Raw genomic sequence first — 144,179 nt, 5'->3', positions numbered from 1 at the left:
ATTGAAAATAAATATGTCCTCAAATGTTGGCATATCCCATTTTTCCACAAGAGTAGCACTTTTAAATTTAAGGCCCGGATTGCCTTAAATTGCCTAAGAACATACCAAAATCCCAACTTGATAGTTCTTATGAATTTCCCAATATGTGCCATTTAAGATTAAAATCAATTCTTCCACCATTAGGCACATTTTACTCTTTCAAGGAGTAATCAATAGGTCCATTTCATTTTCAAAGGTTAACTAAAACCTTGAAAATGCTCCTTGAGTGTCAATTTCCTCAAAGTTGGGTTAACTACCCTTCTAATCGGAGTTGACACTCTCTAACCCATCTATGGGGTAGAGAAGATGCTCCTAGGAACCCAACACCTATTGGTGCTCCTTGGATGCTCTAGGTACTCACTAGGGATAACTTCCCTAGATACCTTCCTAGTGACCTTGTTGGGCTTCTTAGAAGCCTTGGTCACATTTTCTAGGTCAACTCTAGGGATAGCCTCCCTTGTAACCTTGTTCGTGACTTTCTTAGACTTCTTAGAAGTCTTAGTCACATTTATTGCAAAAATACTCTTAGGGATGACTTCCCTAGTATTTTTGGCTTGACCACTAGACCTAGGGTTTGTTCCATAACTATATGGAACTCTATGGTAAGAGGGCACATCCTTCTTAGCCTTTGGTTTGTATCCCAAACCTCTATGGCCATTGGATGGCTTTTGTACCCCTAAACCTAGGTTATGCTCATTTTGCCCTAATAGGATATTTTCCATCCTTTTTAGGGTCTTTTCCATTTTATAAAGTCTTGACCTCAAGACTTGATTTTCTATCACTGAGTCCTTAGTTTTAGATTTTTCATTTGATTCATGAGCATATTTGTTTTTGGGCTTGTATCTAAAATCTTTAGAGTTATTGCCCAAGTGTCTATCTACCTTCCTAACCTTAGGTTGGGTAGTTTTGGCATGTAGGGCCACATGTTTTTCCTTAAGGCCCTCATGCTTTCTATTCTTATGGTAAATTGCATTAAAATGATAAAAGTTAGAACTATCATGCTTTTTACCATTTTGCAAGGGAATAGGCTCAACGAAAGTTACCTTCCTTTTTACCTTGGAGGCTCCCCCTTGACTAGTGCCTCCTTGAGCCTTGACCATCTTCTTCACCTTGGGGCATTGACTTCGGTAATGCCCTTTTTGTTGACACAAGAAGCACACAATGTGCTCCTTGCTCTTCTTTGTCCCGGGGGTGGTCTCCTTGGGCTTCTCCTTGCCCTTTTGTGTCACTTGACCCTTTTTCTTGGCCAAGTTGGGACACTTGCTCTTGTAGTGCCCACTTTCCCTACACTCAAAACATATTATATGATTTTTATTTTTAATTGAAACATTTATACCTTCTTGTGTAGGGGTGGTGCTTTCTCCTCCATGTGATGTGGATGTAGGGGCTTCCTCTTGATCCGGTGTCACCAAGGATTGCTCCCCCTCAATCCTAGAGGTGGAGGCTTCATCATCTTGAATATGAAACAAGGAGTATGCTCCCTCCTTGTTCCCTTCGTTGCATTCCCTTGAGGATGAAGCTTCTTGGATTTCCTCTTCTTCGGAGGTTGAGCATCTCTCAACCTCGGAGTCCTCCTCTTGGTCTTGCTCCAAAGAGTCACCCTCTCTGGATTCTTCATGATCTTGTACAGTGGAGGGGATCTCTTCATGAAGCTTAGCCAATTTGCTCCAAAGTTCCTTTGCATCTTCAAATTCTCCAGTTTTGCAAAGAATGGTGCTTGGCAATAAATTGACCAAAAGCTTGGTCACTTTGTCATTTGCCTCGCACCTTTGGACTTGTTCCGGGCTCCATTTGCTTTTCTTTAGAACTTTGCCCTTTGAATTTCTTGGAGCCTTGAAGCCTTCCATTAGAGCAAACCATTACTCTATCTCCATCATAAGAAAATTTTCGATTCTTGATTTCCAAGAATCGAAACTCGTAGAAGTGTATGGTGGAGCCACCCTTGTGTCAAATCCAAGTCCATCTTGGAATTGCATCTTGAAGTTGAGCTTGATAAAGTCTTGAACTTGAAGAATTTGCTCCAACTTCTTCACCCTCTAGCTTTTCTTGATATGCTTGACCCTTCCGGCGATGATTCCGGAGAAGAGCAACCTCGCTCTGATACCACTTATTAGGACCAAAAGTAGCTAGAGGGGGGGTGAATAGCTCGTCGCGTTCGCTCGGTGCTCGGCGTTGCTTGTTCCTTCAAAGATGTGCAGCGGAAAATACAGAAACAAACACACAACGCTAACACGGTTGGTTTTACTTGGTATCCACCTCACAAGAGGTGACTAATCCAAGGATCCACACCAACACACACACCCTCCACTAAATAAAACTCTCCTTTATGGTAACTACCAAGGGCGGAGAAGCCCTACAAGACTCAATACAAGAAGAGAGGGAAAGGATACAAGAAATACAAGCTTACAAGCTTACAATGAGTATAAACCCTAACCCTAGCTTCTCTTCTTGCCTTTGATCCGCCTCTTGACTTGGAAAGCTTCCAAGATCCTTCAAGAACTGGCGATCTGATCTTTGAGAGCGCTGTGGAGGAGCTGGCGAGTAATCTGGAGTGAATCGGAGAAGCCGTGCCGAAGGAAATGAACGCCTGCGGCTATAAACGACGCCAACGGTCGGATCTCGATCGATTCGAATGTTCCCAATCGATCGGGGAGGCTTTGGATCGATCCACGGATCGATCCAGAGCGCCTCTGTGCTCTGGATCGATCCAGCGCTTATCGCGCGAAGCAGCCGCGTCCCAATCGATCCACTGATCGATTGGGACCTCTGGATCGATCCACGGATCGATCCAGAAGCTCTCTGTTCGCTGGGACAGGTCTGGATCGATCCACTGATCGATCCAGCACTTGATTTTTGTCCAAAACCAAGTCCAAAACATCCCAAACCAACATCCGGTCAACCTTGACCTGTTGGTATGTCATGCCTAGCATCTAGTCACTCCCTTGACCTGCTAGGACTCCCTTACCAAGTGTCCGGTCAATCCCTTTGACCCACTTGGACTTTTCTATGTGCCAAGTATCCGGTCAATCCCTTTGACCTACTTGGACTTTTCTTTCATGCCAAGTATCCAGTCAACCTTGACCTACTTGACTCTTCTTCAATCAATATCTTATTGTCAAACATCTAAACCCAAACCAAGACTCAGCTTGGTTACCCAGGTCAACCTTGACCTGAGGGGATATTGCACCAACAGAGATGACTAAGTAATTAAAAACAAACTGATAATTAATTCAAATTCAAATTAATTTCAAAATTACTTCAAAACTTAATTTTAAAATTTATTTAAAAATCTTTTAAAATTTAATTTCAAAATTACTTGAAAATCTTTTAAAAATCTTTTAAAAATCCTTTAAAAAATTATTTTGAAAATCATTTTAAAATACTTTTAAAAATCTTTTCAAAATTATCTTTTAAAATTTAATTTCAAAATTACTCGAAAAATCTTTTAAAAATCCTTTAAAAATTATTTTGAAAATTATTTTAAAATTATTTTAAAAATCTTTCCAAAATTCTTTAAAAATCTTTTAAAATTTAATTTCAAAATTATTTAAAAATCTTTTAAAATTTAATTTCAAAATTACTTGAAAAATCTTTTAAAAATCATTTAAAAATCCTTTAAAAATTATTTTTAAAATCATTTTAAAATTCTTTTAAAAATCTTTTCAAAATTATTTAAAAATCTTTTAAAATTTAATTTCAAAATTACTTGAAAAATCTTTTAAAAATCTTTTAAAAATCCTTTAAAAATCATTTTGAAAATCATTTTAAAATTCTTTTAAAAATCTTTTCAAAATTATTTAAAAATATTTTAAAATTTAATTTCAAAATTCTTTTCAAAATTATTTAAAAATCGTTTAAAATTTAATTTCAAAATTACTTGAAAAATCTTTTAAAAATCCTTTAAAAATTATTTTGAAAATCATTTTAAAAATCTTTTCAAATCTTTTAAAATTTAATTTCAAAATTACTTGAAAAATATTTTAAAAATCATTTAAAAATCCTTTAAAAATTATTTTGAAAATCATTTTAAAATTCTTTTAAAAATATTTTCAAAATTATTTAAAAATCTTTTAAAATTTAATTTCAAAATTACTTGAAAAATCTTTTAACAATCATGTAAAAATCCTTTAAAAATTATTTGAAAAAACTCTTTTAAAAATCATTTGAAAAATCTTTTGAAAATTCATTTCAAAAATCTTTTGAAAATGCATTTCAAAATCATTAAAAAATTTTTGAAAATCATTTCAAAATATTATTCAATTAATTTCAGAATGTTATTCAATTATTTAAAAGGGTTTAAAAATCTTTAATTCTCAAATGATATTATAAAATTATGATTGCAAATGTTAACTCCATCTCACGCTCACTCATATGCTAAACATGCTTGTTTATCTAGATTAAGTGAGATGGAAAGATAGGAAAATTATTTTTTTTAACCTCTCATGCTTGGACTCCTGAACTCAAAGAATTTATTAAGGCATTTATTAAGGGGAAGTGATTTTAAATTGGTTTTAAAATTAGTTTTTCGTTAAAATAAAATTTTAACTTGACCTCAAAATTAAAAACTATTTTTTACTTATCTTTAAAAATTCAGGTTATTCTTAACTTAACTTTAAAATTGAAATTATTTATGACCTGGCTTTTAAATTATAACTCTTCTAGAATGTTTTCAAAGCTAAGCCTTTATGTAAAACCTCTTTAAGCTAAGTACTTAATCAAGTCTTCTTTAACTAAGCTTAGTTAGACTATACTCTAAACTTAGCTATTTGGCAAGAAATTTTCTCAAGGCAATCAGTTTTAAGCTGAATATATAGCTAAGTATTTTCAAATTTAGCTAAGTATTTTTTAAAGTTAAAAAAAAAATTAGCTAAGTGTCTCTCAAAGCAATTGTTTTCAAATGGTAAGTTTTGCTGAAAATGCTAAGTATTTTTCAAAGCATTCTCAAAATTTCATCAAAACAATTTTTTTTTAAAAATTAAGTCTTTTTAAGGTTAAATACTTAACAAAACTATTATCTTCATAAGTTTAGCTAAGTCTTTGATAAAAGTATTTTAAATTTAAAAATCTTAGCTAAACTGAGTCTTGATCAAATTTTTTTTGCTAAACTCCCTCTTTAAAAACTAAGAATTTAAAGTGTTGTGATATCACAAACATTTGCTTAGTTACTTGTTAAAGACAAAAATAACCTTATCTTAGCTAAAAGTATCTCTCAAACTAAAGGAAATGGAAATATTAAGATTAAGCATACTTGTACTTTAGGGCTCTGATACCTGATCAACACCAATTAGATAATTTAATTGTTACTTGGACTTAAGGACCAACTAAATAAATAACCTAAATTAAAATATTAGCTACTCTCTCTCTTCAACCTAAAAATTAACAAGTTCCTTTTCAAAAATAAGTATTACTTTATTCAAAATTAAGCTAAGTCTCTTTTCACTTAAGTTATATTTTCAAAATTCTATGTTTGCAAAAGGCTTAGCTAAGTGATTCATAGAGCAACTTTCAAACTTTTTTCAAACTTAGCCAACCTTGAAACATAACTTTATAAATTCTTGCTAAGATATTTTCTAAAAGAAAAATTGAAAATTGTTTTCAACGGGTCTATTTTTGATAAATGGCAAAGGGGGAGAGTAGGAAATTCAAAAGTAAAAATTCAAAAAGGAAACCCTGTATTAAGGGGGAGCTTCACAAAAGTTTAAGTGTTAGCTTAAGTTAGGCATTCATTTGAATTTATATACTTAAGTCTGCTCACTTAAAACTTTTTAATATACTTATGCATTTATTTTACTTAACTTTGAATTTGGATTGCCATAATCAAAAAGGGGGAGATTGTTGGTGCGGGAAGCATCCGACGATCGAACCTGAGTTTTGATAATGGCAAAGGATTCAAAGTTAAGGGTTATTGTTATCTAACATGTTTGAATGAGTGTTTCAGGAAAGTCCTAGCTGCGGTTAGGCAGGTGAAAAACCCTAAGGGGTGGTAACCTTAGGTCCTAGGGGGCGGTAACCCTAGGTGGAGGAAAACCCTAAGGGGCGGTAACCTTAGGTCCTAGGGGGCGGTAACCCTAGGTGGAGAAAAATCCTAGGGGGCGGTAACCCTAGGTCATAGGGGGGGTAACCCTAGGTCATAGGGGGGGTAACCCTAGGCGAAAAGTCCAGTCGGTCTGGAGGACCGGACTGACATCAGGTAAATCTCCTGAGTGGAGTAGGTGAGGACGCGTTCCTCGTAGAGGGAACAGTAGGCGTCGGGTCGACCTAGGGTTTCCGGTTGGAAATCCAAAGTCAGACTCGGACAATCCGAAGACTGTCAGCTCTTTTTCACTTATGAATTATCAGATTCTAACATTGTCTTGCAGGGTCTGCAATTGCTCGGACTAACCTTGTTTTGCAGGAGAAGCGGCTCCTGGAAAAAGGAGGTCCGGGCGCCCGGGACCAACTTTTATCCCCTGCGCGACTTCGCGACGTGGAGCAACCTGGTTGGCTGGCCACGTCACACTCCAGGCGCCCAGAAAGGTCCCAGGCGCCCGGAACCTCATATAAAAGGAGGGTTGAGGTGCAGCTTTAAAAAAGACAATCTTCTAAGCATTCTCCGTGCGACAAGCTACTAACGTCTCGACTCAGAAGTGCTGTAACGACAACCCGGAGCTTCAGTTTTAGTCTTTTTATTATCGGTACAATATTCTTTTCTGCTTAAATTGTACTTAGCTTGTAATAGCTTTTACGAATTATAGTTGTTGCCCACCGGAAGCGATCAAGGATCGCGGGCCTTCGAGTAGGAGTCGTCATAGGCTCCGAACGAAGTAAATCCTTCGTGTCCACTTTATTTACTTTCCGCTGCGTTATTTCTGAACAAGCTTTTACGATTTCGAAAAACGAAATAGCCACGAGCGCTATTCACCCCCCCTCTTGCGCTTTCGATCCATCAGTTTCCAACCCACTCCCGGTCAACCGTGACCTGTTGGGTCTCCATGTTTAACATTTGGCCACATCCGACCAACCTCGAACTAGCCTTCTAGCCTCCTCCATCAGCCTCGCATCCCTCGGATATCTCCTCATCCTTCACGCCTTGCCTTCAGGAGCTTCCTTCAGCCTCATCCTAGTTGTCAGGTCTTCCTTACCAAGTCATACTAGGACTTACCTTGCCAAGATCACATGCTTGGACTTACACCCTTTGCCAAGATTGCACTTGGACTTTTCAATTGCCTGGCTCCTCACCAGGACTTTCTCCTGCCTAGCTCCTCACTAGTACTTTCCCGTTGCCTGGCTCCTCACCAGGACTTTCTAAATGCCTAACCTCTAGTTAGGACTTTCCCAGTCAAGTCTTCTGTCAACCTTAACCTACTTGACTTCTATTCTCATCAACCTAGTCAATCCTTTGACCATCTCCACAACCGAACGATTGCTCTTGCAATCTCCTTATATTGTCAAACATCAAAACTCAAATCCCAACTCAAACTTGACTCAACTCAAGCTTAGACAAACTAGTCAAACTTGACCTAGGGAAAGTGCCCAACAATCTCCTCATTTTTGATGTTTGACAATACCTCTAAGTTAGGCTAACTCTCATAGCCTTAACCTCTTCTTTATACCAAGGCTAAATCCCATAGCCTTAACCTCTTCTTTACCACAAAGCTAAATCTCATAGCCTTAACATTTTCTTTATACCAAGGCTAAATCTCATAGCCTTGACCTCTTCTTTATCACAAGGCTAAATCCCATAGCCTTAACCTTTTCATGGCAAGGCATGAATGAAGGTTTCTTTCATTCTCTCCCTTTCCTAGAGGGCAAACTCCCCCTGCTTGGGATGAACACCTAACTTAACCTTCCATTCTCCCCCTTTGTCACACATCAAAAACTGAAAACAAACTCTTCTCCATAAAAGTTAACTCTACGTTGTTTACAACCTCATATGTTGTTAACAATCCCAGAATGAAGATCTCATATTCTTCATTGCCGCCTAAGCTTCCCCTTGAGCTCTACTTCACTTCACAATGCTCATCCTAGAGCACGCATCAGCTTCCCAATGAAACTCTCATTCATTGTATTCAATGCTCCCCTTGAGCAGTAATCTTCTTCACAATGCTCACCCAAGAGCATTTTTCACTTTACCAATGAAGGTCCGATCCCCTTCATTAATCCAATGCTCCCCCTTGAGCAGTAACCTATGCCACAATGCTCATCTGAGAGCATTTATCATCCTAGCAATGAAGATAACCAATCTTCCATTGTTCCCCAATACTCGACCCTGAGTATTACCCATCACAAAGGTTTAACCCCCTTCCAAGGTCCTTGAAGATAAATTTTCATGCATTCAAGGAGTAACTCCCCCTTAAAATATGGTCAAACTTCTGTCATTGCACCAACAATGATTTGGAGTTCCTAAATAGTTAGGAAAACCAAAACTTGAAGTTTTGAGGTTCAAAATTCAATAATGAAACTAAACCCCAACCTAAACTTCACATAAGTCTACCTTAACCAATCCACACTTGCTTTCATCATGAAAACTCCCTCTAAATGTATACAAATGTATTCCAAGGGATTTGAAATGGTTATTGGAACTTGAGGTGGCTTAAAGTGCTGAAATAAGGCTTTTCAGGCCAAAATCAGACTTCCCAATCGATTGAAGTTGGGACTCAATTGATTGAAGCTACTTCAATCAATCCATTGATCGATTCTGCAAGTTTCTGCTTGCAGAAATTCCCTCTGAATCGATCGACTAATCGATCCATCTTGGGTCAATCGATCGGCTGATCGATTCACTAACCTTCTGTTCATGGGAATGAGCTTCCCAATCGATTGGCTGATCGATCGAAACTTATCCAATCGATCGATTGAGTTTATGATTTCTCTGAAATTCAATTTCAACAGACTTCAGAAACTCTCCAATAATTCTACAAACCTCTAAAAATCATAAAAACTCATGTAGACATTATTTAGGGTATATTCTATCAAGGAAAAATAATTTTCTATGAAAATACTTCATATTTTCAAAGATTGACACAAACTTGAGGCCTTGTAAAAACTTTAGTGTTTTCTTCCAAGTTTGTGTTTAACTATTCAATGATGATTACTATCAAAAGATAATCTTCACCAAGGTTTTCCAAAAGCCTTTTAAAATCATTTTCAAAACCAATATCCAACCATATTCCTTGGGCTCAATGCACATGACTTGTACATTAGCTTTCCCAATGATTGGAAAACACATAACTATGTGTTTTGATGAACCTAAAACTCAACAAGATATACTAAATCAACATCTTGAGTTTTGTTCACCATCCTAACATCTCACTTGTATCTAATGTATACTAAAACACATACGAATCACCTTATGGTTCTTTGTGAGATGTATATTTAGTTTTTCCCTAAACTAAGGGATCATGCATAATTATCTAGGCATTATGAAACTTATGATCATCCACCTAGGATGTCACTTGGTGTCATCGCACTTGTTGAGATATTTACCATTCATGATAAATGCCTTTTGTCCTTAATTACAAGGAATTAAACATGATGCATGATATGTTATGACATACATCAAAAAGAAATAATTTCCAAAAGAAAATTTCCTATAACTACATGATGTATGTATGACATGACATGGTAATTTTTTTTTTTATTTTTCATAATAATCATGAATGCAAAAATAAATATGATGTCATGACATATGATGGGCAAATTAGCATAAATAAAATACCTAGATTACCTATCTAAGTGTCCTTAAACCTTAGCTAATCTTAAAATTAAATCCTAAATTGCCCAATTTCATCAAGAAAGTGTCAAACCCCAACTTGGCATTTCTTTAATCTCTTGATTTATTTATGCAAATTAAAATTAAGCACATTCCTCAAATTTTGACATATTTATCCTTCCAAAGGAGTAATCACCTTATATTTTAAGCCCAGATTTGCCCTTAACTCCCTAAGAACATACCAGAATCCCAACTTGGTAGTTCATATGATTCTCCAAATTGTGCAAATTTAATTCAAACATAATTCCTTAAGATTTGGCACATGTTACTCTTTCCGAGAGTGGCAATTTGGATTAAGGTTTACATTCCCCTTAATTCCATAAGAAGATGCTAAATTCCAAATTTAGCATTACTTTTGCTTCTCTCAAGTGTGTCAATTTAAATTAGATTCAACTCTTCAAATTTTGACACATTTTATTCTTTCAAAGAGTAACACTAATGATCCTTTTCATTTTCAAAGGTTAGTGAAACCTTGAAAATGCTCTCCAAGTTCCAACTTCATCAAGGTTGGGTTCACTACCCTTCCAAATAGAGTTGACACTCTCTAGACTCATCTAGGGTGTAGAGAATATGCTCCTAGGAACCCAAAACCTATTGGTGCTCCTTGGATGCTTTACGTACTCACTAGGGATAACTTTCCTAGTTACCTTCCTAAGGACCTTTCTGTTGGTTGCTACTCGGAAAACCTAATGGTTCCACTGTACAAAAATTTTGTACAAAGGTCTGAACTTTTTCCTATCTACCATGTGTTCTTTTAAATTAAACTTGGATCGCCTGCGGAACTTAACACGTTTGATCCATAGTTTAATCTATTTGTTCTTTTAGGTTTAGACTTGGATCTCCTGCGGAACTTAACACGTTTGATCCAAATCACCTAGGTTATTAATTCCATTAAATATTAATTTCCAAAATTGGCTTCCAGGACTACATGGCGAGGCACATGCCTTCTTGGATATGGGAACAACCACCACCGCCTAGACAAAGCCTTTTAAGGAAAGCTAATATTTAATTTCCTTAAATAACTTTAGGTCAACCGAAAAGAACAATCAAATCAAAAGGAAAAAAAAACTAAAGAACACAACATCGGAAATAAATTCGAAATACTAGAATCGCATGCCTCTTGTATTTGGTATTTTTACAAAGAAGTAAAACTAGTATGATGCGGAAATTAAATACTAGTATACCTTTTCTTTTGCAAGCAAAAACCTCTAGGTCTTCTTCCGTATTCCTCTTCTAACCTCGGACGTTGTGTGGGCAACGATCTTCCGAGACGAGAAACCACCAAAGCACCTTCTTCTCCTTTCTTCAAGTTTTGGCCAAGCACAATGCTTCCAAAAGATGAAGATCTTTTTCCACCAACCAAGCTCCAAGGGATGTAAGCTTTCTATCTTTCTTCTCCAAGCTAGAATCTGGCCACCACTTGATCTCCAAAGAAGATGTGAGGTTCGGCCACAAAGGATGAAGAGAAGAGAAGAAGAGGATGTAACGACCACCCTTCTTACTACTACTACTACTCTTTAAGAGTGACCGTTACTTATCTACTAACTTTACTTAACCGGTTTATTAAAAATCACATGGAAAATCCTACCGAAAAATTTCGGCAGAGTCTCCCCTGTACCGGCTAGAAATATATTTCAATCAACCACGCAGTTTAATAAGAAATAAAAACTAACCACAACCACGCAGTTTAATCATTCAAATCATGCAGATAATGAAAAACCGAAAACGTAACCTCTTACTACATAATTTTCTTATCAACTTAATAAAAAAATTAAACTAAACAATTTCTTAAACTAAATGAGTTCTTTAGCTAAGTCCCAAGGACCTCCATAGTCCACACATCACACACTCCTCTTGCATCTCCTTGGCGTCTTCCTTCACTGTATCTTTTCTTTCCCTTTATCTGCAGTAGGAGGAAATGCAGTCTATAAGCATAAAGCATAGTGAGCGCTATCTACTCACAAAAACTCGATATGCATGTATATAAATAAGAACATGCTAAATCTGAATGCTAATATATAAAACTACTCATGCTCATATATAGCAAAGGAAATCATGCTAACTGAAATACTAAACATGTATAGTTTATCATGCTCATAAACTAATAAAAGAAGCATACTATACAGGTAAAACTACTAAACATGTAAAGATACTAAACATGTAAAACTACTGAACATGTAAAACTACTAAACATGTAAAACTACTAAACATTTAAAGCCAAACATGCTCATAAGAATAAAACTATAACAGCATGCTGAAAGCAAATAAAACTAAACATGCTGAATAATCTAATAGCAAGAAAAAAATAAAACTACTACTGCATGCTTCAAATAACAAGAAACTAAACTTTCTAATTCTAAACATATTTGAAGCTTGTTTCATTTGTTTCAGAACTTATACTTTAATACTTCAAAATAATAATAAACTTCTTTTGGGCCCGGCATTGTACCACTTTGCGCGCATTCTTAATAAGAATCGAGGTAGCTAATCCCGAAACTACTAAGATACTTCTAGGCCTTGTGCCTAGGGGCAACTTGGAGCCCATCCCTTGGACCTTGTGTCCGGTACATGCCCTTTAAAAAGTAAAATACTTTCTTTATAGCTTCTTTATACTTGCCCTTACTTGGCATTTAAGCAAACACCTTGTGTGCGCTTTTGATATTAAACTTCTGAAATTGAGATCAAGTTAAAGTCTTGGTCTTTCTTAGCTTACAACTTCTCATATTAGTCCAATAGCAAAAGACTAAAGACAGGAATTATTACTGCTCATGTTAAACTGATACTTTAAAATGGCAGGGCTGCTCATGCTACTAAATCAACAATAAGTACTAAATCTGAAATGCTACAAGGTGTTGTTCGTACTTGTAAAATGCTCAAGAAATAGATATTGAATTGCTAAAAAAAAGAATTATCTATGCATACTTTAAGCTTAAGTTGTTCATGTTCGTTGAGCATAGGGATCCAAGACTAAAAATGCTAAACATACTAAGGATCAAAATATGATTACCCTTTTAGCAGATCTAAACTCCAAGAACAGGCTGAGAAAACTAAGTAGCATGCTAAATTGAAAGGGATGTTCATGTGTAAGAAATAGTAAAAGAACTAAATCTGCAATGTACAATATATAGCCTAAACACGTTTGGCAGTAGCAAGGAAAAGTCACAACCTGCAATGCTAAACTAATGCAACCCTTTTCATGCTTACTGGAAATAGCAATGAACAGAACTAAAATCTGCATTTGCTTAAAAATAAAACAAAACGATTCTGTTTGTTAAAGCAAGGAAGTCCAAAACTAGAAACTTGAACTCAAAGGAACATCTAACTAAATGTTATTCATACAAACATAATAAGAATCTATTCATGCTTGTTAAACTAGCAAACTTCTAAAACTATCTACTCAAAATAAAGGTTTGTTTAGTGCCTATTAATATGCCAGGAAACTAAATCCACAAGGCTAATTATAAGGTTGTTCATGCTTACTAAATGCTAGGTTGTTCATCTTCTTTGAATAAGGAAGGTTCTACACATGCATGCCGTTAATAAGAAACTATTCAACACATAATTGCAATTGAACCTCCTTAATTAAACTTAATGGAATTCGGTTTTCATAGAGCAACCAAAATCTCTATAGCAAGCTACTACAGTAAAAAAAGAAGAATCAAATTCTCGAAACTACTCTTAAGCCTCTACAAGTTTTAACAGGATACTTAGGTTTCCTGTTGTAATGTTACAAACAAAACTCATATAACTTATTCAAAACTATATCTTCATGGAATCAAAATAAAACTTTAAGCATGTTTAACCGAACTGTAAAGGAGATCTCACGGCAGAGACATAACCAAAATCTTTCAAAAACCAATCGAAGGGAACTACTCCTACTGCAGGTGAGAAGCAACTCACCTTCGGTTCTTGGACTTACAACCGAAGAAGAGAACTCTAAAGCTTCTAGGGTTCGGAGAAGGTGAAGATCTCGGCGATTCCTTCCTTTCTGCGTGTTCTCCTTGACGAGGAGAGCTCGGATCCGCAAGAGCTCATAGAAATCCCCTTCGGCCGACCGTCGGAGACGAAACTAGGGCTTCATTTTCCTTCGCTCGACAGAATCGGCGCACGCACGGGATAGAAGAAGGGAGAAGAGATGGAATTTTAGGGCTCGGGAAAATACTTAACCCTTTATAACCTAGGTTTTATCTCTGCCCTTTACAATAACTTAAATACATCTCGCTACATTCTTGGGTAACAAATCATGCACAGCCCAGTTGGTCAGCTAGCCTTTTAACCAAATCAAAGGTTTGGGCTTCGATTCCTCCGCCGCGCACTTTTATTCCAATTTATTTTAAACGTTCCAACTATAGCTTAAATCTATTTCTCTCCATACTTGGTTAACAAAACCCGCGTAGCTCAGCTGGTTGGGCCAGTTTTTCTTGGGTTCGTCCGACCCGAGGTCGTGGGTTCGAATCTCACCTTCAACGTTTGTTTTTTTAAAACTTCTTTCTTTTTGTAACCCTATTAAACGACCTCCAAAAATTACATAAAAATACTCTAAAAATTTCTAAAAATCTCTAGAATATTTTAAAAGTATTTCCAAATATTTTTATGGACTTTTAGAACTTGAAATAGGGAAAATTGGGTCGTTACAGAGGAAGAGGCCGGCCACACTAAGGAAGAAAAGAGGGAGAAAATAATAGAGGTTGTTCACCATAAAGACTCCTCTACCCCCTCTTTTATAATCCTTGATCTTGGCAAATAAGGAAATTTAAATAAAAACTTCCTTAATTCTTTTGCCATGAAAAGGAAAATTTTATTTAATTAAAAATAATTTTTCTTTTCATTATAACATGGCCGGCCACTTATTTACCCAAATCAAGGAGAGTTTTAATTAAACAAGAATTAAAACTTCCTAATTTGTTTCCGGAAATTTATAAAAATTTCTCCAATAATTTTTATCTCTTCATGATTGGTTTATAAAAAGGAAATTTAATAAATTAAAATCTTTCTTTTAAACATGTGGATAAAAAGAAAGTTATCTCTAAAAATTAAAATCTCTTTTAATCTACAAATAAGGAAAGATATCAAATCTTTTCTTAATTTTTTGTAAAAACTTATAAAAGAGAATATTTAATTTTTAAACTCTCTTTTAAATCATGAACATGGTTAAAAAGGAAAGTTTTCTTAAAATTTAAAATCCACCTTTTAATCAACAAATAAGGAAAGATTTCAAATTTTAAACTCTCTTTTAAACATGTAGATGATTTACAAATAAGGAAAGTTTTTACCAAAAATTAAAACCATCCTTTTAATCTACAAATAAGGAAAGAGATTAATCTCTTCTCTTAATCTTTTGTAGAAAGCTATAAAAGGAAATTTTTAATTTTAAACTCTCTTTTAAAACCATGATATCCACATAAGAAATAATTTTAATAAAAATCATTTTTAATATTTTAGTGGTCGGCCACCTAAGCTTGGGACCCAAGCTTTGGCCGGCCACCAACTTGGCTCATCCACTTGGTCTTGGCCGGCCCTAGCTTAGGTTCCAAGCTAGCTTGGTCGGCCCCATTGGATGGGTAAGAAGGTGGGTATGTGGTGGGTATAAATCTCTATATACAAGAGGCTACGATAGGGACCGAGAGGAGGAATTAGTTTTGGTCTCCCGATGAAATTAAGCATCCCGTGTTCGCCCCGAACACACAACTTAATTTCATTAATAATAATTCATTCCACTAAAGAACTATTATTGAACTACCGCACCAATCCCAAATTACATTTTGGGCTCCTTCTTATTATGAGTGTGTTAGTCTCCCTGTGTTTAAGATGTCGAATGTCCACTAATTAAGTGAGTTACTGACAACTCATTTAATTAATATCTAGCTCCAAGAGTAGTACCACTCAACTTCATCGTCATGTCGGACTAAGTCCACCTGCAGGGTTTAACATGACAATCCTTATGAGCTCCTCTTGGGGACATTATCAACCTAGATTACTAAGACACAGTTTCCTTCTATAATCAACAACACACACTATAAGTGATATCATTTCCCAACTTATCAGGCTTATTGATTTATCGAACTAAATCTCACCCATTGATAAATTAAAGAAATAAATATCAAATATATGTGCTTGTTATTATATTAGGATTAAGAACACACACTTCCATAATAACTGAGGTCTTTGTTCCTTTATAAAGTCAGTATAAAAGAAACGACCTCTAATGGTCCTACTCAATACACTCTAAGTGTACTAGTGTAATTATATAGTTAAGATAAACTAATACCTAATTACAATACGACCTTCTAATGGTTTGTTCCTTTCCATCTTGGTCGTGAGCTACTGTTTATAATTTATAAGGTACTGATAACATGATCTTCTCTGTGTGACACCACACACCATGTTATCTACAATATAAATTAATTGAACAACTACATTTATCATAAATATAGACATTTGACCAATGTGATTCTTATTTCTAGATAAATGTTTATACCAAAAGCTAGGCTTTTAATATACATCCTAATACTTTCTAGGCTTCTTAGAAGCCTTGGTCACTTCTACTAGGTCAACTCTAGGGATTGCTTCCCTTCTGACCTTCTTTGGAACTTTGTTTGACTTCTTAGAAGTCTTAGTCACATTGGTCTTGACAAACGTACTCTTAGGGATGACTTCCCTAGTATTTTTGGCTTGACCTCTAAACTTAGGGTTAGTCTAATAGCTATATGGAACCCTATGGTATTGAGTCTCACTCTCCTTGGCTTTGGGCTTGTATCCCAAACCTTTATGGCCATTGAATGACTCTTGCCTAGTTCTCCCTAGAGTTTGCTCATTTTTACCCTTAAGAATATTTTTCATTCTTGCTAGGGTCCTTTCTACGTTATCAAGTATTGACCTCAAGACTTGGTTCTCCGCTATTAAATCAATAGATTTGGATTTTTCTTGACCCCTATGAGTATTTCTATATTTTGACATATATCTATAATCTTTAGAGTTATTACCTAAGTTACTATCTACCTTCCTAAACTTACGTGTGGTAGTTCTAGCATGAGGAGGAATGTATTTTCCCTTAACGCTATCATGCTTCATACTTTCATGATAATTTGCATTAAGATGGTAAGAATTATTTCTAGCATGATTTTTATCATGTGTCAAAGGAATAGATTCATTAAATGATACCTTGATTTTTACCTTGGAAGCTCCCCCTAGACTTGTGCTTCCTCCTTTGACTTTGGTTGTTTTCTTCCCCTTTGGACATTGACTTCGATAATGTCCATTTTGGTTGCACAAGAAATACACAATGTGTTTCTTGCTCTTTTTTGTTATGGGGATTGTCTCTTTGGGCTTCTCCTTGGCCTTAGGTACTACTTGGCTCTTTTTCTTGGCCAACTTTGGGCACTTGCTCTTATAGTGTCATGTTCCCTACACTCAAAGCAAATGATATGATTTTTGTTATTTTCAATTGAAGTTTCTATACCTTTGCTTGTAGGTATGATGTTTGATTCTCCATTTGATGTAGCTTGAATTGTGAAGGTAGCATCATCTTCTAGTTCTTATTCTCCACTTGAAGATGGAGATGCTTCCACTTCTTCCTCTCTTGAAGATGTGGATGACCTCTCCACATCTTCCTTCTCCTCCTCTTCCTTCTTCTCCTCAAATTTTGACCTTGTGTCAACATCGGATCGATCCTTCTCTTTTTGGACCAATGAGCCCTTCTCCTTGGACTCCTCTACTCCTTGGAATTGTGACGGGTCTTTATAATAGGCAATGATCTTCTTCCAAAGATCACATGCACTTGTGCATTCACCAACACTCACAATGATATTAGAAGGTAATAGATTTAACAAAATTTTTGTTACCTCCTTATCCTCCTCCGCTTGCTCCCGCTGTTCCTCGGTCCAATGTCGAGGTCGGAGGCGCTTCCCCTTTTTATCCTTAGGAGCTTCAAATGGGTCTTCCAATGCAACCCATTGGTTCCAATCTATTTGAAACCAAGTTTCTAACCTTGTCCTCCAAGAGTTGAAATCTTCTTTGTCATACGGAGGTGGAATTCGGATATCCCATTCGAGTGGTCCTTCAATCTCCATCTTCCTCTTCCTCTAGCTTCTTGCTCTCTTGGCGGTTAGTCCATAGAAGAGCGGCCTTGCTCTGATACCAATTGTTAGGACCGATGTGCCCACTATAGGGAGGTGAATAGCGTCTCATAGCGCGCTCATCGGTTGCATCTTGATGATGATATGTAGCGGAAATAAAATACAAGACTCACACAACGCTAACAAGTAGATTTACTTGGTATCCACCTTAAGAAGAGGTAACTAATCCAATGATCCACACATGACACACTCCTCCACTAAGAACAACTCCTTCTCTGTCGTAGCCAGAGGCGGAGAAGCCTCGTACAAACTCACACACAACAACACAACTCACACAAGAAGCAAATACAAGATATAAATGAAATACACCCTTCTTCTTGCTTACTTGTTGCTTGTTGTTGCCTCTTGAACCTTGGGAATGCACCCAAGCGCCTTCAAGAACTAGCGTGAGTGCTGGAGAAATCACTGTGAAGATCGTTGTAAGCTCGCAAGAGAAGATCGCAAAGTTCTGCGGAGAAAAATGCTCCGCAACGGCTATATCCTATGCTCCCAATCGATTAAAATCAACCCCAATCGATCGCCACATCAGCTCCGCACAATCCCAGTCGTCCATCACCTGCATCCTGCGCAACGGTCGAATTCCAATCGATCGGTCAATCGATTGGGGAATTCTGAATCAATCCACCTATCGATTCAGATGCTTTCCATGTTCTCGCGATCGCGCGAGAACTCCCAGCTCCAATCGATTGACCGATCGATTGGAGATTCTCAATCGATTGCCTAATCGATTGAGAAGGCCTCTGTGCTCATGACTCATACACCTAATCGATTGACCAATTGATTGAGTCATTTCTTCCTTTGCAACACACTCCAATCGATCGGCTGATCGATTGGACCCTGGTTCAATCGATTTCCCAATCGATTATGCCCTGGTTCATTCGATTTCCCAATCGATTGACCATCCTAGACTTGACTCAATCTCAAGTCCAAAGTCTCCAATCCACTTTCGATCAACCGTGACCTATTGGTTCTCCATGCCTAGCATTTGGCCACACCCGACCAACTTCGAACTAGCCTTCTAGCCTCCTCCATCAGCCTTGCGTCCCTCGAATATCTCCCCATCCTTCACGCCTTGCCTTCAGGAGCTTCCTTTGGCCTCATCATAGTTGTAGGTGTTAGGATGTATACTAAAAGCCTAGTTTTTGGTATAAACATTTATCTAGAAATAAGAATCACATTGGTGAAATGTCTACATGTATGATAAATGTAGTTGTTCAATTAATTTATATTGTAGATAACATGGTGTGTGGTGTCACACACAGAGGATCATGTTATTAGTACCTTATAAATTATAAACAGTAGCTCACGACCATGATGGAAAGGAACAAACCATTGGAAGGTCGTAGTGTAATTAGGTATTAGTTTATCATAACTATATAATTACACTAATACACTTAGAGTGTATTGAGTAGGACCATTAGAGGTTGTCTCTTTTATACTGACTTTATAAAGGGACAAAGACCTCAGTTATTATGGAAGTGTGTGCTCTTAATCCTAATATAATAACAAGCACATATATTTGATATTTATTTCTTTAATTTATCAATGGGTGAGATTTAGTTCAATAAATCAATAAGCCCGATAAGTTGGGAAATGATATCACTTATAGTGTGTGTTGTTGATTATAGAAGGAAACTGTGTCCTAGTGATCTAGGTTGAGAATGTCCCCAAGAGGAGCTCATAAGGATTGTCATGTTAAACCCTGCAGGTGGACTTAGTCCGACATGACGATGAAGTTGAGTGGTACTACTCTTGGAGCTAGATATTAATTAAGTGAGTTGTCAGTAACTTACTTAATTAGTGGACATTCGACATCTTAAACACAGGGAGACTAACACACTCATAATAAGAAGGAGCCCAAAATGTAATTTGGGATTGGTGCGGTAGTTCAATAATAGTTCTTTAGTGGAATGAATTATTATTGATGAAATTAAGTTGTGTGTTCGGGGCGAACACGGGATGCTTAATTTCATCGGGAGACCAAAACCAATTCCTCCTCTCGGTCCCTATCGTAGCCTCTTGTATATAGAGATTTATACCCACCACATACCCACCTTCTTACCCATCCAATGGGGTCGGCCAAGCTAGCTTGGAACCCAAGCTAGGGTCGGCCAAGACCAAGTGGATGAGCTAAGTTGGTGGCCGGCCAAAGCTTGGGTCCCAAGCTTAGGTGGTCGACCACTAGAATATTAAAAAGGATTTTTATTAAAATTATTTCTTATATGGATATCAAGGTTTTAAAAAGAGAGTTTAAAAATTAAAAATTTCCTTTTATAGCTTTCTACAAAAGATTAAGGGAAGAGATTAATCTCTTTCCTTATTTGTAGATTAAAAGGATGGTTTTAAGTTTTGGTAAAAACTTTCTTTATTTGTAAATCATCTACATGTTTAAAAGAGAGTTTAAAATTTGAAATCTTTCCTTATTTGTTGATTAAAAGGTGGATTTTAAATTTTAAGAAAACTTTCCTTTTTAACCATGTTCATGATTTAAAAGAGAATTTAAAAAATTAAATATTCTCTTTTATAAGTTTCTACAAAAGATTAAGAAAAGATTTGATATCTTTCCTTATTTGTAGATTAAAAGAGATTTTAATTTTTACAAGATAACTTTTTTTTTATCCACATGTTTAATAGAAAGATTTTAATTTATAAAATTTCCTTTTTATTAACCAATCATGAAGGGAAAATTAATGGAGAAATTTTTTATAAATTTCCGGAAGCAAATAAGGAAGTTTTAATTTGTGTTTAAAATTTTATTTGCTTGGAGATGTTATTAGTGGCCGACCATTGTAAATTGAATAGAGAAAATTGTTTTAATTAAATAAATTTTTCTTTTCAATGGAAAAATAATTAAGGAAGTTTTTATTAAATTTTCCATATTTGTCAAGACCAAGGATTATAAAAGAGAGGGTAGAGGAGGCTTCATTGTGAACAACTCTATTCTATTTTCTCCCTCTTTTCTTCCTTGGTGTGGCCGGCCCTTCACCTTTTCTCTCTTCCTCTTGTGTGGCTGAAATCCTTTATCTCTTGGAGCTTGGAGGAGGTGGCCGGATCTAGCTTGAGGAAGAAGGAGAGAAAGCTTGCATCCCTTGGAGCTTGATTGGTGAAAAAAGTTCTTCATCCTTTAGAAGATATGCTTGGCCGAAACTTGAAGGAAGGAAGAAGAAGATGCCTTGGTGGTTCTCGTCTCGGAAGATCGTTGCCCACACAACGTCCGGGATTAGAAGAGGAATACGGTAGAAGATCAAGAGGTCATTAAAAGTTCACAAATGAAGGTATAACTAATATAGTTTTCTACATCATGTTAGTTTTATCTCCATGTAAAAATACCAAATACAAGAGGCATGCGATTCTAGTATTTCGAATTTGTTTTCGATGTTGTGTTCTTTTGTTTTTCTTTTCCTTGTGATTTGATTGTTCTTTTCGGTTAACCTAAAGTTATTTAAGGAAATTAAATATTAGCTTTCCTTAAAAGTCTTTGTCTAGGCGGTGGTGGTTATTCTCATATCTAAGAAGGTCATGTACCTCGCCATGCAGTCCTGGAAGCCAATTTTGGAAATTAATATTTAATGGAATTAATAACCTAGGTGATTTGGATCGAAAGTGTTAAGTTCCGCAGGAGATCCAAGTCTAAACCTAAAAGAACAAATAAATTAAACTTTGGATCAAACGTGTTAAGTTTCGCAGGCGATCCAAGTTTAATTTAAAAGAACACATGGTAGCTAGGAAAAGGTTCAGACCTTTGTACAAAATTTTTGTACAGTGGAACCATTAGGCTTTCTGAGTAGCAACCAACAGTGGGGTCTTCCTTGCCAAGTCATACCAGGACTTACCTTGCCAAGACCACATGCTTAGACTTACACCCTTTGCTAAGATCACACTTGGACTTTCTAATTGCCTGGCTCCTTACCAGGACTTTCTCCTTTCCCAAGATCACACTTGGACTTTCCAATTGCCTGGCTCCTCACCAGGACTTTCTCCTGCCTAGCTCCTCACTAGGACTTTCCCATTGCCTGGCTCCTCACCAAGACTTTCCAAATGCCTAACCTCCAGTTAGGACTTTCCCAGTCAAGTCTCCTATCAACCTTGACCTACTTGACTTGTATTCTCATCAACCTGGTCAATCCTTTGACCATCTCCACAATCGGACAATTGCTCTTGCAATCTCTTTATATTGTCAAACATCAAAACTCAAATCCCGACTCAAACTTGATTCAACTCAAGCTTAGTCAAACTGGTCAAACTTAACCTAGGGAAATTACTCCAATAGATAAGTCTTCATTCGGTCGACCGACCCCGCTGACCTCACTGGTCTATCTGATCTGATCCAACCGGCTCGACTAAGTCACGGCTTATCCTCAATTCGGTCGACCGATCCTGAGGTTCGATCAACCGATCCCTCAATCGAACTTGGTCTGCTGTACTGGGGTTCGGTCGACCGATCCAAAGGTTCAGTTGACCGATCAAGATCGAATATAACCTTGCACAAAATGTTAGTCTCATGTAAAATAGAGTTAGCACATAGCAAATAATATGTAAATAAAAAGTTTTAACAGCCTTCGGACTGTCCAGTTCTGACTTTGGATTTCCTCCGGAAACCCTAAGTTGAACCAACGCCTACTATTCCCTCACAGGGGAGCGCACCCTCACCTACTCCTCTTAGAAGAAGTTACCTGTTGTCAGGCCGGTCCTCTTGACTGACTGGACTTTCCCCTAGGGTTACCACCCCCTAGGACCTAGGGTTACCTCCCCCTAGGGTTTTCTATAACCTAGGGTTACCACACCCCCTAAGATCTAGGGTTACCACCTCCTATGACCTAGGGTTACAACCCCCTAGGGTTTTGCACCTGCCTAGTCGCAGGTAGGGCTTTCCATCACATAGGGTTACCATCCCCTAGGACCTAGGGTTACCACCCCCTAGGATTTTCAACCTGCCTAGAATCCACTAGGACTTTTGCTAAGACAACTTAGGACTTTTCTGCAAGCTCATTCAAACTTGTTAGACAACAAGATATCTTAACTTTTGAATCCTTTGCTATTATTAAAACACAGATTTGATCGTCTGATGCTTCCTGCACCAGCAAATTTAACTTTTTAATTGAATTTAAGATTGAACTTTGAAAAATATTTAAGTTTTAGATTTTGTTTGAAAGATATTTAAGTTTGAGAAATATTTAAGTTTTAGATTTTAAATTTTAAAATATTTAAGTTTAAAAAAACTTAATTTTGAATTTTAACATATTTAAATTTAGATTTTAAAATTATTTAATTTTAAATTTTAAATTTTTAAATATTTAAATTTTAAATTTGGATTAAATTTTGAATATTTAAGATTTAATTTAAATTTGGATTATTAAATTTTGACTTTAAAATGTTTAAGTTTGAATTTAGATTTGGGAAAAAATATTGAATTTTAAATTTTATGTTTAAATTTAAATTTAGATTTCAAAAATATTGAAGTTTGAAAAATTTTGAGTTTTAAAATTTTTAATTAAGATTAAAGTTAGTTAAGATTTGAAAATTAATTATGAATTAAAAATTAATTATGAATTAAGATTTTGAAATTAATTAAAATTTAAAAAATAATTAAGATTTTGAATTTTGAAAATTATGATTTAAAAATTAATAATAAAAATTGTAAATTTTAAAAATTATGATTTAAAATTAATATTTAAGATTTTGAATTTTGAAAATTATGATTTAAAAATTAATAATTAGGTTAGACTAATTCTCAATTTAAACCTAAATCAATCTCACCTTTTTCTATGTTATCAATCAGGGAACCTTATGGTTTTGTGAGATGGTTAATTTATCCAATTTAAATTCAAAATCTAAGGATTCATTTATATTTGAGTTAGACTAAAGTTAACAGTTAGTCAATTAAATATTCATTTCAATAATTGGCTTCTAGGCTGTGGTGAGGCACTAGGTCTTCTTGGGTATTAGATCATCAACCACTTCTAGACAAAGCCTTTTAAATAAATTGAATATTTAATTTTCTTTCTGAGAATTCTAAGTCTAACGACTATGTGAAAATCAGTAATAGACTTCGGATAATATTCGAAGTAATAGATAGTTAATTACCGAAGTAGACGCACGTGAAGTAAAAGGGTAGATTTTTTACTTCATCACACGTTACCGAAGTCTATCACCAGTTCAAAACCGATTCAAAATCGAACCGTTTTCGAAGTAAAAAACCTTTATTACTTCATCAAGACCAGTAAAAATAACGAAGTAATTGAGGATATATTACTTCATATGTTACGTTGTTTGATGAAGTAAAATATGTATACGACTTCACATTTTTTTAATTTTGGTGCAGTAAATATTTTATTTTACTTCCATATAATTTGACTTAGTCGAAGTATTTATTATTGTATTACTTTATCATAGTATAGAAGTAATAGAGCATATTTTACTACAACAAATAAATTCAAATGTAGCGAAGTAATTTATACGAACTACTTCCCAAATTTGTTCAGTAGTGAAGTAAATAGTTTCTTTAACTATGTCACTATTTAAATTTATTGTAGTCTTTTGTGTTGTATTACTCCATCATTTATTTATACCGTCGAAGTAATTGATAATATTTTACTACAATACAATTTTAATTGACCAAAAGAGTATATGATAATATGTTACTCCAACACAATATTTTTCACAATCAAAATTGAACAAATATATCATAAATATGTATCAAATACAATCCAAAAGTGTATTAATAAAAGACATGTTTAACCATAACGCAAAAGTTTTTGTATTCATAAATCTCTAAATACAATCCAAAATTTATATCACAGCCTACACTTAAGATATAGAAGTAGACGAATTCGCTTCATTCACTTCTGACTTCATCATACTGAGATTGATTGTAATACTGTTTGTTTTTTGATGTTGCAAACTGAAATATAAACAGAAGTTTCAGAGTCAATGTAAAATGATTCAATATTTCATAAAGAAGAAATTCACCTTCATCTCCAATTGGGGATATTCATCCAAGCCTATCTCTTTCATCTACCGCATTACACAATATCCACATTCAACACCACCTTTTTATTTTAGATTACCCTAATCAAATTGAAAATGTCATCAATAAGTCATAATCTAAATAACAAGAATTATTAATTGATGTTTAAATACATAGTCACAATACATACCGTCAATTGTTTAAAACCATGTCCTTTTGAAATTCCCCTTGATGCATTGTATAACATGACCCCACTACATTGTAAAAAATAGAAAGTTATTTTATCAACCTCTAATGAATTTAATGTATATATTCACAATCAACATAATCTACTACCTACTTGGTCATAATAGTTTGCCAAGCATGATTTCGGTTCCTATTACTCAAAGAGTCCAATAAATATATCATATTCTTATCTTCATTAATTATAGTCAGGATCCAATGGTATCTGCACAAATAAAAAAATAACATTGACTAGTATGTAGTAGGAATTGATTAATAATTAAAATTTTACCCAGTGTTGTATGGAATGAAGCAGATACTATCTCTGTTTGATGCTCTCAACTGCTTAGCAATATGTTGTGACAATTTACTGCCTTCTTCGCCCACACCACATGTTGGTATGTGACCAGGATCCACAAATGAGACATACTCAGCTCTATTTTCTTTCTTCAAGTATTTGTAAAGGTAACTGCAAGATAATTTCAAGATAATGATAAAGTAATGACAAATCTAAATATACCACATGTAAAATTGATGCAAAAGCATGTGAATAAATATTTCAAACAAAGCATAACATTTGAACAAATATTATATTTAAGACATAACATACCCCATGTAAATCAAAATTTGCCTAGCACCTATCTCTTTCATCTCCTGTTTTCTTAGCGACTTTTGTTGTCTCCATATTTGTTATGTTGCCAGATTTGTCCTCACGGGCTTTACGCCAAAGCATCGATCTATCAACTTCCTCATTTTCAGCAATTAATTTTTTCTCTCTCTATAATTCCAAAATTGATCAGTTAAATAATATTAAGTAACTGCTTGAAAATGACAAATAAAATGCTCCATAGCTTATCAATTCCGCCTCCAAACCGATGTAACCCTTGCGAGACATTCGATGATAATATTTATAATGCATTGTCCCTTTTTTTTGCTTTTCATGAATAACCTATATCGTTATATTCTTGAATTAAGTATTGAAATAATCTAGAAAGCAAAAAATTAACACCATTATGTGAATCGAGACAAAAAAACACTAAAATGTTGAAATAATCTTGAAAGTAAAAGATTAATTATGGAAATAATCTTGAAGCACTTCATGTTAATCATGCATTTCTTTATATCTGGAGCAAGAAAAGAATACTAAAAGGTTGCGACAATCATCAACAATGAGGTAGGATATTATTTAACTGCATGTTATAGCACTCTGAAGATGTGCGACAATCATCAACCGAGCTCCTTTTACTCAAAAGGAATTGAGTAAACAACACATCAATAATTGCAAAACCCAGCTCCTTTATCTAACTTCATATTATAGCTACTGCATGGATTTGTAATATGGGTTTCTTATATGGATAACATGTAGCTATGTTAATTGTAATAGAAGCAATCAAAACTCCTGTAAGGCTTGAGATTTTAAGCTTCGTCTATATGATTTGGATATTATAGAACAACATGTATATTCTACAGGAATGATTGCAATGTCATCTTATGAAGGTTCTTTGGAAGACGTGTAACTGCTACATTGCATCATCTACTCAGTCATATATCTATCTTATTTTCTCCTTCACTTTATAAAATATAGTACTAAAATATGTTGGTGTGTGATGCTTACGAGTTTGCTAAGTATACTAGAAGTGGTTATCTTACATCTGGAAGCTGAAGCCATACACCTATTTATATTGTTCATACTAATGTTTAGGTTCTTGCATCAAAGCACTGAATATTGAGATAAAATTTTCATTCTGATAATATAACTGAATATATAAATAGGGAATTTGAAGAGTATTTGAAAACACATGGGATCTTGCATCAAAGTACTTGTGTTAATACCTCTGCTTACAATTGCATTTGCTAAAATAAAAAGTAAACTTTTATTAGAAGTGATAAGATTTCTATTGTTTTCTATGAACATACCTAATTTTTGAGAAGTTCTTCTAACTTTTGCATATTTGATAAACCACATGCCACTTTGAGCATTAAAGATATCCACATGATGCAATCCTTCTAATGTTTAAGATGAACATAATCCAATTATACATCATCTCAATTAACACATAATCCTCGAAGATTTATTAACAACAACTGTTGGTAAATAGTGAATGTTGAAAATAGGGTGTCAAATGAAAGTATAAGATTGTCTATTCAATTGAAAGAAGACAATTCATATTAGGCTGCTAATTTGTGAAATATATGGTTCTGTTTTTGATATACTTGTGGTTTCTTTAGTTTCTATCTCCCTATTTATGTTACTTCATGATGCTATCATATCCATTTGTTGATGTAATAATTCTTCTAAATCTCTTCTACTACTTTTGCAATTCACTTTAGAAGCTTAATACTCATCTACTTGTTATGTGATTAATCCGTTGCAAGTTTTATAATGTGATTAATCCATGATATAACAGAATTTGCTATCAAGAAATCATTACAGACGCCAAGCAAGATGCCTTAGTTTATATGCATAATTCTTGTCTTGCTCCATCAGGTTTTAGTTCATGATTCATGTCAAAAAAAAAATTAACACCAATAAACTAGAGAATAAGACTTGCCTCTTAGGATTGGTTAGAGACAATTGGTTAGAAAAGTGCAACAGAGATGAAAGGAAAAGAAATCTAACGGCAAGGTAGAGAGGAAAGGAAAGAAGAGGTCGGAGAGGGAACAAACCTAGAGCTGTAGAAACCTGAAGGGTGGCTGCCAGGTAAAGTAGATTTGTCGTTGGGGGAGTCAAAGGTCGCCGGGTGAAGTCGATTGTTTGCGTCGTGTGAAAAAACAAGCAGAGGGCGCAAGGTGAAAAACCTCGAAGAAGACCTAGAGGGCGCACGACAAAAAAACAATAGTTAGGATTGGTTAGAGACAAAGCAACATAGAGGGAACGGAAAGAAACCTAATGACGAGGCAGAGAGGAAAGGAAAGAAGACGTCGAAGAGGGAACAAGATTTTTGTACAGGGGAACCGGTACAATATTCCGAGTAGCAACTAACAATTGATATCAAAGCTAGGGTTTAGCTCTGTGTGTTTGATTTTCAGTTAAATTATGCACATGTCATACATATTTTAGGCAGGATAATAGTAGGATGTGCAAATAGATTTAACTCTGTGGTTGCAGGCATCCTAGATCCAGCTATTATGGCCCTAATGTGATTATATGTGATTGGACCCTCGGACATGTCGAGGCCATTTTATGTGTGCGCATGATTGTATGTATTAAATACAGCAGAAGCTGTATTAGTTTTAGGATTTTACATTTTTGTTTCGATCTAGATTACTTGTGCATTCATTCATGGAATATAGGATCGATAAATGTAAAATTCTATTTTTATCGCGGATCGTATTCTTGTGAGGCGTGGTGCTGTTTGAGGACCAGAGACGCAGCGGAAAAGAAACCTCGACTTTGTCCTAACTGTTGAAGGCTATAAGTTTGTACTGTTAGAGGTTTGCCCTAATGTGCCTAACGGCGATTCTAGTGAAGAGGAGATTGAGCATCATAGGAAATGGGTCAAGGCATATGAGATAACGCGGTGTTACATTTTGGCTTCAATGTCAAATGTATTGCAACATCAGCATCAGGACTTGCCAACTGCCTATGACATGATGAATAATCTCAAGGAACTCTTCGGACACCAGAATCGGGCTGCTAAGCAAGAGGCAATGAGAAAATTAATGACAGCCACTATGTCAGAGGGGACACCCGTAAGGCATCATATCCTAAAGATGATGACTTATTTAAACGAAATACAAATCCTTGGAGCTGAAATCGATGGGGAACCCCAGATTGATATTATTCTTCAAACGCTACCCAGAAGTTTTGAGCAGTTTCGCCTGAACTATAACATGAATAAAAGGGCTTATACATTGACGGAACTTCTGATAGAACTTCAGGCAGCGAAGGTATATTTTGTCATAGTTCTCAGATTCACTTTGCTGAAAATGTTTCTACTTCTAATTCGAAAGGCAAGAAGAAGAAGAAGCAGGCTGGCTCAGCAAAGAAGGTGAATAGATCTCTAGGTACTGGACCTAAAGCTGGAGTGAAGAAGTCAAAGGGCAAGTGCTTCATCTGCAAGCAGTCTGGACATTGGAAGGCGGACTGTCCTCAAAGGAAAGAGAACAATAGAGGTATATCTTATTCTCTAGTAGTTGAAACATGTTTAGCAGTGTTATCTACCAGTACTTGGTGTGTAGATACAGGAGCCATTGATCATGTCTACAATACATTGCAGGGGTTCCAGGAAACCCGACGACTATATGAAGGAGAGATAACCGTTTAAATGGGCAATGCTATGAAAGTGACGGCTGTTGTAGTGGGAGACATCTACTTATCATTCGATAGGAATAGAACTTTGGTTTTGAAAAATTATCTTTATGTACCAACTTTTAGAAAGAATTTAATCTTAGTTTCTAAACTGTTTGTGGATGGATATACTTTTCTTTTGATGACAAAGTGGTTGTCAAAAAAATAGGGTAATTATCTGTTCTGGTACATTAGTTGGCAATTGTATACTCTAAATCCAATAACTAGGGGTGTAATCGAGCCGAGCCGAGCCGAACTCTTGGATGTTTGAGTTTGGCTCGTTTATAATCGAGCTGAGCTCGAGCTTTATTTAACGAATATATTCATGGCTCACGAGCTTATTCGAGCTTTTATCGAGTCTAAACAAGCTTAATAAATATAAATTATAAATTTAAATATTCATTAAAAACTAAATTATATATTTTAAAAAATTTATAATATTCTTGTTAAAATTTATAATTTTATTCTAGTAAATAAATTTAATATATTTGTCTATGTTTTTCATAAGTAGAGTGTAAAATCTATAAATTCAATATCAAAACTATTATTTTTTTATTTAAAAGTTGATTTATGAGCTTAATGAACATGTTCACAAGCTAACGAGCCGAATATTGTGAAGCTTGAGCTTGGTTTGTTTATCTTAACGAGCCTCATTAAACGAGCTCAAACGAGCTTTTATCGAATCAAGTTTCGAATAGCTCACGAGCGGCTTGGCTCATTTACACCCCTACCAATAACTCCCATAAAGCAACAAATGGAAATTAATAGCACATCTTCTAATTCTAATAAGAGAAAGGAACCTTTGGAAATAAATCAAACATATCTTTGGCATCTAAGGTTTAGTCATATTAACTTGAGTATGATTCAAAGGCTAATAGCCGATGGACTCTTGGGTTCATTAGTGTTGGAAAACTTTCCAACTTGTGAATCTTGCTTGGAAGGTAAAATGACCAAGAGACCTTTTAAGGCCAAGGGGTATAGAGCCAAAGATGTGTTGGAACTAATTCATTCTGATTTGTGTGGTCTTATGTCTATTTAGGCAAGAGGTGGTTTCAAATATTTTATCTCTTTTATAGATGACTATTCGAGATATGGGTACATTTACTTGATGCGTCATAAGTCTGAATGTTTTGATAAGTTCAAAGAGTACAAAACTGATGTGGAGAAACGTCAGGGTAAAAGTATCAAGACACTACGGTCTGATCGTGGTGGCGAATACCTCTTTGGAGAGTTTAGGAATTACTTATTAGAGGCTGGGATTCAATCCCAATTGTCTACACCTGGTACACCCAAATAGAATGGTGTGGTAGAACGAAGGAATATGACTCTTATGGAAATGGTTAGATCGATGATGAGTTATTCAGAATTACCAAATACATTTTGGGGATATGCTCTGGAAACAGCAGTGTACATTCTGAATATGGTACCTTCTAAATCAGTACCCTTTACTCCCATAGAATTGTGGAATGGGCGTAAGCCTAGTCTGAGTCATATTCGGATATGGGGTAGTCCAGCACATGTGCTGAAGGGAGATACTGGCAAATTGGAATCACGTACAGAAGTTTGTCTATTTGTGGGATATCCTAAAGGAACAAAAGGTGGTTTGTTTTATAATCCTAAAAATCAGAAGATCATTGTTAGCACCAATGCTCGATTTTTAGAGGAAGATTATGTAATGAACCATAAGCCCATGAGTGAAATTATTCCTACATAATCCCGGCTAACCAACTGGGCTAGCAGTTATTACTTGATCAAATAAGGGTCGAATTGTATTTAAGTAATAAATAGTTAATAGCAGAATAAAAGGAGAATAAAAGGCTCGGTTGGGGATTTGAACCTGCGGCCTTTGGCTCGGTTAAAACCCGGCTGACCAAGTGATCCAGCCACTGGTTCTGTTTAGAAAAGGTAGGAAATTTTATTTAAGGAAGTTAATGGAATCCGGGAATTTAAAAGAGAAACTTAAGGCTTAATTTTCCCGTGACCTAAACCTAATCCTTTTCCCTCCCGATTCCGTTTGCGTGCGGCGCTTCTGCTCGGGCGACAACGAAGAAGGAGCTGGGTTTTGGTCTCCGGCAGCCGGCCTAGGATCAAAGCCGAGAGTTTTCTACACCATTATGATCCTCTCGTCGAGGAGAGCTTGTGGGCACGAGGAGGAACCGGGAACTCAAGTATCTCGGAAACCCTAGAGCTGCCTTTCTCCTTCGGTAGTAAGCTCAAGAATAGCAAGGTAAGCGCTCTCACCTGCAGTAAGAATAGTTTTTGGACCTAGTTCTTTTTGAATTCAAAGAATAATGTGAGTTGGTTGATGGTAAGGGTCACGATTCGTTTCCTTCCATGTTGCTGATGCTTCAAATTTCTGTATGACATCTGTTTGTTAAAATGCTTGACTGAGATGCATTCTAATTCGATACCATTGTGTAAGTTGTGCGGTTTCTTCTTATTGAACTGAGTTTCAGAACGGATTTTGGCGATGACGTTGTTGTTTCCTCTGTTTTCACCTCGGACGAAGGCTTGGGTTCAATTTCTTCATTAGATAGTTAGGTTTGATTGGTACTGCTCTTATTCTCTGTATTATTTCCTAAATTTTGAACAGATAGGTGGGGTTTGATTTGTTCCGGTTCTTTTCTGGCACATAGAGATTTCGGTCAGATTGTGGTAGATGTTTCAATCTTGATCGAATTCTGCTTTAGGTTTTGTTTTATGATGCAATGGGTTTGAACAAGTTTTATATAGGTTTCAAGCTTTAGCAGGTTTTGGTTTTAATGGCTATGTCTAGTTTTTTGGTTTCTTTTAAGTTCCAGCAAGTTTTGGCCTTTGTTTGTGCTATGTATGAGATAGGAACAGCCTCATTTGAAGCTTAGAACAGCCTAGTCCTCTTGTGCTTTACGATGAGCAAGAACAACCTCCCTTGGGGCTTGTTGCAGTCCGGATTTTAATGGTTTCAATTTATGTTGCTGATTCCATGAATTTCATGTTGTTAGCTTTGTAGTATTAGTATTTTATCTCACTGCCATGAATGAGAATGGATTTTATTAATGAATAATGCAGTAAGGTAGTTTGTGCCTATTAGTCTTTTGTCTAAAGGACTTATAGGAATGAACAATCCGGTTATGTGAATTTTGATTTGCTTTAGAGATTATAGTGCAGAAATTTATTAGCTAAGAATGCAGAATTCCGAGTAGCATGTTATGTAGATTCTTAGTTAAGCTTTGTATTAGCAGTAGGCTTGTATCATATTCATGTAGCAGTGCAGATTTTTCAATTCGTAGTAGAGCAGATTTTTGTTTTGTAGCATGCAGATTGTTGTTAGTTATATATGCAGATTTCTATTTAAGCTTCAAGGCAGGTTCTGTTAAAGCTTATAGTATGCAGAATTTTGTAGCATAGTATGCAGAACTTTAGTGCAGTTTAGATCTCTTGGTTGTGCAGTTTAGTACTTCAATGTTAGAAATTGTTTTAAACATTTCAGTGTCTTTTTAAGAAGCATTCTTTTATGAGAAGTATTAACAAGTATAAGAAAGATAAAGAAAAGAAAAAAAAAAGGCCAAGGCCCTAAGTAGATCTCAAAGTCAAGATTAGGGATTTTGGCACACAAGGTGCTAAAGAAAATGTCGAGGCATTATATAGAAGTATTAAAAGATAACAAGTATTTTATTTTTATCAGTGGCACTGTGCTGGACTCTTAGTTGTCCTTGGGTTGGGCTCCCATAGTCGTCCCCAGGTTTAGATAACCTAGTAGTGACGGCACGACCGACGGTCGACGACCCGAGGGTCGCCAAATGGGTCGGGTCGTTACAAAAGTAAAAGAACAGTTGTCGGGCCCAAGAGAAGTTGATTAAAATTTTGAAGTATTATAAGTATAAGTTTTTGAACAAGTAAAGCAAGTTTTACATAAGTATAAAGTATTAAAGAATGAGTTTTAAACAAGTGAATTAAAGAATAAGTTTAGAACAGATGAATTAAGTTTCACTTTGTTTTAAAATCAGCAAGTTGAGTTTTCTTTTATGCTAGCATGTTATTTAGAATAGCTTACTGTTCTTTGCTATTTTCTGAGCATGAGCAGCTTTACATGTTTAGCATTTCAGCATGTCTTGTTCTTTTATTAATAGATGTGCATGAGTAGTCTTCAGTAAGTAATCAGTTAGATCATGTTATGGATGTATGTACATGCATATCGAGATTTTGTGAGTTAGATAGCGCTTACTAAGCATTTTGCTTATAGTTTGCATTTCCTCTTACTGCAGATAAAGGAAGGCGACAAGGTGGCGCAGATGATGTGTGATGTCAGGACTATGGAAGTCTTGGGATTAGAAAGGAGTCCCTTTAGTCTTCTTTCCTTAATTTTAGTTTCCGTATTTTAGTTATTGTAACCATTTGAGTTGTATTTTAAGTTCATGTCATTTGAGATTATTCTGTTTAGATTGCATGTAGGATGAGTTCAGTTTAGTAAGTAGATATTTGTGTGTTTGATACTTATTTAACTGCGTGGATGTTTGATAAATGTTCCAGCCACCTGTGGCTAATGTATACTATGCTTGTATCTTGGTTTATGGTCACCGGTACAAGGGAGACTCTGTCGAAATTTTTCAGTAGGGTTTCCATGTGATTTTTAATCATACCGGTTAAGTAGAGTTAGTGGTTAAGTAACGGTCATCCTTAGAGTGTAGTAGTAGTAAGAAGGGTGGTCGTTACATGATCCCAGATAAACATAAACCTGATCCCCGAACATATGACGAAGCACTCCAAGATAAAGATGCAGAATCTTGGCAAAGAGTAATGAATTCAAAAATAGAATCTATGTATTCTTACAAAATCTGGGAGCTAGTAGAACCATCAAATAGTGTAAAAGCTATTGGATGTAAGTGGATCTACAAAAGGAAAAGAGAGATAGATGGGAAGGTGGTAACTTTCAAAGCAAGACTTGTTGCGAAGGGGTATACTCAGAAAGAGGGAATCGATTATGAGGAAACATTTTCGTTAGTAGCTATGCTTAAGTCTATCCAGATACTCTTATCTATTGTTACTCATATGGATTATGAGGTTTGGTAAATGGATGTCAAGACAGCTTTCCTTAACAGAAGTCTTAAAGAAAACATCCATATGAAGCAACCAAAAGGATTTATTGCAAAGGGCAAAGAGCATCTAGTATGTAAGCTCAATCGGTCTATTTATGGACTGAAGCAAGCTTCAAGGTCTTGGAACATCCGGTTTAATGAAGTAATCTAGTTATATGGATTTATTCAGAGTCCGGATGAGTCTTGTGTATACAAGAAGTGTGATGGAAACATGGTGGTATTTCTTGTACTATATGTAGATGATATTTTGTTAGTTGAAAATAATATCAAAGTGTTGCCGGAAGTAAGGGTATGATTGTCCAAGCAATTTGATATGAAGGACTTGGAAGAATGTGCACATATTCTTGGGATCAAAGTAATAAGGGATCGCAAGAAAAGAATGTTGTGCTTATCCCAAGCTTCATATATCGATACGATCCAAGCTCATTTTAGCATGCAAGACTCCAAGAAAGGTTTTCTACCCTTTAGGCATGGAGTATCTTTATCTAAAGAGATGTCTTCGAAGACATCAAAAAAGATAGAAGAGATGAAGGCAGTTCCTTATGCTTCAGCCATAGGAAACCTAATGTATGTTATGTTGTGCACGAGACTGGATATCTGTTTTACCATGGGCATGGTTAGCATATATCAAAGTAATCCAGGACAGGGACATTGGACTACCGTAAAACATATATTAAAGTACCTGAGAAGGACTAAAGATTATATGCTGGTATACAAAGCAGATTGATCCGGCTGTAAGAATGGGGGGCCCACCCTCTGAAGGGTCCCAGCCTAAGGACGGATGGAAGGCTGGTCAAGCGGGTAAGGGTCCGAGCGAAGCTAGAAATAACCCATCCATGGGCTTGGGTTTCCGACGCCAAGGCAGGAGGATCGAAGGGCCGAGCGGGAGTCCGCTCGGCTGGAACCGAAGGGCCGAGTGGGTCGTCCGTTCGGCCAAGATGAGGGCGAGGGTACAAAGGGGTCCGAGCGGCCTATGCGCTCGACTCGGGGTGTGGGATATCAGCAGAAGCATGTCTGATGATTAGGCCGTACACAAGATCGCACGATGGAGGATCTTGTCGTCACATCATGGAAAGGTTGATACAGTAGCAGTATGGTCTTATGGACGTCTTCCTGACAGATCCATATCTGGGCATGGCCCTTCTGACAGACCCATACCTGGGCATGGTCAAAAGCAGGTGGTTGCTTTGATTGGCGCGCCCAGGCTTCTTTGAGAGGTCTATATAAGGTCTCCATTTCTTCACCGGAGGTACACAAGTCTTCTACTTAAAAGCCACTTCTTTGCTATTTCCTCGCCTGACTTGAGTGTCGGAGGGCCGTCGCCGGAACACCCCTCCAGGCTCGGTTTTGTTGCAGGTTCGCCGGAGCACCTGAGGATCCAGTAGGGAGCGCCACGTCCCCAGCGTTCGTTGACCCCTGGTTCGGACAGGATCAATTTGGCGCCGTCTGTGGGAACGCACCTGCATTCGAACAGGAACAATGGACGAGGCTGGACGACAACACACGGTGACGCTTTCAACAGAAGAACTCGATGCTCTAGTCGAGATGAGGGCCACCAAACTTATGGAGCAAAAACAAAAAGCATCAGCCGAACGGCCGGAGCAACAAGCAACATCTACGTCTGGTGGCCGAGCGGAAGCACTTCAAGCCACCGTCGCATTCCCTCGGGCCTTATTTCGCACCCCTGAAGCCGCACCAGCTCGAAAAGATAGAGGTTCTTCTTCAGAAGAAATGCCAAGATGGGATGACAGAAAAGGGAAGGCTCCCCGGGCGGACTCATCTCCCGAGCGGATCAATCGCCAATTCTCGGAGGCTATTCTACGAGACCCTTTACCCAAGCACTACGTGCCTCCGACGATTGGCGAGTACAACGGAACAACGGACCCGGATGATCATCTGGGTAAGTTTGATAACACAGCTACACTCCATCAATATACAGATGGAGTAAAGTGCCGCGTCTTCCTTACAACTCTCTCGGGATCGGCTCAACGGTGGTTTCGGAGGCTGCCGGACGGGTCCATCACTAGCTTCAAGGACTTCCGAACGGCCTTCCTCCACCACTTCGCTAGCAGTCGGCGTTATCAGAAGACAAGTGTCAGCTTGTTTGCCATCAAGCAAGAGTCAAGAGAATCGCTTCGAGCCTACATCCAGCGATTCAACCAAGTGGCGATGGATATCCCAACGGCCACATCGGAGACGATGATGAATGCCTTCACTCAGGGCCTTGTGGATGGGGACTTCTTCCGGTCGCTCATCCGAAAGCCGCCCCGAGATTATGATCATATGCTACATCGGGCCAACGAATACATAAACATGGAAGAAGCACAAGCCGCCCGGAAAAAGGAAACTCCCACCGAGCGGGCACCTATTCATGCCGAGCGGAAACAGCATGCCGCTCAGCAGCCACCTAGAGGACCGAGAGCTGAAGCAACCCGATCCCCCCACGCCAGGTCGCAGGTACAAGAAGTGGTTGCCGCTCGGCCCAAGCCAAAGAAGAGGTGGACCCCTATGTTCTGCTCCTTCCACCAGACGAATACGCACAACACGAAGGATTGTCGAAGTCTTCCCTTCGTGGCCAATCCCGTTCCCAGGAATGTCGAACGACGGTCTCCTCCCATCGACAGGAGACAAAGGACCCATGAAGCTGACCGGACCCGCACCGAAAGGCGACATCAACAGACACCCAATCGGCACCGATCTCCAAGACAGGAGAATCGACGGGCGTCCAGAGAACGGTCACGACCGTCCGCTCGGGAAGAGGAAAACAGGAGCAATACTTCATGGGGCGAGATCAACGTTATTGCTGGCGGGCCGACCGGAGGAGACTCCAATCGAGCCAGAAAGGCGGGCGTCCGGCAGCTACAGATCCACGCGGTCGGCTGTAGCCAAGAGCGGGCAAGTGGACCGGAAATCACTTTCGGGCCCGGAGACTTGGAAGGAGTAGAAGTGCCCCACGACGACGCTCTGCTCATTAAAGCGGTAATAGCAAATTACACTATTCACCGAATATTTGTTGACACAGGGAGCTCGGTCAACATCATATTCAAGAAGGCGTTCGATCAGCTGCGAGCCGAGCTGTTGCCCATGACGACCCCGCTCTACGGGTTTACGGGCAACGAAGTGCAGCCGGTCGGACAAATACGGCTGGCTACCTCGCTGGGAGAGGAGCCGCTCAGGAGGACCAGGACAATAAATTTCGTGGTGGTTGACTCTCCCTCGTCCTACAACGTCATTTTGGGACGACCGGCGCTCGGCGAATTCCGAGCGGTCGTCTCAACCTTCCACCAGAAGATGAAGTTCCCCGTCGAAGACAAGGTGGGAGAAGTACGGGGAGACCAGTTAGCAGCTCGGCGATGCTACATCGAGATGGTCCGAGCAGAATCCAACTCCGCTCGGAAGGTGCCTCGAATCGAGGTAAATACTATCACTGAAAAGCCACCCGCCTTAATTTACGAGGAAAAAGAAGAGGTGCAGATTCATCCGACCCGATCGGAGGCCACGACTTTTGTTGCCTCTGATCTGGAGGAGAAGCAGAAGGAGGAGCTGATCCAATGCCTCCGACGAAACCATGATGTATTCGTCTGGTCGACACATGAATTGCCTGGAATTTCGCCGAGCATAGCACAACATGAATTGCATGTCCGACCGGACGCTCGGCCAGTGAAGCAGAGAAAAAGGGATTTCAGTGCCGAGCAGAATGCCATCATCCGGGCGGAAGTAGAGAAACTTCTGGAGGCCGGCCACATACGAGAAGTGCAGTTCCCGAGCTGGTTGGCTAACGTAGTATTAGTCTCCAAGCCGGGCGGCAAGTGGAGAGTCTGCATCGACTTTCGGGACTTAAACAAAGCATGCCCCAAGGACTTCTATCCTCTGCCCCGGATAGATCAGCTGGTGGACTCTACGGCCGGCTGCGAATTAATTTGCATGCTTGACGCCTATCAAGGATATCATCAAGTGCCGCTCGCCAAGGAAGATCAAGAAAAAGTAAGCTTCGTAACGACCGACGGCACATATTGCTACAATGTAATGTCGTTCGGATTGAAGAATGCCGGGGCCACCTATCAACGCTTGATGAACAAGGTGTTTAAGGAGCAGATCGGGCGTAATCTAGAAGTCTATGTGGACGACATTCTTATCAAATCCGTCCGAGCGGCCGATCTCTTCAAGGACATGGAAGAAACCTTCCGAACGCTTCGCAAATATGGAGTCAAGCTAAATCCCCAAAAGTGCCTCTTCGGAGCAAAAGGAGGGCGTTTCTTGGGGTACATAGTGACCGAGCGGGGAATCGAAGCCAATCCCAACAAAGTGAAAGCTCTGCAAGACATGCCGCCTCCAAGAAATACAAGGGAAGTGCAGCGGTTGACCGGTCGGATAACTGCTTTGTCCAGATTCATCTCCAAAACCGCCGACCGGAGCCTTCCATTCTTCAAGATCCTGCGCAGGGCTACGAAGTTTCAGTGGGATGAAGAATGTGACCGAGCATTTGAAGAATTGAAAACATATCTAAATTCTCTGCCTGTACTTGCCAAGCCGATCGGGGGTGAGTCGCTTTATATGTATCTGTCGTCAACTGAACATGCTGTAGGCTCAGCACTTGTGAGGGCGAGCGACGAAGAGCAACCGGTGTATTTTCTAAGCCACATTTTAAAAGATGCTGAATCTCGTTACACCGGGCTCGAGAAGTTGGCCTTTGCTTTGGTTCTAGCTGCTCGGCGCCTTCGACCGTATTTCTTGGCTCACACCATCATTGTCCGGACGAACAGTCCACTCGGAAGAGTACTGTTGAATCCAGAAGCGTCCGGACGGCTCATCAAGTGGACGACAGAATTGAGTGAATTTGACATCCAATATCAACCCCGCTCGGCGATCAAAGCCCAATCCTTGGCTGATTTTGTGACCGAAGTGCAAAGGCCAGAACCGGAAGCTATGTGGAGAATATATGTGGATGGGTCCTCCACTCGGCTCGGAAGTGGGATTGGAATATTGCTGCTCTCACCTCAAGAAGAGAAGATGCACCTATCCGTCCGGCTGGATTATAAAGCTACCAACAACGAAGCAGAGTATGAGGCCCTTATAGCCGGATTGCAGGCGGCCCGGCATGTGGGTGCCGATCGGGTGACCCTCTATTCGGATTCACAGTTGGCCGCTCAACAACTTTCTGGCACCTTCGAAATCAACAGCGTTCGGCTTAAACTCTACGTTGAGGCCTTTGAAAAACTCAAAGCTACTTTCCGAGAGGTTCTTATACAGAAGATCCCCCGAACGGAGAACCAGGCAGCAGACGAGTTAGCCAAACTCGCGAGTTCAATAACACCAGTTGCCGTTCAGCAACCAATTGAAAAGGTACTGCTGGTGGCGCACGTCGATCGCATGCAAGGCCTCACGTTTCCAAGCGACTGGAGGACACCTCTTATAGAATTTCTCCGTTCGGGCACCACACCCTCCGATGAATATGCAACCCGGCTCCTCAGAAGAAGGGCCGGTCGGTTTACACTCATCGGAGATCAGCTTTACAAGAAAGCTTTCTCACGCCCGTTGCTGAAATGTGTAAGCTCGGAGGACTCAGCTTACATCCTCCAGGAAGTACATCAAGGATCATGCGGAAGTCATCCGGGCGGGCGCTCATTGGTCAAGAAGATCCTCTTGGCCGGATACTTTTGGCCAACTTTACAAACAGACGCCGCTCGGACAGGATTCACCGCCTTTCATGCCGAAGTATCACAACTTCTCCCACCGACCGGCAGAGAAATGAAGGCGTCAAGCGCTTCATGCCCGTTCGACCAATGGGAATGGATATTGTCGGTCCGCTTCCGATGGCGTCCGGGCAGAGGAAATTTTACTAGTGGCGGTCAACTATTTCTCCAAATGGGTGGAGGCCGAGGCAATAGCAAAGATCAGTGAACAAATGTTCATCTGGCAACACATCATTTGTCATTTCGGCATCCCTCGTCGACTAGTGTCCGACAACGGGCGGCAGTTCATAGGGAAGATGTTAGAGGATTGGTGCAAGAGCTACGGCATCGAGCAACATTTCACATCCGTGGCCTATCCTCAGAGCAACGGTCAAGCTGAAGTGGCCAACCGGGAAATTCTTCGTATTCTGCGTGCTCGGCTCGACCACTTGGGAGGAAGTTGGCCGGATGAAGTGCCGAGCATTTTATGGGCCATCCGAACAGCTCCTAAGGAAGGAACGGGCGTTACACCTTTTCATCTGGTGTACGGCGGTGAAGCGGTCATTCCAGTTGAGGTCGGCGTTGAATCCATCCGGGTCCAGTGTTATGATGAAGGCAACGCCGAGCGGAGGAATATGGAGCTGGATTTGGTCGACGAAGAGCGTGCCAAGGCATCCGTTCGGCTGATGGCGTACCGTCAACGGATGAAGCAAAACTACAACCGGCGCGTCATCCCCCGATCATTCCAGGTCGGCGACCTTGTCTGGAAGAAAGTCAAGCCGGTCGGCGACGTTGGCAAGCTTGAAGCTCCGTGGGCAGGTCCCTTCAAAATCATCGAAAAGCTCCGCTCGGGCGCGTATTATTTGGAGGATGAGGACGGTCGGCAGTTAGATAGGCCATGGAGCGCGAACCACCTCCAGCCTTACCGGGCGGGATGAAAGGTGTACCACTGTAAATCATCCTGTGTACTTTTTTTTGACTAATATTGGAAATGCAGAAATGAAGAATCAAGAGAACAAATATAAGGCATTGGCAAGAAACGAAGGCCCCGCGTCGTTCAGCCGGAGGTAAATGGGTCGAGCCAAGCGCTCGAGGATCGAAGACCCAGTACCTTCCGGACGGAGATAAATTATCCGAGCCAAAATGCTCGAAGCAGACCCTGAGCCGTTCGGCCAGGAGTACGTTCTCCAAGCTGGGTAAAAGGGGCATATGGATTATCCGAGCCAAGCACCCGAATAGTGAAAGCCTCCCAGCTAATCAGATTCGCAAGCGAATGACCCGTGCTGTTCGGCCGGGCATAAATATTGTTCAAGCACGGGATATGAAGGCCAAGGTCACTCGACCTGGTAAGGAGTTAGCCTCGAGGGCCGTCTAGCCCAGACGTTAAATCGTAGAGCCGCGCCGATCGGCTATAAATATCCGCGCCGTCGAGCTCCGACGTTAAAAATCGAGAGACGAGCCGGCGTCTATAAATCCCCGAGTGGATGACCGACGAGCACCGTCGTTAAAGATCGAGAGCCGCGCCGATCGGCTATAAACATCCGCGCCGACGAGCACCGTCGTTAAAGATCGAGAGCCGCGCCGATCGGCTATAAACATCCGCGCCGACGAGCACCGTCGTTAAAGATCGAGAGCCGCGCCGATCGGCTATAAACATCCGCGCCGACGAGCACCGTCGTTAAAGATCGAGAGCCGCGCCGATCGGCTATAAACATCCGCGCCGACGAGCACCGTCGTTAAAGATCGAGAGCCGCGCCGATCGGCTATAAACATCCGCGCCGACGAGCACCGTTGTTAAAAATCGAGAGACGTGCCGGCGTCTATAAACCCTCCGAGCGGAAGGCCGACGAGCACCGTCGTTAAAATCCATCCGCGCCGACGAGCACCGTCGTTAAAGATCGAGAGCCGCGCCGACCGGCTATAAACATCCGCGCCGACGAGCACCGTCGTTAAAGATCGAGAGTCGCGCCGATCGGCTATAAACATCCGCGCCGACAAGCACCGTCGTTAAAGATCGAGAGCCGCGCCGATCGGCTATAAATATCCGCGCCGTCGAGCTCCGACGTTAAAAATCGAGAGACGAGCCGGCGTCTATAAATCCCCGAGCGGATGACCGACGAGCACCGTTGTTAAAGATCGAGAGACGCGCCGATCGGTTATAAACATCCGCGCCGACGAGCACCGTCGTTAAAAATCGAGAGACGAGCCGGCGTCTATAAATATCCGCGCCGTCGAGCTCCGACGTTAAAAATCGAGAGACGAGCCGGCGTCTATAAATCCCCGAGCGGATGACCGACGAGCACCGTCGTTAAAGATCGAGAGCCGCGCCGATCGGCTATAAACATCCGCGCCGACGAGCACCGTCGTTAAAGATCGAGAGCCGCGCCGATCGACTATAAACATCCGCGCCGACGAGCACCGTCGTTAAAGATCGAGAGCCGCGCCGATCGGCTATAAACATCCGCGCCGACGAGCACCGTCGTTAAAGATCGAGAGCCGCGCCGATCGGCTATAAATATCCGCGCCGTCGTGCTCCGACGTTAAAAATCGAGAGACGAGCCGGCGTCTATAAATCCCCGAGCGGATGACCGACGAGCACCGTCGTTAAAGATCGAGAGCCGCGCCGATCGGCTATAAACATCCGCGCCGACGAGCACCGTCGTTAAAGATCGAGAGCCGCGCCGATCGGCTATAAATATCCGCGCCGTCGAGCTCCGATGTTAAAAATCGAGAGACGAGCCGGCGTCTATAAATCCCCGAGCGGATGACCGACGAGCACCGTCGTTAAAGATCGAGAGCCGCGCCGATCGGCTATAAACATCCGCGCCGACGAGCACCGTCGTTAAAGATCGAGAGCCGCGCCGATCGGCTATAAACATCCGCGCCGACGAGCACCGTCGTTAAAGATCGAGAGCCGCGCCGATCGGCTATAAACATCCGCGTCGAGCTCATGATCGTTCACAAGTACCAGATTGATTAATGTCGGTCGGCCGACGGTTTGCCAATACTTCGCGTGCACTGAATGCAAACAGAAACCCGGGGAGCCCAACAGATTATACGAATAAGCAGCAACGCATTAAAAAGGGGCAATGAAAGGCAAACAAAAAATACAAGGAACATAAGGGGGCCGAACGGCACGTACAATAAAGTTTTTTGCATCCGCCGAGCGGATGAAATACAAAAAGCACTTGAAAGAACTCGTCTCACTCCGGGTGTTCAAAATTAAAAAAGACGTCCGGGATGTCATCAATCATGGCCGCCAGGTCGGAGGCGGGAATATGCATGCCCTCGGGAAGGTGGCCACCCTTCTTCAGGTACGCCATGGTTACCCTGACCGCTTCGGCGAAAGTAGAAGAGACATTGTCGCCGAATTTTGCGCCGAACCGCTCTGAATGGAGATATTCTTGGCGCGCTGCTGCTAAGCGACTCGACTCTCCCTCCTTATACCTTTTAAACACCGCCCGGGAGGCAATTAGGGAATCTTGGACTGCCTTCAAGTCCATCTCAGCTTTTGTGCGTTCGGCCGAACGGATCTCCCGCTCGGCATTCAGCTCGGCCTCTAGCTTTTTAGATTGCTGATCTAGGGCCCGGACTTCAACTTTCATTTTATCCAGATCAGCAATCGCCCGCCTCTTCCGGCCACTGGCTCGCTTCACGTCCCCGTCCCGTTTCTTCACCAAGTCTTCGAGTCGGGCCACCTCTGTAGCCAGATCAGCAGCCTTCTTTTGTTCGGCCTCGAGGGTTTGTTTCTCCCGCTCGGCCGATGGACCCCCTGATACTTTGAGTTTTTCCAGGAGATCCTCCAGCTCGGCCAGCCGGTGGCTGGTGGCGATTTGCTCAGCCCAACCCTGTAAGGAAATAATAAAATCAGGAATCAAACAATAACATGGCACATGAAGAAAGATGAATTTACCTGTGTGGCCTGCTGCATGTTGTTATCGCCGAGCTGCTTGGGTGTCATGAGGGCCACCTGAATCTGGGCGTCCTCGAAGAGCTTGGCAAGCGGACCAGTCAGGGTTATTTCGTGAACGGGGCTCGAAGGCCGATCGGCGGACAGTAAATATTCCTCCGATGGGAATCGGAGGGTAGTCTTGATGGAAGGGTGGCCGGCCGGCGCTTCTTCAGTCGCGGCCGCCTGATGTGAGGACTCCCCTATGGTGGACGTCTCGCCCAACCGACGTAAGCGGCGACGAGTCCGGGAAGGAGAGCCGGAAGGCTGTGCGGTAGGCGAGGCCGCTGGAGTCCCGATCTGTGATGGCGTGCGAGCAGGCGAAGTCACGCCGATCGGCGCCTGTGGTGTTCCCTCTTGTGGAGGCGGAAGGCTGGAGTCTCTTCGACGCTTTCGCCGAACTTCCAGTGGTGGATCCCCGACCTGGGGGACGCCCAGCTCGGCGGGGGCTGAGGAAACAGGATCCGCCTCAACCTCTGTGGAAGCGGATGGGGCAGCTTCTGTTCGCCCCCCTCTCCTGCATCCGCCGGGCGGCTGGGGATGAGACCCCGCTCGGCGAGCTCTCTCTTGGTGGTCGCTTCAATTTCCACAGCCTTCAACTTCAGATGAGCGGTAGCCTTGGAGCGCCACATGACTTCAGCTGCAGTAAAAGAAATTAAAATCAATTAGACAAAAAAGACTAAGAGAGTAAAGAATCCTTACTCATGCGGAAGGGGAGATTTGCCCGAACGGGAGACAATCCGAAAATATACAACACCCCCTTGAGAAGCAACTGGTCAATCTTGTATCGCTGACCGGACAACCAGTTCGCCGCATGAAGATATGTTGGGTTGCTTCTGAATTTGCCGAGATCCGGCTGGGTCGGCACGGCGGTTTGCCATTTGGTTCGAAATGCTGGCCGCTCGGGAAGTCGGATGTAGAAGAAAAATTCTTTCCAGTGCTTGTTGGAGGTCGGCATATTGTCAAAAAACTTAAAGTCTATTCTACTTTGGAAAATAAAAGTCCCCAGCTCGGATTGTTTAGGGTAGAAAAAGAAGTGGAATATTTTGGGGTCAAGAGGGATACTGTGCAGCTTAAAGAGGACGACCACCCCGCTCAGCAGTCTAAAGGAATTCGGCACAAGTTGGTCTAGCGGGATGCGGAAATAATTACAAACCTCCAAAATGAATGGATGGGTAGGAAATCTAAGGCCGCCCTGGAATTGGTCTAAAAAGAAACAAACGGTGCCGATCGGCGGGTCATGGGGCCGGTCAGACGGGTCGGCTACAACTATTTCATAGTTATCGGGAATCCCATACGTCCGAACAAGGCGCCGAGCGCCCTCCTCATCAAATCGGCTCTCCATAGTCAGGTACCAAGGGCCATGAACTCCAACAGCGGGTTCAGAGGAGCTTGCCATCTCGAAGGAGCAAAAAGACAGCGAGAAATCGAAGGAATGGGAACAAAGGAGGCAGAACAAGTTGGGAAGGCCTTGTAAGGGAAGGGAGAAGCTTACTGAGGGAAGGTAGACAGAAAGGATCACCAAAGAGCCGAAGACCACCAAGAGGCAAGAGCTGGGACGGCCGGAATGATGCAGCAGCAGCGGGCACCTTCGACGGAGAATACGCGATGAAACAGAGAATGCGGCGTAAAAGGCGAAGACGAGGGCTTTATACGAACGAGGCTGGTCGGCCTCGTCCGTCGGATGCAGGTCACGGAAGACGAAGTCATCATCTAGCCGTCCGTTTCAAAATGACCAGCGTCCCATCGTACGGATCGTCACCGCCACGCAAGAGGAGCCACGTGGCGCTCTGTCGCCAGGCACAATTAATGCGCCCATACCGCGCATGCTTCGACTTAATGGAGAGGATTTGCGTGATTTTCGAGAAGATCTAGACAAGCAAACATCCATGTTGAGCGACAAGACAACCAAAATGAAGAGCCGAACGGCTGAATTTGGTAGAAGGGTCGAACAGCCCCAGGGATATTATAAGCGACTGGAAGGCGACGACCGCCCACTCGGACACATAGTCCAGTCAGTCAGACTCACTGCCTCCTTCGACTAGACTTGAAGGGAAGGCAAGTGATCCGGCTGTAAGAATGGGGGGCCCACCCTCTGAAGGGTCCCAGCCTAAGGACGGATGGAAGGCTGGTCAAGCGGGTAAGGGTCCGAGCGAAGCTAGAAATAACTCATCCATGGGCTTGGGTTTCCGACGCCAAGGCAGGAGGATCGAAGGGCCGAGCGGGAGTCCGCTGGCTGGAACCGAAGGGCCGAGCGGGTCGTCCGTTCGGCCAAGATGAGGGCGAGGGTACAAAGGGGGCCGAGCGGCCTATGCGCTCGGCTCGGGGTGTGGGATATCAGCAGAAGCATGTCTGATGATTAGGCCGTACACAAGATCGCACGATGGAGGATCTTGCCGTCACATCATGGAAAGGTTGATACAGTAGCAGTATGGCCTCATGGACGTCTTCCTGACAGATCCATATCTGGGCATGGTCCTTCTGACAGACCCATACCTGGGCATGGTCAAAAGCAGGTGGTTGCTTTGATTGGCGCGCCCAGGCTTCTTTGAGAGGTCTATATAAGGCCTCCATTTCTTCACCGGAGGTACACGAGTCTTCTACTTAAAAGCCACTTCTTTGCTATTTCCTCGCCTGACTTGAGCGTCGGAGGGCCGTCGCCGGGATACCCCTCCCGGCTCGGTTTTGTTGCAGGTTCGCCGGAGCACCTGAGGATCTAGTAGGGAGCGCCACGTCCCCAGCGTTCGTTGACCCCTGGTTCGGACAGGATCACAGATGATTTACTCCTTGTGGGTTACATAAATTCTGACTTCCAATCAGATAGGGGCAATCGTAAGTCTACATCAGGCTATGTATTTACTTTAGGAGGTGGAGCCATAGCATGGAGGAGTGTTAAGCATAAATGTGTTTCAGACTCAACCATGGAAGCTGAGTATGTGGCAGCCTCTGAGGCAGCCAAAGAAGTTGTATGACTTAGGAACTTCCTAATGGACTTAGATGTGATTCCTGGTTTGCCCAAAATCATCATAATTTATTGTGATAATAGTGGTGCAGTAGCAAACTCGAAGGAACCACGAGCCCATAAGGCGAGTAAACACATAGAGCGCATGTACCATCTGATACGAGACATCGTAAAACGAGGAGAAGTTGTTGTCGCCAAGATTGTATCAGCAGATAACCTGGCAGATCCTTTCACTAAGGTCCTTCCGACGAAAGCTTTTGATCGGCATGTTGAAGGAATGAGAATCAGATGTATGACAGCGTTTATGACAGCATAGTCTTTTAGTATAAGTGGGAGATTGTTAGAGTGTATACTAAAAGCCTAGCTTTTTTTAAACATTTATTTTGAAATAAAGAATCATATTGGTCAAATGTCTACATGCTAAGTGTAGTTGTTCAATTAATTTATATTGTAGATAACATGTTGTGTGGTGTCACACACAGAAGATCATGTTATCGGTTTCTTATAAATTATAAACAGTAGCTCATGACTAAGATAAATAGGAGCAAACCATTGGAATAGTCGTAGTGTAATTTGGTATTAGTTTATCTTAACTATAAAGTTACACTAGTACACTCTGAGTGTATTGAGCAGGATCATTTGAGGTAGTATCTTTTTATACTAACTATATAAAAAAATAATACTTCTGTTATTATGGAAGTGTGTACTCTTAATCATGATATAATAACAAACACGTATACTTAATATTTATTTCTTTAATTTATCAAAGGGTGTGATTTAGTTCGATAAATCAATAGGTCCAATAAGTTGGGAAATGATATTATTTATATGGTGTGTTGTTGATTATAGAATGAAACTGTGTCATAGGTATCTAGGTTGATGATGTCCCCAAGAGGAGCTCATAAGGATTGTCATGTAAACCCTGCAGGTGGACTTAGTCTGACATGACGATAAGGTTGAGTGGTACTACTCTTGGAGCTAGATATTAATTAAGTGAGTTGTCAGTAGCTTATTTAATTAGTGGGCATTCAATATCTTAAACACAGAGAGATTAACACACTTATGATAAGAAGGAGCCCATATAGTAATATGAGATTGATGCGGTAGTTCAATAATAACTCTTTAGTAGTATGAGTTATTATTGATGAACTCGAGTTGGGTGTTCGGGGCGAACACGGGAAGCTCAAGTTCATCGGGAGACCAAAACCAATTCCTCCTCTCGGTCCCTGTCATAGCCTCTTATTTATAAAGTCTTATACCCACCTATACCCTACTTCTTACCCACCTTAAGGTGGTCGGCCAAGCCTAGCTTGGAGCCTAAGCTAGGGTCGGCCAAACCAAGGCATGATGGGCCAAGTTGTGGCTGACCCTAGCTTGAACCCAAGCTTAGGTGGCCGACCAAAATAAAATAAAAGGGGAGTTTAAATTTAAATCTTTCATAATATGGAAGACATGATTTTAAAAGAGAGTTTTAAAATTAAATCTTTCCTTTTATAGCTTTCTACAAAGGATTAAGGAAAAGGTTTGATATCTTTCCTTATTTGTAGTTTAAAGGAATATTTTAATTTTTGATAAAACTTTTCTTTTTGTAATCATCCACAACTTTTAAAAGAGAGATTTTAATTTATAAAACTTTCTTTTTATAACTAACCATGAAGAGAATTTTAAAAGAGAAATTTTTATTTTAAAATTTTCCGGAAACAAATTAGGAAGTTTTAATTTTGTGTTTAAAACTTTCCTTGTTTGGAGGAGATGGTGGTGGCTGGCCATTAAGGGTTTATAAGGAAATTTTTAATTAAATTTTCCTTCTTAAACATTGGCAAGGAATATAAGGAAGTTTTATTTATAAAACTTTCCTTACTTGCCAAGACCAAGGAATATAAAAGAGAGGGTAGAGGTGCCTCACCTCACAACATATCATCTAGTATTCCTCTCTTCTCTTCCTTGGTGGTGGCCGACCCTCTCTTCCTCTTTTTCTCCTATTCTTCTTCCTTGTGTGGTCGGCGACATCTTCATCTCAAGGAGCTTGGTGGTGGCCGGATCTTGTTAGAGGAAGAAGGAGAGATAGGAGGCTTTGTTTTTTAGCATCCCTTGGAGCTTGGTTGGTGGTCGAAAGTTCTTCATCTCTTGAAGATTGTTGGTGGCCGAAACTTGCTTGGAGAAGAAGGAAGCTTGGGGTGGATTCTCGTCTCGGTAGATCGTCGCCCACATGACGTCCAAGATAAGAAGAGGAATACGACAGAAGATCATGAGGTCTATAAGCTACAAAAGGTATAATTAGTTATTAGTTTCCGCATCATAACTAGTTCATCCTTTTGTTTAGATCTTGGAATACCAAACACAAGAGGCTAGTGATTCTAGGTTTTCGGATTTATGATTCGATTTGTGTTTCTTTTGTTTTTCGATCTTGTCATTCAATTATTTTTATTGGTTAAACCTAGGGTTACTATAAGGAGATTAAATATTGAATTTCGTTGAAAGGCTTTGTCTAGGAAGTGGTAGATGATCCCATACCCAAGAAGGCCTAGTGCCTAGCCATGTTTAACCTGGAAGCCGATCTCTAAAATAAATATTTAATCAAATTTGTAACATAGATGGATTTGGATTAATAATGTTAAGCATCGTTTGCGATCCAAGTCTAAATCTCTAAGAACAGATAAGTTGAATTTGGAATCAATAATGTTAAGTTCTGTTTACGATTCCAAATTTAATTTCTAAAGAACAGAATAGGTTGTTATGAAAGGTTCAGGACTTGTACAAAATTTTTATATAGAGAAACCGGTACGATATTCTGAGTAGCAACCAACAAGATATGCTACAACCTACTTAGATGCTCAAACCAGAGCTACCAACTCGCAAGTCCTATCCTTAGAATATGTTGGGGAACATAATCTTGATAATATGATGGAGCCCTAGGAGAAATGTAAGTCATGACATCACTATAATTAATAAAGAAACATAAGCCATGACATCACTACAACATAAAACATTGTTCATAATGAAAAAAGCACTACTTATCAATAGCAATAACAAAGACCTCAGCGGACACTTTAATCCTATTTTATTCCCAGTCAACTTTATTTTCCACTCATCTTACTTTATTCTCCACCCAACCTTCTAAATAGAAATCTTATCCTCTACTTAACTACTTTATGAAAAAGCAAAGTAAGAAAACTCCATATAAATACCACTTTAGACTTGAAGCATAACAAGGAGAGAGATGAAGAAAAGAGTTAGTGTACAAGTGTGTGTGTACGGTTCGAGTTTTCTTACAAGTGTGCAATGTGTTCTAGTTTTCTATAAGTGTTTAAGTCTGTTTCTTTCGAGTCTTTCTGCTTATGTAATTTTCTTACTGTAATTTCCTTGTTGTAGTTTCTTCTATAATACCTCTTAATGGCTTGGTTTTCATAATAATATGATAGCTTAAAAGTATTTCTATATCATGAAGGGCTTTACCTTGTTTTTTTTACCCTAGTAAAACCTTCCTCAGTCATTTTCTAAGTAACTACAGCGTGAATACTAACCATATAAAGAATAAATACTCTGTTAGCCAAATAAGATCTGTGCAGGCTAAGTAAGATAGGTGGACAACAAAAACCTGAAAATAGTCATGGCAACGGTTCAATTATGAAATCCTTTGTATGTAAGGTTCATTGGAATTCAATATTAGGTTAAAGAACCGGGCATTCTTTCAATTGACCTAGTCTCTCCAACTACAACAAAATCTTCACAAACACAAAACCAAGTACAACCCCACATAGTCTCTCTAACTACATCAAAATCTCCACAAATACAAAACCAAATACACCCCTATAAAATATTGGTATTAGAGCCTTAAGAATCTATGGACCACAAATGAATGACTTCTAGTACTACTGTGTTTCAGGACTTTTAGAAAATAGACTATTTAGATCTAACTTTATAATCCCTATCTAAAAAGATCATAACTTTAGATTAACTTGTACATAATTGTTATATTAGATCTAAAACCTTCAACCACTACTTACATGATGAAAACCTACACTTAATACTATTACAGACTTATTAGTTTAGGTAGTTTTATAGCAACATAGCAAAGCAAAGTCATCACATATTGGAACAAGTAACTAATAATTTTACATAACAAACACATCCTGTAAGTAACTTAAGATGAAATATAGACTTCTTAAAAGAATCACAAGATTCTTTAAACATAAGGTTTAGCCAACTTAATCTACTTAGTATCCCAATGAGAAAAGAGATCTTAAACCTTTTAAAACTTATTGAAGAAAATAAGCCTAGGAATGTTGTACTTCGGTCCAAAATTGTACTACTTCAAATCAAAGAAGTTATTACAACAAACAAAACACAAATAGAAGAAGAATTTAAACTTTTATGCAATATACTTGAAGATATCAAGTATAAATGAACAACTAAACTTTGAGAATAATTATTACGAAAAAGCCTTAAAAATACTCAAATCAATTTTCTAAAATCAAAGAAAATGGATATTGTAATCTTGAGCTAACTTGGAAAGGTGATCAAGTCTTACTTCGGTAGAACAATACTATAATAGCATTAGTAACATCTCTACATCACAAACCTACTTGAATAGAGAATAAAATTTTACAAGTTTGCTTAGATATATATATACACACATGAAAATGTTATGTTACACATCTATTCGTGAGCACCTAGTGTTATCCATTTTAATTTTTTTTAAGGTTTAGGGTAAAATATTTAGGCTAAAAAAATAATTTTTTTATAAAAAATAATACTACATGTTCACGAGGTGCTTATATATATATATATATATATATATATATATATATATATATATATATCCTACGCATCGCACGGTGCACGACTGTGTGCTCACAGGATATTAGCGTGTTTTTGTTAATTTTTTTATTTTTAAAAAACCATATTTCCTTTCGTATCAATCTTAAATATATTATTATATCCGTTAAACACATTATTATATCCCGTAAATGTCTATTTTTTAAAAAAAATTTAATTTTTCTTTTGACTGAACACTATAACCTAATTGGGAAGCCTGAACCCTAGAGATAAAATCTTAAAAAAAATTTTGAATATAAATCTCAAATACATTACTATACTTGGTAAACACATTACTATACCCATAAATGTCTAAATTTGTTTCATTTTAAATTTTTATTTTGATTGAACACTATAATCTAATTGGGAAGCCTGAACCCTAGAGATAAAATCTTAAAAAATTTTTAATATAAATCCCAACATTATTATACCCCATAACGTATTAATAAACCCATAAATATCTAAATTTATTTTACTTTTAATTTTTCTTTTAATTGAATACTATAATTTAATTGGAAAGTCTGAACCTTAGTAGTAAATTTTTTTTTTTAAACATGAATACTATAATTTTTGGAAAGTTTAAATCAGTTAAAGACTATATTAAAAAATTAAAAACAAAAAAAAAAACCTAATACGCTGTGTGGCACACACAGCCGCGCACTATAGCGTTGTGCAACGTATCAGATTCGTGTGTATATATATATATATATATATATATATATATATATATATATATATATATATGCTGCATCACACATTCCATGAGCACCTAATGTAATTTTTCATTTGAATTTTTTTAGACTTAATACTATACCCTAACCCATAAAGCCAAAATCTTAAATAGCTAAACGTAAAGATTTTTTTTTAAAAAAAAAAAAATGTTGCACACCATATACACACACACACGTGGGTGCCTCACGTGGGAACCTAAGTGCAACCCAGCGCCCCACATGCACTCAGGCACCCAAGCAGGGTGCCTAGTAGATCCATACTATATATAGAGAGAGAGATGTTATTACGCTCCACACCTCTCATGGGCGCCTGAGTGTAATCGGGCGCTTGAATCACTTTCGGGCACCCATGCAGGGTGCATATATGGGGTGCCCAATAGATTAATCCAGTGTGTGTGTATAAAGTACTCCATAGTAGTTTTGATGTGATCAACCAAGTTAAGCTAAGTCCTGTTATGTTTTTAACCCTTGTGTCTAAGTATGCAAGAACTTAGGAGCACAGGAAGTTGAGCGAAAGACGCAGCTAGCAAGAAAGACGGCACGGAAGAGAGTCGATGGACTTGGTGTGCCCGAGAGACGAGGAACTGCAGAAGAGTATGTTGGCGGACGAGAAGGAGGCGTGCAACGTTTCTAAGGGACGAGAAGAAGGAGCGGAAGACTACTCGAATGTCAGAAAATGGGTTCGGATGAGCCCTATTCTGGATGACCGAAATCACTTAAGTGAGTGGAGTTGGAGCGGAAGATTCGGACCCAAGTGAGCAAAACCAAAGTGGAAGGCTCGGATAAAAAAGTCAACTAGAAGTTGACTTTTGGGTCCGGGCGCCCAGAACCCCTCTGTGCGCTCGGACCTAAAAATTCAGCCACACGCAATGTGGCACGTTCCGTTACAACAGAGATAAAATTTTATCTCCCTCCAAGCCCCTGAAACCCTTCCAGGTGCCCCGACCAGGGCTATAAATATAGCCCTGGTCCCAGTAGCCTAAATCAATACTTGTAAACACTTGTAATTCAGTTTAGCTTTGTAGTTGTGAAATTTAACTGTTGTAAGAGGTTTCTCTACCCAGAGGAGATTTTAATGAGCTTTGATTTCCTTGGATTAGCAATCCGCTGATTGCAAACTAAGTAATCCTTTTTGTGCCTCTTCTTTTTAATCAATCTCTTATTTCTTTTATGCAAGTGTTTATTCTAATCGAGCTATAAAGTTCAAGAGAGGGGATTTTGTTTGTTTTTAATTATGCAGGCTATTCACCCCTTTAACCGGTCACCAAGGGACCTCCAATATATATATATATATATATATATATACTCTTGGACGATCCTCACAGGTCCGAGCGCCCTGATTCACTTTTGAGAATCGAGGCACTCCGCTGAGCACTCGAGCGCTCGGCCATGTAAGAGGTGCTTAGGAGTGTGCAGGATAAGGGTGTCCAGACTTGTGTGTATGTATATATACTGCGAACCCGTTATTGTAGATTTATGTGCATCCAAGGCGCCTCCAGTGTATTGGAGGCGCCTTGGGATTTTATTATTTTTTAAAATATTATTGAGCCGCTTGATCAAATTTCAGGCACCTCAATTTTTATTTCTTTATTTTCTTGTTATTTATTTTTTTTTAAGGATATATTATATATATTTAGGGTTTAAAATTTTAGGATTTAGAAGTTGGATTATAATGAGTTTAAGTTAATAAGATTTTCCCTCTAGGATTCAGACTTACCTCTTATATATATATATATAGATATATCGAATGAGTTGAGGCCTGAACTCCATAAAAAAAAGTGATGAAGGCGCCTTCAATGCATTGGAGGCTCCTTCAGTCAATGTACGCACAATTCTGCAACAGGCGATCTGCAGCAGAGCAGTGTGTGTATATATATAGTATTAAAAATTAAAAAATTTAGATATTTACATGGAATATTATATGTATTTAGGGTTCAAGATTTTAAGATTTAGGGGTTGAGTTATAATGAATTTAAGCTAATAAAATTTAGACTTATTTTTTGACTTATAGTGTTCAAGATTAAAAAATTTTACATACTCACGGAGTATAGTGTTCCTCTTTAGAAGATGTTGATTAAAAAATAAAAACAAAAAAATAAATCCAGGCGTTTGGACAGTTATATATATATATATAAATTAATTCTTTTGCAATTATTTATAACTTTCTAATTTAATTGGCTAAGTTACCTTTCAAATCTGAATTAAACGGGCCTAAATTGAAGACGAATATTATTTTAATTATCCCATAATTATTTAATGATTAAATAAATATTCTATCTTTAATCAATTACATAATACTATAATAGCCCCAACAAAGCACACCTACTCCTCGAGGATAAAAGGAATTGATAGAAAAGGTAGGATGATATATTCTTTTCATAATCCTCCTTCAATCTTGAGCAAAGCACAATGAACAATTTATCTTATCCTTTTCGTTAGTAAAAGATTATCAAAATATTTCGATTAAAATATTTCAATGTTCTTTTAGCCGTCGAAATTACACAAGGAGATTATAAATAATTTCCTTTATTCTAAAATACTAAAATGACTACCAATTAATACTTGATTCAAATAATCAGTTTTAAGGGGGGACAAAAATCCTTCTTCCCTTCTATAGACAAAACAAAACAAACCGTATGGAAGTAAGCTCCACATTCACATAAGTCTAGCCTTCATTGTAGCTAGGCCTCTTTGACTTGTGCCTCTACTCCTTCAAAGGTCTCTCTTTTTCTCCAATGGAATCAAGGTCTTTATCAATATTTTCAACGTCGCAACAAGCTCTATTGTTAAGACCATCAACCCCACAATCGTTATCATGTCAATCAGTGAATCTATATAGTAATTGTTCACCCTTTTCAATCAAAGCACCTACGTTAATCTTGGCAATCCAAACATAGAGCCAATGGACTCCATTTGCATAGAAATCAAGCTCTCAAACACATTGAGGGGGATTAAGGAATTAGCGCGGTGTTAGGGTTGTGAATAAGGATTATGTCAAATTGAGTTTTGAAGGAATAAGAGTAATTTAATGTTTTTCTCAATTAATTGTCCATCTTTCTTGTTAAGTAATCAATCGACTAAATAAAAAGTAATGACCTCTTTTCTTTCCTTTAAATGCTCGGAAAAAATCCACTTTTTGTCGTATTTTCTTTCTCATCTCTTCCCGATCAACTCGTTTCTTTCTCTCTTATAATTTCTTTCTTTTGTAAACACAATTTAACAGTTTTTGGCTCCTTCGATTTACTAATTATTTCCGCCTTATAATTCTTTTCCTCTTTGCTTCTTTATTCTTGGTTAAGCTAAGCTTTTAGTATGAAACAAGAACCATTGGACAATACATAGGAAGAAAAATATTTATTTATAATTTGTTTATAAAATAAGTAAGTGCAAAAAAATATAGAAATACAAAAAAATATTAATGAAAATATCTAGTTCAATTGTTTATCTAAAACATATCTTATATATTTGAGCTTGCTTTTAACTTCTCACTTTTTATTTTAAAAGATTTTTTTATGTTTTTATTTTTAAAAAAAAAAAATCTTTCTAGCGTACCGGACCATGCATCCAATCTTGACTGATGGGTGCCTTCCCTTCCATAAAAAATAAAAGGAACCCAACCCTCGATGGCTGCCCCAAAATTACCCTCAGCGCCCCGGCCTTTAAATACCTCTCCTCACACAGGGCCTCCTCCAATCTCGACAAAGCCAGAACCCGAAAAAGAGAAGACAAAGTGAGAGAGAGAGGGAGAGGAAGAAGAAGAGTCTGACAGAATCGCAAGGTATTCGCCTCCCCAATCTAACCCTATGTGCATCGATCTCCCTAAATTTCTTCCCCAGATTCGGGTTATTAGGCGCTCTCCCTTAGCCGCAAAGTTGGATCAGAACCACCGCTTTTGCGGCGGAAATCACGAGTTTTAGCCGAATCCGCGGCGAAGGTAGTCTCGGTGCTGGAGAGCGATGCGGGAGTTTTTTCGTCAAGGGAATCTCTTGCAATTATTGCTTCGACGTGGTCCATTCCTGGCTATGGATCCTTGATCGCCTCATCTTCCTGCTTCCAGCTTTTGAATCCTTGAGGGCCTGTTTGGGTTTGGATTGTTGAATCCGCTGATCGCTGAGAATGATCAAATATCAGACGAGTCTTTGACGAAGAAATAATCAGCAATTTTTCTTTGCAGTTTTTACGGGAATGTAATGCTGATTTGATTATTTGACGGGTGTCAATCTCAAAATAACGGTGTTAATTTATGCAATGCATATTTTGCATAGAATACATAAGTCATGAAGAGAGAGTTATATAATGATAGTGTAGATTTGTTAGTTCTCACTTTTTTGAGTTTTCATTGGATATGTATAACAAGCATTAGAACATGTGGGTCACTTATTTCTAAGCGATGGTAAGAAGTTGAAAGGATGCATCCTGATGGCTAGCAGATTGTTGGGAGCATTTCTATAGATGAACTGTAGTTACATGAAAAAACATTAGGCCCTTCTAGATATGGTTAGTCAATTGCTTTTCTCGGTAGTTCTAAAGTACTGTTTAGTCTGTGCAAAATTAAACACTAGAAGAATACGATAGAGAAGACTTCTTTTCCTGGTAGGTGAAATAAGGTAGTGAATGGTTTTGTTATCATGAACGATGTTGCTAGATTTATCTACAGTTTGTAATTACTTTGATTTTTGCCGCTTCCTGCCATGAATGTATGACGACTTTGGCACCATTTACCTTTGGCATCATTTGCCCATTAAGAATTTACATTCCGTGAGAAAGAAATAATGTTACTTCTGGTGTATTTGGTAAATCCATACTTGTCAAACTTGGTTTGGTGATTTATGAGACAAACAAAAGTCATTGTAAAATGCATCTAGATGTTTTATTTTATGCTAGTGTTGCATGCCTAAAATTAGTATCATTCCTGTTGTGTGAATGAAGTGATGTTGTGTCCCATGCACTTCCATTTTTTCCCTATGTTCATGGTTTACGTTTTTAATTGGTTACTCTGAGTGATTATTCTGTGTCCAAGCATCACGACATGCATGTCTATTTCTATGTATGGTATCTCCGAATTATGTACCTTTTGCTCTATTTGGTAATAGACAAATACGTGTCAAAAACAAGATGTTTGTAAAGTTCCTACAAACTTTAGGAATACAACTTTTTTGGTTTGTACAATTTGTTGTTTATCTTTAACTTGTTCTTATTTAGACTGAACTTTTATTATTTTTTTTAATGTTTTGAATGCTCGCTTTTTACTACTTTCCTTGGCGGTCTCCTATTGAATGCTATGCATTTTTTCTTTTAGAATAATCTGCAATATAATCGTCATTGATGTTTACCAATACTTAAACTTCTGCACTGAAACCATCAACTATTATGAGCAAAGCGTACTAATTTATCGATGGTATGTCATCCAAATATTTATCTGGATCCTCTATCTGACCCTTTTTTCTTTGTATTTTTTTTGCAAGGACAGACACTATCTTTGGACTCTAATCTGTGGCACAATTGCTGATGATCTACTTCCTGAGACGTCTCTCCTGCTTCCTATTTAGATTTTGAACTTATGTTGACAATTGTATATCATGGGACAATTTTGATTTGAACTATTCCATTTTTTACCTTTGTATGTGACGCGACATTCCAGTGGTTCTATCATTTATTGCAGCTTCTGAACTTTGTTGGTGATATAATACTTGAATATGATCATAAATCATATATAATTTCAGAACTGCATAGTTCTTCCATTTCTGTAACATCATTGTACAGGAATTGGTAGTTGTGGTTCCATTTGTGGGAAGGAGACAGACATATGCCATAAACTCATCGAATTTTGACCATCTGGAATATTGGAAATTCTGGTTGTTTCTTATCTATGGAGAGCTTAGCCCACTTGGAAGCCTTGTGTGAGGTGCTTTATATGTCTCAGGATTCAGCTGAGCGAGCACATGCAGAGAGCACCTTGAAATGCTTTTCTGTGAACCCTGATTATATTACTCAGTGCCAATATATTTTGGACAATGCTTTGACTCCTTATGCTTTGATGTTGGCCAGTTCAAGCTTATTGAAGCAAGTCATGGAGCAAAGTCTCTCCCTGCAGTTGCGACTTGATATCCGTAATATTCCTTTCAAAGTTGTAAATGCTAACTTTTGCTTAGTAAATACTTTTGTTTTACTTTTTACAAGCTTTGTGTTGAATTGTACATTCTTACCTCATTATCTGCTTTAGTCATTTTACATCAAACTGTTGAAATTTTGACTAGTTAGTTGCCAAGGTTAAACTACTAAAGCTGTGTGCGCACAGTTGAGTTGTATAGCATTGCTGGTTTTGATGAAGTATCTAAATTGTGAACAAGGAAGAAAAATCTGAACTATTATTAGTTTATGGACATTTTTTTTAGTACAAGTATTTATGTATGACTAAATTACTAAGTTAAGACAATTTTGCTTTCACTTGCAACATGTTAAATTGACTTTGCGATTTATATTAACTATGAAGGGAATTATGTGGTAAACTATCTAGCTAGCAGAGGACCTGAATTGCAGAACTTTGTAGTTGGATCGATGATACAATTGTTGTGTCGGATAACAAAATTTGGATGGCTTGATGACGACAGATTTAGAGATATCGTCAATGAAGCAACAAACTTCTTGAGTCAGGTAATTACTGTCAACTGTTAATTTCATTGAAGCTCGTCATTGCAAAATCAATATCATGGATTATCAGAGGTGACCATTATTTTCTTGTTATTCACTGTTGATGCTATGATGCATTACTCTGAAGATTAATCTTTCTGCTTGGTTCTTCCTAATCTTTTTAACACTGCGTCCTCCTAGCTATTAAATAATTTCATCTCATGATTTTGCCTCTGGTTTTCATGTCACAGTTCAAAAAAGATGATTAAGCTGAGCTTGGGTACAAGTAATAACTGAAGGCTAAATGAGAACAAAATTTGTAAATGGCTATATGAAATATGAATTTTGAATCAAGTCCTTTTGATCAAAGTGAATTTCATCTGTTAAGTCTAAATAAGTAAAGGCTAAATGAGTTTTCATATAAAATGGTGACAAATGTTTTAAAAGGAAACATTTGGTACTATTTAAAGAATAGAAATGTTCCTTTCCTTGATGCCACCTAAAAGTAATCTGTTACTTTACATGGCATCCACTTGCTATTATTGATATCGATTTGTTGAATGTTTTCATATTTGGTATATTTTATAAAATGTTGAGGCGGTTTACATAAACAATCCTTTTCTATCAGCTGCAAGTGTACAGTTTTAAGTTTATATTTTTAATCATTTCTATTTTTTTGTTCCTTGTTTTTAGGCTTCCTCGGGCCACTATTCAATTGGTTTGAAGATACTAAACCAACTTGTCTCTGAGATGAATCAGGTTAGTAGAATATTACATGGTGCTATCAACTTATAATTGTTATTTCTTATCCTGCTACATGATAATCAAGAGACATGTGAAAATCTGCGTGTCTCCAATTGCCAACTTATGAAGAGTTGCATGCCTTAGTTGATTGGAGAGACGATCTGCAAATAGTAAATTTTTATTATTACTGATTAATAGAATTGGAGTCTTCTTTTAAAGACTTCTATGATAACTCCATCTTATTGAGATTGAAGAAAAATAGACTAAGTCTACTAAAATAGTAAAAATATAAAAACTATATTCAGACCCTCCAAGATAAAATTATATTTAGACTCCCAAACTTGTTTATTTTTTTGAATCAATTGTTTTTAAATTGATATATTTTTTCTTTTCATTACAAAATTTCGCGATGCTTGTTAGATGTAGTAATTGATGGATGGGCAACGGCGATAGGAAGGAGTAGAGAGGTCTGGAGAAGACTTCCCCTTTTCCTCCTTTCCACCTTATCTTATTCTCTTAAGATCCTTCCATTTTGTAGAGGCAAACACCAAACTGTGCTTTGCCAAATTGGCACAAACCCTTGAGCCAACCGGTAGTTTGTGTCTCCTTAGGTGATGGGGCCTGAATGGTCGGGTCTCCATATAGTCAGACACTACAATCAACACTGAAGCAAAATCTCAAACCTTGTTCTACTTTATAAGCAACAAATTATAGAATATCAGTGCGAAAGTATATAAAATAATGTAGTGAAGCTTGTTTAATTCAATATGCTTCAATAATAGATTAATTAAGAAATATATGATTCTATATGAAGCCAATCATATTCTCAATAGATGCGCCTAGTCAACTAATCAACAAGGTTGATAACACATTGAAAAATTACATACTCAAATGGCCTGCATAATGAAGTTTCTGACTTCTAACTATGTACCATATGACCAAGAGCAATAAACCAAACAAAATTAGTCAGTAACATACATATCTTAGCTAACAAAAATAATTCGAAGTGGTAGGTTGTTCAAGTGACCAAGATTCTCTACCTCAGATAACCATACTGTAACTAACTAACAAGGTTTGTAACGAATGATTATTGAAAAATTACATACTCAAATAGCCTACACACGGAAGTTCCAAGCTTGTATCATATGAACAAAAATAATAAACCAAACAAAATTAATTACTAACACGCATATGATAGCTAACAAAAATAATCATATTTATAGGTCGTTCAAGTAACCAAGATTTTCTACTGGGCTAATCAGCTATTTTTGCATTATTAGAAGAGGTTCTGAGCGAGCATCTATCACTTTCTTGAAAACCTGACAAGTATAATATAAATTCATTGGTCAGGGATTTTTCACTTTTTAATCTTTCCATGACAATTGTCATTGAGTATATGTTGGCTTAATACTTCATGTCTTTAGTTTTCTTCTATGAAGAAATATGTTGTAGCACTGAGTCTAGGACAACAATCTCATGCAAAGACAAATTTTTCATTAAGAGTAAAATAATGACGTAGAATCATGAATCGAGGTGCCGAACCATGCTGGTCGATATGGACAAAATTTACCGTTTGGTCTATTGAGTCACATGCAAGAAGCTTAAGCACCAACATTGGACTGGCAGCTGGTGACAAAAATAGAGAGGGAGAGAAGAGACTAAGGTAGAGAAGGAGGAGAAGGTATTAGAGAGAGTAAAGAGTATCTTAGAGACAGAAGGGAGCGGGTGCTATGGACGAGCGAGAGGGATTTCTTGGAGAAAAAAGGTGAATTAAATATAATTGCTAACTTCTTAAAAACATCGCCAATCTAATTAAATTTTATTATTCAATTGGACTATCTTATATATAAGAGCCTCATTTAATTTTAGATAAATCAAATTAAAAAGAAGTTTCAAATGCTGCTCTATATGGTAATGAGTCTTCTATATTGATTATGGAGGCATGAAGTTTCAAGGATTAGTATTAATTACGCAGACAACTAAATAATATAATAATAATAATTAATTTTTCTCATAATGGAAGGGGTCAATGGAGAGCATGAAGGTTCTTTAAGGAATTTTTAAGATGAATGGTTAAGGTAAATGAATTAGGAAATAGTTTCCTATGTTATACTCCTTATCTTTATGATGTGCATTAGTATGTATTTTATGAGTTTATGCTTAATATATTTTTTGTTGACATGTATCTCGTGAATACACATAGCAAATCTCTTAGTAGACTTAGTACAGTGGGAAATGATAGATTGAGGAATTAAATCAATATGATGACAAACTTTAGACCATAAGCAAATTTTAAAACATTTACCTATTATGCTCTAGCCTTTAAGTTGAGTATATCATCAAGTCTAAGAATGAAAAACTCGTACTTGATGGTGATCCGAAGTATTCTAAATTCTCACTTTCACCATCTTTTTTTTTTCATCCGCCCTATTTAAAATTTCAATTTCACCCCCCACCCCCACCCAAACCCCCACCCCCTCCTCCTCCTAAAATTTTACTTTCCCAACATGTTCTATTTTTCCACTGAACTCTCTCAGCTTTTTATAGGCATGGAGCAAGCATATCAGAATCTCCATCTTCGTCTTTTCTTTCACCTCTGTGGTAATGATAACCTATTGATAAGAGATTCCCTTTTCCTCATTCTCCATACCTCCTCTTTACTTTCCAAACTGCCAACCTATCTTCCACCCATGTATACCTCAAGCTCAAGTATTCTATATGACCCTTATGGAATTTGATAGGAACCAAGTTCCAGATGTGGGCCAAGTGCTGGATCATGGGGAAACAAGCCCAAAACATGGCTTGTATATTCCAAGAGGGACAAAATACAAAGGGGCCTGAATAGAATTAATATATAGTAGGCAGTTTATATTTTTGAGTCAGTTATATCTTTGTGACAGTTATGTTAATATGTTGTAGGGTATGTGTGTGGTTATAAGTTTGTGGGAAGTTAGAGGGGAGGGAGCCAAAGAATTATTATCAGAAGAAGAAGAGAGCATTGACTTTGGCTGGTGGAGAGAGTTTCTTTACAAATTTTCTAAAGAGAAAAATGCATTTCTCTTGATGTCTCGAGTATGGAACTATAAATTATACAGTAGGAGTAGAAGATCAAGTAACTGAATGTCTAAGGCAATTTTGCCTATCATATTGTTCAATTTAGTGGTTGTTACTCTTGGTAGATGCTAAAGCTGTTTGAGAAAATTTGATCTCAGATGATAGGCTAATGTTTTATAAGATTATTCAGGTTTTTATGAAGTTTCTTATTGCACTCCTTTGTTTTACTTTCTCTTGCTGTCCAAATGTATTTAATTGTCTTTTATTTTCTATTTTTTGTCATATAACAACATGTGTTTGTTAGGTCAACAAGCATAAAATTAAATGAAAGAAAATGAATTTGATTAGAATCCGCTGCTAGTTACATTCACTGTGTTTTGACAATATGCTTCTTTTGATGTTTTTTTAATCTTTGAAATAAATATGTTGCTATTTCATTTAATTAATTGCTTGAAATTGATCATATCTGTCAATGAGGAAAATGATATCTTTACCAATTAATTTTTACAGCCAAACCAAGGGATATCTTTAACAGTACATCGAAAGGTGGCCTGCTCTTTTAGGGACCAATCACTTTTCCAGATATTTCAAATTTCTTTAACTTCTCTACTTCAACTAAAGAGTGACGAAAATATGCAAGGTTTTTTATAATTAATTACCAATGAGATTGTTATATATTTACTGCTTATCTATGATATCATTTTAATGCTATTATTTGTTTGCAGTCTCTGTCCTGAGGCAACTCACTCTTTCACTTTCCTTGAAGTGCTTGTCTTTTGACTTTGTTGGAACTTCAGTAGATGAAAGCTCTGAAGAGTTTGGTACTGTTCAGGTACTTCACTGAAAATTATCAATTGAATGCCCATACAACTTCTTCATGCTTTTACTGCTTGAAGAGACATTATTGCTGTTATACTTGTTTCTGCAGATTCCATCGTCCTGGAAATCTGTGTTGCAAGATCCCTCCACGCTCCAAATTTTCTTTGATTATTATAACATCACCGAACCACCACTATCGAAAGAGGTATATTCGGAATGAATTTTTTCTAACATGTTTTCTATTAGACTGAGTTAATACATAATCTATTGTTTTATAGGATGTGGTTTTCATGTCTTTACTCATGCACTTGTCTTCAATTACTAGTCAATAGTTTCCTGAAATGTTTTACTAGTTCTATTTTTACAATACGATCTCTTTTGACAGCACTTGGGAATATAGAAAATTGTAAACCCCACATGTTGCACTGAAGGTGTATTTAAAAAATATCTGATTAAATATGTTTTAAAAATTTTAATATACTAACTTCAAAATTCAATTTATTTAATTTTAGGTATGCCAATTTAGTTTCCATTTAAATATGATATACAAATTAGTTCTACAACTGAATTCAAACCTCATATTATAATTTTAAAATAATATAAAATATCAGTTTAATAATATTAATATTTATTTAACATTGTAATCATGTTTTAACTTACCATTAATTTAGTATATTGATTTTATTTCCATTTAAATATGATATACAAATTAGTTCTACAACTAAATTTAAATGCCATATTAAGTTTTAAAACAATATAAATATCAATTTAAGAATATTATTATCTATTTAACAATTGTAATTATTAGTGTCAACTTCTCATTAATTTAAAAATCTAATTATATTCTTTTTTAAACATAAATGTGGGTTTAATTATAGATCTAGTTATTCAATACTTATTTTTATTTCCTAAAAAGATATGGATTTAGAGCAAATTCTTATTGTAATTTTATTTTTATAGGAAATATTTCAGTTAATCCGTCAGAAGTCTTTACTCTTGTTATTACATTCTGATACCTATCTTTAATTGTTTTAATATATGCTAACACCTTTCTCTTCTAAAATTCTTAACATACTTTCTCTTAGACTATCATTAGTTTTTTCTAGGTCTATAATAAGTCTCGCTTCTTTTCTTATTTTCCCAATACTTTTTAATTAATTGTGTGTGAAGATGTATAATTTCTATCGTCAACCTTTCGCGCATGATTCCAAATAACAAATTGGATCAGAACTGGACAAAATGATTGGTCTGGATCTGAACTTTGACAGTAAGAGTAGGAGCCATCAGACTGGGTTATATGATTAGATCAGATGCAAGTTTGCATGTCCTTTAGTCACATTCTGTTTATGTTTTATACAATCATTCATATTTGTTTTCATCTCTCTTTTCTGAATTATGATCATTAAATTTGCTCACTCTATTTACAGTTAAATGTATCTTGTTTGTAGGCTTTGGAGTGTTTAGTCAGGCTTGCCTCGGTTAGACGGTCATTATTTACTGATGATCCTGCACGATCCCAATTCCTATCGAATCTTATGAGAGGGACAAAAGAGATACTACAAACAGGCCAAGGTTTGTTTTTAATTAGAGTTGTGGATTGTATTTAAGATTTGTTTTCCTAATTTAAACTTGCCTTGAAAGCAAAGTTCCTGGTAAGATTCTTTACTCTTCATGTCAAGGTCATAGATTAACATAAAAGCAAGTTCACTTATGTAATTCTATTGATATACTTAGTTAGATTAGTGAAGGGAATCTTTGGCACAATGGTAAAGTTGTTGTCATGTGACCTTGAGGTCACAGGTTTGAGTTGCGAAATAGTCTCTTGCAAAATGCAAGGTAAGACGGTGTATAATAGATCTAATGTGGTCCGACTCTTCACCGGAACCCTGCACTTGCCTGGTCGCCCTTTTTTTATACCTAGTTAGAATAGTACAACATGACTCACGTGGGACTAAACTATATACTATAACATTCCCTTAAGTTGGAACATGTATATTAATTGTTGCCCAACTTATAACACAAAATAGAAAGAAGTCCCACAAAATGAAAACTAAGGCATAGCATTAGTGCACATTTGAGGGCTTTGGTGCTCCGATGCTGAAGTTGACTGGATCATCTATACTTCAAAAGAGGATAATCTTATTTGTTAATTCCCTCACTGCTAGTGGAATTTGTTGTTTCCCAAACAGTAGCTTAAGAAAACTAATTGTATCACATGAGTGATGATTTCAATATTCACTCTTGAAAAAGAGGATAATATAGAGGGGTGATGGGAAGAGAATAAGCTATTGCATTTACTTTAAAAAAGAGGAGAAAAGAGAGAGATAGTAACTAATCTACCTTATAAAATTGCAATCAGATCGATGATGAAAGTGATGCAAGCAAAAGTAAAATTAGGGTCCCAATATATGTTCTAAACGCTCAGATATATCAGGAAAAGCTATAACTTGATTTTGGCACCGACTGAATGAACCAAGAACAAGAAAAACATTGCTCAATAATGAATAGATCATTTTCAGTGAAGGATATCAATACTTTTCTAGCATTTTGCTTCTGTTGAAGGATTTTTTATGAATTTTTGATGATGAATTTTAATTCTCAATCATTGAGGTTCCAACAGTTAGTATATGTGTTGTAAAAATGGCGTCAAATCAAAGGACATGACCCTCTATTCTTAGAATAAGGAATATGCAGATGAATTTTATATGACAATAGAATGCATTCTTCCTGTTATTTAAGTTTGAGCAGCACAGATCATTGCGCTTCAAAATGAGCCAAGGATGAGGTTCTTTGGTGGTGGCAAACAATTTTGCTTCAATTTGTAGATGAAGTCAACCTGAGGAATAACAAATGAAAACATTGACAAGCGTCAGATTAGCAGATCTCTAGCCAACTCATCTATTTATTTGGATTGGGTGATTGAGATGCTCATTACCATATTCAAGGGGGTTCTAGTTGATGGTCTACATTGATAACCATATGCTTCACTTCAACCATTTTTAGACTATCTTTCGATCTGTTGGTACTGAGGTGGATAAGTGGAGGAGCATGTTTGATACAAGTATGAATATTTGATCATGACCAAGATTTAAAATTTTATTTTGAGTCGAGGTATTGTTCCTCAGTTGCAATGAGATGCGTGGGTGTCAGTATTAGTGCTGGTCCAACAGTAACAGTGGAAAAAGAGAAGAATGAACAAGAATACTCTTCTTCATAGAGCTCTCCTTCCTTTGCTGGCTGATGTCATTGCTCACCGCAAGGACTTGCATCAAATAAAGTCCTTGTGTGCCTTCTTCCAGATAGGTTACACCCTGGACTCTTACATTGAGTGACATCCCTCACACCCAACTAGTAGATCTTGGTTTTGATGAACTCCGCTGTGCATATGTTGCACTTGATGATTGTGCAGGCTGTGCAGTTCCTCAACAACAAATCAAAATTATCCTAGACGACGTCACAAGCTCTCTTGACCACTCATCATCATCCTTGCTAGATTTGAATTTACTTTTACTCACAACTTGTTTTCCTTACCTAGGACACTGAGGTTTCAGTGTCCTGTCCTAGTTTTGTGTGCTAAGGGGATGAGATGTTTTCCCATGCCGATTGGCTTGAACCATTTTTAAAACCTTAATCTTGACTACTATCTATTCTGCTCCAAATTAGGTGCATTAAGTACTATAGGTGGTTAAGGATCTACCTGGTACACCAGGTATCACATTGTTTAAAGAACCTAGATATTGCTGAACAAAAGATTGCCAACAAGGGAATCTAGCACAGGTTCTTATCCTAGATCCCGAGGATTATATCATTTGATTATGCCTTGTGAACCAAACATGCAAAGCAGATGGTTAATGATCCACTAGTATATACACTTACCATGAGGATGTTAGCATGGTTTAGCCAAGTGATTCTCGTTGGTGGAAGGATGGGTTCAAGGTTTATTTCGACCTGTGCCGAAGTTTCGGTCTCAGACCGGAATGATACGGTTTCGGTATCGTATCGTGCCGTGCCGATACAGTTTCGGTATTTTTTATTTATCTATAGTAATTATAAAATAAATATGTTTATTATGTATATAAAAATAAGTTGTATATTGATTTATTATAAATTCTCAATTATTGAATAATTTAATATTGTTAGAAAAATAATTAAAAATAGTTTTATTTAAATATAATTGATATATCAATAATTCAAATTAAAATGGAAGTATCTATAATAATAATAATAATAATAAGTATATTAATTAATACAAGATATTACTTTATATTAATAATAATTATATAAATTAACTATTTTTTCATTTAATTAATTATTAATTAAATAATATATATTTTAAATAGTAAAAAAATATCAAGTAAAAAAATTAAAAAAATATCAGAATATAAATATAATTTATTAGAATTTTTTAAAAATTTTTAGAATTTTTTAGATTTTTTTAAAAAAATTTAAATGAAATTTAAAATAATAAAAAATATATTAGAATATAAATAAGAATTATTATATATTTTTAAATGAAATTTAAAACATTATTTTTTTCATAATATTAATTAATAAAATTTATTTTAATTTTAAATATATTTTTTTATATAATTTATTAGGATAATTTAATTAGGGTTTATAAAAGCCTCTTTGAAATATCACACATTTTCCTTAGAAATTGTTTAAATTAATTTAATAAAATAAATAATTATTAAAAAAGAAAAAAAAACTTGCGTACGCGAGATCGCCTGCGATCATCGCGGGCGATCCCGCGGGAGGCGTCCGGCACAGTCGCTGGACGCTTTCGGCGACGCAAAAGGCGTCGCACACGACGCCTTCGGTGCTGAAGGCGTCGTGGGATGCCGCCGGAGCCGTCCCGCATCTCCTCCGGCGCCGACAAAGGCATCCCACGTCTTCTCTGGCGCCGCTGAGATGGGCACGCCTCCCGTGCTGGTTTAGGCCGCTCGGCGGAACGGTAAAAACTGTCCGTACCGGGCGGCACGGAACGACATTTCATACCTTGGATGGGCTATCCATTAAATAATGGTTGTATATAACATAAGATATTGTCAAGTTGGACGAATCTTCTATAGTGAAGGTGTAATGGGTAGAGAGAGAGAGACAAAAAAAAAACTTGAATTAAAAAATGAATTAACTAATTTGAATATTACCAGTCATAAACTTTTAATAGTTGGACGAACACTGTTTGATGATGATGTTGGTTAATTGGACTCTTGAAGATGTTTTATCTTCTCTTTGTAGTATAGCCAGATTAGGGATCATTTTGATGTGTAAATTCCATGAACCTTTTTGAGTTTGAGAATAATGTACATTCTTATATACATACTAATTAAAGGCAAACAATTTACTTACTTTTTAATTCTATTTATTTATCGAAAAAAAATTAAATGAAATTTAAATGATCAATTTTTTAATTCATGGAGTTTATTTTTAAAAAATTCTTTATTTTATTTATTATCTATTTGTTTATTTTGCCTTACCCAGTTGCAATGCCCTTTAAATTAGGACTAATAAATTAAGCGCTAATGTGAAAATATTTGAATTGCAAGGGAAACATGGAATTCCCCCAAAGGTTTTAATACTATTTTCCCTTTTTGTCTCAAGAACATGGTCATTATCAGTTGTGTGGGATAATGTATGATATAATTGCTTTTACTGTGATTTTGTTCATATGGCAAATTGTATCTTAGATTCAGTCCAACTGTCTGCTTGATGAAATATGGAGAGAATTACAATCTTGGTAGTTAAAGGAGATGCTATTGAAAAAATTTATTTGTCTTTGTTTAGCCTCTCTTTATGTGGGTTTCGTAATCATTATTTTGTATAAATTGGACATGCATTTGTGATAATGAGTCACCCTCTCTAAGCCTTTCATATCACTTTTTTCTCACTAAATATTAAATACTTTAGCCTCAATATTTGCTGAGTGCCTTTTGTGAGGAATCCTGCTCAATATATGGGTTTCTGACTAATTTTAGTCCATAGGAATGAAATTCTATACTAAAACACAGGAATTATGTGATTTTCTGTAAATTCTTTTGGTAGAGTAGTCACATCTTCCTATGCCTACCTGCAAACATGTTTTTCTTCTAACATACAATCATTTTACAATTTTGCTTTGAATTTTTTGTGCTAATGATGATTATGATACTAATTTCTCCCTTCCTTGCACCCCCTTTTTCAGGCCTTGCTGATCATGAAAACTACCATGAATTTTGTCGTCTCCTTGGCCGTTTCAAAGTCAACTACCAGGTAATCTTTAACTGTTTTTTTTTTTGGTTTATGAAAGTTCCTATTTTGCATATTTGGAAGATTTGAAACCAAGTTATCTGGCTTTGCCATGTAATTCATCTTGCAAAACATATGTTTTAGAGATAATGGGGTTCTGTACAATTCTCATGCCATATGATTGATATAACATTATTAAAATACTTGTTGCATATTTCAAGAATCAAGTTAAAGCTTAGTTACATGAGATTTTCATCTTCTAAGTAAATTATTGTTAGCAAGAATCAACTTAACGCTTAGTTACTTGAGATTTTCATCTTCTAAATAAATTATCGTTAGCAAGAATCAACTTAAAGTTTAGTTAATTGAGATTTTCATCTTCTAAGTAAATTATTGTTAGAGATAATGGAGCTTTTAGGAAGCAAGTAAATTTACCCTACTCATAGTTATTCTGGCTACCTGTTGTTCCTCACCCACTGAATCTTTTTATCCTTGTGATACTTCACCTTCACCTAGGTTTCTCCTTTTCTTTCGGCCACTTTTATGCTCTGTTTACTTGCAGGAGCGGATGAGTGAGGGAAAGGATTCCACCGTGGAAAAATATTCCTACGGAGAGGGAAGGGAAAGGAAAAGAAAGAAAGGGAAGAGAAAAAAATCCCTAGGGAAGGAAGAGAAAGCAGAGGGGGAGAAGACAGTCCCGCCACTAGAGAAGGCAAAGGGAGAGGAAGAGGGTAGTAAGGAGAACATAGTCCTAACGTTCGTGATTGTTGTGAGCGGTCGTGCGTGGACGCTTGCGAGCTGTCCGCCGCTCATGAGTGACCGTGCGTGGATGCTCGCAAGCCTCTCGCCTTCGCGGTCGTCATGGACGCTCGCCGCCCCGCTCGCCCTTGCGGTTGCGGTGTGCATTCGCCACCCACCGCACGCACTCGCGGTCGTAGTGGGTGCTCGTCGCCGCTGCTTATGATTGTCGCTAGCGGCCGTGCAAGGACGTCCGCCGCTGGCGAGCGATTGTGCAATAATCCATCCTTGTAAAATAAACAACAGAAAGTTTTCCACGCGGAAAACTTTCCTCAGTTTTCGAATCTATCCTTCCAATTAAACTGAGTCTTAAAAAAAATATAGATCCGCTACATTAATTGTTGTCGGCCCCACGGATATAGAGGGAGGTATATGCAAGTACATAGGTGTCAGGCGCATGGTGGGGTAAATCTCAGGTCGTGGGGCAGTAAACTGAGCCTTAAAGTTCACATAGTTTGCTTCTTTGCGACTTTATCATTGAGTAAAAAGACTAAATTTCTTTTTAATATATATCATTATCCCATTATTCACATTGGACAAGTACAATCCTTGATGCAACATGAAATTTGGGCAGCTTGATGTACGAAGCTTCCGCCAATACGGGTCTTGGGGAAGAGTCTATTATACATAATTTTACCCTGCTTTGCAAGAGGTTGTTTCCACAATTCGAATATGTGACCTCTAGGTCATACGACAACAACTTTACGGTTGTGCCAAGACTCCCTTCTAACATATGAAATTTGGGGTGGCCAAATATTGAAGAAGTTGCTCTTTTTAATGCTTTATCTCTTTTATTTTTAGTGAAGGGGATTCTTGGTGCAATGGTAAAATTGTTACTTTGTGACCAAAAGGTCACGTGTTTGAATTTTGAAAACAACCTCTTGCAAAAAGTAAGGTAAGGTTGCGTACAGTGGATCCTTCCCCGGGACCCTGTATAGCGGGAGCTTCATGCACCGGGTTGCCTTTTTTTTAACACTTTTATTTTTAGTTTGATATACAACTATAAATAAAATAATCTTCTCTTCTTTATACTTAATCTTTCCTTGGACTGTGCTTCTATGTATTAATAATGTGAAGTTAGGCCCCAACTGTATCTGATCATGAAAAGATGGTCTCATTCTTCAAAGATTTGTTTTTCCAACTGTTTAGGTGATTTCTTTTAAGGCCTTCATTTAATATTCATAAAATTTAGTTGATTTTAGAACTTGAATTTCAGTATGGCTCCTGAACCACCATCGTATCCAATGACATTTTCTGAATCAGTTGGTTGCTAGTTACAAGAACTGTTTTCTTAGAAAGACAACCCAGCTACATGTGTTTTATGAAACATTCTCTGGTTCCTATTCTGAGACTGTTTAATGACCCAAAAGTTCTAGATAATGATGAGACAGTTACGTTCCTGAGAAGAATATTATAGTGGTGCTCTTTCTGCCATATGTTGATATATTCTTTTCCATGGACTAGCTTAAACCCAAGTCTCTTAAGTTTGTTAATGAACTATATTGTCATCGGGGTTTTGACGCCATTCATTCTGGGTTTGTGCATGCCAGATAATCTGACTGAGATAAAGTATGCCCTCATTTATCTTGAATTGCTTCTGTTCTCTGCTCATAGGAATTTGTCCGTGTCTTTTTGCAGTTATGAATGTCACTGTACATATTGAGGTCACAATTTTAGTGAACAGATGTTGTGCATTTCAAAAAATTCCTATGTTTGAAAGTCAATAGTTCAAGAGTTTCAGTATTTTTGTGCTATAGATAGACCTTGTTATGCAAGGATTTTGTTTTTTCACCTTAGCAGAGCACTTTCTCATTCAAGACTTACATTGCCTCCATGTTTCTGGGACTTAGATTGTTAATCTGTTGATTTATGTTGTAGTTGTCAGAGCTTTTGAGCGTGGAGATTTATACTGACTGGATTCGCTTGGTAGCAGAATTTACAGCAAAATCATTGCACTCGTGGCAGGTTTGTTGGCTAAGTTTTACTGATTTGCATTTTACAACTTTATCCAACCATTATTATTGGGGCATAGTGGCATACAACTCCATACAGCTCTATGTACCACACTTATAGTTTGCTCAGTGATCTTTGAGAATTAATCTATACATACCATATCGACCTGTTATTTACTGTTCCAAGTAACCATGAATAGACCAGTATTCTTAACCTTGTTTTACAAGGTATTATTTTTGTTATCTTAAAGTTCTTATTCTCTGATTGTACAAATAACTTTTCTTATGATGTCAACTTGCTAGTGGGCCAGCAACAGTGTGTATTATCTGCTGGGGCTTTGGTCAAGACTTGTGACTTCTGTGCCTTACTTGAAGGGTGATACACCAAGTTTGCTTGATGAAACTGTCCCTAAAATCACAGAAGATTTTATCAGCTCTAGATTCAGTTCTGTTCAGGTAAGCTATTACTATTTTTTTTATCACTTCTTTTACAAAAGTTAAGGCCCTTAGTCTGGAAACGTTTTTAATTGCAGGATGGATTTACGGATGATCTCTCAGACAACCCATTGGACAATGTTGAACTTCTTCAAGATCAACTTGAGTGCTTTCCTTATCTTTGCAGATTCCAGGTTGGCGTTTTTCAGTGTTTTTGTTGAAATTTCCTCATTTTTTATGCTATGTTTGACTTTCCTTGAAGTTCCACTCACTATATAGATGAATCTGACTGAGAACAGAAATTATTTTATTTTATATATCTTAATAGTTTACAAGTATACTTATTTCATGATATACAACCATGTAGACAATTAAATGCTCTAAGATAGTAGGAATCTAGTGAAGTATTTGCTTGACAATTTATCTCTCCAGATAAATAGACAAGGTCTGACTATGACAAGTCCCAACACTATATTCAGAATTTGGGGCATGACACTTAATACAATGCCGCATAATTTTTTTTTTGCCTTGATTTTTCATCTAATTTTCTCATCTTTTTTTATATAGATAATATTTGAGTGCCTTTTCGTGAATTTTGATTGTAATATATTTGTATGTTGTAGTATGAAAAGAGTAGTGTCTACATTATCAAGATTATGGAACCTATTCTGCAGGCCTATACGGTATGATAAATCTTAAAACTTCAATAATTTTAGTACCAGTTATTGGGGTTCGAAATGGAATTTGTTATTTTCCGTTTGTACTATGAATAACATGATGCTTGATAAATGAAGGATTGGGCAAGATTACCAGCTCACAGAGATGTAGATGAACTTTCTGTCATTGAAGGACAGATTACATGGATAGTTCATATTATTGCTGCTATTCTGAAAGTTAGACAGTCTGTTGGCTGTAGGTAGGTTGGAGTTGATTTACTTAAAACCTTTTTTTGCAAGGCATTTCAATCATATGACCATCAATTTTCCCCTCCTTCAGCACAGAGTCTCAGGAGTTAATTGATGCAGAGCTTGCTGCACGTGTCCTGCAGTTAATTAATCTTACAGACAGTGGATTGCATTCCCAGGTAAATATTGGCAAGCAAACAAACCTTCTCAATTAGGCACTGTTGAATGATTTTGATTTTTTATTGTATTATAAGCAGTCTGGCAAAGGTGGGCTCTCTTCTGGTTGGCTAGTATAAGAAGCTAGAAATTGACAATTTAATTTACAAACATAGACAAGAAGTAAAATGAGAGAGGACTACCAATAAAGAGGAAAGAGTGATTAAGCAAACTGTATCGCTTAAGCACGATATGGTACATTAAGATATCGAAGGATAAGATTGAGAAGGTATACTGTCAAGTTACATAAAATAAATATACAACTTATTTTTAAATTATATATATATATATATATATATATATATATCGAATCCATATTGGCACAACACGATACCGTACTAAAACTGTATCATTCCGGTATGGACTGAAACCTTGACATGGATCGAGATTTTAAACCTTGGTATTAGCCATATTATGTTATGACATTTCTCCCACACAGTTCCTGGAAAGTTATGAGGGAGCTTGTGCATGCCAATGGCCTGTGGGCAGACCCTTTTGCGCAAAAAAGGAAAAAATCAAGTTGATATTTATGTTGTTTACAGTTTTTACACTGCGAGAACAATTGCTGAAGAGTGAAGACAATAAAATCCTTGAACCAACATTTGTCACTCATTATTTGTTTTTTGGTATATGGCATAAGGATTACAATGTGCACTTGACGTGATTTCATATCTGGTTCAGTATGAGTGAAATGTGTCTGCCACCCATGGATTTAAATTGAAATCAGGTTGACTCAAGCACAATTATTAGTTCACCTTTATCCATTGACATAAACTATGTACCAATCTTATTGGGTGACACATGCCTTCTTCTAGGCCTGTATGTAGCAACATCATCCTCATGATGGATGAGGTGGGTAAGATAAAGTAGAGGCAAGTGACAAAGACAGAGTCAGAGGTGGGAAATGTGGAGGTTTCACACAAGGCTTCATGTGGTGAGCAAAGTTGAATTGTGCTTAGGAGATCAATATTGGCGGTGATTAGTCATGGATTGTTGAATGCAGAAAGGAGAGTACGGACAAGGAGCTCAAGAATTTTTAATAGGATATATAAATTTATAAATATATTAGATATCTATATCATACAATAACTCAATTCAACTTGTATTTACTTATATGATAGCCTTTTTCAACTTTGGCTCATTTTGGATCTGAATTGAGCCACCCTAATCAAGTTTGTGCACAGAACAATCCTAATCCCATCAAGTATGGATCTAATTAGGCCTTAATTGAAACCAATTTGTTTCACATGTAACCCCGAATCCCCCAAAACCAAGTTGGGATGATACAACTTATGTTGATTCATGTGGGTGTTGGTAAAGCTTGACACTAAGATGGTGGCATACCAGGATAACTGCAAAATTGTACTAATAGTGAAATTTGGCACTTGGGCTATCTGTTCCTTTTGCAGTTCCTCTCTCAAGTATCACTTCAACAATTTCCTTTGCAGAGATATGGAGAATTAAGCAAGCAAAGACTTGATCGTGCCATTCTCACCTTTTTCCAAAATTTTCGAAGATCATATGTTGGTGATCTAGCTATGCATTCATCTAAGGTAACTGAACTTTTTTTTTTTCTAGAGGTATGGATCTCTCTTCCATGCATCTTTTAATTCCTCGTTTCTGCAGCAGTTATATTCAAGACTACAAGAACTTCTTGGCATCCAAGATCATCTAATTTTGCTCAATATTATTGTTGGAAAAGTAGCTACCAATCTCAAGTGCTACACAGAGGTGGCAGATAAACTACAACTAATCTTGATCAAAGGGCTTTTATAAAATACTAACATTTTCAATTATGCAGTGTGAGGAGGTTATTAGTCATACTTTAACTCTTTTTTTGGAGCTTGCATCTGGGTAGGTTTGTGTTTTTTTTTTTTTTTTTAATTTTGCTTATAGTACTTCATGTTTCTTATAATTTGAAGCCATTCTCAGATATATGACTGGAAAGCTATTGCTTAAATTGGATTCTATAAAGTTCATCATTGCACATCACACAGTAACTTCTATCCCATGTTACCTTTCCTTTTTGCACTTCTTTTTTGTTTGTATTAACTTGTTGGAGTTTGTGGTTCAATAAGTAATTTAAATAACTCTTTGTTTCAGAGAGACAACTTCCCCTTCTTGGAAGATAATAGATGTTCTCGTAGCAGAACAACCTTCTATTATACTCTTGGTTACTTGATTTTTATGGAAGATAGTCCTGTAAAATTTAAGTCTTCTATGGAGCCAATTTTGCAAGTAAAGTGCTATTTCGGTATTCTTTTTTGTTTAGTCAAATTTATTTTTAGTACTTAAATATACAACTATGTAGGTTATCATTGGACTCGAAGCAACCTCTGATGCTGCATTTCGCTCTGATGCTGTTAAATATGCATTTATTGGTTTAATGAGGGATTTAAGAGGAATAGCAATGGCTACGAATAGGTAAATTTGTTCTGTTCTACTGATGTAGTGTCTATTGGGTTTGAGCCATAATCTATATTTTCTTGTTCCTGCAGTCGACGAACTTATGGGCTTCTTTTTGATTGGTTATATCCAACACACATGCCGCTTCTCTTGAAAGCCATCTCACATTGGGCAGACACACCACTGGTTTGTTTGACTTTTTATTACCAAAAAGTTGATGTACTTTTCCATCTAATAAGTAATGCATGTTTATATATTCACCTACTTTTAGAAGTAGTCTTAGTTTATTCCATGCATAGAATTCTTTTTGTTGTCTCTTGAAGATGAGATTCCTTTTTCAATTGTACTGTTTTATATTTACTATTCACATTAGTTTGCTTCTTGCTAAAAGGTTCATTTCTGACAAATTTTAGTGAATGCGATAAAGAAGTTTCATAACAGATTTGTGTTTGCAGAATTTCATTAGTTTTGGCGTCCCTAAAGTTAATAACTGAAAATCGAAGATTATGTTACTGTGTAAGCTGTGAAATGCTTTCGTATTAAATTGAATTACATGTATCTTGTAACTTTGATATTTCAACAAGGGTAATCCTTCTAAGTTCTTAGAAGCACTCTATATATGTTGTTAACTTCACTTCAGGCAATTGATTGGTTATAGGCTAGAGTTAGTCACTACGGAGATTCCTAGTATCATCACCATATGAAAATCTTCAAAGGTGAAAATTGAATCTCAGAATGCAGTTTGTAGGATGATCAAATGAGCAAATAATAACAAATCATTTCAAAAATAAATCAGTTGAATGAAATAACTGGATCACAATCTAGTTTTAATTATATTTTTGTTGTAAATGCCAGAATTTTTATTTTATTTTCCTAACAAATCTAGCTAGTAATATATCGTGTCTTTGAAGGCCAACCAATTGGAGGATTATGAAAGAAACTTCTCCACGTTTTCTTTAGACTATTTTTAATCATCAACAAAAGTTTGTTTTCTATAATGGCTCCTTCCTTATGAGGACGGTATGCAATCCCATGAAATTTGCTAGCTGAGGCATATGAATTATATCCCACTCATTCTCCATCAAATGGTATTAAAGCTGAACTCTTATTCTAAAGCTTATTCAATTCTTGCTGCCAATCCACCTAATGAGTTGCTGTTAAACATTAGCAGTAATCTGAAATTCAAATTCCTAGTATTTCTCAGCTTCTCTACAGAAATCTTGCTCTCAAAGATGCTAAATACCATCCTATTACTGTCAAAAAAATTCATGATCCATCCTATTGTATTTCATTAAACATACCCATCATATGAAAAAAACAAACAAAACAAAACATTCCTTCGTTGTTCCCTTATCTCTTTATATTATTTTATTTAAAAGCATCATCATTTGTTAATTTGCTTAAATTTACATGACAAGAAGAAACACCACTACTTCTAAGGCAGCCAACATTATTATATTACTTAATGATCCTCTCTACTTGGACTCTTCATCTACTCCTTTTGCTGCCATGTTGGATATTGGTGTTCAGACACCAAGAACTCCGATTTGACATTCTTATTAATAAAGTGTAAATTGTTATTGATAAACAATTTACACATTACCAAAAATCATGCACACATTCTTATTGAAATTCCAGCACAATTTGAGATTTTAAATCTCAGATCTAACTAGGTTTAGTTGAAAACCAAGTCCAAATTTAACCCTAAAATTGGTCAATTAGACCCAATAATTTGTTGGTACAGTTTAACCCATGTCGATTCATGCTCTGTGATAAATATGGATTGGCACTGGAATAGTGGTGTTCTCAATTGAAACCTTGTGTAAATGTACACTGGTCAAACCTTTATTGCTCTGCCCTTGATTGTGTCCAAAGCAGTGTATGTTTTTTTGTGTCTTGGATACTAGTTAGTTTTGTTTTTTTTATTGTTTTTTTGTGTGCGTGTCGTGTGGAACCTATTCTTGTTAATCTTCTCTCTCAATACATCTCCTTTTTTAATTATTTCCATGTCCTTTGTAATAGCTTAACTTTGTGCTTGATTTTGTCTTTCAAGTTTGATGTTTTCACAGAATCTTTTATGTGCTAAGCGTTTAAGCAATATGTTGCTAACTCATCATTTCTGGAAAAATAGTAAACAATTTGTAAGAAAAATATTTTTTTTATGCAAGGGTGTTGAGCAGCATGATGTTGACAATACAAATATAAGTTTTGTATAAACCTACAAACAACAATGAGCCATATGGCAAATTGGTTATCTGAAGGATATGACATTCCTTTACGTAAATTCCTTTTTGTTGACAGTTTCATGAGAGTTTCTTTTCCAAGTTGTCACTAATAATAGAGCTTACCATGTATCTTTCTCTTAGATAAGTTTCTTTGTAGTACTGTATTTTTTGAATGGTGTGCGTTGCTTTTCTTAATTCCTTTCGTAATGATGGGGCTGTAAAAATAATCAATTGCAGGTTACTACACCATTGCTCAAGTTTATGGCAGAGTTTGTTCTAAATAAAGCTCAACGTTTAACTTTTGACTCATCATCAGCTAATGGCATTCTTCTATTCCGTGAAGTTAGCAAGTTGGTTGTTGCTTATGGTTCACGAATTTTATCTTGTCCAATTAACACGGATGTATATGCTAACAAGTACAAAGGAATTTGGATATCTCTAACAATTCTCTCAAGGGGTAAGTCCAGATGACATTTCATACTGTATTTAATTACACATAAGCTGTGCACTTATAACCAGATGCTTCTCAGAAAGGTTGGCAACATCAAAATTGAAGAAACAGAAAACAACGATTTATTTTTCTCCATTCACTTTTCTTCAGACAAAAGAGGTCCACTATTTGGATTAAGCAATATCTAGTATAACATAAAGATTGTAGAAGCATATTTATTTGTTCACTTTAGGAAACATGTCTGTTATTAAGCGCTCGTGTGTTCAGAGAAAACATAGAAATTGCTGGTTTTGGCAATCATTGTATTATAAATTTTAGCATTGACGTTTATCCCACTTTGTTTTGGATCTCACTTTCTCTTTCTTTCAAGCTGATCTTTGAAAGAGTCGGGTGTTTTTTTAATTGAAAGTAACTGAGTCATTGTCCATTCATTTGTATAGTCAACTTTGCTTATTTGATTTTGTAGGTTATCCATAAGTTACTACTTGGTGTATGGGTTTTTCTTGCCCCAAGAATGAATTTAGCGAATAGTAGTTATACCAGGGGTATCTTTGTATTTCCATGATGTGGATAAGTGCATAAACTTGTCCTAATGTTGATAATGAATTTTATATGGAATAAGCTTTGTTGATTGCTTGCACCCTTTAAAATGCTTTAATGTTTTATGATGCTTTGCTGATTCCTCTAGTATTACTTGGCAGCAATGACTGGAAATTATGTTAACTTTGGCGTGTTTGAGCTATATGGTGACCCGGCATTGGCAGATGTCCTTGACATCTCTCTTAAGATGATTTTATCAATTTCATTGTCTGATATTTTGGCCTACCAAAAGGTAAGATATATGTTCTCTGAGTTACTGGATTAGCTTACGTATTATTTCTCTTATAATATTATTCTGTAGTTCTTCATAACACTGGGCACCTACTGACTTCAATTTGACATTTGAATTAATTCAAGATAGTGAGTGACATATTGTCACATTACAGAAGTATTAAGTTCTTACCTTTGAACTAAAGGATTTTAAATGCCATTCCATCTTAATGGGAATGCCATTTTTGAACTTGGAATCAAGGATTGTGATTGTGTATGAACATTCAGATATGTTTCTTGCATGGCAGAACATGTTTATTGCTATTTTTGACCTGTGTCTAATTTTGCAAGCCAAGGTTGTCTTGATCATGTGCCAAAAAGGTCTCTTCTGAAGAATGTGGCATGCTATTTTTTTAACTTGTGAAAAACATTCTCCTTGCAGCCTTCTAACAATTACTGTTTTTTTTCAGCTTACAAAGGCCTACTTCGCATATATGGAGGTTCTGTTCAGCAACCATCTTTCTTTTATTTTGACTCTCGATACAAGCACATTTATGCATATTGTTGCAACACTTGAATCTGGCTTGAAAGGTTTGGATGCTGGCATCTCATCTCAGGTATATATAAATTACAAACTGACAAGGCCCTTGACTTCTAGCCATCATTCACATATTTCCATCTCCTTTATTTTACATCATCTTATTATCTGTTTCTTTAGGTTCTCAAATGTTTTTTTTGAATTTTTTTTTACCTCTTATAGTATTCAAGGCTAAGTTCTAATTTAATGAATTGAATTTCTCTAGTGTGCATCAGCTATTGATAATCTGGCTTCCTTTTATTTCAACAACATCACAGCTGGTGAAATGCCTCCTTCACCAGCTGCGATGAATCTTGCTCGATATGTTGCTGAGTGCCCCAATCTATTTGCCGAGGTGAGTCATTAGTTTCCCTGACACTATCCTAATAACAATTGCTATTATTGTAATTTTGTTCTGGCGAATAGACTGCAAATTAGGACATGTAACATATTTAATTTTTGGTGCTACAAAGCTGGTAATAATCATTTAAAGAAGAGTGTGAAATATTGAACATTATCAGGTGCATTTACATGGTAGGACAAGAATGGTTAGATGGATGGAGCTGAGGCTACTAACAGTGGTGCTCAGGTCCAAATGAGACATAGTTGTTCACAATGCTCACAAGAAATTAGTGGTTGTAGTGGTGCTCATTTCCGCGTGAGGTGCAATTGATGATTTTGTCAGATCTTGAGCAAAGTCTAGTAATGGCGATGCTCACATTCATGTGAGGCTCAATCATCGACAAGTTTTGTTGGATCTCCAACAAGAACTGGTACAACTTTTGCATCGCCTTTAAGTTCTCAGAGTGAGCAAAGGTAAGGGTTTGGGTTGAGAACTGAGTCATATAGTGGCAATACATTTCTAAACTTGTTTCTAGTAGGTCTTTTAGATTTTCATAGGGAGAGTCATTGGTAAGGGTTTGGGTTGAGAACTGAGTCATATAGTGGCAATACATTTCTAAACTTGTTTCTAGTAGGTCTTTTAGATTTTCATAGGGAGAGTCATTGCTCTTAAATCTACAAGGTATACTGGCCTTGGGTGGCTAGTAGATGGTGCTCATCTGCTCGAAGAGACAAGACAAATGACAAGTGTCATATTGGTGTTCAAGTTATGGCACTAGTAGGAGAAGAGGAATGACGGGTGGTTGATACTCCATGAATATACCAGGAGTTCCATATAGATGATCACACTCATGAGTTTGTGGGAATCTAGCACTATTGATGTTCGTGCACGTAAGTAGTACATGTGTTAATGTGTGCCTTGCAAGCGACTATGGTAGTGATTTGTTGCTCACTCCAATTTGTTGTGTGTGGGTGAACGAGGTGTTTAAAATGTCTAGTGGCTTTAATCAAGGTTGGAGGATCACTATTGTGTGCATCGGATAACAAATGTAACTTGCAAAAAGGTTGTAGAGAGCAGGAGATTGTGGAGACCGTAGTTTAAATTCTCGACTTATTCTGAAGTTTTGAATAGAGACCAGTACAATATAGCTTCAGTAGTGTACGCCCCATTTCAGCTGGGTTTTGATCACTTTGATGAGGAGGAAAAGGAGAAAGAAGCGGAGGAAACTTATTCGCTGGGTCTTAGCAGCAATTCGCAACAAGCTTGTGTCTTGGAAGCTGTTTTTTCAAGATCTTGTGCTTGAATAGAGAGTCATGGAAGTAGCTTGCAACTTGCTCAATCCTGTGATAAAGGCAGAAGATGCTTGGGTGCAACTCAAGATGGAGGAAACTCAAGCAAGGTTTTAGGTATAGTAAGTATTTCATGCCTTCGCAGTGAGCTTGCGACTCGGAAGTAGGTAGCTAGAAGCTTGGGCTCATTAGAAGTCATAAAAGTACCTCATGGCTCACCGAGTCTAGCAACAAAGATGAAAGTTGCTCAGTTGGAGCTCGTGATGGAGGAGTCTTTGGAGGAGCTAGAAATGAAGGGTAAAACTTGGGTCAAAGAAATTTGAGTGAAGCTCATCACAAAAACAAAAGGATCAGGTAGAGTTTGGGACGAAGGTGGAAGGATCATGATGGGCTACTAACTACTTCTTGCATGACGGTAAGCAAGCTGAAAGAGATATTTCTCTTGCGACTAACACAACGATATTTAAAACAATGGCTAAGACAACATTGGTAGTGGAGGCCTAGCCCCACAGGGACATCATTCATAAGGAAAGGCTTGCTTGGCACTATTGAGGAGAAGAGTTATCAGGGCACGTCTGACATAAGAACATAAAGTGGGAATGCTCGATGTTGCTTTTGTTGAACGCAAGGTGGAGACCGTTTAGTTTGTTGACAGAGCAATTGCTCAAGTACTATCCAAATTTGGTAAAAGTTTAGCTTCACACTAGATTGGAGGGAATTAAATTTAGAGGCTCATGATTGGAAGCATAGATTTAAAGAAGGAAGACGACAGCGCATATAATACACTTCTTGCTATTTGTTGCACAATTTGATTGGGTTGCAGGTGTGTGCTAAATCAAGCAGTTGACATGATGGATTTGATTTAGGTGTGCTAGCTTCCCTACTTATGATATTATCACAGTTGGCAGAGTTGTTGATAGGGATCATGAAGATTGTATGGAGATATTAATAAAGAGCTTGTGGTCATGTATGTAATGATGGAGGTAGATGGCTCATGCAGATAATGGCAAAGGCACATGGGTTGTAAGAAAGTCAAGGCTTTGGCAACTTGGCGTTGTGCTAACATAACCTATAGAAGATGCTCACAATTGGGACAACACAAGACAGAGGGGGAGGAGAGACTTGATCAAAAGATGAGATGGAAGCCACTTGAATACCTCTTTATGAAAACACTAATCCTAGAAAGAGACTAACTCGACTACATTAATAATCCCATTAATTTAATACCTCTAACAATAGAAAGTATGGATATCATGAAGGATAGGACAAATAAATTCAAATACTCAATGCGTGAGAGATTATGAGTTATTTGTAATCGAGAGCTTTAAGTATCTAGGATCCTTTTTGCAAAAGGATGGAGGGGTTAGATAGAGATGTTTTACATAGAATACAAGAAGAATGAAAAATGGAGAACATTAGGTGTTTTTTATGATCATAAGATATTTGTAAAGTTTAAAGGGAAGTTTTACAAAGCGGCAATTAAATTTGATATATTATATGAAGTTGAATGTTGGTGTCTGGAGCAAGCACATGAACAAAAGATGAGAGTCTTAAAGATGAGGTTAAGGTAGATGTGCAGATATATGAGGATGGATGTAATAAAAAATGAGAACATTAGAGATAAAATTAAAGTTACATCTATTGAGAGAAAAGTTTGAGAGATATGTTTAAAATGGTGTAGACACATACTTAGGTGTCTAATAAATATACCTAAGCTAGGTGATGTGAGAATATGAAAAATGTGCACCTTAATAGAGGAAGAGAGACCCAAGAATATTTGGTTAGTAACAATGAAATAGGATAATTTTATATATATATATATAAATGAGGATATAGTAGGAATTGAGCCCGATGATATAGGACAATCCATATAGCCAACCCATTTAGTGGAATAAAGACTTGGTCGTTGAAATAGAAACCGAAGGTGATGTTGGTTAGGTGGAACACGGTGTTCGAAAAGCTCAAGCAGGATTTGTATCTACATCCCGATTCACAATCATCCTATGCACATTCCTAATCACTATGTTCTAACCCCCAACAATAGGCTAAAATGATTAGGACATAGAGACAAACCTCTAGCAACATCTGGGAAGAATAAAGTTTCTAAAGCTCCTGGAAGCTCAAGAAGTGAACCTAAAAAAAATTGCTAAGAAAAATGTTGCACAGGTAATTAGGGATGATGCTCTCTCGATGCTACCAATGAAGAGACTTGCAGAGATTGAACAATGTTCATCACCTTTGTTAGTGCTGATGGGAAGTCTGAGAATGATATCAACTGTCTATAGTAGCGCAATTAATAATGGATGCAATGGGATTCAGGACTACTAGTTATGCCATTTCAAATTGATGTCAGCTGAGATACATTGATGGTGATGTTGAGCAACCAATTCAAATTTGAGTTATCTCTATACTAAGTATCTAATTCAAGTTATGGAAATGTATCACTCGGATGTTGTATCAACTTTAACTATATGGTGAAATGGACACTTTAGGCTAATGAGATATTAGGAGGCCCTACTAGTAAGCTATAAAGGGCAGCTTCGTGCATGCGGGGTCTCGGGAAAGTGTCTATTATACATAGCCTTACCCGCATTGCAAGAGGCTATTTCTGCTATTCAAACCTGTGACCACTACAACAACTTTACCACCAGGCCTTACTAGTAAGCTATCTTAAAATTTAATATCTTTTTAATATTTAAAAGTTTTTTCTATAAATGTTCAATTCATTTTATTGTAGGGCAGGTCCAAAGCCAAGTTAACATGGTATGATCTGTGTTGATGACCCAAATTGGATCAATATGAATCAACTTCTAAATAGAATTATGTCTAATAATGGGATCAGAACTAAAATTTAAATTTTAATTATTGGTTTAAAAAAATAATGATGTTCAGAGTGGTTCTTCCCCTAATAGCACAAGTCAAGTGCTTAGTAAGTCATATTGAACAAATATGAAGTTGACTTTGAAATGTTTTTCCTTTTTTGGCCTCCATCATATCTTTACTTCTGCACAGTTCTAAAAAAGGCACATATTTGATTTAGCAATTGACTACAAGATCTTTTGCAACAGTGCTGTTCTAAGCTCTTTTTATTTTTTGAGGATTTTTCTAGCTGGCTAATTTAGCACAGTCATGTTGCAGTTTTAAATGGATAGAATCTATTAAAAGGTTTATTTTGATATACTTTGTAAATATTGTCAGTTATTCATGCTGTATTATCATTTCACTATAACAATGACTAATTTTGCAGATACTTAAAACGCTGTTTGAGATTGTCCTGTTTGAAGAATGTGGCAATCAATGGAGTCTTAGCAGGCCAATGCTGAGCTTAATTTTAATAAGTGAACAGGTGAATTCTTTGTTCCATGTTGAAATTTCATGCACACAGAATTACTGTTAAAATTATCTTTTGCTGTTTTAGATTGTTTCTAATTTGTCTATAAGAATCCATTGTGCAGTACGAAAAGATCTTTTTTCTTGTCATTAATGTCTCTGTATTTCAACTAGCATTGTCTGCCACTTAAGAAGAAAGTGTAAGCTCATCTATATTGAACGGCTGAAAGCTAGTTAACAGCGTGATCTGGTTTATCTTGAAACTTGATTAATTGTTCCATTGCTACATTGATGTGTCAAATGAACCAAACAGCAATATTTTAACAATGCGGGTTGATATCAATAGTTCGAAGATGGTGTTTGTTAGAATTATACGAGTTAATAGACCAAACAGAGTTGTGTGTGAGAGAGGATGTGAATGTTCTCTTTTAATGGTGTTTAGGTAGCAGTTACTTAGTCGGAGTAGATTTTAGAATCCTAATTGCTTCTGTGGCAACAATACTTTTACCACTCTCCATGGAAGCAATTTCAAGGCTAGGTTAAGCATTTTTTATCTTCTGATGTTTTGTTTCTCTAACTTATTTTCCTTGTCTCTTGGAATAAATTAAATTTTGCTTGGTCTCCCCTGACATTAGTAAGTCATTTAAATGTAGATACTGGAATACAGAATGATCTTCTTTTCTCTAAAATCCTTTCCAGAATTTTGCTTCATCTAGTGTTTCCAGTATCTTTGTTTAGTGTCTTATCCATTCTTTAATTTCTTTTCTATTTGTGTGAACTTTTTTAATTTGTGTAACATGATGGACATCAATAAACATGTATGCCCCAATTTTTGGGGAGTATTGAAGTTATACATGGTTCATACTGTAGTCCTAGGTGTTTGTATCAAAGTCCTATTATCTTAGAGTGGTTTTTATTCGCTTAACAAAATCTTATTCCTTTAACTGTGTTCTTTTTTTTAAATGCCAAACAAATATAACATAATCCATGTTTAAAATGTTGTAGCTGCATATGATGACTAAAAGAAAATAGTCATCATTGTGCATATAGTTTGTAAACTTGTTTTATCTATGAAGAAGAATAATCCTCAAATTGGACCACAAAGTGCACTGCACTTAATATTAATATTACATTGAGAATTCACTAGATAGTCAAGGAAGTATTGGCATGTGTGGCACAAAGGTAAGTTCAGGAGTCTAAATAGCTTGCACACTTTTGCCAAGGTTTTTTAGCATCTCTATGAGTTTGTATTTGACAATTTGCTCGTTCAATAGAGGTCATGTACCATTCAAAATAGTTTTCTATTTCAATAACTAATCAAGAAATGTATTAGGCCCCATCATCCAACAAAATTAGTAGCATATATCAATTATGTTTAGAGAAATGATGTTTCTCTAGCAATAAGATATTTTGACTGTTTGCTATATTCATGGTATTTACGGAGTAACATGTATATGATGGGTAATTTTCATTGGAGTTATTTGGACGGTCTTCTTTAGCTCCTATAAATGTAAACTTGTCTGCGGATGAATGTATTTGGTTTTATATCCCCACTCCTAAGATCTATTGCATGTATTTGGTGGTGGTAGTAGTATTTCTTCTTTCTGTTTGTTCTAAGTAATGCGGTAACCTAGGTACAACAAATGAATCAAACAAGTTATCTAAACCAGTTTTATAACTGATAATAAAGGCCACTTCTCTTAAAACAAATTCTAAATTACCCCAACAAATATTACTAACTTTTAAAAACTTGGAACTTCTAACAAACTTAACAAACTTATAAAAATTGAAAACCTAAATTTTTAAAACAAGCCCTGAGATTAAGTCCTAAATCTCAAATCTTATCAATGGGTCTAAAGCTTGTGAACATATCAATTGGATTCCTCTATCTGGTTTTTGGATAAGTAAAATTGTATAGTGATGCTAGAAGATCTGAAGTTTTTTATTATTATTTTTGATAATTTTTATCTTTTTGGTATTTAAGGTATTTTTGGTATTTTAGATATTTTTGGTAATTTCAATCTTTCTGTATTTTTGTATTTTGAGTCTGTTTAGAAATTTTTGGATTGTGACTGTTAATAATTTTTCCTTCCTTTTTTAGAATTTCTTACCAATTCTTACCTTTCTTTATAGGATTGGAGTCTACATGTTGGGATTTATTTCCTTTTTTTAGTCTTAATGTTTAGAGTATATATATATATATATATATATAGCTGTTTGAGGAATTAATCCTCGGTTATAAATAAAATTTCTTTTTTAAAAAAAAATCTTGAGGACGGCGATTTTCCATTTTTGTCTTCTCAAGGATAATCACTATGCTGCGTCTATTGGTATTAGAGCTAGCAAGTTCCGATTGAGGAAGTCGAGCATCATATCCAATGGAAGGTTGTTGTGGTTGTACAAGGCAAGTTCCGACTGAGGAAGTCTCACACCGTGGTCATAGCACCAGGACGAGATTGAGGATTTATAGAGACAAGTTGCAGATTTAACCCAGTGTCTAACAACGTGAAATCTTGAAAATCGTGAGGTACGTGGCCAAGAAGATTGACATGGAGACCTCGAATGTCGAGTTGATCTACTCAAATTTTTTGGTACATCATAGATAGTGAAGTTTGTTGTTTGGATCAACAAAGCGGAGTGATTCTTTGACTATAAGCAAGTTTCGTATTGAATGAAGGTGAAGTTGATTGCGATCTGACTCAAGGGTCGAGCATCAGTGTGGTAGGAGCACTTGCGACGCTCACAAGATAGACAAAGTAAAATCAAGATTAAGGATTGGGAGAAGATGAAGAAAAAGATGAAAGATCGCTTTCTTCCTTTTGGATATACTCAAATTTTGTTCCAAGGATGATTAAGTTTTGCTATAGAGGACAATTGCTTCGACGCCCAAGATGACCTTGACGGATTCGAAAATGATTTGGAAGAAGCTCGTACTTTATGCTGATGACTCTAAGACTTTAATCGTTTGTGAGAGTTTGTTAAGTTCCTAGCATTTACTAAATCAGATAGATCTATTGGTGACGCTCAGGATATTAATTGTCCTGTGAAAGGTTCCGTTTCATGCTTGGACGTAACGGGTGCTAAACAATCAGATGACAAAGTGAATGAGGATATTCATTGCAAAACCAAATTGCTTGATGGTGCACAACAAGAAAATCACCCAGACAAAGTTGATGAACCGAATACACTGCAAGTTGTGGAAGACCCTAAAGAAGAGGAGATAAACCAAGATGAGAAGTTAGAAGTCGTTAAACTTTATGCCATATCAACAATTGCAACTTTAAAATGCGCTATTCTAAGTGATTGATTACGGTTTATGCCAAGGGTAGGAAAACAATTGTTTTTAATAAGACAAATTGTGATGCTGATAAAGTATCCATGACCATGGAGAGCTTCAGGGAGACCAAGATGTTCAAGCGGGAAGTGTTCGGGAAGGTGCAACTGGAGCTCAACCAGTTCAGTCTTGTCATCTACAATGCCAACGTCAAGCAGCTCGTCGATGTCAAGCACCACGAGCACTTCTCCTATCTCGACTAGAAGATACAGTAGGAGTCGGCCAATGAGGCCAAGGTTGATGTTGCCAAAGCGAGGATGAAGGGCGAGATGGGCTCCAAGGAGCGCGACGGTCGGATGCGACAAAACGCCGCCAAGATCTCGACGAGGAGGCCAAGGTCCTGATCGAAGTCAGGTTGTTCTAGGCTGAGTGAGAGGCGGCCGTGAAGAAGGCGGAGTGGTTGTGCCAGGCCAAGGTGGCCGACGTCGAGGCCGCCAAGGCCGTCTCTAGGAACTCCGAGTAGTAGCTCAAGGTGGAGAAGAAGAATGCTTCTCACTAGATGGAGAAGCTAAAGGCCGAGCTCTTTAGCAGAGCAACTGCCGACTATGAAATTAAGGTTTAGGAAGGGAACTGAGAGTTGTACAGGAAGCAAAATGTGATGGAGGTGGTGCTGTATGAGCAAGAGAATCAAGCGGAGACCCCAGAGGACAACTTTATGCTACAACAGGCCGACAACGCTCTCTACGCGAAACGGAAGGTGGTGGAGGGGATCCTGTCTTTGGTGGAGATGCAGAGCAAGTTACTGTGCATGATTCTAGAGGCGTTCGACGAGAACTACACGGTGATGAGGGACTTCTTGATGATCGACAGTGGCCCGTACAAGGAGATGACGAGGATCAACACATTGAACTTCTCCAGTTCAGAAATAAAGTTGCATCTGGATCGTCGAGGATACTCAAAGTCCAGTAACTGCTAGTAGATTTTACCAAGTTGATACCAGATGATTTTTCTCCTGGGCTACCACCTGACACTACTCTGAACTTAAGGACGAGTTTTTTCAACCCGAGGTGACTAATGCATGAGGATCCGAAGTTTTTTATTATTAGCTTTGGTAATGTTCATCTTTTTGGTATTCAAGGTATTTTTGGTAATTTCCATCTTTTTGTATTTTTATAATGAGTCTGTTTAGGAATTTTAGGATTGCTGGTCTCTTAATAATTTTTCCTTTCTTTTAGAAATTTTTTCTTTTTTTTACAAGATAAGAATTGAAGTCTATATGTTGGGATTTATTTCCTTTCTTTAGTCTTAAGGTTTAGAGTCTATATAAACATGTGTTTATCTGTTTGAGGAATTAATCCTCGGTTGTTAAATAAATTTTTTTTTAGAAAAATATGGAGGGCGGCGGTTTTCTCTTCTTGTTTTCTCAATTTTCACTTTTCGTCAGCCATGGAATAATCACTATGTTGTCCGGTGTCATATAATGTGTATCGAAATGTACAAAATGAGGCTTTAGAAGTTACTCATGTATGATAAATGGATTCCTCTATCTGATCCTATCAAGATTTATATTGAGCATATTAGAGATTCATGCCGTCCCCTCGGATGGGTCTAGTGGCTAGTGCATGAGGTGTTGCCACAATGAGATCTGGGGTTCGAATCAGCAAAAGCCAAGGTAAATACCTCCCTTATGTGCTAATCACTATTCCAAAGGCTAGTAGCCGCCCGTGATTTACCTCCTCCGTGTTGGCTCTGGGACGGGTTGGCAGGGGCGCTGGGGGCGAGCATATTCGCCTTTTGCCACAATATTAGAGATTCATGCCAATGTTAGGAGGAAAATTACACTAAGAAATGAAACATTGTATATTTTTGACATTCTCTAGAGTATATGAAATGGCAAATTCATCAATGGCGGAGACAAGCAATGATAGATGAGATGGTTGTATTTGGTTCTAATCTAGATGCAACTTGTCACTCTTCCTTCTGGTAAGTCTATTGTTGGCTGGTTGAAAGTGGATGCTTACTATTAGGAGATAGGTTATCTCCTGATGATGCTATTGATAGAGTTAAAGCCAACAACTTTCAAAACGATAAACTTAGATATATAGCATTGACTAGATGTATACATTTTCTCTAGTGACTATGATTGCTCATCTCTTAAGAGTAAGATTTGATACACCTTTAGTTTACGATGATAAAAGTTTATTGGGTGAAATCGTAGTGTTTTACCTTACCTCTCAATTTTGAGAGTGTATCTTAATCGTTAATGTTTCTGTTGATTAGATCGTTATTACCAGTGATAATTTTGTTGCAATCTCAAGTATAAATGCATATCCTTATCAACAATTTTAAACCTAGTATCCAGGCACTTAAAATGCTTGGCATGGTGTTTGGCCATTGAGACATATCTCATTATTGAAATATGCACTTGATATGCTAGAGCAAGTCAGAATATTATGTGCTTTGCCAGTTGGGACTCTTATTAATCCTAAGGTGTTAAACATTTTACAACATAGGGAGTTATTATAGCTTAGGAAATACTAGAGATTGATTGGGAAACTAAAATTTCTCAATCATCAAGATTGTCATCGCATTTGTTGCATGAGTAATTTGTTTCTTAAAGCTCCATGTTTGGCCATTGGAAGATGGCTACAAGGATTTAGATATTAAACATGCTCCAAAGAAAAGTCTTTTATATCATGATTATAGCAAAAGGTGATTACGCTCACTCCAAACGCTCCTTCACAGCTCGTCCCAGATTATGTGAAGGGACGTAAATCACGAGGTCAACTTATAGCCACTCCCCAAGTTGGCTAGGGGGAGGGAATCTTTTATATCATGATTGATACCATTTCAAGTTGTAGGATATACAGATGTTGATTGAACATAGTTATTTGATAGATAACTGATCTACATCTTGCTATTATATTTTACTAGGAGGTAATGTCATAACTTAAAGAGTAAAAAGCAAATTGTAGCGGTAGTTAAGTGCATAGGTTGAATATAAGATATGGCTATAAACACATAGGGGTGGCAATTCATGTTCTTGTGTTAATCATGTCATATATTGGTCGTGTCTTTGGGTCAATAAAAAATTATATAAAATATTTATTTATTAAAAAATAATTTTAGAAGGTGTAAGATTAACAATCTATTTAATTATTAGGTTGTATTATATCAAAGTTATTAATATTTTTGAAAATAAATTATCTTCGTAACAAGTCAATTCATTTATATATTGGCTCATGTTGCATCACTTTTGATTTTGTCTTTGTTAATCATGTTTTGAGTCAAGTTGGGGCATGAAATTGGGTGGTGTCTAACATTATTAGATCTAGTTACATGTGAGCTTATTTGGCTCCAATGTTTAAAGTCTATGTTGGGTAACACTCCTAGTGAGCTAAAAAGAAAGATGAAGTGGTATTGTAACATTCAACTTCTTGTGGATCTTACTTTTTCATTCATGGAAAGGTGTAATCTAAAGAGATCATCCATCCCATTTGCCGATAAAATGATTAGATGATCAACTCAGTTCTTGTAAGGTTTTAGAATTAAATTATTAGTTCTAAGTTTTTGAGAGTACCTAGTTGTTAGGGACTTTTATGTAAATACAATAATAATCTGTATAGAATGTGTAAAATTACTTTTACTAGAGAACTTTATTATGTGTAAAGCCTCATGGTAATTCTGTAAGAGATGACTTGTGGAACATTGATCTCCACTTCTAATAGATGAACTCCATACCCTTTTTAGTTGCTTTTTTTTGTTTAATCCTTGCTTGGCATTCTTTAACATCATCATCTGTAAGTGCTAATAATCTCATATAACATGGGAGGTCAGTGATTGATTCATGTTTCTGCATGGTTGACACTATCAACTATCAATCGTGCTAAGTGTAGCTAAACGACATGAAGAGATTCATTTTTCCAACATTGGGAATTTTGGCACAGTGACATTGTTTCTTTAAAGATAATGTTTAATGCCCTACGCCCTGGCTTATAACTTGTCATTTTTGTTCGCAACTTATAATGCTGTGATACCCATCAATTTTCTCGTGCTGATTCTTTGTTTATGTGTAGGTATTCAATGATTTGAAAGTACAGATTTTGGCTTCTCAGGTGACAATCTATATCCTAGATTCAGTATCACCCTTGTGCTTTAATTAGAATTGACATCAGATCCTACAGATTTGCATTTTATTGTTGGTCCTTGTGGTGTCTTGTTTTTCTTCTAATATCTGAATATATGCAGAAACTTGAATTTCCTAGACTCCGCCTAATAGATGTTCGAGTCATGATCTAGATGTTATTCTTTATGTTGCATTTCATCCTCATTCATCATGTGAAGCAGCCTTTTTCTTTTTGTTAACTTGCAGTCTTCGGATCAAGTAGAGCGCCTTTCGCAATGCTTTGATAAGCTGATGGCTGATGTCACAAGAAGTCTGGAATCAAAGAACAGGGATAAATTTACCCAAAATCTGACAATATTTAGGCATGAGTTCCGTGTCAAGTAATTAATTGCTCCCTGTGCAGACTGCAGTCATGATAGGATATCACTACCATGGCTATAGCTAGTTTTTTTATGCCGGACCAGGTCAGGGGTATGATTATCAAGGAGTACTTTTTTTGTGCATGTTGTATGAAAGAATGATATATGTGGAATATCACTCTAGTTCCTTTGTTGCCCTTTGTGCGGGGATGGTAGGAAGTGGGGATTGCTAACTGGATAGTTCATACATCATAACTTGGGTGTTGCTGCAAATGGGATGGCAAGTTGGAGATGCGTCCCAAGGTTATAATTCTTTTGTTTGATTAGAAAAAAGGGAAAGGTGAAGAAAATAGGTAGTTTGTGGATTTGTAACTGGAGTGACTTTGTATAATACTGTTTCATTAAGTTTGATAATTTTGTTGCTCACTGGATAGAGCTTGAAGCATATTTACTCAACAGGTGTGGTTGGCAACTTAATGTTCTTTGCAGCTTTAGAATCTTCAGATGGAAACCTTTGCACCATTTCTGTATAATTGAAACAAATGGATCTGTGATCCTTTGCTGAGTTGTGTCGTTGTACAGACATGCCTTCGGTGTTGGCATGTCATGCATTTATGGTGAATAAAATGAACAGGTTAACAAAGTGGCAGGTCAATTTTGGCACTACCCAAATAGTCCATTTGTTTCATATTACTGGCTGTTTTTATCTATCATAATTCATACATGCCTGCGACTGTATGTGGTCACATAGCATGAGTAATTTCACTAGTTTTTTTTATATGACAGTCTACAGGGTTGATGCAATCGTACCCTCTTTAATGATGGTAACCAATAGGCACCTGTGGGAGTAGAAGGTGAAGGCATTTGTGCCAATTCATTTGTGGATTTGTTTTTCAGTAAAAAAAAATGGTGTTTGCTTGAAACACATTCTTGCTTGAAGCACATAAATAGTGTTCGAGTTGAGCTTGGGATTAAATAGCCCAAGACAAATACTATAGGCCGGAGTCCAAGGCCCAAATGCCCACTTGGATCACTTATTCTTGCTGCACCCTGTTGCAAAATCCTCAACTCGTCCAGTGCCTTGGCATTAATTAAACAACCCTTAACTCCCTTCAATCTCTTAACCACCCAATAACCTCTTTAATTAATAATAGATCTGATGTTATGGATTTAGGATGAGTGCCTGCGCCGATTCATGGATAATGCACATGGTTGCAAGAGAGGCGAGGGATTTCACTCTCCTTTACCCACATTCCAGGCATGATGCTCAATGTTCCCATGCGTTTCATTTAAGTTATATGGTCAGAACTCAGAAGGGAACCGTCAGGTTCTGAGGACCGCAGACAACGATTGTCAACTTACTCGACGAATGAATATACTTTTCCTTTGACTTGGTCGGTCACACGAGCTACATGATCAATCCACTGCCTTTTTGTAGCAGTGGAGGAATCGAACCCTTTCGATCCGGTCCACAACTGGTATCTGTTGATGATCAAAAGTAGAGTTTCTCTGGCATGATCGGGAACTTACATCGACTAGAACACTTGTGCCCTAGCCGTCCAAGTACTGATCCTAGCGAGGAGCGATGGTCATGACTCTCTGCCCATTTGTCTGAAAAATTGAAGATCGAGAACTCAGAGCGTGAACAACGTTAAGCTTTTGAGTGGAGGAAGAAGTCATTACGGCCATGGCCGTAGGGATCCCTCTGAGGACGTCACTGAGGCCTCTGGTCTTGCTCCAGTGCTTTCAAATTTATGATCAGTGGAAAATTTCCAGGAAATCGAAATGATGATCTCTAAAATCAATCGATCCGAAGTATTGGATACCTATTGGTAACTTGAAAAAAATAAAAATATACAAGTATTTTTTTTTTCTTTTATAAACTGTGTTTGTTCTGAATTTACCCCTTTTTTTTTTTCCTTTCATAAACTGTGCTTGCACCTGATAAGTGAATCAAAGGAGAAAGACTGCGATTTTCAAAATTAATCGAACAAAACTGAGACCTGAATTATCAAAAAACTATAATAATAATAATAAATCTTTTCGTCTCCTCTCCGGATAAAATTTAACTGAGCGAAGTCAAAATCTGAAATATCAACTACAACTCTACAAGGGCAATCACAGAGGGTGTAACAAACTTTAGAACAAAACTTGCAAAAGGGGATCTCAAACGCAATAAGTATTCAACGCGTTATATGAAAACGACAGATATTAAGCATGAAATATTAACTTTTAAGTAATGAAGGAAAACAAGAAGCTGGCATATCACATGAATTTTATCTTATTACATTTCCAAGTTCATAAACAGCTCCTGGATACACAATAGAGCAGGGGGGTAGACGAATAGATCGGGATAGATTCTTTTTCATCTTGTTCCGCTCCACTTCTCGCGGGATAAATTCAGAATGAGACGATACAATATTATACAACCTTCATATTAAGATGGAAAGTGGCAAGAAGAATTAAATCTCATATCTGTCCCATCCCTCCCTCGTTTGCAAGTTGTTTTGTAATCCTGTTCCCGCTCCGTTTAGGCCTATCAGGCAGAGCAACATGTCTTTGATCGAATCAGAATAGAACAGGCCTAGCTCGAAATGAGAAATTATATTACTTGTCTTTGTAAGCAGAAAGCATCTCATCAAATGTAAAAATAGTAGAAGCAGGAAGGACCTTTTAAATTTTAGAAGCATTGCTTGAACTTACCGTTGCGGCATACATCCGATGACAGTAAAGGTAAATTGTCTTTAACAGAAGTAGCAAATTGATCTAGAAATAGTATGAACTTTCGAGCAATTTATAAGATTTGTCATACAAGAAAATAACTGAATTTATTCCATTCCTAAAGAAACTAAAACATACAACAAACATAGCCATTCTGGCACAAATGATCTATCAATCATGCTAAACAAATAACTGAATTTTCAACAAATGGTGATTTGTAGAGGCCAAATGGAAATGGTTATTAAAAAAAACAAAATCAGATTACGAGGTAAGCAACAAGAAACTCAGTCCTTTGTGATACAAGGAATAAAAAAGAATACTTCAGTGGATGAACATTCCATAAACTTGAGATAAAGTTGTTCTAAAAGGCATACTTTAACAAAAATGAAATGCCTCAGATGCAGTAAACATATATAGCAAGTTATTACAAAGTAAAACAAATTGCAATTACTTGTGATTTAAAAAAATCATAAAAAAATATCGCTTAACCATATATTTCATGGTACTACTGTCAATGGTTTGAAAATAAAAATAAACAATGGTACAGATAATATGAACCATTAGAAATCTTCTATGATCTTATGAAGGCGATGGATCACCATCGCATATGAGTGCAAAAGGGCAAATATAATACGGCAGAAGATTGAAGCATCAAAGTTGAGGTAAATTACATGACCTTAAAAATCTAGCACGTTTAGTGAAATCCTGGATTATGTTAACAAAACAATCAAAATGATGGCAAATCCTAACCTCATTTGACAGGTTCAGATAAAAAATCCTCTGCACTTAACTGAGTCACATAAACACTTTTTCTCTCTTTGAGGATTCATATGGTTTCCCATCTCAGCTGGACGCCGACCATAATCAAAAGTTAACTCTGTCATAGGAGGAATGTGCTTAATGGCAAAGAACATGATATGTGGATATCGATCGTCACCATGGTCATGTAGAACTGGCTGCCAAAAGACATTAGGAGAGCAACTGTGGTTCATAAAACGAGCAATGTTGCCATTATTCTTAGAATTAATGACAAAAGATAATAGTTTTGGCGTTTCACTCAGGTCAACATTGCCAGTCTCTTCCAATAATTCAGGCACATAATTCCACTTAAAATCTGGGTCGGAATACATTGGCTGGAAAACATAGTCAGTCTCTTCATCAAAGTTAATGGACCGTATGCCATCAATGATCTCCCCTGTGTACTCACAGATGAAAGTCCCAGCACGAATAGCATCCCAACTTCGGAGACCCCATCCACGGTCTCTTGTCTTAAATACTTCAAAGTGGAGATGAAGACCAACCTGCGTAACTCGGTTGCGACAATTTATTAAACACTGGCAAGTAGCAGGACATTCATAAACAAGAGGTTTACGGCTGACAAGGATCCCATTAGAACTGTAAGGTAGGAAACCACCATTTTGTCGTAGACAAGAGCAATTAGCATCACCAGGCAAGCAAGCACTAGGGCACATGCAAGATTGCAAAGGTTTTACTGAGGAGATAGATCTTGGATAACCGACAGTATTGGAATAGGTGAAATAGGTAGGTCCTTTCTCATAATCTACTTCATTGACGAGGCAAACAGGTTTATTTTCTATACCAGAAGACAAGTCATGAGATAGTACCATATTTCCTCGTAATGATGGATTTTCCTTCCACTTCTCAATTCTTTTCCACACTGCAATCCCATCAGGCTGCCCTGGTTGTCGATGAAATTTGTACTTGAAAGTATTAAAACCTGTCTTTCCCTTTTCCACCCATGATTCATGGATCTTGTACAGGCCATCATATATGTAAATTTTTCCATTGGTAATGCTAGGATCTTTTGCACTGCGGATGACCCTAATATCGTTAGCCCTGCGCACACTTTTTTCTAAAGCAAGATTACCTCTTTCGAGCTTCTGGTCATCGTTGTTGGAGCTTCCCTGGCCAGTGTAAATCAGAGTATCCTCACTATCCTCCTCATTTCCATAAACACCAGCAGAGACAATTCCAACAGCCACAGAATCTTCTTGATCCACAAAACTGATTGTTTTATAATCAATTCCAGAAATGCTTTGACTATGCAATCCAACCAAACACATTTCGATCCTGAAGTAAAAAATATCTCCAACCTCCACACCAGGCACCGGTCCTATCCGCTTTTCCTTGTTGGCCCTGAGATCATTAGACATCATTATGGACCCAGCTTTTAAGTCTGGACGCAGTTTTTTTGCGTCATCTATTTGCATGAGCCTCCTGCGAAGTGCATCAAACGTTGAAAGGACAACTTCCACAGACTCCCTGGGATCGTGTGATGAAGGTAGCAATGTTGAATCAGCAAGAGACTGTCGAGATTTATTTTTCTTTCTCTTACTACTCTCAGTGGCTGAACTATCAGCTGGAAAAGTGCTATAATTTGAGAACCGTTTGGTTGCTTTCCCAGATGAGTCGATGATCACTGCTTCCTTGTAAAAGGCTGGAGGAGTTGTACCTCCTGATGCACGAGGGAACCCGCTCTCCTCATTGAGATAACTGGGATGCTCTACAGGGATCTGGTTAAGATCTTGAGGAGAACCTACGGAGGAGAAAAAAGGGCAAAAACCTGGAGGATAAGCAGAAGCAGTTGCGAAAGAGCCAAGCGGGGTAACACAGACAAATGGAGGGGCATTAGAAGGGCAGAATGTGCTCTTCTGCCCAAGTGATGCAGGTAACATAGGAGCCAAACTTCGCAAGGGCTTCACATCCAGCACGGCCGATTCTTTCATCGAATGTGGATCATGGTATGATCGACTCTCCATTTCCGCGGTACGTCAATGCAAGAAACAGGAAGTAAATCTTATTTTCATTCGTCGAAGGCCGAGAGATCCTACCGCGCTGAAATCCTGTAGTAAGAACAAATTTCAAAGGGAAAGCAAAAAAGTCGAGGAATCGGATAAGTGCCATTGAAAAGCAAGGAAACAATGAAATCAAAGTCAAAATTCATACTTTATCACGCGAAAGGGACGATCTTGAAAGTAGAAGGCGAACAACTCATACTAAACAAACCCTAATGAACCACGGAAAGGAAACTAGATGCAAAAGGCAAAACAAACTCCACAAATCTACAGTGCCAATGCACAGGAAACACTGGACTAACCTCCATAAATGGATTTCCGGTAAAGATTCAGGGAAAAGGTTCCGAATAACCTAAAAAAAAAAGGCGATTTCGGAAAGGAACACAAAGACTACTAAGAAAAGAGACAGAAACAGCGAGCACAAGGTACCTGAATCAGCAATCTAGGGTTACAATTCCTCGCGAAAGCAACAGTGGGCTTGGAATTTCTCGCAGGTCAAAGCTGGGAGATTTCCCCAGACAACAACAAAGCGCTTCCATCCGCTGTGCCCACTTCTCGCTTCCCAGTTCATTTCCTCGGCTTTGGAGCCAGACTTGTCTCGGCTTTCGCCCGACATCGCGGTGCGTGTTCAAACTGTAACGGGCGTTACAGATAGACGGTAAGAAGCCGTTGTGATCGAATCCGACGGGTGAATTTGAAAGAAACACGGACGAGGGTTGATTAGTCGGGTTTGTGTTATCAATTAATCTGGATTAATACGTAAAAAATAATTCTTTATTTAATTTAAAAAATAAATCAGTGGCAAAATAAAGGACGTCCTCATTTTGAAACGGGATCCTCTGTCTTGAAATCCTCGTGTGCCACTCGTCACAGTCTATTCATCATCGACGGTCTTTGATGATTGATCAACCTAAACTATATCTTAGGAAAGGTGAACTAAGGGAGCTGTGAAACGGGATCCTCTGTCTTGAAATCCTCGTGTGCCACTCATCACAGTCTATTCATCATCGACGGTCTTTGATGATTGATCAACCTAAACTATATCTTAGGAAAGGTGAACTAAGGGAACGCGGCTGGCACGATCACGACTGGAATCTATCGGTAGAGGAGCAAGAAAAAAATGTGGAACCGTCACATCAGCGGCCCCCCTAGAACCGGTCCCACGGATATGGAGGGAGGTAAATGCAGGTACACAGGTGGAAAGTGTATGGCGGAGACGTTAACCCCAGGCAGTGACACCCCGGGGATCGACCCCTGAACCTTTTCAGCCACAGAACCATGCACTCCCCATCTGTGCTACGCCCTGGGGACATCGGTAGAGGAGCAAGAGCTGGAGTCGATGGCGGAGAAAAATCACAACGGCCAGATTCTGATCACGATCGTGCTGGCTGCAATCCTTCTAGATTTACCTTTCCTAAGATATAAGTTGGATAGAGCTAGCGGTTAAAGGCCACCGATCAGGGCATCTCTAATAATTAAATCTCTTCGTAAGTTTTTTTTAGTTTTCAATATGTCACATCAATGCCACATCAAAAATAGAAAAATCTATTATTCTCTCCACAATAAAAAAAATCTCCATACAACTTTTTTTATGAGTTCTACATTACAAATCATACATCTTTATTTTTATTTTTTCATTTAATATCTCTATATAATTTTTACTTAATATTTTATTTAATTCTCATCTTTAAATTAATTTATTTATAATTTATAATTAATAAATTAATAAACTTATGATTTTTAATTTAATTTGTAATTTTTATTTAATATTTAATTAACTTATGAATTTTAATTTAATTATAGTCATTTATATTTTTTTTTAACTTACCAAATATATTTATTTTCAAAAGAAAAGTGTATAATTTAACTATTAAATAAAATATTTAATGATTTTAAAAAAATCAAACATGCAATATTAATTTTTCAATGATTAATGACTCCATCTTCAAAAGAAAAAAGCAGGTTTGATATTTCAAACCTGCTCTTAAAATAAAAATCTCAAAGTTTATGTCTCCACTCATTAGAGCTTTTTTGTTGAGCTTTTTCAACTTTACAAACCTGTTAAAAAAACTGCATTGGAGATACTCTGATGGATGAACTAAGACAAGTAGGACACAGGTACCAGGGATTCTGGAGGATCCCGTCTCCTTATTTTAATTATAACATTCTATTTTAAAATATATATATTAAAAGAATATTTTTCATATTTTTATTCTTAAAATAATAATATTGTGGTTATAATTACTCCATAGTAAGTTAATTATTATACATTTGATTAGGTACTGTGATAGTTATTATAATTACTAGGATGGTGTTGAAATATACTCATGTCTTGGCCACTTGTACTAATGATTAGTAATCATTCATGATTTATCTCTTCTGCATTAGCCTAAGGACGGAATTGACGAGGTACTGGAGGTGAGTGAATCGTCTTTTGTGACATAGGATGGTATTGAAATAGATCCCCTCAGGACAGTTCGGTGGTTAAGATATGGGGTGTTGCCACATAAGGTCTTAAGATTGAAACTCGACGTATCTGAGCATACCGTGCTCCCATGCCTTAGCGACCTTTACTAATGGCTAGTGGTCACCCATGATTTATCTCCTCCGTGTTGACTTAGGGACGGGTTGGTGAGGGCACTGGGGGCAAGCGAATAGTCTTTTGCCACATAGGATGATATTAAAATAGCCCCAGGCATAGCCTGGGTTGGTTAGCACATGATAAATTTGTAGCATTGAGCATAGGTCGAATCCCGGTATAGATCGAGGAATTACCCTCTCATGTGATAACTACTTTCGATTTCCTAATTTACTGTTTCCCAATGGTGTGAGACAGTCGTAGTGGGTCGTCAGAGTTATGGATTTAACTTTTTGCATAATAAGATGGTATTGAAATAATTATCCTGGGCTATGTTGCAGTTGTAAGCACATTTTAGGGCTCATTGTGCACTTGGGATTCAAAACCTAGGGAGTACTATTAGGACACTCCGAGAACTAGAGGGGAATGATTAGCTCTAATCGCTTCATTGATGAAAATTTGTAATGGAAACGTGAAACAATGCTAACATCCTTAAATTTACTTGGATCCACCTCCTTGAGGTGACTAATTCAAGAGAGTCCACTCTTCCCACTCACATATACACTATGAAACCTCCTTCGTGGAGGCGGAGAAGTCTTGTACAAACACAATACGAGAAATATACATCAAGAATAAATACCAGTAAATACAAATCGAACATGATTTACAATAATTAACTTTCGCTTAGCTTGCTTTCTTTTTGCTTGTATTTGCCTCTTGGTAGTGGAAAATGCAGTGGCACTTTGTCTCTAAGCACCTAAGAACTTGTTGGATCGTAGAATTCGCTAGAAGAGGGGAGGGGGGGGGGGGGTGAATAGCGATCGTTAAACAAATCATTATTAAATCACTAATAACTCCTTCGTCGAGTGCTTTCGTTGGGCAATCACTAATAACTCATAAGATATTACAAACTTAAGTACAAGAATAATTAAAACAATACCGACAATACAGAAAAAGAGGTTGAATCGCAAGTTGTCGGAGGAGTCTCACAGTGTCGCAGGAGTAGAGTGCAATAGAGCAGCCGTAGAAGAAGTTGTTATTCGCAACTCTGGAGGAAGACTCCTTTTATAAAAGTGCTCCAGGCGCCCGAATCCCTTCCGGGCGCTTGGACCGTGACGTTGGCCCAACCAATCAGCGCGCTCCAAATGTGCGATGAGATAAGCTTTTGCACTCCGGAAGGGATCCAAGCGTCTAGACCACTATTTTTCAACATATCAATTTCCTGCAAGAAAATGTTAGTCCGAGGCAAATACAAATTATACTACTCTACAAAACAAAGTGTTAGCACAATTATAGTAAAAAAGATAGTAATTAGATTTTGTCTTACCGAGACCAGAATCTAGTTACGATCTCAACTTAGATTCCTGAAATGGTTCTAAGTGGATCGACACCTACTGTTCCCTCGAACGGGGAACGCGTCCTGACCAAATCACTCCCCTCCAATGACTTACCTTAACTTACTTGTCAGACAACCCGTCGACCTATCTGGACTTTGTACCAGTTATCTAATTAACCCGTCGACTTAGCTGAACTTCCCTGCAATACTGAGTTAGTACAATAAATAAAATGGTAAGGTAAAATAGTGTTAACAGAATTCAAGTATAACCTAGGGTTATCTCCCCCTAGGGTTGCCTAGCTTCACTTATTAGAACTTCCATTGCCTGGCTTCACTCACCAGGACTTCCTCCTCCTAGCTTCACTTGCTAGGGTCCGGCTTCACTCACTAGGACTTCCTCCACCTAGCTTCACTCCCTAGGGCCCGACTTCACTCACTAGGACTTCCATCACCTAGCTTCACTCACTAGGGCCTGACTTCACTCACCAGGACTTCCACTACCTAGCTTCACTCACTACGGCCTGACTTCACTTACCAGGACTTCCACTACCTAGCTTCACTCACTAGGGTCTGACTTCACTCACCAGGAGTTCCATCCACTACCTATCTTCACTCACTAGGGCCTGGTTTCACTCACTAGGACTTCCACTTTGCCTAACCTTCAGTTAGGACTTCTCCTTGCTATTCATCTAGTCCCGACTAGATTATTCTTTTCCAAACATCAAGTCCTGTTTGGATTAATCCTTGGTCAAACTGACCAGACTTAGGTATATTGTCAAACATCGAAACTCTAGAGGTTGATTGCACCAACAGAACCAACGGTGAAGAGTGGAGAAGAAGAGTTATCAAATCTCTTGTGAAAATGCCTTTTATCTCATGATATAAGATTCTCAATCGATTGACCTTACTTCCAATCTATTGCCACGTCGGATTCGTCTGTTCAAACCTTGCAAAAACTCTTTTCTGTTTCTCCCAATTGATTATCTAATCCATTACACAGTCTCAATCGATCACCTGATGATTCAGAGGCTCACTGTGCTTCACGAAATTCCTCTCAATTGATTCATAGGCTCAATCGATTATCTGATTAATTCTGAAGCTCACTATTTGTCATGAACTTCTCTTCTCCCAATCGATTATAATTGATTGGGATTGGCTTGATCGATTGCTCAATCGATCCAAACTCTTTCTGTTTTGAAAAGAAATGACATAGTTCTTGATCGATTACCCAATCGATCCATAACCTTTCTATTTCATGGAGAACAGTTTTCAATCAATCGCCTAATTGATTGGCTTTGGCCCAATCGGTTACCCAATCTATTGATCAACCCTAACTTGCTTAACCTAAGTCTAGAGTTCTCTTGCCCAACTTTCAGTCAACTGTGACCTGCTGGGACTTCCCCATCAAGTGTCCGGTCAACGTTTGACTCACTTGGACTTTGTCAACTTTCTATTGGACTCCGATCACCAAGTGTGATCCTCCTTGACCCACTTAGATTTTCCTTTTGCCTAACCACAGTTAGAGTTGTCATCTTGCCAAGGTGTGGTCCTTCTTGACCCCTTGGACTTTCCTTTACCTAACCATAGTTAGGATTTTATCTTGCCAACGTACAGTCCTCCCAGACCCACTTGGACTTTCCTTTGCTAATGTGTGGTCCTCTTTGATGCACTTAAACTTTTCTTTGTCTAATCGCAGTTAGAACTTTTCTTTGCTAACGTGCGGTCCTTCTTGACCCACTTGGTTTTCCTTTTGCCTAACTGCAGTTAGGACTTTTCTTTGCTAATGTGTAGTCCTTTTTGACTCATTTGGACTTTACCTTGCCTAACTTCTAGTTAGAACTTTACCCTTGCCTAACCTTCGAGTTATGACTTTACCAGTCAAGTATCCGACCCTCCATGATTTACTTGACATTCCTCTCACATATCGTCAAGTCTCCGGTCAACCTTGACATACTTGACCTCTTTAAGATATTTTCCAAACATATTGTCCAAACAATGAAACTTAAGCTCGAACCCACTCGAACTTAGTCAAACTAGTTAACCTTGACGTAGGGACGATTGCACCAATAATCTCCCAACAAGTACAAGAAATTCATCTTCCATGTTTGTGCCACTAAGAATGTTGGGCCATTATGTGAATTGTTACTTGTGCTTTTGGATTTATCATAGTGGTTAATGAGAAACTTCTGTGGGGCCCAATTAGTTACCTCTACCATTAGTGAATCGTAAGATTTGAATACTTAAATAAAAAAATAATTAAATTGAAATAATTTTGATTAAATATTTTAATTAAGTTGGTAAAAAATATTTTGAGATAATAGTATTACATATGTAATAATTGTTAATATCCTAAGTGTGGAGTTGTCAAATGGGTTGATCAATAGTGGAGCAGGCTGGCTTGTGATGGGCTGGTCATTTGGTGGTGCAAGGTAGGCCGACCAGATATCTTGGCGGATTAAAAAATCTCCAATCCAACATAACTTAAGGCAGGTTGTGGGCTCGGCGAGCCAACCTACAATCCCACTGATTTTTTTTTAAAAAAATAAAATATATATGATCCTGTATGAGAGTCGAGGCGATGAATGCTGGGGGACGTGGCGCTCCTGTTGACCATTGGTGGACTTTGAGCTAGAGGGTCTTGCAATTACAGCAACGTCAGTGTCGAGCCAAGGAGGGGTTCTCCGGTGATGTCCCTCTAACGCTCAAGTCAGTCACTTGTGTGGAAGCAATGAAGTGGAGAAGTAGAGTAATAGTGTAGTTACAGTGAAGACTATGCAAACCTCCGTCGAAGCTTGGGGCCCTTTATATAGGGCTCCGAGGGCGCACATGCACGCTCCTCGAGGCGTGCACGCTTCTCAAAACTTTCCTTGAAAAGACATGTCAGGAAAACGTCTTTGACACCATACCTCAATGACCCGAGCATATATCTGACATGACAGTGGAGACTTCCATCGTACGATCCTCTGCCTGATCATGTCACCAATCATGCCGTCTGTCGGTGGCACGAGTTCCTACAAGGATATCGATTGATCCTCCTTTTGTCTGTTAGTGGGTCGAGCGAGATGACTGCTCGACCAACCCTCGGTCGTCCGAGTAGTCTGACCCTTGGGCCGAGCTGAGTGGCCGCTCGGCCATCCTTCCACTGTCCGAGTTCCGTTGTTGTGCCAAGCTACATCTGAGTGTGACTGCTCGGCTGTGATCCCGTTTTACCGGTTCCGAGGTTCGATGTAAGTCCGAGCGAGCCAACCGCTCGGCCTATGCCTCGTTGGCACACAGTTTTCTGAGCGTTAGAAGCTTGGTATGCGATCGAGCTGTGGTAACATTGGGTTGATATCAGCTTGGCTATCCTTCACCCCGGTCAGGCAAGTGGGTTGTCCGACCGGCCAGCAATGCAGGAGCATTGACCGCCTAGACTTTGACTTCCACCGTGGCAACGATCCTCTGAGAGGTGGGCCCTTATCATCCGATCACATGTCTCCCCCTCAAGTTTAATGGAAGGAGGATGAAAGTCTGACTGATTGGACAAAAATAAGCCTGGAGATCGGTTGATCGATTGACCATCATATTGGTAGGACTCTGATCGGTTCGCCAAAGAGCGTCGGTCGACCCCAAGACTGATCCATGCAGTCGATCGACGCTCCGAGTATTTGCACTTGGGCTTTCTCCCTCAGTGTCCTCGGACGTGTGCGGTTGATGTTGATGTCACCAGAATCTCTTCGGAATTCGTGTAAATCACCCCCGTTAAGGCTGAGCACGTGCCCACTAAATGTGAACTAGTGAGGGAATGATGTGCATCGCTACCGCATGCCCGAAGCGACAGGCTTTGACGCGATGTTTGGTAGTTTTAAATTCGATGGCTGGATCTATGTTTTGGGTTTTACGCCCTAGATCCGACGGCTCAGCTTGGCCGAGCCGAAGGCTTATAGCCTTGCAGAGCTCCCTTCCTCTTTTACCTTTGTATTTTGCTCGTGTCCGGCGATTTCTGTGCGATCAGTGCTCCGACGACTTCCGTCTTCTTCTGCAGCGACCTTTTCTGCTCTTTCTGTAAGCTCTCTTCGATCTTTTGCAGTTCTTTTGGATCCTCACCTCTTTTTCATGCTCATTGTGCTTTCTATCCATCTCTATTTCCGTCGGAGTCATGTCTTCTTGTTTTCTGGCAATGGCTAGCTCTTCTCAGACGTCTGACCTCGCTCTTGGTCTCTGGTACAATACCATGGAGACCAGATTTGATGCGGGCGACACTAAGAACCTTAGGAATGTATTTGATGTCCCCTATGATCATGACATAATCTTAACCTCCCCGTCCGATCGGCTAAATAACCCGCAGACCGACACTATCTATTTTTTCCGAGACCAATTTGTGGTCGGTCTTCGATTCCCCATCCACCCCTTCATCATCGAAGTTTGTAAATATTTTCGTGTTCCCCTTCCGCAACTCGTACCAAACTTTTTCCATTTGTTGTGCGGCGTCGTAGTTTTGTTTCGGCTGCATGACATTCCTCTGACCCCGCACGTCTTCCATTATTTTTACTATCCCAAGCAATCCAAGCTGGATACTTTTCTCTTTCAGTTGCGGGTCGGGTTGGTCTCTTTTGACAAGATGTCTACATCAACAAGTATTGGAAGGAGTATTTTTTTTCTTTTTGTGTCTTCCTGAGCGGCCTTGCTACCGAACGCGCTGGCATGTCGGCTTGCCCCCTCAACCCTATCTGAAGAAGTACAAGAGCCAACCAGACTATCTTCATGCAGCGACCATGCTGGCCGGCCAGAAATATGACATCCATAAGTTGCTGTTGGAAGGTGTCATGTACATCTTCAGCCTGAGTCCGATCCGATCCCGACTCTCGCGCGGCTTAGGTAAGAAAGTTCTTGGGTTCTGTCCTTTGAGTTTAACTGACTTCTTTTCTTTTTGCAGCCTGAATCATAATGCGAGCATGGGCGGCCGACTATAGCAAGCTGAAAGATGCCAAGATCGAGACGGTCGCTGCAAAGGAGTTGGCGAGTCGCGGCTTAGCGTCAGTCGCCTCCTAAGAGGGCACACCTACTGGGAGCGGGGAGACGCCCGCTGTGGGCGAAGGAACCACCGGCCAGACAACAAGCATTGAAGCGGCTGGTGACCCGCTCCCAATATCTGAAGCATAGCCCGTCGCTCAAACCGGAGGCTCCGAGTCTTTTGGCGATGAAGTGCCACTACTAGGCACAAGAGGTGTCTCACGGACAAACCACCCCGCTCCGCCACCTCAGCTGTGGGGGTCGTCGAGTGAGTCGGCACCTCTTGTCCCGTGACCCTCCTTGCAATGGCGGAGGTTACTTCATCCGATCGGACCCCGTCTTTGGCTGAGCTGCCACCAGAGACCCTTGTTGCCCAACCGGTCGCATCTCTGCCACCGACCCAACTGAGACCATTGCGATCCAGGATCGATCCCGCGTCCACTGCCGCGCCTTCTGGACCGGTGGTCTCCTCCTTGTTGGACCCGAGCGGCCGGGTCTCTGTGATGGCGGCCCTCAACCTTCCAACAGAGGACTACCTCGAGCAGTGCGCCCGTCTGAATATCCCCGAGCACAAGATTCTGATTCACGGGCCACTTACCGGCATTTGGGAGGAAGTGAGGGCTTGAGCGGCGACGATGTCACCAAGGGTGCTCGGCAACAACCACTACAGATGTCCACTAGGATACATATTTCATCAATCAATTCATAACTTACCTCCGATCGACGCTCAATATTTTCCAATTTATTTGCAGTACTAGGTGGAGAGCGTAACCATGTGCCAATGGCTCGCTTTTGTGGAGGATGAGCTGAAGAAGATTAGGATCTCAGGCGGTGCCTCTTCCTCCCAGGGGCCATCGGTCGTCGAGTTAAAGGTCGATTTGGAGAAGGCCCAAAAGCTCCTTGAGGCCGAGCAGAAGAAGTCCACCGATCAGGAAGTCCGGCTGGGCCAGCTCGAGGCGCAGGTGAAAACTTATGATAAAAAGATCGAGCTGGCCACGACAAGGAAGAAACGAGTCATCGCCGATATGGAGCTAAAGAACCAGGAGGCTCGCGCGGCTCTCCCAGAAGCTCAAAGAAGTCGAGGACTACCCGATTACCGAGCGGGACTGCCGCACTGCTGGAGAAACCTCTCTGAAGGGGCAGCTCAAGGATGCTCAGGATACCCTGGAGGCCTCCCGCTCGGCTCTAGAGACCTACCGGGAAGCTGAACCGGCTAGACTCGAAGCGCTGAAGCAAGCGTACCTCTGCTCAGACCAGTACACCAACAAGGTTGTTCAGCGGATCGTCCACACCTTCAAGCCAACCATCGATGGGACTCTTCAACAGCTCAAGACGGATAGCCACCTCCCTTTCGAGACGACAGACAACATCATCAATCACAGTAAATTGAACGACTCAATGCCTGATGATGTTTTCGATTATATAGAGTGAGGCCAAGCACCTGTTTTGTAAAAGTTTTTTGAAGTCTCATTGTATGTCCGCTGATAGGCGGTTCTTCCTTTTGATCAATGAATTATCTGCCCGCTCGGTGGGCTTTCTCTTTAAAATGTTTCTCATTTGTTTGCATGTCTGGCCTTGATCCTTCTGTTCGGTTATAATCATCGTCTATCTTTACGATTTATGCTCTTGGGTTTAATGTCACCACTCGACCGTCGATGTAGACAAGGGTTTAATGTCGCCGCTCGACGATTGACGAAGACTTGGGTTTAAGGTCACCGCTCGACCGTCGATGGAGACCGGAGTTTAACGTCGTCGCTCGACGATTTGACGAAGACTTGGGTTTAAGGTCGCTGCTCGACCGTCGATGGAGACAGGGGTTTAACATCATCGCTCGACGATTTGACAAAGACTTGAGTTTAAGGTCGCTGCTCGACTGTCGATGGAGACAGGAGTTTAATGTTGTCGCTTGACGATTTGACGAAGACTTGGGTTTAAGGTCGCTGCTCGATCGTCGATGGAGACAGAGATTTAACGTCGCCGTTCGACGATTTGACGAAGACTTGGGTTTAAGGTCGCCGCTCGACCGTCGATGGAGACAGGGGTTTAACGTCGCCGCTCGACGATTTGACGAAGACTTGGGTTTAAGATTGCCGCTCAACCGTCGATGGAGACAAGGGTTTAACATCGCCGCTCGACGATTTGTTGTGTCGTTCGGCATAAAGTTAGTCATTTGAATTCTTTATTTCTGCCCTGCATACAAGGAGCACAGGGATATAAAGATACATTGATTATTACATCGGCGCAATATCACCGGATCAATATATAAAAAAATTAAGATTTTTAAATTTGGGTTACAAATTAAGCGGATCAAACCCATGAGCCCATTGAATTTTCCACTTTAGTTTTAAGTTAAGTGTCAAAAAAAATAGTTGTACTTGAAACAGAAAAGCATAAGAGTATCTTAATGGGGTGTTAAATGAACATTATAATACTCATTTAATACCCCTCTTCATTATGAGTGGGTATTATAATACCCACTCATTAAGAGAGAGGAGAGAGGGTGTTCAAAGGTTTGAATATGTACCTTTGAACACTCTCTCTCAATTTTTTTTTTAAATTGTAATATTGTTAATATTTTTTTAAAAAATAGTAAAATTATTTTTTATAAGTAAGATTATTATTAAAAATAATAATAATAATAATTTAAATATTTTAAAATATATTTATTTAATATGATATAATTTTAAGGTAAGTGAGTGGACGATGTGACTCATAAATAATGAGGGTTAATGTTAAAAGGGATGTGACTGAAAGAGATATGTTGTTATAATGAATATGTGACAATGAACCTTATACTTTTTTGATGAGATGGTGAATATTATAATGTCGATGCATTATGGATGCTCTAAACATACAAGAAGAATAGTAAGGAAAGGAAGGCGACAGACATAGCATATTCAAGAGACGAGAGATTTGACGGATGGGTATTTCATTGGAGTGAGAAGGACGTATATGGAATGGGCAATTGAAATTGAGCTCCGAGCGATCAGATGGATACGATCGGCGCACTCTCGATTATGTTTATCTTTAAATAAGTTTGAAGATGATCTATTCAGGAGATTTAGGCCGTCAAAAATTATTTTGGGTGATTGAAATATACACATGGAGCATAAAACTGGATGAGAAGTCTCCTCGGGATGATGCGATGGTTAAGACATGGAGTGTTATCACATGAGGTCTTGGAGTCGAAACTCGGCGTGACCGAACATAATCTCCCCTATGTCTTGGCCATTTGCACTAATGGCTAGTAGTCATCCGTGATTTACCTCCTCCATATTGACCTAAGAACGGATTGACGGGAACGTTGGGAGCGAGTGAATCATCTTTTTGCCACATAAAATTGGATGAGACGGTCATAGATCCAGGTTGACCAAGGATCCAAGCACCTATAAGATTGCCACGTCAACAATACCGATAGAAGGAGACCGATTCATGGACGAGACCTATGGGCTGACTTAGCAAATTTAGGGGATCAGTTCCATATCAGTAAAGCGAATAGATCAAGATGGAGGCTATAGAACACAACACATAAATACGAAGCTTTAAATTGCCTTCTCTTTATGAGCTTCTTTGTTTCTTTTTTTATTATCTTGTACCATTCATTCCATCAAGAGGGTTCTCCATCTCTAATCTTTTGTCGAACAGGAAAAATATAGTAAACAATGATGCGTATAGACGTTGGACATAACAACCTGATAGTTATGAACTAAGTAAATACACCATATCATAGTATCCATATGTTTATATATTCAGTATCTTTTATAGCAATTTGAGATAAAGACCTATACAAGTTAAGTACCTCTTGAGGATTAAAATTGCACAATCTATACCTTGTAGATTTTTTTTTATATAATTCAAATATCTACCTCTTCTCATCGTTTAATTTTGGAGGTGAATAACTCGATTTCATGAAAATTTTTCATTAATCATCATATTAGTATTTTTAAATTTATTATCCCAGTAAAATAGATTTCTATTTCATTGAAAATATGTATTGGATTTATTAACACTACAATGTAAGCTTGTTAGGACTTATTTGACCAAAATCATCCATACTGTTCGAATCCAATTGGGGTATGAACAACTTTATAATGGCATAAAAATTGCGGTGGTTGATATTATCACACTTTCAAATTTATAATGAATTAGGGGAAGAGGAGTAGAGGACCTTCGCTATTTGTCTGGTAAAATAACATCCCATTCTGAGCCGGATGTCAGTATGGACACGTGTAAACGACTTGAGTCACTAGTATATATTATTTTATCCAGAAAAACCACATAAGATTTCCTTGCCACGTGTTCTCATCCAATTGGAAATTATGGATTACTTGGATTGTGGGATGATCCGTGATCCGATCCCTACATCTCTTATAGCCCCAAATCCATCTCGAGATTTCCTCGCTTTTCCTCCGCCGCTCGCCAGTCGCTTCTTCTCCTTCTCCGAAACCTTCCCTCTAAAGCTCAATCGAGGAGCTAATTGCAGAGGCGACAATGGCGGCGGCTGCGGCGGAGCTCGCTTTAGTGAAGTCCTTCCACCCCATGTCCAAGTTCAGCGGCCGGGCGAGCTCCAAAGTCGCCACTTTTCGGCCTCGCCATTTGCGAATCTCAGCTTCGGCCGCCGCCGCCCCTCCGGCCGCGGGGCCGAAGAAGAAAAAGTCGGGAAAGACGACGGAGATCAATGAGACGCTGCTGACTCCGAGGTTCTACACGACGGACTTCGAGGAGATGGAGCAGCTCTTCAACGCGGAGATGAACAAGAACCTGAACCAGGCGGAGTTCGAGGCGCTGCTGAACGAGTTCAAGACGGACTACAACCAGACCCACTTCGTCCGCAACCCGGAGTTCAAGGAGGCCGCCGACAAGATGCAGGGACCCCTCCGCAAGATCTTCGTCGAGTTCCTCGAGCGCTCCTGCACCGCCGAGTTCTCCGGCTTCCTCCTCTACAAGGAACTCGGTCGAAGACTCAAGGTCTCATCTTTTTTCCCCACCTTCTCCTACAAATCTTTCCTTCAGAACAGGAAAGAAATTCAACTACTTTTTTGACTATTTCATCTGATCGTTTCTCTGACTCTGGGAAACTCTTTGGAGCAGAAAACCAACCCAGTGGTCGCCGAGATCTTCTCCCTCATGTCAAGAGATGAAGCAAGGCATGCCGGGTTAGTAACACACCCATTTGTTCTTCATAATTTGTTCTTAATACCCTAAATCACTCGTTATAGGGATATTTATTCAAAATTCATGATTTTTTTGGGGCAAAATCAAAAGGGCTTTCCTTTTTATGGGAATCTTCAAAGGGCGTCCTTTCTTGATTTATTATATATATAAAAAAAGAACACTCCATCGCATCTTTGTACACTTTACTTCTCAAAATTATCTTTATTTTTGGCATTATGGTAGTTTATAGTTACTACAACATGAACACTTCAACTCTGATCAACAAAAAAAAATAACAGTTATAGTTCATAGTTGCTACAACATAGACACTTCAACCCTAATGTATACTCATAAAGCAATACTTCATCTTTGGTTAACACTGATAAATATTATGTCAAAAGAGTACTACTTTGATTAACACTAAAAAAAAGGCTGCCCGGTGCACGAAGCTCTAGCTATGCGGGGTCCCAGGGAAGGATTTATTGTACGTAGCCTTACCTTGTTTTTTTTATAAGAAGTTGTTTCAGTACTTTGATTAATACTAATAAAATTATATTGTAACAATTATAGTTCATAACTCTTATAACATGGACACTTTATCTCTGTTCAACACTGTCAACTTCATGTTGTATCAGCAATGGAATCATAACTGCTATAATTGTATAGTTGTATTAGCTACCGGATAGTAGCAACAACTATGATTTTGTAGCAGCTACGATAGCACCAAAAAAGGACAATTTCAGAAAATAAAGTATATAGAGGTGGGATGGGACACCCTTTTGATAATAAATAAAAAAGGGACCCTCATTTGATGATTCCAATCAAAAAGGGCGTCGTCCTTTTTGAGTTTTGCCCATTTTTTTCTTGCATTCTAATTGTCCCTTTGAAGATTTGGACACAAATCAAGTTTTTAGCATAAACATCATGCGTTTGTAATCTGAAACTTTCTGCAGATTCCTGAACAAAGGCCTCTCCGACTTCAACTTGGCTCTGGATCTGGGCTTCCTCACAAAGGCCAGGAAGTACACATTCTTCAAGCCAAAGTTCATCTTCTACGCGACATATCTGTCGGAAAAGATTGGGTACTGGAGGTACATCACCATCTACCGGCATCTGAAGGCTAACCCTGAGTTCCAATTGTATCCCATCTTCAAGTATTTTGAGAACTGGTGCCAAGATGAGAACCGGCACGGAGACTTCTTCTCTGCTCTTATGAAAGCTCAGCCTCAGTTCCTCAATGATTGGAAGGCCAAACTGTGGTCCAGATTCTTCTGCCTATCGGTGAGCATAGACCTGTTTCAGTCTTCAATCTATGACTGATCTAACAGTATCGGTGCCTCGATCCATGGCAGGTTTATGTGACCATGTACCTAAACGATTGCCAACGAACAACTTTTTATGAAGGCATCGGTCTTAATACCAAAGAATTCGACATGCATGTCATCATCGAGGTAGCTAAATTCATGATCTTGTTTCACTTGATGCACTTCAGTTACAAGGTTGTTGATTGCTGAAGCTGATTTCCTCAGACGAACCGCACGACGGCGAGAATCTTCCCAGCTGTTTTAGATGTTGAGAACCCTGAGTTCAAGAGGAAGCTGGATAGAATGGTGGAGATCAACAAGAAGCTGATTGCTGTTGGAGAAAGCCAGGACCTTCCCGTTGTGAAGAACCTGAAGAAGGTACCTCTCGTCGCAGCACTGGTTTCGGAGATTGTGGCTGCCTACCTCATGCCTCCGGTCGAATCTGGATCGGTCGATTTTGCTGATTTCGAACCAACACTTGTTTACTGATTTTGGTTAAGCTTCCCTAGCAGAGAATACTTGTATGAATCTGTTGGTGTACTTTATTATCTGTAATCAAATGGATCCTTGTTTCACTCATATATATAGTATTAACTGATTCTAAAAACATAGAACTTGTGATTGAAGTACTTGTTGATGCAGCATAGATTTGCCGCGCCTCATTTGAGATCACTGGAAAGGAAAGAAGTTCTATTGGAAAGGAAAGAAGTTCTATTGTAAATGTGATTTTAGTGCTATATTGAGAGTTTTATAATATATTATTAGTTTATATTGATTGATATGTATTAATAATATGAATAAATATACATGGAGAAATTTTCTTTTACACGGCTTTTTTGATTAGTTTGATTTCGATTCTAATATTTTAATTATAAATCCTAAATCCTAAACACAACTTCAAACGTATTGATTTCCTAGAGAATGAGTCTAACATATGGAATTCTAGACAAATACAAGTTTATATAACGTTTTCCTTGAGTGTAGAGCGTGTGATTGCCGACTATTTTACTTAATCTTGCTTGAAATTAAAATGACATATTTGAATAATTTTAAATGCCTAAAAAAATAAATTAGACACTAATTGATGTAGTCAGTAATTCTCTTGACTCGAAATAATTTGGCAAGAGAAAAGAAAACCAAAAAAATATTTTAAATTAAATTTGAGTCAAAATTATTTAAATTAATTCCAAATTAAACTGAAAATTTGAAATTAATTTTAATCTAATTTAAATATACCAATAAAAAATAATTATTTTTTTTCTAAGTAAAGTTTTTATCAAGATAATATATATGAAAATTTTTATCCTGTACACCCTTAGGTGAGCGACCAAGGGTGACATTTAACGTGACCATATGATATGATCAAAATCTAAATTTTTTAATATCTCTCTCATCTACGTACAACTCTCGTCTCTTTCCTGCATGTAAGATGTTACCCTCTTTTCTCCTGTATGTTAAGTGGTGATGATTTGTAAAAACTAACACATTGGTATTAGTTTATGATAAATTATTATTATATAAGAGTATATTGGTCTTTTATTATTATTTTATTATCTATTTATATTTCTTTTTTCCTTTGTAAACCTAAGTTTTTTAATACAATTTGTTAGTCTCCTTTTACGACTACCTCTTTCTCTCCTCTTTTGTATTGCCTTTTGCACTTGATTTGCATTCTTTGCTTTGTTTACATGGTATCAGAGCCAATCTATCTCCTCATCTCCTCTCTTGGTGAACTATGAAATAGTTTTATTTTCAAAATTTTTTTAGGCCGCTATAGAAGAATTGTATTTTCTTGAGTTTCAACCGTTGGATCGTTTTGAAACTTTGAAAGAACATTCCTCACATCCAAGGCTACATTTTGAACTGTGGAGATCAAATTTTGGGTTCTTTAAGTTCACTCGACAATCGAAAATCATGACTATTGATTCTGCCATCTCCATGGAAATCCGGTAGTCAATCACAACAATGATTCCTGAAACCTGGAGCACCTAATATGGTAGCAACAATTCCTCTTACAGACTCTGGAGTGACTCAATCATTCAATACCATAATCGCTGCTCTTACCAAACAGTTTCAAAAGTTCCTTGCATCTCAGTCACATGCCATGTCTGCCTCTTTTCACATATGTTTTGCCTTCAGCGATACCTCAGGCATACATTCCCTTATATGGATCCTTGATTCTGGAGCTTCGCATCATATATCGCCTAATGTCAATTCTTTTATATTTATAAATTCATTTCCTTCTGTGTTGGTCATGACCGCTGATGGTTCTCCCATGTCAGTAGCTGGTGTTGACTTTATTTGTACGTCTAATTTATCTCTGTCTAATGTATATTATATTCCTAATCTTACTTTGAATCTTGTCTTGGTCGGTCAATTATGTGATTCGGGATTCTCAGTTTCCTTCATCTTATTGTTATGTGTAGGATCCGCGATCCCAGAAACTGATTAGGATAGTTCGTAGGCAGGGGGACTATATGTATTAGAAGAGCTGAAAGTTCCAGATGTTGCAGCTTCTAGTGTTTATTTTTCATCATTTCGGTTAATCTCTGTAGGATCATTGTGCTAGAGGGGGGGGGGGGGGGGGGAATAGCGCTCGTGACTTTCACGTTCGAGTAAAATGCAACGGGATAAGAAAGATAAGACAAAAAGAAAGCAATTGCGAACACCAAAAGTTATTTGGTTCGGAGCCTGTGGCGACTTCTACCCCAAGACCCACACGTGAGAGTGCTTTCGATGGGCAATCCACTAATCAATCGAAATTCACAAAGAGATTTACAATTGTAGTAAAAGTAATTTTTAAATAAAACAATACTGACGACTTGGAGAAGTAGATCGTTAATGTAGTCGTTGTCGGAGTAGCTTTCGAGCGTCGAGAGGCTTTATCGAAGCAGCGCCTAAGTGCAGAAGTTATTCTGAATGTTGTTCTTTAGCCCCTGGTCGAATGCTGCTTATATAGGCTGTTTCGGGCACCTAGAACTCCTCCGGGCGCTTGGACCACGTGTCCCGGCCAATCAATGTGCTCCATGTAGGCTTATGGATAATTTTTCGCGTCCAAGCGCCTGGATAGAGTCTGGGCGCTCTAACCACCTGGGCGCCCCCACCTGCCCGGGGCGAGCCTAGTCCGGGCACCCGGACTAACTTTTTCAGCCTCCCTTTTTTCTACAAAATAAAGTTAGTTCATGCAATAAACAATATATAATATGAATTTAACAACATCGGACTTTCCAATTCTGACTTTAAGTTTCGCTGAAACTCTAGGTTGAACCGATGCTTATTATTCTCTCTTCAGGGGAACGCGTCTTCACCTACTCCTCTCAGGAGAGTTTATCTTTTATCAGATCGGTCCTCGATGTCCATCTAGACTTTTTCTCAGCGTCCGAGACTTCAAGTCTTCATGCTGAACGTCCGCTCCATGACTTGTCTAGACTTCCAATTGGTCCGCGACTGATGTGAATCCAAAGAGAAAAATATCTCAAGAACCCACAACGAATGGAAGAAGAAAAAAGGAAAGAACTAAATCAATAAGATTGATGAAAAGAACCTCGACCCAATGCTTATGAAAGCATGAACCTTGGTATAGAAGATGGAATACGTCACAACCTTGGGATGGAGTTTGATAAGTCTTCTAACGCCACAAGGAAATGCCTTGATAAGTTATCATTCAATGAAAAACCAACAAGCGAGAGCCTCCCCATGCTTTGGATTGAAAATATGTCAAAGATACATGTGTGGTCGTCACCCCCTTTATTTATAACTATAAGGTGATCAAAAAAATCCTAAAAGGTCAAAAGAAAGCCCATTTAGTAAAGACATATATAGACTACTTAGCCATTTTAAGCTTATGACTTTATTACAACCCAAATAAAAGTAGAAATTGAGTCTAAATTGAGCCTACAAATCCCTACTACATAGACATGAGACTTAAGTGTTAATTAAGCTCATATAATGCTTGAATTAGGTTGACTATGCCGAATACTTACTCTTGGTCAAACCTTCTTCAATGGTAGCTTTGGCCTTCACATCTTCAATTAGTACATTAAGTGCTTCCTTCATCTTTCTAGCCTTAACCCTTGTAATTAGGCCTCCATTGATGCATAATGGATTATCATTAAGATCTAGAGTGGGTTGACCATGATCCATATCGTTAGCTTGTTGCTCTCTTTCTTTGACTCCATCAGCGACCCCTGGATTTTCACTTAAAGTCCCCGACTCTAGGATTTCACCCAAAGTGCTCGACCCACCGAGACTTCACCTTGTCTAACCGCAGTTACGACTTTTCACCACCTATGGTTACCTCCCTCTAAGAGCTAGGGTTATCTCCCATAAGGTTTTCCACCTGCCTAGAATCCACTAGGATTTTTACCTAAGAACACTTAAGACTTTCCTGCAAGCTCATTCAACCTTGTTAGATAACAAGTAATCTTAACTTTAGACCCTTTACCATAATCAAAATTTAGGTTTGATCGTCTTGTGCTCCCGGCACCAACAATCTCTTCTTCTTCTAATTTTTATTTGTGGCATTCTCGTCTTGGACATATTTCTTCTTCTCGTTTGAAATATTTAGCTTCTAAGGAAAATTTAGGAAAATTACAAACTCATGATATTTCAGATTGTTGTGGTTGCCAATTAGCAAAATTCTCTTCTTTACCTTTCTATAGAAGTATCTCTGTTTTTCTTGCACCATTTGAGTTAGTTCATTCTAATGTGGAGAGGAGATCCTCTGGATCGCTTTTTGCAGTCCAGAGGATGCTCCCTTTGCATGCATTGGTGGGGATGGATGGCCCCCACTTGTAAAATAGGTGGGGACCATTTATTCCCACCAATGCATGCAAAGGGAGCATCCTCTGGACCACAAAAGTGGTCCAGAGGATCCCGCCTCTCTAATGTGTGGAGTCCATCTCCTATTCATATACTTGATGGATCCCGTTACTACATTTCCTTTATTGATGATTGTCCTCATTATACTTGGATTTATCTTATGAAACATCGTTCTGATTTCCTTGGTATCTATCAAATGTTTTGTGTCATGGTAAAAACTCAACATAATGTTGTTATTAAATGCCTTCTATGTAATTTGGGAGGTGAATATATATCCAATCTTTTTTCTGAACTACTTGCCTCAGATGGTACACTTCATCAAAGTTCTTGTACTGACACTCCTGAATAAAATGAAGTTGCTGAAAGAAAACATATGTTCCTAGCAAGTTCTAGGGCGAAGCTATTCTTATTGCAGTCTATTCTATTAATAGAATTCCATCTTCTATTATATCTGGTTTGTCTCATTTTGAAAAACTATATGGTTCTATTCCTGATTATTTTGTCTTAAGAGTTTTTGGATCCACATATTTTATCTCCCGTCCTCATGTTAAATGTAGTAAGCTTAGTTTTGGATCTGTTCTTTGTGTTTTTCTTGGCTACAACGAGGGTCAAAGGGATATAGATGTTTTGATCCAGTTAGTCAAAAACTCTATGTCTCACATCATGTTATTTTTCTTGAACACATCCCATTGTATTCCATTCCCTTTAACACTCCTAATCTTCGAAAATCTGATCTTACTTGTATTGATCCTTTTTGCACTGACTCTGATGATATGCCATCTCATGTTTCCCCATAATTTGACCACCCTAGCACCTTTTCTTCTAATAATGCTACTTGTAAGATTGACACTCATAAAGATTCTGGTCACCAGCTTTTAGATGGTCCCTCTACTCTTATTGTTTCCCATGATGCTCCTGTGATAGCGGATCCTCACTATAACAAAAATGTTAAAAGACAACACCCCAAAGACAATGGTTTTAAAAGAAACCGTTGCAAATTTGCTCAAAGACAACGGTTTTTGACAAAACCGTTGTCTTTGAACTCCCCATTAAATATAAAAGACAACGATTTTGTGAAAACTATTGTCATTGAGCGACTTCTTTTTAAATCAACAACACTTTTTACAATGGTTTCTAAAACCGTTGTCTTTAAGCGCATTTTTAGGGGCTACGACAACAGTTTTGATAAAACCGTTGTATTTGACTTTGGTCATTTTTCCCTCGCAGTTTTGCTTTCCCTCTCTTTGAATATCTTTTTGGCGCCGTGTTTTCCCCTTTGCATTCCCAAACCCTAGCTATTTTCTTTCCCTCTCCTCATGCAATCTCTTCACACCATCCTGTCGACCGTATGACAGTAAGGGGTGCCGCCTCCGCTGGATCTTCCTCCACGACGGTTTGCTCTCCTCTCATCAAGTTGCTAATCTAGTTCTTGTTCATTTCTTCAATCCATTCGCTTGTCCCCTTCAGACTTTAGATTTTCCATCATTTTCAGCGGTAAAAATCTCAACTTGTTTACATCTTTTTTCCCAGATCCTTAGATGGGAGCTCAACATAGCACAAGGTCGCACAGCCTAGCTGTTGCATATGCCGGCGCCGGCGGAGGAGATGGCCATGCGCACCTCCCGTGTCTGGCGGAGCTGATGTCTTACGAGGAGGCCTGTCGCCTCGATCTCGAGCTCGAGACCTTCGACTCCATGCTCCAGTAGCGCACCGGTCACGCCATCTCCACCCTCACCAACGGCGTCCAGGTCCATTCCCTCTCCCCCGATTCCCTCAGGGAGATCACTGACTGCCTCCTTGAGATGAACCAGGAGGTGGGCAAGGTCATCCTCGACTGCAACCACGACGTGTGGAAGAACACCGAGCTCTTCGACCTCGTCGAGGATTACTTCCAGAATAGCCTCCAAACTCTCAACTTCTGCACTACCCTCGAAAAGTGCCTCACTAAAGCTCGCGACAACTAGCTCATCCTCCAAGTCACGCTGCAACGATTCGCCGAGGAGGAGGAGGACCATAAAGGTGACAATGAGAGGAACTCTCGTACTCTGACGGAGCTGAGGCGCTTCAAGGCGACCGGTGATCCCTTCACTGAAGGGATCTTCAAGGCTTTCCTGTCCATCCACCACCAGCAGCTCCAGATGCTCGACAAAATGCAGATGAGAAAGAACAAGCTTGACAAGAAGCTCAAATACATCAAGGCCTGGAGGAAAGTCTCGAGCATCATCTTCGCGACCACATTGACCACCTTCTTGATCTGCTTGATAGTTGTCGCTGCCATAGCCGCCCCGCCTGTTGCTGCAGCTATGGTCGCAGCTACAGCCATCCCGATTGGATCGATGGGGAAGTGGATCGATTAGCTGCTCAAGGATTACCAGAATGCTTTGATTAATTAAAAAATATTTAAATGTGCATTATTCGTTGATAATTTTTTGTTAACATAGGGTCCTCGACAACCTGATGCAAAATAATGTGGGTTTTATGTGATGAAATTTGTAAGAGAAATTATTGAAGGAAATGCTATTAGCGTGAAGGATTCACTTATCTCAATGGTAATATTTGACATATTCTCAATTTTATCAAATAATTTCTTTTATTTGATTTTACTTCTTCATTACTGATTTTTTACTAATATAATCTAGGTTTCTTAACAGTTCATGAAAATAATTTACTCTAACGAAGAAATTGACGAAGTGTGATCCGAATGGGTGGATTGCGTACTAGACTATATTCATTACTAGGTATAAATTAGTAGACTTCAAAAGATGGTTGAACTTCATTTGGGATCGTTTTGAATCATTTTGTAAATTCTATGGTTGATGGTTTTCTTTTTATCCCTCTCTCATTTTAAAATCAGTTCTGAATTCTGCTTATCTTTAGTTCCTGGATTTACTGTTAGTTTTTATTACATTAGTTCCTAGTTTTAGACCATTAAGCCTAACTCCCTCACCGTTGAAGTTTAAATGCAGTGCACATGGTAGTTTCTTATGTCACTTTCTATAAAAGGTTTAAAGGTGATTGATAGGGATGTCAGGTTTTAGTTGAGATCCAATTTTTTTTTTTTAAAAAAAGGCATAAAGGGATGTTCAGTCGAACTATCAGATTATTAGAAGCAGGTATTGAGCCAGTGTAAGTCCATTTGCATGTCTAAATATCATTTTGTTTCTCATTCAGCCACCATATTTTATTATCATCTTTTTGATGCCAGATATGTATTTGACGGTCAACCTCCAGAGCTGAAGAAACATGAACTTGCCAAAAGGCTAGTCTTTACAGTTTTGTCATTGTCCCCCTCATTTTTTTTGTTGCAAGATAATGATAATCTTTAAGCTTATTTTGTTCTTTAGATATTCAAAGAGGGAAGATGCAACTAACGATCTGAACACAACAATTGAGGTCATTGCTTGTGCATAACAAGTACCTTAGTGTGCTAGAATTTCTTTTGCTGTCTTAGTTGGTTACATTTGCTGTTTGCAGACTGGTGATCTGGAGGGAATTGAAAAGTACAACAAAGGACTGTCAAGGTAATCTTTGATATTGCTATTTGATTGAAAATTACCATGAGGATCTTATTGATTATGATGCAATCAGCATGAAGTTAGCATGCTGATTATCTGTTTTCTTCATATGTAACATAGAGTTTCTTTAAATATATTTTGAACTTTCAAATTACTTTCTTGAAGAATTTGATTCCAGTAACTGACTGTAGAGTTTTTTCACAGGTAACCAAGCAACATAATGAAGATTGTAAATGTCACTTAAGACTAATGGGTGTGCCTACTATTGAGGTAAACTAGTCCACTTTCACTTATTGAATTCTTTATCCTTGCTACAAGAATTTGAACTAACAATGACACAATTTTGCTTTCTCTTACAAACATTTCCTAAAGCTGCATGCAATTGCTTAATATACAAGTATTGTATCTCTTGTTTTAGAAGCTAAACTCATCTTTCTGATCCAAAGGCACCCTGTGAAGTAGAAGCTCGATGCGCAACTCTTTGCAAAAGTAACAAGGTAAAATGATGCAATGTAACACATTCTGTTTTATTTTTTTAACTTTAATATCCTAAACATATTTGTTTGTTATCAATCTGTAGGTGTTTGCGGTTGCCTCAGAAGACATGGATACTTTAACTTTTGGGGCACCGAGGTTTCTCCATCATTTAATGGATCCTAGTTCCAAAAAAATCTCTATGATGGAATTTAAAGTTTCAAAGGTATATTTATTTTGCTTATTGCTAATTGAATTACTGTATTTATTCTCATCCTTATTTTTCAGGTTCTTGAAGAGCTAAGACTCACTATGGATCAGTTCATTGATTTGTATATTCTTACTGGATGTGATTATTGTGATAGCATTAAAGGTAAACTTTCTTATGAGATATTGTACATTCAACAAGTTACAAGGCTAGTACTCTACTGCTTGCTGTTTACGAAATTTAATAACTAATGTTCATTCAAATCTCTAGTATGATAATGCTTGTGTAGTTGAATATGGTGTCAGTGCTGCAACTGTTCCATGTCTATGTTACTTGGACTTGATATAGTGTTCAACATGAGTATGATCACAATATCTGACATGGCTATTTTTACAAATTGTACATATGTTCAATAGGATTAGTGATTGTTCACTCTTAGTGTCACTGTTTGAGTGTCATTATCCAAGTATCTATATCCAACACAGATTGGGGTAGTTATTTCATGCTTTGGAAATTTCTATTTTTTTTAAATGTTTGGTTGAAGGGAAAAAAACTCTGTTTCTGCATTTGATGTTCCATGAAATAAATTATACACATACCTTTGCCCAATACCTCATTCTTGTATTTCTATCATGAGCGGAATTGACTGACATTTTCCTTATTTATTGCCTCTCTTTGTTCTCATCTTTTGCTTTGATATGTCAATACTTAATATACATCCATGTGTTATCTTGCTGATTGAACATTTTGTAAATTTAGTTATAAGTAAAGTTGTGGTGTCCTTATAATTTTGTTTTTGTTTTGTCTATTAAACTTTGCCTCCAGGAAATAAGCTTGTCGTATAGTGATTCAGCTGAGTTAGTAGATGTAGTCTGTAGCATGTTGACTGGAATTATGAGCATGTTTTGTATATAAAGACATTTTTCCAGGAACAAAGCATATATCAAATTCCTTGTCTGTTTTCAACATTTATCTAGACAAGTTCTTGTCATTTTGTCAATCCTGCCTATAACTTAGCAAGTCCGCATCCTAAATCGATATTTGAATAGCTGATTTGGTATGACCTCCTGCAGGCTCTAGGTTTAGATGCATTTTTTTTTGCAGGTTTTGATGATTTCTTATTGCCGCCACGAGTATCTTTTAAGAATGTTCTTGACTGATTATTTATAAACTCAATGGAAAGGTTAATGAAATTCATTGATCGAATATAAACTTATTCTGTGAATTTAAAGCTACGTGCATAAGTTTTCCAATTGAAGTTACCAAGACAACTCTAAGTTGGTTAAATTGTTTGTATTGTATAAGTTTGTATTGCATAAGTTTTATTTCTTAGAGATTATAAGTTTGTATTGCATAAGTTTGTATTGAATAAGTTTTTTCTCTTCCATTTTGCAGACATTGAGTGTTATCCTGGAATTCTGGAAATCCTTCTCTCATGTCCAGAATTTAGAGCTATGTGAAATATTTATTCTCTAGTTACAGTTCATGCAGTACTTACTATAATTCTCTTTTTTCTTATATTTATATTTTTCTTTGATAAGTTTTGTTTAATTTTTCTCTTACAGGTACGTAACTCGGGAAATTCGTGAGGCTTGAGATTTTTGATGCAAGGAGTGAGCTTTGTTAGGTTCTAGTTGCCTTGCTAATGTGTAAAAGTCATATGGAGAACAATAATGGGAAACATGTGATTTATGGTTTGATACTACTAAGTTGATGAGTACAACTCATTTTGTATATTTTAGCCGGCATATTTTGGATTGAATGTAGTAAATATTTAGTTTTGTATTGGTGGTTTGCTTATATTAAAAAAAGATTGGTTGTTTGTTATTATCATGTTACAACATGAACATTAAAGACAACGATTAGAAACGTTGTAAAAAGTACGTAATCACAACGAAATTTTTTTTTGTGAAAAGTGATAAAAGACAACGATTTTATCCATTATAAAACATATTGAAATTATATACCACAATGGTTTATAACTGTTGTAAAATTTAAAATCACAATGTTTTAAATTATCTACCACAACGGTTTATATCTATTGTAAAAAAAGTTTACTGTTGGATCAAAAAGCGCTAGAGGGGGGGGGGTGAATAGCGTTCGTGGCTTTCACTTTCATTTCGGAAAACTATCGAGTAAATGCAACGGAAATTAAAAGAAAGCAGCGCAAGAAAGACACACCAAGTACGTAGGTTGGTTTTACTTAGTTCGAAGCCTAGGGCAACTCCTACTCCAAGGCCCATGCTCGTTGAGCATTTACTTTGGGCAATTCACTATCAGTTCAGAAATCTTACAAAAGAATATTACAATTTAGAATGCTGTAAAAAAATTATACCGACTACAAAGGAATCGTAAAATAGAAGCTTTAGCTTTGTCAGATTATCTCGTTAGCAGTGCACTGAAGAAAGATTGTTAAAACTGTGTTGTTCTAAGCCTCTGCTCGAGATAGGCTTATATAAGCCATTGAGGGCGCCTTCAAGCCCCTTGAGGGCACCTCCATCACTGGCGAATTCGCAGCGTGGATGAGCTTTGACTCCTTCGCAACCTATCCACTTGAGGGCGCCTCCAATGCCATGGAGGGTGCCTTCAAGGCCGTCCAAGGCGTCTCAGCACTCCATGAGGGTGCCTCCAGCTCTGTTGCGCGCACTCCTCATCTCTTGTACCCGAGGCGCCTCCAAGCTCCATGGAGGGTGCCTCAGGAACTGTTCATCCGAGGCAAATCAAGCTATTTTATCCCTACAAGATATGTTAGTTCCAAAATACCCTGCAACACAAAGTTAGCACAAATAATAACATAAATATGATTATCTGATAGTCACAAGACTGTCCAGTTCTGACTTCGAATTTCCTTCCGGAAACCCTAGGTCGAACCAACGCCTACTGTTCCCTCAGCGGGGGGCATATCCTCACCTACTCCACTTAGAAGAGTATACCTGTTGCTAGTTCGGTCCTCCAGATCGGCTAGACTTTTGCTCAACGCCTGATACTCCAGGACTTTCTGCTGGACGTCCGCTCCACGACCCACCTAGTCTTTCACCTGGTTCGCTACACCAGAACTTTCCACCTAGAGTCCTCGACTCTAGGACTTTTGCCCGAAACGCTCGACCTGCCAAGACTTTCCGCCTAGGATTACCATCCCCTAGGACCTAGGGTTACCTCCCCCTAGGGTTTTCCATTTGCCTAACCGTAGTTAGGACTTTTCCTCACCTAGGGTTACCACCCCCTAGGACCTAGGGTTACCATCCCCTAAGGCTTTCCACTTGCCTAACCGCAGCTAAGACTTTTACCTAAGTACACTTAGGACTTTCCTGCAAAGCTCATTCAAACATATCAGATAACAAAACAACTTAACTTTGAACCCTTTGATATAATCAAAACACAGGTTCAATCGTCGGATGCTTCCCGCACCAACATTTACCACAACGGTTATATCTATTATCGAAATTATCTACCACAACGGTTTTAAAGAGTTATCATATCAGGTAAATTTTTTTTGAGCATATAAACAACAATGGATAAAAACCATTATTGCATGTCTACAAAGACAACGGATTCAAAACCGTTGTCGTAGGGCAATGCCTTTTACAACACAGTCAGTTACAATGGTTTTTTTATCCTACAACAACGGATAATATTCGTTGTCATTTGCAATTTTTGTTGTAGTTCCTCCTTCTCATTACCTTCAACGATCTTGTAAGTCTACTTAATTACCTGATTTTGTGTATTCTACTTATTCAGGTTATTTTTCTTCTTTTTGACTTCTATTCACCAATTGTCTGAGCCCTTCTCTTATAGAGAGACTGCTCTTGATCCTCTTTGGTAGCAGGCTATGGCAGAAGAACTTTCTGCTTTGTATCAAATAGGTACTTGGGATCTTATTCCTCTTTCTTTGGGGAAGCGTGCAATTGGTTCTCAATAAGTATATAAGATTAAAACTAAATCTGATGGGTCAGTTGAGCAGTATAAAGCTCGTTTAGTTGCTAAAGGATTTTTCCAATAGTATGGTATGGATTATAAGGAAATCTTTGCTCCAGTTTCCACGCTTATTACTATCCATACTCTCATTGCAGTTACATCAATTCGTCAGTGGTCTATTTTCTAGATTGATGTTAAAAATATTTTTTTTAAATGGAAATCTTCAAGAAGAAGTCTACATGGTACCTCCACCAGGTGTCACTCATAACCCTAGTAAAGTTTGCAGGCTAAAGAAGGCTCTTTATGACCTTAAACAAGCTCCTCAAGCTTGGTTTGACAAGTTCTCCGGCATGAGTCTGCTCTTTTTGTTCGTTGTACTTCGTCAGGTCACGCATTACTCTCTCTTTATGTTGATGGCATGATTATTATAAGGGATGATTTAAGTGGAATAGAAGAGTTGAAATTACATTTGGCTCATGAGTTTGATATGAAAGATTTGAGTTCTCTGTGTTATTTTTTGGGACTTGAAGTAACTTATTCTCCTCGTGACTATCTTCTCTCACAATCCAAATATATTGGTGACATTCTAGAGTAACCTCATCTATCTGAGACTCACACTGTTGATACTCTGCTTGAGGTTAATGCTCGGTACTCTTCTATTGATGGTGTTCCCTTGCCAGATCCATCTTTATATTGCACTCTAGTTGGTATTCTAGTGTATCTCACCATCACTAGACCTGACATTGCTTATGTTGTACACATTATCAGTCAGTTTGTTACTTCTCCCACTTTAGTGCATTAGGGAGTTGTACTTCTCATTCTTCGATATCTTTGAGGTACCTAGTTTCATAGTCTTCTTTATTCTTCCACTTCTACCTTAGAGTTGTATGTCTATTCAGATGCATGTTAGGGTGGTGATTCTACAGAACGTAAGTCTACCATAGGATTTTGTGTTTTCTTGGAAGATTCCCCTACTCTTGGAAGAATGAAAAGCAAGATGTTATCTCTCGTTCTTCTACAGAAATAAAATATCGTGCTATGACCTCTACTACTGCTGAAATTGTTTAGTTACGTTGGCTACTTACTGATATAGGTCTTTTTCTCTTGAACTATATCCCTATACATTGTGACAACTCCAGTGTCTTTCATGAGCACACCAAGCATATCAAGATAGATTGTTATTTCACTCGCCACCACTATCAGAATGACACCATCACTTTATCATTTGTCTCATCTTCTATACAAATTACTGACTTACTCACCAAGACATATTCTACTGCACGATTTTAATTTCTAGTTAACAAACTATCAATGCTTTCTATTAGTGCATCATTAGTTTGAGGGGGAATGTTAGTATATGATAAATTATTATTATTATATAATGGTAGATTAGTCTTTTGTTATTACTTTATTGTCTATTTATATTTCCTTTTCTTTAGTAAACCTAAGTTTTTGCAATACAATTTACTAGCCTCCTTTTGCAGCTACGTCTTTCTCTCCTTCTCTTTGTGTTGCCTTTTACACTCTATTTGCATTCTTTGCTTTGTTCGTAATGTAGAACTAATCTTTAAAGACCAGCTCCAACGTGCTGGTTTCTACAAACCAACATCAACTATGGTGCTAATTTGTATATATATATATATAATCTTGATATTCTACACACCTTATCCTGCACCACATACACATCCATTTTTTTAATTTAAATTATTTTTTGTGCTTAATACTATAATTCAACCCTTAAACATTAAAGGTAAAAACTTATTAGCATAAACAAAAGTTAAAAAAATAAATAAAAAAAAAATCAGCATGGACTATGCTTGCCCATGCTACACACACACACACACACACACACACACACACACACACACACACACACACACACACACACACACACACACACACACACACACACACTTACTTATCTCTTGTGTGCATCATGTATATTTTTTTGTTGTTTTTTTTGAAATTTATTTAACTTTAATACTATAACCCAAATCCTAAATACTAAATCCTAAATTCTATATGTGCTACCTATGTCGCCCTACTGTGTGCAACTATGTAGCGTAATTTTTTTCCTTTAAATTTTTTTTAAACTCCTGGTTATGTCAATAAAATTTTTTCCTTTAGGATTTAAGGGTTGGTGTTGGTGAAATTTGCATTAATGGTTTAGCTCAAGTTTTGATGAATGACAAGTGAGTTAAGTTAGGTATTATCTTGATCTAATGTATTTACCGAGTGTGCAGGTTTCAGGATGTTCGATTCCCGATTGTCAGTCGGGATGTTCGATTCCCAATGAGTGTGATTTTGGCAAGTCGAGATGTGCGATTCCCGATTAGTGAAGACTGGATATGTGATTCCGGTAAGTCGGGATATACGATTCCCGATTGCAGAAGATCAGATGTGCGATTCCGGTAGGTTGGGATGTTTGATTCCGAAGTCCAAATGTGTGATTCTAGAAGGTAACTCTACACCTGGTAAGTAGAGGTAAGTCACTGGAGGAGAGTGACTAAGTGAGGACGCACCCCCGTTCGAAGGAACATTAGGCGTCAGTCCAATTTAGGTCTATTTTAAAAATCTAAATTGAGACCTTAACTAGATCCTAGTCTTGGAGAGACAGAGTCTAATTACTACTCCTTACTATGATTGTGCTAACTTTGTTTTGCAGGATATACTTTGGTCTAACATATTTTGCAGGGCAAAAAGAACACAAAAGGCTCGAATGAACAGTGTTTGAGGGGCCTTTCAGGTGAAGGAAGGTGCCTTCCTACTGTTCATGGAAGGCACCTTTAATGCCATGGAAGGCGCCTTCCGTAGGATAAAATTTAACTTCTTCAACGATAAAGATCAACACTTCTTGGGATCAGATTTACCCTATTGAAGGCACCTTCAAGGGGTTAGAAGGTGCCTTCCATGCTCAATAAAAGAGGTGCTCGCACAAAGTTTCAAACATAACTTCCATACAAGCTTCCACGCGATCTTTTGAGCTTCCGAGTGCTACTACTTCATTCTCTTGTTGTGCTACGAAGTTGCTCAGCTCGACTATTGCTCCGACGATATACGATCATGGCCAGAAGACCGACACTAACACACGAGCACTCCAACTACGACCTTGACTTGTTGGTAACAAAATTTAATACTATATTTAAATTCTACATAAACGGAAAGTGTAGACTGTTATACTTATCCTAACTTTCTGTATTTGATCCCCTCTTGATTCCGGAAGAGGTTATTAGTGGATTACCCATCAATAGTGTTGGATTGAAAAGAATGCTAGGGGGGGTTGAATAGTGATCGTTAAAAAATTATTATCGAGTCAAAGTACGCAACGAAAAATAATAACAAAAACAATGCTAACACACTAAGTTTTACTTGGTTCGGAGCCTTCGTTGACTCCTACTCCAAGGTTCACACGTGAGAGTTCTTTCATTGGATAATCCACTAATAGTTCACAAAAGAGTTACACAATAAGTACAAGAACTATAAAATAAAGTTACCGACAACAAGGAAAAGAAAAACTGAGTTGCAGGTTGTCAGAGAAGCTTCACATCATCGCAAGAGAGTCTTTGGAGCAAGGCGCAAGAAGGCAGTTGTAGAGAAAAGTTGTGTCTTATGCTCCTGGTGGAAGGCTGCTTATATAGGCAATTTCGGGCGCCTGGATCCCTTCTGTGCACCTGAACTGTGATGTCATCCATCCAATCAATGCGTTCCAAGCTAGCGACAAGATAGATTTTGGGCATTCCGGGCACCTGGACCACTCTGGGCGCCTGGATACCTTCTGGGTGCCCGGACTAACTTTTCCAGTAGCCTTTATTTCACGCAGAATGAAGTTAGCCCAAGACAATAAAACTTATATTACCCTGCAAAACAAGTGTTAGTACGATTATATTCAAGAGTAGTAATTAGATTTTGTCTCCTCGAGACCAGAATCTAGTCAAGATCTCAACTTAGATTTTTCAAATGGATCTAAGTTGGATCGACGCTTACTATTCCCTCAAACGGGAAACACGTCCTCACTAAGTCACTCTCCTATAGTGACTTACCTTAACTTACCGCTTTGTCAGACATCTGATCAGCCCGTTGACTTGTCTAGACTTCGTGCCAACTATCCAATTGGCCCGTTGACTAAGCTAGACTTCGTGCCATATATCCGGTCAACCCGTCGACCTATCTAGACTTCGTACCAGCTATCCAGTCAGCCCGTCGACCTAGCTGGATTTATTGCCAGATATCCGGTCAGTCCATCGACCTATCTGGGCTTTTCCTGCACACTTAGTTAAATCGTTAGATCATATTAAACCTAACTTAACTTTGACGTTCATCAAAACCTGAGTTAGACTGTTAGTACAACTCGTACCAACAATCTCTCCCTTTTTGATGCAATGAAAACCTGGGTTAAGTTAGGAAAAAAATAATATGAAAAATAAGTGACATAGTTTTTAAGTTAGTCTTGTTTTGATGTTATGCTTTGTATTTTGCTAACTTAATCCACCTAACCCTCCCCCTTTAACATTCATCAAAAAATATGAATAGACAATGCATGGAAAAAATTTGCTAAGTAAAGTAACCAAAAAAAACTTTGACAATAGAAAATTTTTAGGATTACTTGGGAGAGTTAAAAATAGCTTAGAAAATAAGTTAATTAACTTGAAGAGAATCTTTAAAGATATCTTGTTAAGTGATTTTTAAAAGTAACAACTTTATGTCAAGATTTTCAAAACTAAGGTGATCTTGAAATTATTTTCCAAATCTATAAAGTTTTCAAAATATAAGATTTTCAAAAGATACAAAAATTTGATAATTCTAAGTTTTTTTGTAAAAATAACTTTAAAGATTAGAAAATTAGAAATGATTTTCAAAATCTAGTAATTTTTCATAAGGTTTTCAAAAGAAAGGTTTTTACAAAAATAACTTTAATGTTAGAAAATTCAAAATTATTTTTCAAAATAAAAACAAGAAATATTTTGAAAATAGCTAGGTTTAAGATAACTTTTGAAAATTCAAAAATATCTTTTAAAATAATATTTCAAAAATTTAAATAGTGGTCAAACTGATTTACAAAGCTATCATTTAAAAATATTAAGGGTGATAAAGTTGAAGTGTTTACAAACTTTACAGTTTTGAAAATGCTAGTGTTGAAGTGTTTATAAACTTTACAGTTTAAAAAATGCTCTAGAAAAAAATTAAAGCAATTTTTAAAACAATTTTAAAGTTATTAATCCTCCCCCTGAACCTGACATTATTTCAAAATAGACAACTAAAAAAATATCTTTAACTGTCTAACCATTAGTTACTTACTAACTATTAGAATATAGCAGTTTTCACATGGTTAGTCAGGTTAAGTTAATTTATCCAGTTAGTGTTTGACTAAGCTGAAAAACTTAACCTGATTACTGTTAGTTTGGTATTTAACGCCTAGACTTATATTGATGCACTGATATAAGCATCTTAAATTCAGGCAATCTGCCTATGTATTTCACCCCTTTCTAAGTTTAGCAATACACAAACAAGGTAGTCCTAGTGTGTTCGTGAGATGCTCAAGTCTTAGATCTATATGAGCATGCTTTCTAAGGGTTTGATCTAGACTAAGGCTAAAAGTAATTTTGAAAATTCTAAAAATAAGAGAAGTTTTGAGAAAAATAAATAAAGAATTTTACCCTATAATTTAAAAAATAATTTTTGAAAGAAATTTTGAAATTAAGAATCCTAGTCTATTAAGCACATTCCTAATTGTAACTAAGAAAAATTGACTGTAAATAGAAAGTTAAAAATGTACAATAATCAAGGCAAATACAAGTAGATAATAGTAACCTAATCTACTGTGATGATGAGGAGGGTGGTCTGGAACCTAGAGAGCGCAACATCTCTATCAGCTCAGTGTGATGAGTCCGGTCATCCTCGCGAGAGCTAGATAGATCCCGTCGAAGATCGGAGACATCTTGTCACATGTCCCGTCTAAGATAAAAAATCTCCTGCCGCATATCCCGTCGAAGATCGGTGACATCCTACTGAAGGCCAACAACTTGGTTGGCTAGAGTGCGAGGGGAGGGACGTGCTACAGGGGGATCGCCAAAAAGCGTAACCATGAACTCATCCACTCCTACCTCCTCCCCCTCGACATCTGGCTGTGGCTCGACGTCCGGGTCAAGCTGGTGTTGGTCCCCCTTCGCTAGGACAAGACACCCTCATCATCTGTATGAATACCACCTAAAGAAAAGTTCCTACCATGCCAAACTCAATCATGGATCTGACATCACCTCTGGTGACATCTATACATAAAGAGGCAATGTATGCGTTCAAGATGTGACAGTAGGGCATGTGAACCCGTTTGCTGGTGATGAGTCCAGCTGAGTAAAGAATGGCATGAAAAATATGTAAACTAATATCTATATCTAATCTATGACAGAAGACATATAGTAAAAATGAGTGAAAGGGGCGCATCATCGCGACGTCGCGAGTGGTCAACGACAAAATGCAAGAGACTAAGACCCTATAAAGGACATAGTCCTGGACTTTAAGGGAGACTGCCCTAAATAGGGTAACTGTGGGTACTCGCTCTCCCTTTAAAAATATGAATAGATCGTATCAAGTGTAATGTGCGAGTACGGATCACCAAATGATGAATCCCTAGGGGGATAACACTGAAAAGTGCATGCAGATGGACGTAATCCTAGAAAGGTCCGGATGACAGTAGGGGATAGCGTGATATCAGTACCAACTACCCTAGTGGTGTTTGTAAGGTCATCTATTCTAACTAGGTTGTTGTATAGTTTAGCACATAAACCTATGTTAATTGAATTGGTACAGTAAACAAGACGCTGCAAACTGTAGTAGTCAATGACCTCTATAGTAGGAATACATGAACGCATCAAAAGTTGTCTATCTAGACACCTAGTCCATATGACTATATAGATAGTGATGGCAAACCTAATCCTAAGTTCCTCAGTAAGGAACCTAGGGTCAATACTAGCAGTAGAGGGCTCAACACCAAGTTTAAAATGTTTCTTAATTTATCAAAGAAAACTAAACTAAGCATAAGATACTAAAACAAAACAATTTTAAAAAAAAATAGGAAAGGAAAGAAAATTTATCGAGGCATTGTTAAAAATACTAGAATTGACGATCTCGGTTGTTTCGCAATGGCGTAGTAAGTGGAGGAAGAGGAAAATCTTTAAAATTTTATTCCTTTTGCGTTAAAGCCTTGTGAAGGCCTTTGCAAAAGAGAAAGCTAGAGGTGCAAGATATTGGGGGTGCCCCTAACACCCCTTTTATAGGGTGGTCTGGGCGCCTAGAGCGGGGCAGCAGGGCAGGGAGCCCGGAGCATGTTTCGGGTGCTCGGAGTTGAATATCAGGGGCGCCCGCCTCTAGTTTTTTTAAAAAAAATAAGTTTAAGTTAATTTCAGTTAAGTTTAAGTTAATTTCAATTAAGTTTAAGTTAGTTTTAAGTTTAATTAAATTTTTAATTTTAATTAATTTTAATTGTTAGTTTAATTTAATTTTAATTTAAAGTTTAATTTAATTTTTCATTTTAAGTATAATTTAATTTTTAATTTTAAGTTTAATTTAATTTAATTTTTTAAGTTTAAGTTTAATTCAATTTTAAGTTTTATTTCATTTAATTTTAAGTTTAATTTAAAATTTAAAATTTAAAATTTAATTTTTAAATTTCAGTATAATTTAAAATTTAAAATTTAATTTTAAGTTTAAGTTTAAGTTTAAGTTTAAGTTTAATTTTAATTTAATTTTAAATTCAATCTTTAATTTTAATTTTAATTTTAAGTTTAATTTAATTTTTAAATTTAATTTTACATTCAATTTAAAATTTTTAATTTAATTTAAAGTTTAATTTTAAATTTAAAGTTTAATTTAATTTTTAAGTTTAATTTTTAGTTTAGTTTAAATTTTAAATTTAATTTTAATTTTTAACTTTAAGTTTAATTTAATTTTAAAGTTTACATTTTTAATTTTAAGTTTAATTTAATTTTAATTTTAACCATAAGTGTAATTTAATTTTAAATTAAAATTTTAATTTTATGTTTAATTTAAAATTTTAATTTTACGTTTAATTTAATTTTTAAGTTTAATTTTACGTTTAATTTAAATTTTTTAATTTAATTTTAATTTTAAGTTTAATTTTAATTTTTAACTTTAAGTTTAATTTAATTTTAAGGTTTACATTTTTAATTTTAAGTTTAATTTTATTTAAAATTTTTAATTTAATTTTAATTTTAAGTTTAATTTTAATTTTTAACTTTAAGTTTAATTTTATTTAAAATTTTTAATTTAATTTTAATTTTAAGTTTAATTTTAATTTTTAACTTTAAGTTTAATTTAATTTTAAAGTTTACGTTTTTAATTTTAAGTTTAATTTAATTTTTAATTTAAGTTTAATTTTAATTTTAAAGTTTGAGTTTGAGTTTAAGTTTAATTTAATTTTAAATTTTAACTTTAATTTAATTTTATGTTTTATTTTTATTTTAAGTTTAATTTAATTTTAGGTTTAAGTTTAATTTAATTTTTAATTTTAAATTTAATTTAATTTTTGATTTTAAGTTTTATTTAATTTTTAAGTTTAAGTTTAATTTAATTTTTAACTTTAAGCTTAATTTAAGTTTTTAATTTTAATTTTGAGTTTTTAATTTTAATTTAATTTAATTTTTAAGTTTAATTTTAATTTTTAATTTAATTATAATTTTAAGTTTAATTTTAATTTTAATTTTAATTTTTAACTTTAAGTTTAATTTAATTTTTAGTTTAATTTAATTTTTAATTTTAAGTTTTTAATTTAATTTTAATTTTAATTTGATTTTTAAGTTCTTAGTCATCTCATCCAATCTATGTTTTCATTTAGGGAATTCTATAATTTTGTGAGATGAGTTAAGTTCAATTTTAGGGTTTGGTGTAACCTTGTGTTAGATTCATGTTTAATTTTGTGTTCAACAAATAGGTATTCTTTGGATAAACTTTTGGTCTATAATGAGTCACTTGGACATCATTAGAGTAATCATGCCTTCGAGATTTTTCAAATAGTCTCATCCACTAAACTTAGTAAAAAAACCTTAGTCTAATTAGCTAAGATTCGTAAGGGGTAGCTTTAGTTAGTTCCACTAAGCTAAATGCACCAGGTCGGAGCTATATCTTCCTAGACATGCATATACAGAGCTTCCCTAACCTACTATCATCCAAAACTTCACTAGTATCGTAGGTCAAGTTAAATTTTTGTCTCCTTTTTACTCTAATCCTATTACCCTGCCGGGTAGGTTATTTTTTAAGGTGCCAACTAGTTTGGAGTCTCCCCCTGAATTACTGATTTGGATTTCTTAAGTTTTGGTTTTGTGTTTATGTTGCTTACTTTTGTAATTATAATAGACTTGATGATAGTTTGAGTTTGAGTTGTTTCTATAGTTCTTTCTATGATTTGTCTTTAGTTTAGTTGATTTAGTTTTATATTTTGGACTTTGATTTGGGTTATTTGATTTTACATAATATATTTTATTTTTGGGTATATAGTATTGGTTAATTCCTACTTGTGTGGTTAGGCACGCTTTTGGAATCCAAGCTTTAGTTTGTGTTTTATTTTGAGTTACGAGTTATATGAATGATTTATTTGTTGAACTAGACTTGTATCCAAGTCTAGATTTGTTGTATACAACCTTTTAATTTTTAAGGATTAGATCCAAGTTTTTAGATCTAGTTATAAAATTTTCTAACAGACCTTTAAGTTTGTTAATTTCAATTTTCAATGTTGAGTTTTCCTCCTCATGTTTTATAACTTGATTTAGATTAAAATTTTCGATTTGTTCCTTGAGGTGTTGATTTTCCTCAAGAAGCATTTTATTTTGATTTTTATTTTCAGTTAATTTTTTATTTAAGCATGCAATGATTTTAAATTTTTTTTTGCTTAAATTAAGGTATACCTCATCGAAACATTCGGAAATGAGTACGAACTCGTGGCTTGATTCAGGTTCGGACCCATCTTCTGATTCACCTTCCGATTCTGATTCACAGGCCATCAACGCGAGGTAACTTCGGTGTTTCTGTTCTTCTTTCGTTAGCCCACAATGGAGGGTGTTGAGAGCCTTGAAATCTATTTGGGCTTTCTTCTTCATCTCCGGATTCCACTATTCTAGGTCCATCAGAATTCTGACATTATCGACCGAAGCCTTGTATCTTCTGGTGATGTTGAACCATTGGTCGAAGTCGGTCTTCAGATAGACCTCCATTCACTTCTTCTAGTACGAGAAGTCGTCACCGTTGAAGAGGGAGGATGGACAGTGCTGTATCCCTCGTTTTGGGCTATTGCTCTTGCACACAATAAAGAAAAAGAGAATCGTCCCAAGACTTTTGGTCTTGGATTAGTAGTGTGGGATAAAAATAAAAATATTAAGATGGAATTGGTGTTGCACCAATTCAGATTTGTTTGATACGAGAAAATGTTTCCAAAGAGGTAATTGTATCAATTTGGATTATGTCGAAACACTTAAAATTGAAAATAAGAAAATAAAAATTTTCACCCCCTTTGCCTGATTAGTGGTTGCACAAATTTAGAGTGGTACCTGCTCTGATACCACTTGTTGGATCAAAAAGAACGCTGGGGGGTGAATAGTGATCGTTGAAAAATCATTATCGAGTCAAAGTACGCATCGGAAAATAATAACAAAAACAATGTTAACACACCAAGTTTTACTTGGTTCGGAGTATTCGTCGACTCCTACTCCAAGACCCACACGTGAGAGTACTTTTGTTGGGCAATCCACTAATAGTTCACAAAAGAGTTACACAATAAGTACAAGAACTATAAAATAAAGTTACCGACAACAAGGAAACTAAAAACTGAGTCGCAGGTTGTCGGAAAAGCTTCACAGCGTCGCAAGAGCGTCTTCGGAGTAGCGTGCAAGAAAGCAGTTGCAGAGAGAAGTTGTGTCTTGTGCTCCTGGTGAAAGGCTGCTTATATGAGTAGTTCTAGGCGTCTGGATCCCTTCCGGGCACCTGGACTGTGACATCATCCATCCAATCAATGCACTCCAAGATGGTGACAAGATAGATTTTGTGCATTCCGGGCACCTAGACCGCTTCCGGGCGCCTGGACCAACTTTTTCAGCAACCTTTATTTCCTACAGAATGAAGATAGTCTGAGACAATAAAACTTATATTACCCTACAAAACAAGTGTTAGTACAATTTTATTTAAGAGTAGTCATTAGATTCTGTCTCCTTGAAACCAGAATCTAGTCAAGATCTCAACTTAGATTTTCCAAATGAATTTAAGTTGGATCGACGTCTACTGTTCCCTCAAACGGGGAACGCGTCCTCACCAAGTTACTCTCCTCCAGTAACTTACCTTAACTTACCACTTTTTCAGACATCCGGTCAGCTCGTCGACCTGTCTAGACTTCGTGACAGCTTCCTGGTCGTCCCGTTGACCAAGCTAGATTTTGTGATAGATATCTGGTCAGCAGATCGACCTATCTGGACTTCATACCAACTATTCAATTAGCTTGTCGACCTAGCTGGATTTCTTGCTAATATTCAGTCAACCCGTCGACCTATCTGGACTTCTCCTGCACACTTAGTTAAATCATTAGATCACATTAAACCTAACTTAACTTACTTTATCATTCATTAAAAACTGAGTTAGACCATCAGTGCAACCTGCACCAACAAATAGGTCCGCGGAACTTGGGTCTTGGAGTAGGAGTCATCGAAAGCTTCGAACTAAGTAAATCCTTGGGTTTGTATCGTTTTTCGTTTCTGTCTATTTCTTTTTCCATTGTATTCATACTTTGATTTCAAAACTAAAAAATAAGTTTTTGAAAATCACGTGATTCACCCCCCTCTCACGTGCAACTTGATCCAACAGTTAGGTTATAATATTAAGTACAAAAAAATTAAATAAAAAAAATTTTAGGTGTACACGGGGTGTGTGGCATAAAGAGTATAATATATCAAAACACACACACTCTCTCTCTCTCTCTCTCTCTCTCTCTCTCTCTCTATATATATATATATATATATATATATATGTTTGAATTTTATTTTAAGCTTAATTTTATAACCTAACACCTAAACCCTTAAGGTAAAGCCCTAAATGACATACTTGCAAGCTAAAAAATAAACAAAAAAAAAAAAAAAACTTTCACAGACAAAGTCTACAATGTTCGATCTGCAGGGTTAAAACAAAGAATGTTATCCTACTTAACTTATGGTGCCCACAAGGTGAGCACCATATGCATTTTTATAAAAATTTATTTAATTTTAATACTATAATCCGAACTCTAAATCTTAAAGACTAAACCCTAAGCTCTTAAAAAGAATAAAGAACAAATACTTGGCCCTCACAAGGTAAGCACCAAAAGATAAATAGGGTATATATATATATATATATATATATATATATATATATATATATAGCCTTTGCTCGACAGGTGCTCGAGGTGTTTGGAAGTGATCTAGATGCCTCAATATCTAAGTATGTGATTTGTTTAAATAAAAAATTCCTTAAACCCTAAATACCCCAAATGTCGTATACCTAGACCCGACCCTGGGTCGGGTCTGGCCCAGACCCAGTCCTCGCCCATAATCGGTTCGGTAGGATGCCGGGTCGGTTCCGGTTCCATAAGTCAAAAACTGGCGGGCCGCCGGTTAACCATTGGTTCGGCGTGCCGGTTCACCCAATTTTTTTTGTCCAACAGTTCCTAGCCGTTGGAACTGTTGGATCCATTACACACGTGAGAGGGGGGGTGGGAGGGGGGGGGGGGGAGGGGAGGGGGTGAATCACGTGATTTTTAAAAATTCTCTTTTTGTAGTTTTGAAATCATGAGTATGTGCATTGGAAATAAAAAAATAGTACATGAAAACACAAACGGTTTTACAAACGGTTTTACTTAGTTTAGAGCATTCGACGACGTCTACTCCAAGACCCAGGTCTTGTGAACCTATTGATCGGTAATTCACTAAAAACCTCTTCCAGTACCTCCGAAAGAGGGAATCGAATACAAGGAAATTTAGAATAAGTGCAACACCCTGCACTTGTCCTTTTGTAGTAATTAAATACACAAAAATAAATGTTACAGACACTTAGAGATTGATGTTGAAGTGCTCGTGTCGATGTTGGTCTACCGGCTACGATCAGAACTCCTCGGAGCAGTTGTCAGGCGTAGCAGATTCGCAGCAAAGTAGTAGCAGGAGCCGGAAGCAATCGAAACCTCAAAAAAACGCGTAGTTACTCATATGGTAGTTGTTGAAGAAGCTTTAGACGAGCAGCATTAAATAGAGCATGGAAGGCGCCTCCAATGGGATAAATTTCATCCCACAAATTCTGTGCGTTATCTGCTCCGAACGCCAAACTTCATCCCTTGGAAGGCACCTTCCATAGTCATGGAAGGCGCCTTCCATGAATAGTACGAAGGTACCTTCACTGCTTGAAGGTACCTTCGGACACTGTTCATCCGAAGGCTTTTACTCCTTTTTGCCCTACAAAATGTGTTAGTCTAAAACATCTACCTTGCAAAATAAAGTTAGCACAATAATAAGTGGTAGTAATTAGTTTCTGTCCTCCCAAGATCAGAAACTAGCCAAGGTCTCAGATTAGGGATCCGAAATAGACCTAACCTGGACCAACGCCTATTGTCCCCTCGACCGGAACGCGTCCTCACTTAGACACTCTCCTCTAATGACTTATCTTTACTTACCAATTTTCCAAACATTCGGTTAGCCCGTCAACCTGTCTGGACTTCGTGCCAACTATCTGGTTGGCCTATTGACCTAGCTAGACTTCATACTAGCTATCCAGTCAACCCATTGACCTAGTTGGGCTTTGTACCAGCTATTCAGTCGGCCCGTCGACCTAGTTAGATTTTATACCAGCTATAGGATCGATCCGTTGACCTAGCTAGATTTCCTGCACACTCAATCAAGTGGTTAGATCACAACAAAGCTTAACTTAACTTATCATTCATCAAAACTCGAGTTAGACCATTAGTGCAAATCGTACCAACAGGAACCGCCAGTTAACCAGTGATTCCTAGCCATTGAGGGAGGGGTGGGGGGTTTTTGGGTATTCTTTTCAACAGTTAAGATCATTTGACCATTTTTTGATCAATGACTATGATTTAATATCCGTTACTATCCAAACTCTATAAATAGAGAGTTTATTTCATCATTTTCACACACATCTTCTTTACTCTTAATCTCAATTTCATATTCTCTATAATGTTTTCGCCTTCATTTCTATACACTTTCATTTCCAATTTTCAATTACAATGGAAGGAGGTCATGGAGGTGCATCATCTCAAACTCAGAAAGGAAAGGAAATAGTGAATCCACGTCAGGACCCAAACATTCAATCCACCAATTATGAGAACGAGCACCTTCCGAATCCGACACTCGAAATACAAAAAAGTACCGATGCAATTACTTCTAAGGTTCGGGAAAGTCCTCCTCTAAAGTCTTCTATTTTCACTAAATATTTTGAGAATGTCACTCTTCTGTCAGGAGAATTGCATGCAAAATGTAAGCACTGCAATGCTTCTTACAAATTCCAAGCTGGTGGCGGCTATGGGTCGTTGAAACGACATGTAGAAATGAAACACCCGACAGAATATTAACTCGATCATTCTCAAGGATAATTTTCTAGACTATTTCAACTAGCAGTAATACTGATTACGGTTTATTTTTATATTCAGATAATAAATTAAGAGAATCATTAGCTAAATTTATTTATGTAAAACATCTTTCTTTCAGTTTTGGATCTAAATGCACATTTGAAGATTTTTGTAAAGAATCTCTTAATCCATGTGCTAAACGTGTTCTTAGGACTACACTTACTCGTACAATTAAAAAAATAATAAAACAAGGAAGAAAGAATTTAATTGATGAATTTAATAAATTAGATAATAAAACTTCTTTATGTTTCGATATTTAGGGTGATCATTGGCAAACACATTCGTATTTGGGTGTGACTTGCCATTGGATCGATAACTCTTGGAACTTCTAAAAAATATTGTTAGCTTATAGAGTTTTTGATAAATCATATAATACTCATAACATCGACAATTATTATGTTTAATTTTAGAAGAATATAGATTAACTCATAGAATATTTTCAATATCAATAGATAATGTTAGTTCCAATATCACTTGTATAAATGATCTAAAATTTATTTGTCAACCTATTATTGGTGGTTTATTTTTTTATATTAGTTGTGTATGCTATATTCTAAATTTATGTGTTCAAGATTGTTTAAATTTTTTAGAAAATTATATTAAACTAATTAGAGTTGCAATTTCTTATTTATGGTCGCATCCATTTATAATGAAACAATAGGATAGGTTTTGTAAAACTAATGGAATAAGACCTGTAAATTTCTACGTGATGTACCAATACGTTGGAATTAAATATGCCAATTATTACAAGATTCATTTCAATATAAAGGATTATTATGTTTATTTTTTTGCACAAAATATAATACTAATATATATTTATCAAATAACTTTCTAGTGTTTATTATTTCACTGCTTAATTAGTTTTAGAAAATTTTTCTAATATAATATTAATTTTAAATGAACGTATTAATAATAAATTTTTATCTTCTTATATATTAGCTATTATTTAATTACATTTGTTTTAGATTCTAGATTTAAATTAGAAGTTTTACAAAAAAAAATGTTAACTTTATATTATGACACTTTAATTACAATTAAAGATTTTTCTTCTCCTGATCTAGTTAATATTATATATAATGTTATAATTTATTTATATGATATTTATAATCAATATTATGTAAAATATGGAACACAAACTAATATTTCTGAAATACAACAAACTATTATTAGTAATTTAAACATACAAAAACATAACTTTTATTAAAAAAATCGATGAAATGTCCACAAAGATCCTTAAGTTTCACACAGGAATTTGAGAATTATTTTATGATTTTTTTTTATTTTTTAATGAAGCAGATAGCAAAAATTTTGATATCTTAAAGTGGTGGTCACAAAAGGCTCAAAATTTTCTTGTCCTCTCTGTGATCGCCAAAGAAATTTTAGCTTGTCTAGTGTCAACTGTTGTTGTGGAGCAGACATTTAGTGCTAGTGGCAACATATTAGATGAACGACGATCAACTTTGTCTCCCGACTCATTAGAAGCTCAAGCTTACTCGACGATTATAACTTTTAGATGACGAAGTTAAAGATTTTGATACCGAAAGAACGAATACAACAGAAACCGGAAATGGAAGTGAGTGACAACGTCACTTTCAAATGTAAAAGGGTAAAAATTTAAAAGAACTACGTGAACTTTGATTCCCCTATACCCTAAGGGGATACGTAGATAACTTAAATGAGTGCAAGCTCTTTTTTAAATAAATTTTAAATTTTATAATATGATAATCTTGAACTGTGACGAATCGTGACAAATCTTGAACTGAACGGTGAACTGTAATAGTCTTGGGTGGTTAAGGTTAAGGGTCGACCTGCCATGAACCGTCGGTTCTGAACTGTGGTCAGGTCTACGTATACTCCGAGAGCACCTAAATTTTTTTTAGCTTGAACACTATAGCCCAACTCTTAAATCCTAAAGGCAAAATCTTATTGGCTTAACCCCGAACTAAAAAAATAAACAAAAAAAAAACTATTTAACAATTGGGGTGCCTCAATCGCGGACAGAAAAGAGACGCAGCGTATCAAAATCGTGTGTGTATATATATACAAACCCTGTACATCCACAATGCACATCCACCGTGGGTGATTCTAATGAGTCAGGACACT

General features: G+C 37.7%; 4 protein-coding genes and 1 pseudogene across 7 annotated transcripts; 4 read left to right on the top strand and 1 right to left on the bottom strand.

Moving 5' to 3' along the window:
• The first annotated feature begins 56,243 nt into the window (after positions 1–56,243).
• Positions 56,244–94,009, top strand: LOC122042527 (exportin-7-like). Of its 2 annotated transcripts, none has more exons than XM_042602684.1 (29): positions 56,244–56,390; positions 58,083–58,722; positions 59,106–59,266; positions 59,936–60,001; positions 63,551–63,680; positions 63,766–63,872; positions 63,969–64,064; positions 65,308–65,431; positions 70,044–70,111; positions 72,764–72,850; positions 73,141–73,293; positions 73,371–73,466; positions 73,896–73,955; positions 74,067–74,188; positions 74,269–74,356; positions 75,842–75,946; positions 76,023–76,124; positions 76,195–76,247; positions 76,326–76,389; positions 76,497–76,631; positions 76,705–76,817; positions 76,892–76,985; positions 79,262–79,481; positions 80,177–80,307; positions 80,756–80,902; positions 81,089–81,217; positions 85,742–85,840; positions 93,175–93,213; positions 93,471–94,009. In XM_042602684.1, the coding sequence occupies exons 2-29, from the start codon at positions 58,482–58,484 to the stop codon at positions 93,606–93,608; spliced, it is 3,168 nt and encodes a 1,055-aa protein (XP_042458618.1). In that variant the 5' UTR covers positions 56,244–56,390; positions 58,083–58,481; the 3' UTR covers positions 93,609–94,009. The 2 variants fall into 2 exon arrangements, with proteins under 2 accessions (XP_042458618.1, XP_042458617.1); XM_042602683.1 differs by having other exon boundaries at positions 76,020–76,124.
• A 1,785-nt stretch (positions 94,010–95,794) lies between these two features.
• LOC122042526 (histone-lysine N-methyltransferase, H3 lysine-9 specific SUVH1-like) lies at positions 95,795–99,708 on the bottom strand. 3 transcript variants are annotated; one of them, XM_042602681.1, is made up of 4 exons: positions 99,550–99,693; positions 99,423–99,472; positions 97,055–99,168; positions 95,795–96,167 (listed from the first exon to the last, which is right to left on the bottom strand). In XM_042602681.1, the coding sequence occupies exon 3, from the start codon at positions 99,082–99,084 to the stop codon at positions 97,069–97,071; it is 2,016 nt and encodes a 671-aa protein (XP_042458615.1). In that variant the 5' UTR covers positions 99,085–99,168; positions 99,423–99,472; positions 99,550–99,693; the 3' UTR covers positions 95,795–96,167; positions 97,055–97,068. The 3 variants fall into 3 exon arrangements, with proteins under 3 accessions (XP_042458615.1, XP_042458614.1, XP_042458616.1); XM_042602680.1 differs by lacking the exon at positions 99,423–99,472 and having other exon boundaries at positions 99,550–99,708; XM_042602682.1 differs by lacking the exon at positions 99,423–99,472 and having other exon boundaries at positions 95,795–96,119; positions 99,550–99,708.
• Positions 99,709–112,414: 12,706 nt separating this feature from the next.
• On the top strand, positions 112,415–115,063 carry LOC122042525 (magnesium-protoporphyrin IX monomethyl ester [oxidative] cyclase, chloroplastic-like). Its single transcript, XM_042602679.1, has 5 exons — positions 112,415–112,994; positions 113,118–113,182; positions 114,134–114,461; positions 114,533–114,631; positions 114,710–115,063. Exons 1-5 carry the CDS (start codon positions 112,518–112,520, stop codon positions 114,971–114,973), a joined length of 1,233 nt encoding a protein of 410 aa, XP_042458613.1. The 5' UTR covers positions 112,415–112,517; the 3' UTR covers positions 114,974–115,063.
• Positions 115,064–120,843: 5,780 nt separating this feature from the next.
• LOC122044086 lies at positions 120,844–121,698 on the top strand (annotated as a pseudogene).
• A 919-nt stretch (positions 121,699–122,617) lies between these two features.
• Positions 122,618–125,098, top strand: LOC122044085 (flap endonuclease 1-A-like). The gene is made up of 8 exons (XM_042604627.1): positions 122,618–122,698; positions 122,780–122,826; positions 123,012–123,090; positions 123,267–123,317; positions 123,401–123,520; positions 123,583–123,667; positions 124,898–124,958; positions 125,068–125,098. Exons 1-8 carry the CDS (start codon positions 122,618–122,620, stop codon positions 125,096–125,098), a joined length of 555 nt encoding a protein of 184 aa, XP_042460561.1.
• The last annotated feature ends 19,081 nt before the right edge of the window (positions 125,099–144,179 follow it).

The sequence above is a fragment of the Zingiber officinale genome, chromosome 2A (genome assembly GCF_018446385.1).
Source record: "Zingiber officinale cultivar Zhangliang chromosome 2A, Zo_v1.1, whole genome shotgun sequence".
In the NCBI taxonomy this organism is placed as follows: Eukaryota; Viridiplantae; Streptophyta; class Magnoliopsida; order Zingiberales; family Zingiberaceae; genus Zingiber; species Zingiber officinale.
Note: the sequence above shows the minus strand (reverse complement) of the source record. Positions and strands in the feature narration are given on the sequence as shown.

Excerpts from the sequence above, each read along its gene's own strand:
- LOC122042527 (XM_042602683.1), top strand. The coding sequence starts at position 58,482 with ATGGAGAGCTTAGCCCACTTGGAAGCCTTGTGTGAGGTGCTTTATATG. Across the intron at positions 72,851-73,140 it reads AATCATTGCACTCGTGGCAG|TGGGCCAGCAACAGTGTGTA; the intron begins GTTTGTTGGCTA and ends TCAACTTGCTAG. Across the intron at positions 76,632-76,704 it reads CTATGGAGCCAATTTTGCAA|GTTATCATTGGACTCGAAGC; the intron begins GTAAAGTGCTAT and ends ACAACTATGTAG.
- LOC122042526 (XM_042602680.1), bottom strand. The coding sequence starts at position 99,084 with ATGGAGAGTCGATCATACCATGATCCACATTCGATGAAAGAATCGGCC.
- LOC122042525 (XM_042602679.1), top strand. The coding sequence starts at position 112,518 with ATGGCGGCGGCTGCGGCGGAGCTCGCTTTAGTGAAGTCCTTCCACCCC. Across the intron at positions 114,462-114,532 it reads CCAGATTCTTCTGCCTATCG|GTTTATGTGACCATGTACCT; the intron begins GTGAGCATAGAC and ends GATCCATGGCAG. Across the intron at positions 114,632-114,709 it reads ACATGCATGTCATCATCGAG|ACGAACCGCACGACGGCGAG; the intron begins GTAGCTAAATTC and ends TGATTTCCTCAG.
- LOC122044085 (XM_042604627.1), top strand. The coding sequence starts at position 122,618 with ATGATAATCTTTAAGCTTATTTTGTTCTTTAGATATTCAAAGAGGGAA. Across the intron at positions 123,091-123,266 it reads TGGGTGTGCCTACTATTGAG|GCACCCTGTGAAGTAGAAGC; the intron begins GTAAACTAGTCC and ends TCTGATCCAAAG. Across the intron at positions 123,668-124,897 it reads TTATTGTGATAGCATTAAAG|ACATTGAGTGTTATCCTGGA; the intron begins GTAAACTTTCTT and ends TCCATTTTGCAG.